General features: G+C 33.4%; 1 protein-coding gene across 1 annotated transcript; it reads left to right on the forward strand.

The window, feature by feature from the left end:
• The first annotated feature begins 35,273 nt into the window (after positions 1-35,273).
• On the forward strand, positions 35,274-121,330 carry LOC125068285 (metabotropic glutamate receptor 2-like). Its single transcript, XM_047677389.1, has 17 exons — positions 35,274-35,713; positions 36,197-36,339; positions 39,487-39,573; positions 42,108-42,191; positions 49,076-49,220; positions 61,451-61,702; positions 61,967-62,141; positions 95,682-95,788; positions 98,082-98,231; positions 99,956-100,089; positions 103,741-103,907; positions 105,592-105,750; positions 106,689-106,851; positions 115,194-115,407; positions 118,476-118,627; positions 119,936-120,059; positions 120,776-121,330. Exons 1-17 carry the CDS (start codon positions 35,404-35,406, stop codon positions 120,997-120,999), a joined length of 2,790 nt encoding a protein of 929 aa, XP_047533345.1. The 5' UTR covers positions 35,274-35,403; the 3' UTR covers positions 121,000-121,330.
• Positions 121,331-121,896: the final 566 nt, after the last annotated feature.

Below are 121,896 nucleotides of genomic sequence, written 5' to 3' on the forward strand. Positions count from 1 at the left end.
ATGCCCATACCAAGACAGTCGTTATCCAGATAGCTTCTTGGTTACCGGTGCCACTTTCAAACTTCCTCTTATGTACTCAATAAGGCTTATTATAATTATCTTTAAATAAACAATTGTGAAGATGATGAGAAAGCATGATTTTTAATATTGATTAATTTACCATGTAGTATAAATAATAATAGATTTATTAATAATATTGTATAACTATTTTGACCGTACACTGAACATCTCAGTCATCCATGAGGTAGGAATGATGATGATGATGATGAAGAATGATGGCGATCTAAGGAATAATATCTAAAGCAGCGCCAATGTCTTTTAAGGTCATGACTATGTACCATATGTGACCTTCGCCGGTGGTTTTTCAGGACCGATACGACTTGGGAACCTTCAAGAAAAGAGCGCACTCATTCCTTAAAGACCGGCAACGCACCCGCAAGCATGCGGTGGTAATCACTTTCCATCAAATGAGACTTCTACTCGCTTGCTACCTATAACATAAAAAAAACCTATTCGCCGGTTTGCCAATTACTTAAAAAAAACCGTATATGATAGACATATTTTTTATAAATTGTAACAAATTCTCCTTGTAATCATGTCCGTCAAAAATTCAGCAATCTTATATTACAACTTGTTGTAACGTAAATACTAATTTGAAAATGTAATATAGGAACGTTCGCCTTGCTAACATCACACGACATCAAAGAAACGCTTGATTGAAAAATAAATTAGTAGAAAAAATAATATTTTCTATAAACAAGCTTTTATACACAAGATTATGTGTTTATGATATTGATTCCTTCGCTCGAAGCCAATCTTTAGTCGTAAAATTTAGTCGTTGGATCGATCCTCATCGCTTGGGCTATTTTGATTCCCACTCCTAACACAAGTGATAAGCTCAAAAGGAGGGGTAAATAGGAATATTATTAATTCCTTAATTAATTTGGGGATTGATTGAAAAAAAAACTTGGTTGTAGAATAACGTTATATTTACCATAATAATCTTTCATTGTAATTGGAATGCAATTAATATCCAAAATTCCAACTCTGTTTGAAAAGAAGGAATGATTCTAATCCGTCTCTCAAAGCTTGTAATAAATAATTACCAACTCTTTGTTGAGTATTGGGAACACAATATTATTAGGACATAATGTCGATTTTAATTTCCAATAGCACAGATTCAGTAACTTATTTGTATACGAGTATAGCTGAGGTAAAAACATTAAAAACGCGATTAAATCTGGAGCGGTATGTTTTGGTTTTTGTAGCATCTAGCAACGTGTATGCAAAATTACATAACAATCGGTAGAGTTTAGATGCAAGCGTAACATATAAACTTACTTTCGCATTTTTAATATTTAAAATAGAAAAGCGTTAATAGTTACTTTTATTCATAGACAAAACTAAAAAAAAAATACTTACAATACAAAATGACTAAGGTCTTAATTCTTATGAAACTGTAGGATGTTTAAAGGCTTCAACTTTAGTTTATTATTTATGAATTATATCAGGCAGGATTGTAAAGGGCCGTTTGTCTGTAACTGTAAGCCTTTCACATCAAACATAAATTATATAAGAAACGCGTAATTTATGGCTTATTCCAGACTTGTTGCAAAGAAATACAAAATATTACATATTGTGTATTAAAAATACACTCTCATTCAGTCTTACTGACTAAGAGACATAACCCAGATGCTAGAATACGAGAATCTTAAAAGAAGATTACTGGTTCAAAGCACAATTGTATTTTCATGTGCTTAATTTGTATATGAGAGCATGGGTGGTTGATCTGAGTGTATGACCTTTAAACATTATTTGTTTTTTACATTTAACAGCCTGGAAATTTCCCACTGCTGGTCTAAGGCCTCCTCTCCCTTTGAGCAGAAGGTTTAGAGCATATTCCACCACGCTGCTCCAATGCGAGTTAGAAGAATACACTCGTGGCAGAATTTCGTTTAAATGAAACACATGCAGGTTTCCTCGCGATGTTTTACTTCACCGCCGAGCACGAGATGAATTATAAACACATATTAAGCACATGAAAATTCAGCGGTTCTTGCCTGGGCTTAAACCCGAAATCATCGGTTAAGAAGCACGCGTTCTAACCAATGGGCCATTTCGGCTTTCACTGGGCCATCTCACCTCTCTCAAATCAAATCAAAATCAAATCAATTTTATTCAAGTAAGCTTTACAATGAAGCGTTTTTGAACTCAGACATTATGTGTGGGCGAAATGTGGATACGTGTAAATAATAACAGTTTCGTAATCACACAAACGATTTACTTTTAAACACAATAATAACGACGAGACGTAAAACAGTATTTAGACGTGTTGCCTGTAACGCGTCTAGCACTGAAGTGTCGTGTCGCCGACTCGCACCTACCCATCTAGACTCCGTCGAAGCGTTATGCAATACTGACAACGCTTGCGGCTCGTCAAATCAACTCCCGTATTGTTGACATCTCCGAAATATATATATTAATTTATATTATATTTGGAAGGGAAGAAAGATAAAACAAGGAAACCATCATGTGTCAATATAAAATCTGCCGTAGCCTCGCAAAGCCTCAATCAAACATGGAGATTGTTAATGTCAAAAGGAAATAATACCTTTAACCCAACCGTACGACATTTACAGGCTGTCGGTCTTTATTTCCTAAGCAAATACACGAAAAGATACGAAAAGCTCGTCGTAAACGATGTTCGTATAAAATGTTCAATTCGTGTTTCAACATTATCAAAGACATTCATAACCTTTTTACGAATATTTCACTTGGAATCAGCTGATGATGTTTCGATGGGACCGCTTCGTTTGTTATCACTCTCGAAATTTTGTTCGGAACTTCAGTCAATGCTCTCAAAGAAATACCAAACCGTTTCAATCTTTGTTCTTGGGCCGATTAATTTTGACGTTTCCTTTTAGAGGAATCTCACATTCCGTTATGATTACAGACGTGGGTTTCGTATATCTGATGGAAAAACGGGATCGTTATAGTTTTGATTTCGTGCATGCCCGACAATCTGGCAAAGCCAAATTTCTACTTTTCGGTTTTATTAAAAACTTCTATCGAATTTAGGAAATAGTGAAATTAACGCATTATGATTTTGGATGTTGATTTTAAACCGACACTTATGTAAGAATGTAAGAATGTCAATTACACTTTTTCATTGAAGAAAAATCTCTTTCGATAAAATTTAATAAAGTAATTAAACTAAGCAGTGGAGATCTCGCAACTGTATTTTAAGGCAACAGGGTGAACTCAAATTTTACACACAATCGTCACTGTTGACAATATCATTTAGCACATGTAATAAATTAAAACTTGTTATAAAAACGTTTTTTATTTCGAGCGTTATATAATTATATTGTTTTTTTTTAACCGCCTTCAGTGAAATGAGATAATCATTTTTTCTGTTTTATGCCTTATGTCTTTGACACGACCTCCGTTTCACACCATTTCCATTTTTAAATGTGTTCATATGTGATATGAGAGGTTTAATTTTTCTTGGTTTTTGCAGGCATTCGATTATTTTTTTTAGGTTTTGATTTTCATTTTGGTCTTATGTAAATTTGAAAAAAACATTTGAACTCGGTATATATTTTTGTTAAGTTTAATACTGTAGTTCTTTACATTTTTCTATCCTGACATTACGGAACCCATTCCATACCAGTATAACTGGCACTTGACCAATTTTTCATCTATTATATGAATGAACTTGTTTATTTTTTGTTTGTTTCATGTTTTAACTATTTACTTTAACTACTCTTTTTTTGGGCAATGTATACGTTTTTACAACAGGATCCCAGAAAACGTTCAAAATTATTCAATTATAAAATTTAAGAGCGTTTGTGTGCTAAAGGATATTGCAACACTAATGACTTTTTAGTTGACTGCACACCTTGGGAATGAAATGATCACCTCCAGGCTGTTTCAAATAACTAAAATATAATTATCATTGTACATGGAAAATGGTTAAAAAATATATATATATATATCCCGCTGAATCAATAAGCAAGTGTAAACACTTCTATATTGAATAAAGATTTTTGACTTTGACTTTGACAACTAGATCAATCATCACGAAACTATGACTACATTCCCACACCCACGTTTTCAAGCTACCGGCGGAAACTAGTTTAATACAACAGGGCAGTTGGCAAAAGACCCGACAACCTATTTATGTACGTATTCGTATAACAACTTAGAATTTACGACCAGTTGCAATACACTTAACAGCGTGCGACCACTTTAAAAAAGTTAACTTGTGTAAAAGTGTGAAATAAAATAAAATACTGTGTACGACGTACGTACTTTTGGATAAATGTTTTTACTGTAATGGACGCGGTCGTTTATATGTATGTGTGTATGTACATAATCTTTAATTTGACGTTTTTTTATGAGTAGTTAGGCAGCAGGTACATGGGCCACTTTATGGTTACAACTGGTAGATATTGGCGCTGTAAGAAATGTTAACCATAGCCCATCATACATGGCCAATATGCTATTTTAGAAATTAGTTTTGTCACTGCACGTCATGGATGAAAAGGCTGCCACCGAAAACCAGTTTCTAGGTATTTCCTAGGTTAGCTGAGTGGCATACCTTTTTGGGACATAAGCAGTACTTTTTATTTTTGTTATTATTATTTTTTTTTTTAATTAAGTCTTTGGTTCTAAGTAAGATTTGCATTTTTTTCTTTTTTTATACTTTTGTTTTGTTTTAGTTTTTTTTTTTTTTATGTTATTTTTTTGTACCTACTTATATTATAGTTTTATTATATTTTGTTTCTTGTCTTCAATGTTTGTCAAATATTTATGTCCCAAATAAAGATTTACTTACTTACTTACTTACTTACTTACTTACTTACTTACTATTAACCCTTAGGAAAGATACTGTGTCTGTAATAACACTGGCTCACTGACTCTCCAAACCGGCACACAACATACTAAGTATTACTGTTTGGCGATAGTATATCTGGTAAAGATTTGCATAAAGTCCTACTAAGAAGGTAAAACGTAAAATTAACTTCTCAAACTCAAACGACAACAATATAATTGTAATATTTTATGATCGTGAAATAAAAGTACAATTGTATTAAAACTTCGACGACCTCCGTGGTCGAGTAGTGTGTACACCGGTTTTCATGGGTACGCCACTCCGAGGTCCCGGGCTCGATTCCCGGCCGAGTCGATGCAGAAAAAGTTCATTAGTTTTCTATATTGTCTTGGGTCTGGGTGTTTGTGGTACCGTCGTTAGGTACTTCTGATTTTCCATAGCACAAGTGCTTTAGCTACTTACATTGGAATCAGAGTAATGTATGTGATGTTGTTCAATATTTATTGTATGGGAGCCCCCTATAAATATATTAAATAAACACTTGAAAAATTACTTTTAAGAATGATCGATTTATTTTGTTTAAGAATTACAACATATCTAAATAGCTAAGTATTCATATATCGTGATCCTAATATATTGTACAGTATTAGGTTTATAAGGATTACACGTATGAAGCATGTAACCGTTATTACGATTTTCATCAAGACGGGTCTGTCATTCCGCAAGGCCTTTGATCGCAACTGCAAGAGTCTCTGTTCTAGGCTTTTAAACGTGGTCTAGAACGAGTTTTATGTCTATACGTTCATGTAATTCAACTCGTAAACTAATTTAGAATCATTTTTGTAATCACACATTTGATTTTATTTATGTTTTTTAATTATATTTATTTTAACTCAATATAAATATCTATACTAATATTATTAATTCGAAAGTAACTCTGTCTGTCTGTTGCGGTTTCGAGGCTAAAACATTAAATCGAATTTGATATCATTTGGTATGACGCAAGCTTGAACCTCAATGGAGGACATAGATTTTATTTTCTAATATCTAAAACCAAATTACACCCTGTTTCCACGATAACGCAGGCGATACCGCGGGTGAAAACTATTATTTTTAATATTGTCTTAATGTCGATTATTTCATAGTTTAAGTATGCAATTAATGTACATGTGTCGAATAAAATAAAATAAAATAAAATATATAACACACAAAACAACTATGTGTATGTAATTATATGCACGTCTAGGGGCAAGACCGGGTCGATGCCGTGACGGGAAATTGGATGACGCTCTCTTATGCCGTCTGAATAGAGGGGCAGAGAATGGACTTTCTGCCCTTCTATTTTCTTGTGTGTGCGTGTTGTGTATACAGTATACCACGTTTTTATTTTTGTGAGTGTAAAAAGTAAAAATACTTTTATATATTTTATTAACGACTTGTATACTCCGTTCTTTCTCCGTGTAATGTACGAATACTACTTAAATATATTTTAATAACTCTGTTTTTATTCATTTACTTACAAAAGTATATACCCACACTTGTCTTTCGTGATTGCAATTGAATGTTTCACCGGATACGTTTTCCTAACTCTTGCTTAGAATTGGCAATAAGCACTCGAATTACCAACAATTAATTTTACACTAATTTCCGTGATTGTTGTCAAAACATTTAACTTTCGAATTAAGTCTATTGTAAAATTTATTAACTAAATTTGCGACGCCTAAACGACACCGGAGGCCGGTTTGGATTCTTTGGACCCATTTATAATTAATCCGTTTAAATTTATTGTTATTTAATTTACTCTTGTTTAAGTTACATCTTGGGTACCAAGGTTGGCATTGACATTGGCTACACCCTTGCATAATGGTTCCAATATCTTACAGCGACGAAGTCTTTGGTTGATTGAGATCACTTACCAGGTGCCCCATTTGCCCGACGACGTATCTGTGCTATAAAAAAACCGATTTCGTATATTAATGTATTGTAAGGTTCAAAAAAACATTTAAAGATATTGAGTGCTAAAAGTTGTTCTAACATTAACGATTTCATAGACAGCACGCCTGACAATTTCAAAAATAAATAATTTACCATTGCAAACAGAAATGTCCGACAACAAAAAAGTCCAGCTGAGTACATTCTGCTGGCTTAGGTCTGAGGTGTTCTTTCCGAACTGATGGTAGAATTTTGACAATCAATAAGAAAATGTTATATTTATATATCGAATGAATTAATTTGAATAGATGTAATAATACACAAATAATGGATACTATTAAGACTCTTGACATACTTTTGTATACAATACAATTGTATTAAATAGTTTCAATATCAAAAGCTTTGTTTCACATACTCGTAGATACACATACGACGTTTTATTCAATATACGTGTATTGTATTGACTTGCAATTTAATTCTGGTAATGGAAGTCGAAAGACATTGTTTCACAAAATTACACAAAATTATTTGAAAAAAAAAACAAACTTAATAATAATTGAAATAAAACTAGTTTTTAACGGATTTAATCGCGTATATTAATTATTTTATTTTAACATCCCGACGTTTCGAGCACTTTGCAGTGTTCATGGTCACGGGCAGATATAATTAATATACGCGATTAAATCCGTTAAAAACTAGTTTTATTTCAATGTGTAATAATCGCGAAAATCTAAGACGACATTAACTTAATAATAAACTTATAAACCGTCTATAAATGGTTTGTTTGAAAAAAATCAATTTAGTCATCTAGTTTAATCGTTTGATTGGGCGTTAAAATGTGCTCGTTTTTCGAAACTACGTCATAAATCTATTACGTCATATACTATGTCCAATAGTAACTGATAAGAAGATTTTAACAGTTGGGTACGTGAAATAATAGTAATAGGCTAATTAAGGTGGCTAAAAATATAATTGATTCATTTAGATTTATCTACATTCATTTGAACGTCTAAGTCAATCATTAAGGTCACAAGAATACTAAATGTTTATGAAGGACCTCGTATAAACAAACATTAATACAACGTTTATTAATTTTTTTAGGTGTATGAACAAAATATAACGTTTCCAAGTTAAAAGTTTCTTCATTTCTGCCACGTGTAAAACTCTTTCACGTGACGCCTGTTAACGACAAGTTGAGAAACTATTTTATTTCATAGTATCACAGATATTCTACCGCTAAACAACAGTACTCAGTATTGTTGTGTTCCGATTTGAAGGGTGAATGAGCCAGTGTAACTTAAGGCACAAGGGACATAACGTCTTAGTTCTCAACTTACAGCTTCTTACAGCGCCATTGTCAATGGGCGGTGGTGACAAGGGAGTGGGACATTTACTATTTTACTTTACTTTTTTATTATTCAAAAAGTTTCTAATCGTTATTAAGGTTGCTTTGAAACTCAATATCATAAAACACATCGATGGCAAAGAATCTCAATCAATATTTAATAAGAGGCGAAGAAAATGGGACGATGAAATGGAATAGGATTCACGCCAAACAATAACCGTCGAATAGATCGCAGAGATAGAGGCCACATGGAGGCAGGAATATCGTATCTCGGCTTTTACGATCGGCAATCTGCAAGCGAAACTATTAGCAATGACGTAACTGATACGTGAACGTTTACGTCCTGTATTATAATGATAGTATTTAGAGAACCAATAGAAAATGCGCATTTTAAACAAAAGACGAATACATTTATAGCAGAATACACGCCTTAAAGGCGAATGGTTTCGTTCATTCAGTCGTTCGTTCAATTGACTGGTCCGTTCTGATTGTGATTGTTGATTATACATATCTCCTTTCAATTCTTCGCGTACATTTCTTTATTATATTAAGTAGCCAGTTAATGTCCTACTCCGGGATAAAGGCCACCTCATCTTAAGAGCTAACGACAATTAGGTAGGTTTCACCCGCCATTGCTTGAATACATAATCATAAGAAAGAAATACTTGCTTGTAAGAAATTGACCTTGATATATTTTGTAACTAAGGACCTACCTAGATCTTTCTTATCATATAAGTATGATAATTGTTACGTCAATGAAAGGCCGAGATCCAAAGCAGACTGTTTTATTCAAATAATATTCTAATCTACCTTACATTACACATATCGTACACAACACCTCCCTTCCTATTATTAACTATACTTATTAAGCTAATACACCAAGATGGTATTGTAATACAAATTATAAACGCAAATGACTCATTCAATACGACTACACTTATAAACAACGATATATAATAACAAAACAACTATATACTATTACTATACTATACTAAAGAAAATGGTATTCTTATATGATATTTAAATAATCCCAGATTATGCAGTATGTTTGTAATTGACAATAACAAAACTGATGACAACTGACACTATGCAGTTCAAATACTATACATTTGTGTTACATTAGGTACACACTAATTATGCTAATGATATAACTATTTAAAACTTCAGACATGATATAAGTTATACATAACATGTTATATTATTACTTAATTTGACAATAAATTGGTAAAGATGATACCTTTGTATGTGCATTATACAAAGTAGTTCGTGTATCATAATGAACTAGTTACTAAATACTACTATTTGCGGGGGCCGTCGGTCTTTTAAATATATTATTTCACACGTTTTTCCTAATTTTTTGCAAACATTGTACAGCGGCCTGCCGCCGGACATGACCTACCGGCGCAACCGGAGACGTTTCCGTAGATGAGCTCGGGCTCTTTTCTGGAGACGAGCGGTTGGTTTCCTTCCCCCTCGGCTCTCTAGCCTCACTACCATCTTCTGCTTCTACACTCAGTCTAGGCCTATCGCAGGCCTCAATTTTTGTGAGGGAGAAGCGTGATTTACGATTTTTATCGCACATTATCTGATCCACGTGTCGTTTGTGTATTTGACCGTCACTCGTTTTGACGGAGTACGACACCGGACTCGAACGATCTAGAACTACTCCTTCCGCCCACTTCCGATTGCGCTTAGAGTAGTCTCGAATCAACACTGAGTCTCCGGGAGCCACAACTCTCAACGGTGTGTCTCGACGCAGCTCGCTAGCTAGTTGCCGGTCGCGGACACGCTCATCAGTATCGGGCCGTAGCAGATCGAGGCGCCCTCGGAGCCGCCTGCCGAGCAACGCCACCGACGGTTCCCGCCCGGTCGTACTGTGTTCGGTGTTCCGGTACGAGAATAAAAATCTACTTAAAGCAGTATCCTCGTCCTCGTTTTCTAAAGAAGCCTTTTTTAAAGCCCTTTTTACCGAGCGCACTGCATTTTCAGCCGCTCCATTGCTAGCGGGATGGTACGGAGCCGTAAGCGTATGCCCTATTCCATTTCGTTGGAAATACGTTGCGACCTCCGCTGACGTGAAAGGCGGGCCGTTATCACTAATTATTCTTTTTGGTAATCCAAAACGGGCAAATATTTTCCTAAGAATAGAAATGAGGTTTGCCGCCGACGTGCTGCTGACCTTTTCAGCTTCGATCCATTTAGAGTGAGCATCAATAATAACAAGATAATATTTATTATTGAAGGGGCCCAAATAGTCGACATGAAGACGGGACCACGGCTCAACCGGCCACGGCCACGAATGGAGCGGAGCCGGTGGTGGTTCGGGCCGCACCGCGAGACACGCGCTGCAATCGCGCGCCGCTCGCTCGATATCCGCGTCTATAGTGGCCCACCAAACGTAGTTACGAGCTATTTGCTTCATTTTAACAATACCCGGATGTCCATCGTGAATCTCTTTTAGAATAGCGTTTTGCAACGTCCTTGGTATTATTATTTTGTAGCCCCACAATAGGCAGCCTTGATCGATACAGATATTTTCTTTACGTCTAAAGTACGCATTGTACTCCTTATCCACGGCTGGCGGCCAGCCGTGCAAGACGTAACCATACATTTTGCTTAAAATGGGATCTTTTGCCGTTTCAGTTTTGATATCTTTAAAACTGAGCGGGAAACTATCTTGCACAAAATTCAAGTAAGTCGCTGCCTCGCATTCCTTTGTGCCTTGTCCAACAGATGAGCGTGGCAATGGAAGTCTGGACAGTGCATCGGCCTGACAGTTCTCCGCGGACCTCACGAACTCGACCGTGAAGTCGTAAGCCGCCAATGTCATAGCGTAGCGCTGTAGTCTGCTCGCGGCTGTAGTGGGAATACCTTTATTTTTTTTTAAGATATAACTGAGAGGCTTATGATCGCTGCGCAGTATAAATCGTCGGCCATAAAGATACTGGTGATGCTTAGTTACACCGAAAACTATAGCCAAGGCCTCCTTGTCGAGCTGGGAGTAGTTGCATTCCGCGGCGTTGAGCGTGCGAGAAGCGCAGCTAACGGGACGCTCGCGACCATCCGCGCCGCGCTGCATCAGAACCGCACCCAGCCCGTAGGCGCTGCTGTCCACCGCCAGGATGAGTGGCAGCTCCGGGTCGTAGTGAGCGAGCACCGGAGCGCTACTCAATAACTCTTTTATTTTAATAAAAGCCTTATCGCACTTGTGTGTCCACACCCATTTGACATCTTTTTTCAATAAATCATATAAAGGTTTTAAAATTTCACTTATATTATATACGAACTTTGCATAGAAATTGACGAGACCTATAAAACTCCTCAACTGTGTTATATTAGTGGGCTGTGGTGCGTCGACAATTGCTTTTATTTTTTTGGTGTCAGTATGCAAACCGTTTTTGTTTATTTTATATCCTAAATATGTAACGCTATCCTTAAAAAATTGGCATTTATCAAAATTAATACGAAGACCGTTATCTTTTAGCCTCTGTAGAACAGCTCTTAAATTTTTAAGATGAGTAGCACTATCTTTACCCGTAATACAAATATCATCAGCAAATACGGCAGTAGACGGCAGCCCGTTAAGTGTCTCCTCCATAATTTTCTGGAAGTTTTCTGGTATACACTTGATACCGAACGGTACTCGACGGTATACAAATGTCCCCACATGCGTTGTTATGGCCGTCATCGCCCGAGACTCCTCATGAAGGAGACATTGCTGAAATGCGTTAGATAAGTCAAGTTTCGTATACTGCTCGCCCCCTGCTAAAATTGAAAATATTTCTTCTATTCGTGGCAACGGATAGTGAAAATCTTTAAGTATCGGATTAAGAGTGATTTTATAGTCACCACATATGCGAATATCCCCATTAGATTTAATGACGGGCACAATGGGAGTGCCGTAGTCCGAACGGTCCACCTTATAGATAACTCCCTCGCGCTGCAAGCGCTCGAGTTCAGTCGCAACGCGCTCGCGCAGCGCCAGCGGCAGAGGACGCGCCTTAACAAAAACCGGTTTCTTATCATTCAAATGTAAGCGAATGCATGATTTAAAAGTACCTAGTCCCTCCGCAAACACTTCTGGATATTCTCGTTTTAATTTACTAGCTATCGAATCACGTTCGGTTATCTTGTGACATTCTACAATTGTCAATTTTAATTCTTTGATCCACGTACGACCCATCAAAGGTGGGCCTCCGTTTTCAACAACATATAGTTTAAGTTTAGCCGAATTTTGACCAAAACGTACATCCACATCAATATACCCGAGAGTGTCGATAGTATCACCAGTATATGACTTTAATATCAAATTTTTATTATGCATTACAATATGGTTAAAGTATTTATCATAAAATGTTTTGGATATTGCGGATATTTTACTCCCCGTATCAATTTCGAATTTACATTTGACATAATTGACGAACAAAGTAGCGTAATAAGGTCTATCACCTTCGCCACCCGTAACTAAATTATAAAAATTACCATCGTCACCCTCGGAATCACTATGGTTATTTATAAAGTACTGACCTTTCGACTTTGCCTTTCCAATAGGCCCCACGTGATTACTTTTATTTAAACACATCACTTTTAAATGTCCTTTCATGCCGCACAAATCACATGTGAAATTTTTGTAACGACACTTACTCGGCGTGTGAGTAGCCCTACCGCATCGCGCACACGGCACGCGCGCATCCGCTGCCCGATCGCCGCCGCCGCCGCTGCTCGCCGCTGCACCGCCCGCGCCGCCACTCCGGCCGGCTCCGCTAGCGCGCGCTCGCGCCGCTGGCCCGTTGCCGCTTACCCGGTGCAGCGCATCCGCGCCAGCGCCTTCACCGCCGACCGGAGCGCCCGCCGTGCTCGCGTGCCGCTCCGCCGCCTCGAGAGCGCTAGCCAGCTCCACAGCCCTCTTGTAGTCGATATCCTTCTCGGCGAATATTCTCGACCGCATTTCTTCACTATATAATCCGGAGACAAATTGATCTCGTAGATTCTCCTCCAGTTTCGACCCAAAGTTGCAAGTCTTAGCCAAATGTTTTAATCCTTGTAGATATAAACGAATGCTTTCACCTTGTAACTGGGTTCTTTGTCTAAAAATGTGTCTCTCCGCTATCTCGGACTTTTCAGGTTCCAAATGATGTTTAAGCAATTCAACGAGCTCATCGAATTCTTTATCCTCCGGGTGATCGGGCGAACACAAATCACAAAGTAAATTGTAACACTCCCCACCGACTAATGTTAACAACGTGGCAACTTTAAGTCCGTCGTCGATACTATTTAAAGTTATAAACTGTTTTAGACGACGCACGTAACTGTCCCAGTTTTGTGATTCGACCGAAAAAGGTTCTATTTTACCGATGGGCATTTTAAGATTTATTAAAAACTTTTAAAATCCTATAACACTTTTAAAAGAAACCGACTGCGCCAATGTTACGTCAATGAAAGGCCGAGATCCAAAGCAGACTGTTTTATTCAAATAATATTCTAATCTACCTTACATTACACATATCGTACACAACAATAATATTTTTTGAAAAATGTACGACGTCATACTATACAACATCCTCAAGGAACTTTACATTCCCTGAGCGAACGTAACTGTAGGCGCAGCAACTATTCCTCGAACCAAGTGTTTCCAGAAACTAATCAAACTTGCGGAAAACTTCACACCCGTAGTACACTTAAATGACGACCTATGTGTGTTATATAATAAGGTTTATTTTTCGTTGCTTTCAATTTATCTCACACCTTATGTAATCGATAGAAAAAAATCATTTGCTATAAAGAGAAATATTTTTCTAAACAACTTGTAATTATTTCCGTGGAATTTATTTATCAAGTTATAAAAATTAGTAATCGAATCTTCTACATAATTTTTTATCAACTTACGGTCTTCTTTAATTACGATTAATGCTTATATATCTACATACATACTTGTGTCTGTGTGTATATGAAATACGTATATAAAATAATACTTATACATAAAATAAATAAATACATTGACATTCCTTTAGAAGCAACAAAGCACAAAACGAATACGAAGCATACAGTAAGAGAGCGTCACGCCGTTTGCCGTCACGGCATACGAGTCGGCTATGTCCCCAAAAACGCGCAAATATTTCACATAAATATTTAATACGTCATTATTTCAACTATACACAATAAAACACTACTTTCATAACACTTTCAACGTACACAGTATAAAACTCAGCTGTCAACAGTAAATCTTCAAATTATTAGCAGAAATTCCATATATATGTATCTGATATTGCAAAGGGGAAAGGTTATAATTTATTTAAAAGTTTTCGTATTATTTGAAGTACTGTGCAATCATAGAATCGGAACGGCTATTCACGACCACATCTATAACAACATAAATAATGTTTTGCTATCTGTAATTTCAGGAATCTGATTAGGAATACATTATCATTATACGTAATATTATACATTAATTGCTAATTGGTTCATAAAGTACTCAAATTTTTAACAAACAAGTACTTTTTGACACGATATTTTCGTAAACTCCTAATGCAAATTAACAATTATATAGAGTTATTCAGGAGTTTGACTCAATTTGAAATCTTTAATTAATATCCTTGTTCCACCGGGTCGTGTTAGCTTAACGTATGCATTGACTTTCGAAAGTTATAAATATTATAGTATGATACTCAGCGTGTACATTTGCATTATATACCTGCAGGAATTCGAGCCTAAGTATATCATGACTAGTGGTAATTATGGGGAAAATAGAACCTTAAGCGACAAAGGCGAGAATGGCGCAATTCCGTCAACAAGGCTTTGACAACGTCTGAGAAACGTCGAATAAACGACCTTGACGATAAACTACTCTATTTGATAAAAACACCCCAAAGCCTTCCTACTCTTAGAAACACTACTCTTTTAGAAGATTTTAGCATATGTACTGTAACAAATTTTAATGCTAAATCTGGATTTTATGGCCCCCTATTTTCTTCCCATTCTAAAAGATAGCAAGGGTCATAAGCACGATAAGGATGACATTAGAATCAACAGTTCCACTTTGAATAAGTCTAACTTAATAGAACGCATTAATAAGTCATCACAAACATCAGTAGTATAAACTATTTTATAAAAATTAATGATGCATTTCCTGACCAATTTCAGACACGGTTTCCATTCACAAAAGAGTCCAATAGGATATATTATAGGTATATAAGTGTGTGCGCAAAAACAAGGGCAAACTTTCGATCTCGGGGGACAACAAATCCAATACGACGTTAAAAAAAAATCAGGTCCTCGATCAACAATTTACGTACTTTGCGAAACTGAGCAAATCTCAGCAGACGGAAATACCCAACAAGTTCTGAATGGCCCGGAGTTTAAACCTGACCTTGATATCAACGGCTGTTTCGACTATACTTATGTGGTAAGCGTGAATTATTATTTTCTACTTACTTTTTTATGACTTGACCTTTAGTTATTCAAAGTATAATATTAATTAATAATATCATATTTAGTTCATTAGGCTCACTTAAACTAGATATTACGTAAAATGTAAAAATTCAACGGAAGAAATTAATCTTAAAATAATTTTTATTCAAGTAAACTTAACAATGAAGCGTTTTTGAATCGTCGGTAATTAAATACTAACACCATTTCGGAAAGCAACCTCCGACGAGAAGAAACGGCAAGAAACTCGCATAGTTGTCTTATACAATAATTACTGTTCTGTGATGGAACACGAGCCTAAATCCAGGCGTTTTTTTTCTAAAAAGTATTTCTTTTAATGAATAATATTTCTTAATTTAGTCTTAATAAACTTTTTAAATTTCTTTATTTTTTGCACCCCTTTGTAACTGTGATAATTAAAAGAATATGTTTCCTTGTTACGTGCTTGTAAAAATTATAACATACATTGTAGAGAATTAGATATATTTAACTCAACAATAAGTGAGTTTAAAATTAGTTTACGTAATATATTTAAAGTTTACCTTAACTGTCTTACTTGCGTTGTATACTTTCTACTTTTATTTTTATTTAAGTTGTCATTTCTTTGTATTTATTAATTTTAAGTAGAAAACTTAACTGATTTATGGTTTTCTTATAGTTGTTTTTTATTAAGAAGTGTTATTATAATAGTTTGTTTCCCAAAAAGAAAAAACGATCCAAATATTCGTGTCTTATATCAAATTAATTTTTATCCCATTTGCTGTTGTGAGACTTGGACCTTGGAGTAATAGTCCAAAAATCTTCATTAAAAGTATAGCACCTCGCCTTATTTGCCTTCACCACCAGGGTGGCTGATTCGTTTTTTGCCCGAGGATCGGAATTGCGATTCAACGGGGAAATGCTGCTAGCATTCTTGCCACCATTGCACGCGGTCCAAATCTATACAGTAACTATTTTTAAATCATATTTTTATATATTCAATGACTTAATGTTAATAATTGTTATGTAAATAAAACATTGAAAACAAAATAAATAAATTTACGTTACATATAATATTTTATTTTTTTTCTAATTACTAGCAAAATTAAAACGACGTTAATACAATCATTGTATTAAAAAGTAAACACATATTCTCAGCATAATTGGTTTCAGCCTGACACCTCTTTCTACTACTTTGCTCAGAAGTAGCTAATGCAGTTTCTGAAGTAACGTGGACCACTTACCGTTAAGCACTAACACAGTGTGATGTTTCGACTTAAGCTCCATTAGTCGGACGTTACTTATGTAGTCTACGTATAATCGAAGTAAATGTCCATTTCTGGTATAAAAATTATTTTTTATTGTTCGGGAGAACCGTGATGGCTCAGTGGATTAAACATACATATGAAATGTCTTTGGAATAATATGCATAGCATTATTGTTTCTATAAAATTGTATCTTTAAAATCTTAATAATTTATATTAAATTTCTTGTAGTTATAAGTAATTCATTCCATGTTCGACCAAAAGAAACAGCGAAAGGATTCGAACAAAACTGAACACAATATTGTGTTAATCTGTGGAAGGAGTTTTATTTTGTATTAAATAAATACTAAAGTATATATTACATCAAATAACGAATAAAAATAAATTAACAGCCTGTAAATTTGCCATTTCTGGGCTAAAGCCTTCTCTTCCTTTATATATAGGTATCTTATTTCACCACGCTTTTCCAATGCGGGTTGGAATTTCATTGAAATTAGAAACACGCAGGTTTTCTTACGTATCCTTCACAGCCGAGCACTACTACTAACTGTGATTACTTAAGCACATGATAATTCAGTAGAGCTTGCCTAGGAACCGCGATCATCGGTTAAGATTCACGCTTTCTAACCGCTGGGCCATCTCAGCTGTATACCAAATGTTTAAGATAACGCTGCGTAGTCAGGTTTCGTTTGTTTCGTAAATGGCTCGAAGAAATCCACAGTCGATATCTTTCTCCCATACATCACTGAAACTCCAACTGGATAACCAAATCAATACGTTCCAAGTCGATTTACGTTCGAAAAAAATATATTTACGCCCCGTCTGTCGGACCATTAATTTCGACTTATCGTGAAAGTCTATCTTTTTTTATACCTCTACTCTGAAACGTCTTTTGCTAATGTGTTTTAAAAATAGTAAGACTGTACAACAAATACAAAATATAATATAACATACATATATTTCGTAACGTTTTCCATGTAATTTAGGAAACCAATGGGCCATCTGATGGTAAATGATCTTTACTACCCATAGAGACTAGTACTGCAATATAAAAATAAAACCGGCCATATGCGAGTCGGACTCCCGCACGATAGGTTCCATACCATTGACTGGTAAACAACAGTAGGTGTAATGTTCACATGTAAAGTCGATTTACCAATAAAATAAAATAAAATAAATACATATTATATTTAAATATCAGCTCGCTGTGCACACACACCGTCTTCACCGCGCGCCCATTTTGTATATCCTCTTTTCCCGCGCTTTTGCGATGTGTGTCACTCGAGATGACAGATGCATAAATACACAGATAATATATATTTATATAAAATATAAATCTAATGCTAATGAATATATTATTATAGATCTCTGTACACTACAGTAGGTACAGACATTTATTGATATACAAGATAGATCAAAATAATGTATCACGGTATTGTACACCTTAAAAACGTTTGCAAAAAAGTCCACAAGTCTACATTTTACGAGAAATAATTACTTTTTTTTAAAGCAATTTTATTATTATTGTCTAATGACTGTGAACGTTGTAAGACATTCTGTAGTATATTTAGTATCAGCATTGTACCCTTGCGAAGCCGGTGCGGGTCGCTAGTAGACTTTATTAATAACAATAGATATAAATTATCATAATATAACACAACTACAAGCTATTTGTAGTGTAGTGTAGTTTCTCTCTATGTCAGTTTAAGCGCATAACTTGGCATATGAATTGGCATTATGCAAGCATTGTTGGTTAAATAGTTGTCCATAGAGAACATATTTGTGTATGTAATGAATAGTGTATATCGTTATAATCGATTTTTATAACGGCAGCCGCTTTCGTATTTATAAAAAATTTTTAGGAACCAGAAGTTATTTTTTTATAAAAAAAAATAATTAAATATCAGCTACGAATAATTTAATGGTAACTTAATAAGTTAAACAATCTATTTCTCGAAATAATCATTAGCAACTCATAAGTAAATTATTAAATGATAGAAAATAATGAATTATATTGACACAGTCGAGTCCGGTGAACCCTCCGACGACCGATGAGCAAATGCTCCCGACATTCGTTTTATAGGTACGTCACTGGTGTTGCTACTTGTCATTCCTATTTCCTAGCAATATTATTACGTAAAGTAAGTAAGTGTAAAGGTCACACGGCTGGGCTAAGGCCTCCTCTCCTCCCTTAAGGAGATGGTCTGGAGATTATTCCACACTGCTTTAATGCGGGTTGGTGGATACACATGTGGTAGCATTTTATTCAAATTAGACACATGTAGGTTTCCTCACGATGTTTTCCATCACCGCCGAGCACGAGATGAATTATAAACACAAATTAAGCACATGTAAATTCAGTGGTGCTTGCCTGAGTTTGAACCCGCGTTCTAACCACTGGGCATATAGGGCAATAGCAATCACTAGACACACTAACACCTGTGTCTATTACACGGACGATGGTAGCGACGCTATCGGCAGATTCATCGGCCGAGCGGCGGGTGTTTCAGAAAAGACCATCCTAGAGCACAGCCTTAAGACATCTATACATAAACGCGACATCAGAGTCGCCGAGGCTGTGCTGTCTCTGATCGAGCACGGAGCAGAGCCCGCTGGATTACAGTAATTCGGATAAAAAAAAAAAAACTCCTGTATACAGTATTTTTATATATTATATATTACCATATATTATTTATATATTATTTTAAACTGAAAAAAAAAAATGTCAGGGTGGGCCACGTCTTCCAAGAAGACGACAAGCTCTCGAAGTCCAGCGAAGATCTGCTGATGTTTAGTAAAAATATAAAATAACGCCACAATTTATAAAAATAAAATGTAAAAAAAGGCACGGGCAACTGTGAGCCCGTGGATGTTGTATATTAAAAAATAAAAAATAAATAAATAAAAAAATAAAATAACCACTGGGCCATCTTCGTTCATAATAACCTATAATATTAGTTAAGTTTAAAATTTCCTGATAATGATACTGATACAAAACTACTGTCAATACATGTGCAATAAATAACTTTTGGTATTGAAATCGTTTTTATTTGTATACACAATTTTCACTGTGGTCCAATTTTACTACAAGCGAACAAGATGAAATACCGGCCAATTTTACGTTTGAACAATTTATTGTTTTATTTATAAAACGAAACGCTCTAACAAAATTAGTTCCGATGTTTTATAATTCGTTGTACGAGGAATGGCTCAACTTTGTTTCGTTTTTAGGGCTTCAATGTGAGTACACGTGTTGATTCTCATCCAGAACGCGCAACTTTTCTCGCGCTACGAAATATATTTGAGTCGATGATCATGAACCAAAGATGTTAGAGTGTTTGTAAAAGCATACCCTCATTATACAAGTGGTATATGAACATAGAGGTCGGAGTGTTTCAGATTAATACTGCCCATTAATTTACTGTCATATACTTCATTAGACAAGATTTTGAATTGGGGGAGAAAAAATAAATTTATATGGAAACATTGATAATTGTAATCGATATTTTAGAAATTTAGTGACAAAAATTTTGATATTAAAAAAAAATCCAGCCATCGGTTAAATAGAATTAGAAAGACAGACACATACACAGGACGTAGTCCTTAATTTGAGGACATATCAGAATACAGAGAAGACAAGACTAAAAAAAAACAAAAGAAAATACAAAGAATAGAAAAGTTACTTTCGTATTAATATTAAGTATTTAGATTTATATATGTATATGGTGCTATAGATATGTACATAATATATCAACCACACGCTCTTAAATAATAAAACTATAGGTAGATTGAACGTGTAGAACAATATCGTGAAGCAACAAAACAAAAAGCGAATACAAATTCCGGGTAGTATAAAACGAAGCGTACTTTTTTTAATCCTTTTTTATGATATTTTGACGAGACTGATGGTAAATGGTCACCACCGCCAATAGATAATGGCCCTCTAAGAAACATTAACCATTCCTAACATCACCAATGCGCTACCAACCTTGGTAACTAAGATGTTACGTCCCTTGTGCTTGTTGTCACACTGGCTCACCCACCCTTCAAAACGGAATCCAACACTACTGAGTACTGCTGTTTGGCGGATACATCAATAATTAATAATTAGACTGAAATTACTTTTGACGTATCTACAAAAAAATCTGCCTTAAGTTTGATAATATGAACACGCTATACTAACATTCTTTTCTTGAAAACCGACACTAATAATACTTAACCTTTTTTAATCTTGGAGTTTAGACGGTAGTATCTTTAATCGGACGTTAGAATATATTGTAATACCTGCATATTTTAAATGCAAAAGTGCTTGAGAATAAAATATCGTTGATACAAAGGCAAGAATTTTAAACTACAATTCTCCATATGTATCAAAAGTTGAAACTTCTTTCGTTGTTATTGCGAAACTTATGTAAAAATATTGCCACAAAGGAATCGTAAGAATGAATATTTAAAATGTACATTTGGCACGTGCGCTTGTTACAAACTTATTCACTCAAGGAGACGAGGGGTCTACGTCAAATTAATTAATCCGTATTAATATTTTAAACGCGAAAGTAGATGTCTGTCTGTCAGTCTTTCTGTAATGCTTTAAAGGCCAAACCGCAGAGTGAAACCTTTTGCTGTCTTAACCTTTAGCTGTCTTACGCACACTAAGTTTAAGTTTAAGCTAACCCTTTGATATTAAGAGACAATGTACACGTATTACACATATAAATCATCTTTTATTACTCTGTGTATTGATAAAATCCGCATTTAAATGCGTTTCTTAGTTTCTAAGCCAACGGAAGGCAACGAACGACTTTATTTTATACCATTTGGAGATACTACCTTTACAAATTATGTATTGGATTTGTCTTTACTGTGAAATCAATATTTGCTATTGTAAAAATAAAAACAAATATAAATTATTCTCTATATATTGGCACTCGTTGTGCTCTACATTCAGTGGCTTTGTGAATTTTAAAAGCTCCACGTAAATCCGCGCTACCGAATGCATAAAGATTACGCGAACCGCAGTAACGTTATATAGCCACGTTAATATACGCTATGAAATATGAAGGCTAAATTGAATTTTAAAATACAATTTGTGTAATAATTTATTAAAAAAAATTAAACCTGTGGAGCTATTATTTAAAAGCGAACTCGACACTTACCGCAGAACACGGTATTGAAATGTCAGAAAGTGTTACATTAGCAGCCTGTAAATATCCCACTGCTGAGCTAAAGCTTCCTCTCCCTTTGAGGAGAAAGTTTAGAGCATATTCGTAAGATGCGGGTTGGTGGAATACACATGTGGCAGAATTTCGTTGAAATTAGACACATGTAGGTATCCTCACGATGTTTTCCTTCACCGCCGAGCACGAGATGAGTTATAAACACAAATTAAGCACATGAAAATTCAGTGGTGCCTGCCTGGATTTGAAACCGAAATCATCGGTTAAGATGCACGCGTTCTAACCACTGGGTCATCTCACATAACAAATGAGCTATAAACATAAAAACTGCAAATTTATATAAATAGAGAGTGTTAATTACTCTGTATTTCTGTAAGTGAGAGGAGCCAGGAGTCCCTTTTATCAGGAAAAGAATGTAATTTATCACGCCGGTATATGCTATTGACAGATACGTATGTGATTTCTTCCGAAAAGTTGCGTCACAATGTTTCCGATGTAGAAATTCTAATCAATAGGTTTGAGAGGTGAGTGATCCAGTGTAACTATAAGTAAGCACAAGAATAAGGGATAATATTTCAGTCCCCAAGGTCGTATAATATAATATAGTACAATTCCGTAGATATTTTTAATATTCCCAATTCATAAATTCGAATGTTTTTTTTTAAAAAATACATTAATTAAAAAAACTATTTATTCAATACGTGATGAAAAGCGTAGATCTAATACTTGTTGACTTTCAGGCAGGATATATTATAAACATATATAATTGTATTTGGTTAACATAACTTTGTATTTTAAATGTTGAAAAAGAGTTACTACATAGTCCTGGCAGTTCTTCTCGCTAGACTCTACATTCCCAACCGGTGGTAGCTTCATTTAATATAGTTTTTTAAAATGACGATTACAAGCACTTTTGGCTTATAAAAACCTATTCGAATAAAATAAAGTATCTGTTATATGAGGAATTATTAATAGAAGTTACAAATATGCGTAGTGTATTATGGATTACCACCAATTTCCAGGCTACCTATATTTTTTTATCATCCACCTCACTTCAATAAATAATATCGTTCAGTACCCAATATGATATATTTATTTATACTAGAACAACTATAGAGGGTCTAGGAAAACTTGTTTTAATCTCATATCAATATACTGATTTTATTTATATGAAGAATAAAGAGGAATTAAATTGACGTAATATTTTAATTTTAAAAATTTCTTGCCAGGTTCGACCCGGAGCTAGCTTTATGTTAATCTTGTAAAATTATTTAAAGTGCCAAATTGATTTGAGTATATTAAGATTTTAATCGAAATCATAATATTCCTTGAGCCTGTAATTACACTTACTAACCCTTCAAACCAACGCACAACAATACAGTGTTATTGTTGAGTGGTAGACTACATAATGAGAGCATAATACATAGTACATAATAGTCCCAGACGGTTAGCATAATGTGGTGCTACCCGGAAAATGAAATAGGAAATTGATTGAATTTGCTATTTTATTTTCCAACTAACCACTATTTTATTTTACCATGACTAACACATAACTTTGATCGGATATTAAGTTCGATCTTGTTATATTATGTGAGCCGTGATGGCCCAAAGGTTAGAACCCGTGAGTCTTAATCGGTTATTGTGAGTACAAATCCGGCAAACACTAATTTAATTTGCTTAATATGTGTTTATACATAAACTAATATAAAGATAAAAGGATACATAAAGTTTGAGGTCGATGCAATGTGGGTCACTCAACGAAATTCGTTTTTTAAATCTTCACTAATATTTGCGGTTTAAGACTAAGAAAACATTACATAGTATAAAACAAAGTCGCTTACCGCTGTCTGTCCCTATGTATGCTTAGGTCTCTAAAATTACACAACGGACTTTGAAGCGGTTTTTTTTAGATAGATTCATTCAAGAGTAAGGTTTATACATGCACAATATAGTAGAGAAACATTGATAATTTTGGAGGTTTACAATGTGATGTCGTAAATAAACACATTTTTTGCGCTTACATTGCAAGCGTTGAGTTCAGCCCTACAAAATAGAACAAAATAATGTACTACAGTATTGTACACCTTATAAAGGTCTTCAAAAAAGTCTGGAATGGTATATCTCTTTGAGATAACCCACTATAACCATTTTTTATCCTTTACGTTTTAAGAGAAATAATGGCATATTTTCGAAGCGATTTAAAGCAATACAGCATTAATCCTAATTCAATTAAGTACCTGAAATATATTGTGCATTTAATTTAGATCAATATGGCTCTTCACAGCATGTAATTTAAATGAATATTTTCGACGATATCACAGATTTAAAACGCAGGGACATAGCGGTTTGTATTGTCTAATGACTGAAAACCTTGAACGTTGTAAGACATTCTGTAGTATATGTAGTATCAGCATTGCACCCGTGCGAAGCCGGGGCGGGTCGCTAGTATTTAATAAATATAAAGTACACTATAACTTGACAACATCATACAATCTTTATACAATCTTCACTCGATGCTTCGTGCAAGGTAGGTTAATGCTTTGTATTGTTGTGTTCTGGTTTGATATAGCTTAACTACGGGCCAAGTAACATAACATCCTAGTTCCCAAGGTTAGTTGACCTATTAGCGATCATGTTCACTTACTATCAAGTGGTACACTTTCCCGTCCGCAAACTGCAAATATGGTATACCATAAAAAAAACCGTCTAACATCGACATGAGAAAAATCGCTCGAAACAGAAAATCTGGAAAACTGTATGAAATAAATATTTATGCGCGTATATCGTCTTAAACATTTCGAACTCGTACTGGTTTTAAATTACAACTAGGATTTCCTACTTAAAGCAAATATACACAAACAAAGCGTTACACAATGGATAATCAAAGAGATTTCAGCGGGATAATCGGATTCCTGCGTATTGTTACGCGGATTCTTCCTCAAGGTAATCGTGCACGTAGATAGGCGGCAAGACTGTTTTAGGACTAAAATTATATCAATATTAACTTTTTTTTTTATCTCATAAAAAGGCGGACTGACATTTTAACCACGTGGTGATATTATTAAGGAGTCACCACTGCCAATAGCCGTCATTATCATTACATACATTAGCAGCCTGTAAATTTCCCACTGCTAGGCTAAGGCTTGTTTTCCTTCACCGCCGAGCACGAGATGAATTATAAACACAATTTAAGCACATGAAAATTCAGTGGTGCTTGCCTGGGTTTGAACCCGCAATCATCGCTTAAGATGCACGCGTTCTAACCACTGGGCCATCTCGTCTCCCAATAGCCGTCGATACTGTAAAAATATTTATTATTCCTTATATGACCAATGCGTCAACAACAATGGGAACTAAGATGGCATGTCCTTTGTGCCTGTTACTGGCTCACTCACGCTATAAACCGGAAGACAATAATATAAATTATCACAGATACGACATAACCGCAACAAGATACACGAAGAGGAATAAAATCATACTGTAATACCGTTTCAAATACCTACATATATAAATTTGCCTTTCAAGTATGAGGATATTATGTTTGAAATGCCACATGAAAGTATTATGGGGGCTGCGGTAATAGAGATGAATTAGCACTGCGTGGGTAGAGTAGGCATTAGCGAATCAACCATCTCTGAACCCTCTCGGAGTCGTGCAAATACGACGTAGATAGCTCGCATCGTTAGCGAATGAAACATTAAGAATATCTGGTATACGTAGAAGGGAAAATGTTTTCGTGTGAATTTTTCGTCAAATATTTTGGAATACAACGTGTCTTCGTGAAGCAAAGGATTTGAGATGTTCAAAGGCATGAATTTGAATCATGCCTAAATTAAATCTAGTCGATGCGAGTACAATAGGCAGAAAGTTAATAAGAAAATTAATACAAAGGACATTTTTTCTTGTAATATTATTTAAATTAAATATCGTAATTTAAGCTTTATTCAGCGTCCAGAATATTTTCTATTATTGTGTCCAAAATTAAAGAGTTAGTTTTTTTTGTTTTGTAACAGAATTTGAGCCTTACGCACTTAATCTAACCAAAAGGACATACTTTTTTTTCATCGAAAAATATATATAAGAACATAATATGTATCATATAACTAAAATGTTAAGCCGGCTTTCGTTAGACATTGTTTGAACAGTGAATACTTAAATAATGCTGTATATTTCTTTCTGGCTACAGCGATTTCATATTTAAAAGAAAGAGACAGAGCATTATTCAACTAATCACCCAATAAACAACAGTTATTGGCAAAGCCGTGGGATTCTTCGCTTGCTGAAAACTTACTTATTGTGCTAAATCTTTAAACAAGATTAAATTCCTAAGTTCGGTAACTCCTAGCCTTTTTAATCAAAAATATTTTCAAATTCATCCCATGGCTTACGAAGAATACTTCGTATTTTTAGGATTCTGAGCCTTACTATTTTAATCCCTCGTGTATTTTTTTTTGCTTGTTGAACAAAAGTTAAAGGGTATGTATGTATATATCTGTGCACATTATATTTAATACATTTGTAACTGGTAACTGATAATTTTATCTACATCAGAAAAGCACAAAGGTCAGTCGTCTCTATTCCAAATACATAGGCACATGACGGTAAGTGGTCGCCACTCAAAAAATGCCAAAACTTGGGAACTTAGATGGTATATCCTTTGTGTCTGCAGTTACACTGGTTCACTCACCTTGTAAAATGAGAACAAATTCGGCCGTAATTGTTAAAAAAACCTAAGATACATTGATTCGAAATATAGGAAAAACGAGGCTCAGCTATACGATACCTTATCATTATTACACTAAAAAAAAACGAATTACACTTCATTTGTTTTTTCTAAATATAAATGTTTGATTATGTGTGTTGTACGCGACGCGACAGGACACGTATTGTCATTGGCCGTATGGACTTAAAATGTATAATTTTATTGTAAATGTATTATTTTATTTAATATAATTTATTTGTAACACGTTTTACGTACACATTTATTTTTCTCTCTTCTTTCTCTATATAAACTTTAACTATACTCTATATCTTGTATAAACTCTATTTTATAAATAGGTATTTATTTATACCCGCAACTTCACGCGCCCGATAAGGTCGTAGGTTCTAGGCGTAAAAAGGAATCTTGCTTGGGACACAAGCCTGCTTCGTACCAAATCTTATTAAATTCGGATCAGCGATTAAGCCGGTAAAGCATGTTTAAAATATTAGTGTAGATGAAAATCACATATCAATTTTTATTATATAAAAATTATGTTCGCTGACATTTATATCTGATAAATATAATAATAAATTAGAGTTTATGCCCTCAAATTATATGTAATTCGTTCTTACTTTTATTACAAATTATGATAATAATAATTAAGCGTGTTTCGCGTTTTATAATATGCAAAATACCGTTATCTTTATGAGGGAGGCTGTTACGCCAAACGTCCCTGTTAAGCGCTGCATAGCTATTCTATAAGAAGAAACTCGAAACTCACCACGAACATGAACGTGTAATATCAAAACATAACAAATATGTAACACTGACTACACTAATTATCAGAATTTTCATCAGACACGTTTCAAAATGGCGTATCACATTATTGTTTTATTATATTAAAATAAAAAGTCGGAATTTTTAGTCTGTATATCACGTGGATTACTTTGTCAGATATAGTAGAAAACCCTATTCGCTTGTCAACATTTCACGGGTGAGATACAAAGTGAATTCTTACAGAATTGCACTGCTAATTTTATAAGCGGAAGTAATATTTATATCAAACGTGACTCTCCTTATCGTTCTATTGTCGAAATACGTGATAAATAATTAAATAATTTTGTCTCAAAATGGGAAACAATATAAATAAACCAGATCAAGATCAAGAAACAAATACATTTTAGACCAATATATATGTAAAACGATAGAACTCTTCAATTTAATGAATTACAAATACCTTAAAAGTTAAACCATAAAATAGTATATTTGTGCGTGTGGAGCATTTGACATTTGACATGTCACCTACCATTTACCATTTCGAGGTAATTAATTCTTAACCGATAGCCGAAAGTAATTGATTGACGACCTCCGTGGTCGAGTAGTGTGTACACCGGTTTTCATGGGTACGCCACTCCGAGGTCTCGGGTTCGACTACCGGCGGAGTTGATTTAGAAAAAGTTCATTAGTTTTCTATGTTGTCTTGGGTCTGGGTGTATGTGGTACCGTCATTACTTCTGATTTTCCATAACACAAGTGCTTTAGCTACTTACATTGGGATCAGAGTAATGTATGTGATGTTGTTCAACAATACGAGCGTGTTCGTACAATGGACCAATGAAACCATAATAAATATCTATACCGATGAGTAAATACGACAATTTAATACCCAGAAGGTCTCGATTCAAAGGAAAATATAGAAGTTCTGTAAGCACATTAGATGCTGATGGCTGCGCCGGGTCGGGCGAATTCGAAAGTTAAACAAATGAAATCGTATTATGAGTTTCGCTTCGAGACGACATTTCCACGGACCTATTGCAGAATAGGTATGCATTATATCCTTCAAATCGTATTGAAATGTATCCTAAATTTGGAAACCTAGTGGCTGTTTTATTCATACCGAAATTACTCACTTGACTTGACTTAGTTCCTGGGTTTAGCTAACGTTAGTTTGGTGTTACCTGGCATCACATTAGATTTTTATAAATTGTTCTCGTTTCTTGTTTTTTTTTTTAGAATCTGACACCACAGACACTCTTCGAGCCGAGATGGCCCAGTGGTTACAACAGGTGCATCTTAACCTATGATTTCGGATTCAAACCCAAGCAGGCACCACAGAATTTTCATGTGCTTAATTTGTGTTTATAATTCATCTCATGTTCTTGGTGAAGGAAAACATCGTGAGGAAACCTGCATGACGTGTCTAATTTCAACGAAATTCTGCCACATATGTATTCCACCAACTCGCATTGGAGCAGCGTGGTTGAATATGCTCCAAACCTTTTCCTCAAAGGGAGAGGAGGCCTTAACCCAGCAGTGGGAAATTTACAGGCTGCTAATGTATGTATATGTGTACACACGTTAGGCTGTTATTCCTCAACTTGGTAATCTTTATATAAGCTTTATGTGACATTAGATAATAAAGGATAGGAATAGATAAAGAACCTTTGTATTTGTGTTATATATGTTGAGGGATTTCTTAGTCTTTCAGATGGACCGTCTTAGCAGACATCGAGATGATTATATTCGTGATGAATATAATATTTTTGTCTGGTTTCATTATTTGCACAAAGTCCCTCTGGGTGATCCGTTTGGGGCTATGTAATAGAATCAACTTCTTTTATAAAACGATTATTTCATTTTACGCTACGTATAACTCCATTCAAATTTCATTTTAATTAATATTTTTATTTTCTATATTTTTTATAAATTATTTATTCGTTATATTTAGATTTTTTTTTTTTTCCTCTTTTTTTTTTTAACTAGTATAACATAATTTAAGAACATAAATCATTTTTAGTCTATAAGTTTTTAGAATAAGCATGCAATGTTTATTTTTAATTAGTTGTACATTAGCGTTAGATATATTTAGTTCTATTTTATAGTAAAGTAAGATATTAATGTAACAACTGTTGATAAACTTAATAAATAAATAAATTAATTAAAAAAGAACTACAAATGCTTATCGGAATTCCTCTAAGACATTGTACAAAACTTATTTCGAATATTATTTTGTTATAAGAAATTCATTTAACCGTTAGAAAAGACGAGATTTATCCTAACACGTACAATGTATTCAATAATTTGATAATTTCACGCTAGAAGCACCCTCTTCGTACTTCAGGAGAAAGGTGGGTTGTAGGGTGCCGTTGTGTTTAGACAGGATAGGTCAATATAGAAAAAAAAGTTTAGGTGTAACTGCACGCATTGTGGTTAAACGATGGATTATATCGAAAAATATAAAGATACTCTCCCATCTGTTAAATACATATAACGTAATATATTACAATAAAGACCAAAATACTTTCTTTTTTAAGCATAGTAACAATCCACTAATTGAATTAAGGAATTACTAATATTCCTATTTATACCTCCATTTAAGCTTAAAGCTTGTATTAGGCGTGGGAACGACAGTAGTCCAAAGGGTCAGGACCGATCCTGTGACATTTTACATCGTATCGCTGCACGTAAACCATTGCGCTATTTACGCTTATTAAAAATGAAACTATATGGACATTAAAATTAAAAAAAAAAACACGTCATTCAAAAGATCATCCTGTGGCATTATCCCAAAGATGGCATTGTATTACCTATCTGAATTGCTAGACTCAGTCTTTGAACTACGTGAGCGCAAACTCTTCGGTCAAAAGAGTGGTGAAGTTTCGTTGAAATGACTTTTATTAGGTTCTTTAGTACGATACCAAAAAATTCATATTAATATACCTTTATGATATGGAAGGTCAAATGGATCACCTTCGAATAGAAATTGGCGTTGTAAGAAATTTTAACAATTCCTTACATCGCCAATGTGCCAGCAACCTTCCAAAGGTTGCCTAGGATGTTATAGTTCACTCACCCTTTAAACCGGAATAACAATAATATTAAGTATTGTTGTTTGACGGTAGAGTATATTTTATGTTTATTATTATATCCTTTATATACATATATTCTACTAATAGTATATTTATGCCCAACATAACTTCATATACAATAAAAACAACATATTTTTTTAAACAAACTTTGCAGGGCGAATTTAAAGATATCTTATATGCTTCCCGAGCTACAAACTATCTCCACACCAAATTTCATCAAAATTGGTTCAGCGGTCTAAACATGAAGAGGTAACAGACATAGTTAATTTCGCATTTATTATATTAGTATAGATTATATCTTGCTCTTATGTGCTTAATTTATGTTTATAAGCGACCCGTCCCGGCTTCGCGCGGGTACAATGTCACTAAATATACTACAGAATGCCTTATAACGTTCACAGTTTTTTAGTTAGATAATACAAACCGCTATGTCCCTGCGTTTTAAATCTCAAATATCGTTGAAAATATTCATTTAAATTACATGTTATGAAGGGCTATATTGGTTTATATTAAATGCACAATGTTTTTAAGGTACTTAATTGGATAAGTATTAATGTTGTATTGCTTAAAATCGCTTCAAAATAGACCATTATTTCTCGTAAAAAATAAAGGATAAAAAAGGTATTGTAGGTTATACCTAAGAGATAGATATACTATCGGGGACTTTTTTTGAAGATTTTTTTTTAAGGTGTACATTATTTTGATCTATCTCGTAGGGTTGAGCCAGCCTTTGCAATGTAAGCGCAAAAAATGTATTTAATTAAGTCATCACTTTGGAAACCTCTAAAAATATCAGTGTTTCTCTACGATTTTGTGCATGTATTATGTATATATTTATATGTATATAAACCTTCCTTCTTGAATCAATCTATCTACTAAAAAAACCGCATCAAAATCCGTTGTGTAATTTTAAAGATCTAAGCATACAGCATCGTGACAGACATCGTAGTATGTAATGATGATGATATTAAACTGAAAGGTGCAAAAAAACATCGTAAGGCAACCTACATACATCAAATAAATTTGCCACACGAGTATTCATCAATTTACATTGAAGCAGCGTGGTGACATAAGCTCTAAATGAGAGAACTTACCCTAACTTTGCTTTTTATCGTAGCTGTTCAATAATAGAGGTTATAAATTACATTATGCTAAGGCTTATGCCTTAGCATAATGTTTAACATTAGCTTAGCATTAAGCTTGTGATAAAAGTAGGGACGAAAATAGCCCAAGGGATCAGGATCTAATCTGGGACTTTTTACATCGCTAGGCAGCTCGTAAAGCATTGCGCTGTTGACACTATTTAAAATTGGTGAAGATGTTTGTTGATCATACCGTGGTTTCCACTTATCAATAAGTAGCCAATTTACTTTTCATCCTTGCTAAAACAATTAATTAACTACTAGTACCGAGTTTTACGAGTTCCACGTTATTTACAAATTAAAACTATCGCAATATTAAAATTTGTATGTTCTACAATACGACTTAACTTGCAAATTCGTCCGTTTAGAGAATTATTAGAAAATGGCACTCGAGCCGATTTAGTTTAAGGATTATCTAATGTAGATTAAATCTCTAATTGAGTTTGTTTATGTTTAACCGCTGCTAAGTATTATTTAACCCTTTGGGTATTCCATTGGGTAGTATACTTGTTGGTATAGTCGCCGATATAAGACCGTAGTTCCTAAGGGTTCAAACCCCAGGTCAGGCTGATAAAAAAATATTGGATTTACCCATCGAAAGATTCTCAATAATAGTCCAAAGTCTGTAAGTCTTAACTGTCGTGTCAGACTTGCCGTCTCATCATAGAATAGAAGAGAGTGTACGAATAGAGAGGACCTGTGTTTTTATACCATAATATGTCCTAAATATTAGAGGTCCTTGACTTAGACTGCCTGAAATCTATCAGAACAACATTATAAAGATTGCCGTTACGTTTGATTATATACAGGCCCAGTTCAAACTGAATGTCACCCTTTATAGTCAGTAAATATTTCGGAATCTTGGTCAAAGGTATAAACCCAATTTAAATGGAATATTTCTTCAATATAGAATAGACTTTGACATATGGTAGGAATGCTAATAAACGACATAGCTCTGGATGTTTTATATATTTATTTGTTTATTTGTTGGAAAATTTACACCATCAACTTATCACTAAGCACTTAAAATTAATATCTGACTTGGGTAACATACAAAGTGATACGTCTTTAAAGGTGTAAACAACATTATATCCATATGGTTTGGTTTTATATAGACTTATAGCCGAAAAACAAAATTATCTTCATTGTAATAGTGTCTTATGAGCACTGTTGAGTCATGTCAAAGGGTTGAATGTAAAACTATCATCGGGTCGTAATTTAGATTTTACTAAGAAGTACCGTCAAAAAACTCAATAGTCACTATATTTTCCAAATAAAATACATAAATAAATAACCTTTAAATGTCCCACAGCTGGACTAAGGGCTCCTGAAAGATTTTTTGTTTTCCTTCACTGTCGAGCATTAGATGAATTATAATACAAATTAAGCACACCTAATTTCAGTGGTACTTACCCGGGCTCAAACCCTCTATGGTCGGTTAAGATGCTCTATTAATCACTGGGTCATCTCAGCTCCAACGATAAAATGATTATTATTTATTAATTTATCAAAACTATACAAATATTGGTAGAGTACTTGGTTAAATACATATTATAAAATATCAACTTAGACGAACACCACGCTTTTTCATAGCGTATGTGTAACCAAAACTGTTATGTACTGCCTTACTTATCGTATTAATATTTATAAAGTTCATCACTGATTCTATCAAAATTATTTCTATTATCATGAATAGATATATAATTTATTATATATCCCCATTAAACATATGTACTGTCTATCCTCTACCGTCTTTTATAACACCGATCAACATAATACCATACACGACTGGTCAAGAGCGATATGTCAAATCTTTGGCACTCAATTCGAACCATAAAGTTATATGGGAGCCGAGGGACGGAGGCTGTTTTGCCAACAACGCTAACCAGTAAATTATTATTTTGAACGTGATAAAATACCAGTTCTCTCAAAATTTATCTAAGCTGTGCATCTGACTAATACTAATCGCTGTTAACTAAAACAATAATTCAAAACAATCTTAAGCTCTGAATTATTTCAAAATATTAGATATAAATCGTTACAAGAGAGTTATATTTAGCTTCGCTTAAATACGCCGTCTGACGTCTATATATATCACATCATCTTTAGTCAATTACTGGATTAGCCTTATAGTTTTCTCTGCGTAAAAAAATAGCTAGCTTATGAAGCCTTATATTTGATATCAAAATAAATATATATAAATACTTTGTGTTTTAAGAATATACGTTAAGTAAACACAGTACATAAGTTTTGTTTTGTAGGATGTAAAACATGAATTTTGAGCATTTTTCTGGAAAAATTACGTTTGCACTTCGTAATTTAAATTACAGATATTTAGAAGACGTTTTCGACTAACACTTGTACTAGTTTATCTGTTTATACTCTTTTATTACAAATTTATAAATAGACTTGCAAATAAGCCACCAAACGGTAACTGGTTACCAATAGCATTGGCACTGGAATTTACTATTTCATACCGTCAATGCGCCAGCATCCTTGGAAATTAAGATGCTTATCCCATGTGCCTCTAATTACACCGCCTCACTTACCCTTCAAGCAGGAATACAACAATACAAACTTTTGTCGTTAGGTGGTAGAACATATAATGTGTGATTGGTACTTACACTGATGAAAACTGAAGTCCTACTTCGAAGTTAAAACCATTGTCTAATTTAATAGTCAATATTTAAGACCTTAATATTTTCATAAGAAATCGGACGGGTAGCTGGTATTTTATTTAATATGTATTTTTATCCTAAAAATAAAAATATTCCCAAAAGATAATCATAAAACTGAATCTCCTCATCTCAAATTCACGGGAACGATTTCGCGGGCTCAGCTCCTGTATAATAAATATATAAAAATGTATAAGATTAGAGATCCTAATAACGCTTGGTGAACTGCAGATAATATAGTATTATAAATACATACGGTCGAATTTTCGTCTTTGTTTTAAAACTATTTATAACAAATTACACCTTTTATACAAAGTCATAGATGACAAAAATTTTGATGATCTTTCCAAAGTTCTGTGTCAATTTTAATGGTATTTTAGATTGTCGAATTTTTATTTATACGTCCATTTAGGCAAATATTTGAATAAAGATTATTTTTTAGAAAAAACAAGTTTTAGTTGATGGATTTTTAGTACCGAAACCAAAAACAAAAATAATGTTATGCAAGAAAGCTTACATTAATTATTAATGAAAGCGGCATCAGCCTTTTATAATGATATTCAAACCTTCAACGGCCTTTTGACAACGCTTGTAATATCAAATTAGACATAAGGACTTCTTAATTATTTCCTCTTCGCAATTGAACGAAAGCAAAAACATAATTATATATTTTTATTTGTTTCAGTTCAAAATGAAACCGATTAATATAATTTGGAAAAGATTTTTACGAACAATGGTATGAGACGGATGATACGAACATGCGTCCCAGCCAGACCTGGTTGGCGACCACGACGCTGCTCCTCATTCTACATCACTCAGAAATGAAGCACGGCACTCCATTATCCGATGACTTCCAGCTCAACCCAAGCAATAGACACCATCACAGACACAGACACAAGCAAACAGAAGCTCCCTACCTCGAACCTTTAGTGGATAGAAAATTCAAATATTCTTTCTATGATCCCCTAGTTAGTTTCAGAGAGAAGACTTATTTGGACAGGAGTCTGATAGGCTATGATCTGATCGTCGACGATAGGCAAAATGATTGGTTGAACATGTCAAAAGACCAAATAAGTGAACTGAAGGATAAGAAGCATCAGCATTGGCCTATTAAGAGAGAAGCGGTGATAGAGGGGGACTTGGTGCTCGGAGGTCTCATGATGGTGCATGAAAGATCAGACAACAGGACTTGTGGTCCAGTTATGCCGCAAGGAGGAGTCCAGGCATTAGAAACAATGATGTACACGCTTGATATTATTAATCATAAGTTGAAACTCATTCCGGGAGTGACGATTGGTGCCCACGTCCTCGACGATTGTGATAGAGATACGTATGGATTGGAAATGGCAGTGGATTTTATAAAAGGTAATTTTTTAATGTCTATTTTAGTTCTTAATCCCTTTTGATTTTATTGCAAAATATATATTCTGTAAAATATCGCTCACCAAAAGACATGCTATTTGTATGACTGACTTGTTATATCTATTATTAAAACCTTTAGGAATTTTTCACCTGCCTAGTATGAGCGTAAGATCCAAAGCTTAAAGTACCGTAAATATGCCACTGCTCAGCCCTGCCTTTAATGTCAAAGAGGCGGTTTTCGGTAGATTTTTATATAACGCGTAAAAATCTTGGAAGATATTTTCTTTTAAGGCGCGTACTCAATAAATTATAAATACAAATTACTCACCTTATAACTCAGCTATGAAAACTCGTTTTAGCACATCACATCATATCAGACATAATTTTTCAGGGTCAAGTACTATTTTAGCTATTAATTTAAATTTAGAATATAATTTTATGATCTATATTCAACTTTTAGTTGACTCTTGGTCTATGTCTTTCAAGGTTCGATCAGTAACATTGATGATGCTGAATATGCTTGCAACGCGACGGCTATGAGGAAGGTGATCTCCGGTGTTGTGGGCGCTGCCTCAAGCGTTACGTCTGTTCAAGTTGCAAATCTACTGCGCCTGTTTAAAATACCTCAGGTAAAAATCATTGATTTAAAACAAACTACTAATGAAATACGATGCCTAGTGAAAATACAATATGTTAGTCAAAGTCAAAGTCAAAAATCTTTATTCAATATAGAAGTGTTTGCACTTGCTTATTGATTGTCAAAAATCTACCACCGGTTCGGAATTTAGCACCTCGGACCTGAGAAGAACCGGCGAAAGAAACTCAGCGGGATATATTTTTTTTAACCATTTTCCATGTAGGTACAATGATAAGTATATTTTAGTTGTTTGAAACAGCCTGGAGGCGATCATTTTATTCCCAAGGTGTGCAGTCAACTAAAAAGTCATTAGTGTTGTAATATCCTTTAGCACACAAACGCTCTTTAACGACTCTTTTGAATTTTATAATTGAATAATTTTGAACGTTTTCTGGGATCCTGTTGTAAAAACGTATACATTGCCCCAAAAAAGAGTTACTAACCCTGTGTAATCGGGTACTTGGAGTAACAAGTTTATTCTTGTTCCTAGTGTTAATAGAATGTACGTCACAATTTCTGGGAAAATCATTTATGTTTTTGCGTACATACATAACATTATCAAAAACAAATTGAGAAGCGACAGTCATTATTTTAATTTCTTTAAATTTACCTCTTAACGAATCTTTTGGGACCAGGTTATAAATTGCACGAATTGCCCTCTTCTGCAGTACAAAAATAGTATTAATGTCAGCTGCATTACCCCAGAGTAGGATGCCATACGACATTATACTATGGAAATAACTGAAGTACACAAGGCGTGCCGTATCCATATCAGTCAAAAGTCTAATTTTTTTTTACCGCATAGGCTGCAGAGCTAAGTCTATTCGCCAATTTATTTATATGGGGGCCCCATTGGAGCTTAGAGTCTATTGTCATACCAAGGAACTCTGTTGATTCTAAAACATCTAATGCTTCCCCGTTTAAGCCTACACTCGTTTTGACACATCTTACATTGGGAGTAGTGAATTTAAAACATTTAGTCTTTTTACTATTTAACATTAAATTATTAACACTAAACCAATTTACTATTTCAGAGAGAGTATTGTTCACATCGTCATATATCGAAAGACGTCTTTTTATTTTAAAAATTAAAGAAGTATCATCAGCAAACAATACTATCTCGAGTTTATCACCTAGGAGATGTGGCAGGTCATTTATATAAACAAGGAAGAGAAATGGTCCAAGAATTGATCCTTGAGGGACCCCCACAGTAACTGGAGACCCGGGAGATCTCTTTCCATTTACATCAACCCTCTGAATGCGATTGCTCAGATACGAAATCAGAAGACTGAGTGCAGTGTCCCTAATTCCATAATGACGTAGCTTCCTGACCAAAGTTTCGTGTTGCACATAATCAATCAATGTTATAAGGAGAAGTTAAAATCAAAATGAAAACAAATCGATTAAAATAAAATCTCTTAAAATTTTGCTCACTCACTCACTGGACAATCTCTACTTCCACACATTTATTAGGAAACAATTTACCATACAATCGTTTTTATTATTGATATATTCTGCAAGTCAATCAAAATTTAAATGAAAAAGTTCTTCATTCAGATATACTTTATAAACAGTTTTAAATCGTTTGAAGGAACTTTATAGAGTTACCACCGGTTTTGAGTGCAGATTGTATCGAAAATAACCGGAAACTTGGTAGACACTCTTTTCCAACATTTGAGATACAATATCATGTCAGTTAAATGCAAAATTAATTTACGTAATGTATCCTGCCTGAAAGTCAACACGTATTAGCTCCACGTGTTGATATAAGTTTTATTTATAATAGCAGTTTTTTTTTCAATTAGCCATTTCAAAAAAATGTCTCGTCAAGAAGAAAACGAATACCTTATCAATACGTTTTCAGCCATCCAAAATGCCAATAAATTATGTCTAAAATAATTTATGTCAGTTAGTTTTATTTTCATAGAATTGTATACGTGGCATTACTAGTCTTTTAAATCGTGCTGACGTTTTGTACAAATGATTTACATATTAATATCGTATTAATGTCAATAAAACAAGTTATTCAAGAGCACGGAAGTTTAATTAATCTAGTGAGTAGTGTGATCAATACAATTGTGCAACGTTAACACATTACAAAATAATTTCAACAATGGCATATTTTTATCGTAAATTGTATGGACATAATTGAGCACTAATATCTTTCGTTGTTAAACAGCTTACAGTTTAAATAAACACTAACATATTAAATAATAATCTTCGATTTCAAAGTCAATAAAAAACAGAACGTCGCTTAACTTGTAACGAAAAGTCAATCACAATGTTTTTAAATAAAATAAAAACATTGTAACAAACGATCTGTTAATGTCCGTTTGTTTACTCATCACGGCTAAATTTCATTCACAAACAGAACAGAACGTAGCCATTAAGTGCTCAGATATCCCCTGAATAGGCCCGAAGGCTTTCAACAAAAGAAAAAAATACGGTTATTTTATCTAAATCGCGTTGAATAACGATTCATTCCATTTATCCCAACCCTTGGAGATATCAGACGATGATGAATGGGCTCATAGCTATACTTTCATTATTAAAAACGATTAAACAATGGTCTGTATTTTCTCATTTAGAAGCAAATTGAATTAAAGGAAACAGCAAAACCACGCGACGCCTCGGAAATTATACTCGAAGGCCCCTCGTGGTTTTGAGTATTTTTAATTAAAACTTTTGTTTTCTTTTATTTGGACGAATACCTTCATGACTTTTAAGAGTGATTTAATCTTGTTAAGAAAACATTCATTTGAAATTCAATTTGTGTATTTCGAATCGTGATCTGTTTAGCAATTGTTATAATAAATAAATTAAAATATCAGCCTGTTAAGGTTCCACTGTCTCACTAAGGGGAAAATCTTGTTACTAAAGAGAAGGTTTGGAGATTATTCCACCATGAACACGCAATTATTGGTGAAGTCTCACATCTTCTAGTTACTAAAAAGGAGAAATTCTATACAATTTTTCAACTCCAAGTCATCTTCTTCGGTGATGAATATCTAGAAATCAAGTCTTTACTTCCTTACCAATTTTCTTTTTTTTTTCTCAGCATTAGAAAGCAGCAGCAGCAACTAAAAAAAATAAAAATATTTGAGATATATTTTATATATTGGTACATTTTATTCAACAGGTCTCGTTCTTCTCGACATCCCCGGAACTATCGAACAAGGCTCGCTTCGAGTACTTCACGAGGACCATTCCATCCGACTTGCATCAGGTAATTTTAAAATGACTCGCTGTGATCATAATATGTTTAAGTATACAGACGGAAGATACGTATTCAAATGGGAGCTCCTTTTTAGCCGACTCAAAAAAAATAATGATTATTGATTAATTTGTATGGCTCGCTAAGCCGCCACATTAATGTCAAGTCAAGAAGTAGACAATTTAACAACTTATGGTATTACATTTATTTAATTAAATATTTAAATTGCAAATGCTTAAGTTAATACACTTAATATATTTTACTATTTTATTGTTATTAATTATTTGCATGCAATTAAAAACTATTTTTAATTGCGATGAAGTAGAACTTCTCACGCGCGTGTATTACATGCACCTTATTATAAATACCCAATGTGACCCAATTTCAATTTTTTTTTTGTTGTAGGTGATGCTATTATTTGGTTTGGGCACAAAATTTAAGTTGTAGATTTAAATACGTTAAATAAATATTCAATCTGATATAAAACTGGATACTGTTTTTTTTTTATTAATTGATAAGCATATTTTTTTTATTTGTATTATTTATATTAATGGCCGTGAATTCTACGCCAACGCTCGGTTCCTCTTTATTTAATTAGCTCCTCTCAAATTATGTTTTTGATCTTCGGGATAGTTTTGATAATATATTTCTATTACATTATATAGTGGGTAGTTTATTTGGCCGCAGATCTCCAAGGTCTAAATTCCGACATCGGTCGAAGAATTAATTTTAACATAAAGTCCGAAAGTGTACAATCACAACGTAAACTGCCTGAACTCTTTACAATTCGTATTTCCGACTCAATGGATTATTAAAAAAACAGAGTGTGCATATGCTCGCTTGTCCATTATAATATGATACCACAGCCTCGTTAGTCTAGATCGGGGGGGGGGAGTCGGGCCGATAAAAAGTTATTAAGTTTTTCTAAAAATTCTCAGTTACAGTTCTAAGTCTTACAGTTTGAAATGTAAACACTCCAGTGCCTCGGAAAGAACGTACAGCCATTGGTTCTGCGCCTGAACTCTTTCGGGTCGCGTCAGCGATCCCATTGGATTATGAGAGTGACGGAATAGGCAGTGTACCTGTGTTGGCGCACACACACAAAGTCCTGCGTTAGTTGGCTGGTCTCCCATGAGCTTTGGAGCCGTGACCGGAATAGACCGGTCGACATCATCATGGCACGTGCCTTTAGTCAGCAGGCCAGGCTCCCTTGAAAATGGCTGCTGTTCATATGTACCACATAATACACCCCCCTCCCTCTCTTTGATCCTAATTGGAAAATATTTCCTCGTCATGTTTCATCAAAACCATTTCAGGCGCATACGCGTGACGTATGTTCGTGCTGAATAAAATATTGTTTAAAAAACACGCAGCACTGAAAGTTAAATGTGATAGTAGCTGTCACAGTCTTAAAATTTAAAGCCCTAACTATATTACGAACGAAAAGTTATGGGAGTTGTACATAAAAAGTATACGTATACTTTATGTATACTTTAGATACGTAATCTAAAGGCTAGGTAAAGGTAAAGGTTATCTAATGATAGGTAAAGTTCTAATCTTACTTTACTATTTTATTTCTTTTTATACGATATATCTTTTTTTTGTTGAAATTATATATTATTAATATCATACTGTAATACTCGGAATCGGTCGTTTTAAAAAAAATACATGAAAATACGGAATTATGCATTCTTTTTTGTAATTGTGTTGCCTTTACATCTATCTTTAGTTAGCAAAAATACATTTACCTACATTTTCTTTATTAAATACTTTATTTCATTTCATTTTGTTTTTGTTTTTTTGATAACCTAACGACAAGTGAGCAACCTCACGTGATCGTAATCACGACTGCCCATTGTAATGAGCATCGTAAGAAGGTTCAATCTTGCGTCGCCAACCTTGCCTTTAGTTACACTAGCTCACTTACTCTTCAAACCTTTCGGTTTACAACGATACTAAGAATTGCTGCTCGGCGGTAGAATATCTGGTGAGTGGTTGCCTACCCAGACGAGCTTGCACGAAATATACCACCAAGTATATTCCACAAATATTTATGACAATGTTTTGTCGATTTATTAAAAACGAATATAAGATAAAATTCTATTGACAACTTGTGAGATACAATATTCCAAAAACCTTGGATTTCTTAAGCTTTTGAACCAATAAATTCAATAGAAGACATAGATAAGCTTAATTCTTTACACAAACTTCGAAAATCCTTATCATTTGTATAGAACAAAACTTAGCAAGATTAAGAAGCTTTCTCAAGATTTCTCAATGAAAACTTCTAAAGCTTAATCGCCCTTTTAGGGACTGAAAATGATAATAGAATACTTAGTCTAGATATTTTTTTTCGTTTGAAATTTTTGACTTTAAGATTTGAGCTATCGACAGTTTTAGAAAGCCGTAAGCTTAAAAAAGTTATTTATTTATCTTTTAACTGCCTTTGTAATCAATACTATCTGTACAATTATTTAAGTATTTATTTAAAAAAATATTTCTTAAAGCTATTGTTTAACGAAATTTGTTGATATAAAATCCTACAGGTGCGAGCAATGGTCGAGATTGTAAAGAAGCTGGGCTGGAGCTACGTGTCCATTATTTATGAAGAATCCAGCTATGGAATTAAGGTTAGTAAACCTCTTAATAATCTGAAACAGTTACAGGACGTTTAAGACCAAAATAAAATACTACAAATATAACAGGATACTATTTTTTACGCAATCGAACGCAACGATCAAGTCATTTCTAATATTATATCGAATTGAGATTAAAATTGATAGCCTGTAAAATCAAATCCGTTACTCATAGATCTTAAAATGATAGAGAGTGATATGCGACATTGACCCCAATAGTCATAAATTTTATAGAATACTCGAATCAAAATGCCGTATCACCGTAATCGGATGTCAATATGCCACGAGTGAAATACGAAATGAATTCTTACAGAATAGTACTGTTGTCATCAGAAGTTTCATAACGTATTTGATTTAACTTTTCACTTTAGACATATTAACTTTACAAACAGTACGTTCAAGGAAAATTTACTTTAAAAATGTCATATTTACAAAGAATAATCCAGCGGACTTACTATTTGCACAAATTGAACGTATTACTTACTAAAAGAACATCCAAGTTTTATTATAAAAATCACCACATTATATATAGCAAACACAATATAACCTAAAGCATTCAATTCGAACTTCAGAGATTTCTTTCGCCTTTCACGGGAAATCTTAAATACTTAACTAATTTATTTACATTTAATGTTTCATACAAACGATATCGTCAACATGTAATATATGTATGTAACATATTACATACATATATAATTGTATTTAACTAACATGACTGTATTTTTAGATGTTGAAAAAGAGTAACTACTGTGATTCTTGCCGGTTCTTTTCGGTAGAATCTACATTCCGAACTGGTGGTAGCTTCACTTAATATAGTTTGTTAAAGGACGATTCAAAAGTGCTTGTAAAAGCCTACTTGAATAAAGTATAATTTGATTTGGTTTGATTTGTAATTTATCAATGACCATTGTAAAATCGTTAACAAAAACAAAACAAAATTAATCTTTTAAAACATCACAAAATTGTCCATGTAAATGAAGCAACGTATAGAAAATCCAAATTCCATTAATCATTCTTCGAATAGCATTTGTAAGACACTCCTAATAATCATCTTATTCTTATTTAATCGCTATTCAGATATCATTAGTGAGATGTCACTAACAGCAAGGGGGTGACGAGAGGTCTAATTTATTTTTCGTCCAGAGAATCGGATCTGCGATTCAATGAGGAAGTGTTGCTTGCATCCTTGATAACATTCCACGCGGTTATGATTTCCACGGAACCCATTTTTAAATTTAATTTGTATATAATTTTTATATCACTAATTATACGTTACTAAATTAAAAAATCATTATACGCTGTAATTGAGTTGCATTATTATTGTATTTTAATTTTTACAGTATTATAACTGTGACGTTTATATCAAACATTTTGTCTTTACTTCGTTTCATGTTTATGTTAGTTTCAAATTTTAATATTTCATTTAAGCGTCATATCGTCCTCCTACCCTTATCCCAATTTTACTTGGGGTCGGCGCACCTTGTCTTCTACTTCCATACTTCTCTGTAGGACGTCATGTCACAAGTAACATTCTTTCTAACCATATCGTCTTTCACACAATCCACAAGCGTATTGTAAATACATATAGTGTATTAAACTGCAGCAGTCTTTTGATTACTTTGTTTTTGCGAATATGCCGATAGTGTATTAAATAAATAAATAAAACATCACCATAAAGACGTGATCGTTCAAGTGCCATAACTAAGACGTCGCAAGTAAAACATAATTAGTGAAACATCGACTCGAATATTATAATTGTAAAAGTGAATTCATTTGTCTCGTAAATCTTCAACTGATCAACATTATTTTTCATACTCGTTATCAAGGGTATAGATAAGTATAAATAGTACCAAGCAGCTACTAAAAACAAGTTATACAGTCCTCAAATAAGAGAAGTAAATAATTACATTTTACATTAGCAGCCCGTAAATGTCCCACTGCTGGGATAAAGCATTTTAAAATAAAGGAATAAAGGCTCTCCGTTTGAGGAGAAGGTTTGGAGCATATTCCACCACGCTGCTCCAATGCGGGTTGGCGGAATACACATGTGGCTGAATTTCGTTGAAATTAGACACATGCAGGTTTCCTCATGTTTTCCTTCACCGCCGAGCACGAGATGAATTATAAACACAAATTAAGCACATGAAACTTCAGTGGTGCCTGCCTGGGTTTGAACACGAAATCATCGGTTAAGATGCACGCGTTCTAACCAATGGGCCATCTCGGCTCATTATATCAGTAAATAATTATCAGTAAATAATTATATTATTAAATTTGTTATAATGATCAATGAACACTGCTAAATTATTAGAAACACTGAAATGTTGATCAAACAATTCGTTCCTTCAATAGTATTACAGAACATTAATTTAAAACGAGTACCTAAATATTAAACATACACCGAAATCAGTGCAACCAAATGTTTGCAAATCATTTTGAAGCCTCACGAATATTGTATTCGACTGACGTTAACCATCAACCAAATATGGTCTATTAATTTTCACGAATTACTTTAAACAAATTTCGCCTTTAAAACATATAATATACGTAACATATTACCATGCACAGTCCATTAAACAAAACAATCAGGTCATGGAAATACATGCCGTAACGTTAAAGATATAGGTGATGTTTTACCGTGTCGGTATTTCGTATGTCTGCATCAGCGATTAACATTCGAATTGAAATGTAAAGCGTTTAACATCGAAATCGGGATGGATGGTCGAAATAAGCTGGTTAATCTGACCAATGTATGGGAAACTTTGTTTGGGATATTACATTGATACGATTATTTTATGTTAAATAGCTACTACTACCGTTTACAATGTTGGAAAAAATGATTCAAATATTTATTTTAAATAATGAATGACATATTACAATTATTTGTAAAAAGTAAAAATGGTAATGTATATTGAATGCATGTGAAAAAATTACTCTGTAATACGATCGGGTATCGTCAAAGGTACTCGACCTGGAGGAAATATGGGAGATGTAGAGTGGGCAGATAAGCACGGGTCAAAGGGTCAATTATGTTTTAGACATTGCAAAACCACCTGCGTCCTATGCGGTCATCAGAATTCTCCACCAGTGCAACCTTACTTAGAAGAGATGCGACACTCAACTCCATCCTAGCCACTGCCAGGGCAATACAAAACTTTTCGCAGGGGCAGAGACAGAGAGTACACCCATTTTCATCTAAGCTATTTGAATAAACACTTATGTTCCCACGTCCTTCCATTTTCTGTCACACCAATAGAACAAGATTCAGTCAGACGTGCTATGTCACTTAGATAAGTACCAAGAGCAACATGTGCGTCATCTTTACTTCAACTATTCACCATAAACGAAACGCACTACCACAGTGCATCATAACGAGTTGAATGACCTGCAACATAGAAACAAGCCACCCTCTCAAACTGTGGCTGCCGTACAAGCTACTAAGAAAGTTTTAATCAACCCTCAGCTGAGTACATAAGCGTCGTAACCGCTTGGACTTTGGAAACCAATACACCAGCAAGCAATATTACAGTACTTGTTATGTATGTACTATAGTAAAAGTAAGTCGGCACTGCTCGCAGCTCCGTGATAATATTAACTCGAAGTTATTTTGTCGTATCTTAGATGTATCTGATTGAGGAACATTGAAATTGTTAGGAAATGTTACTATGGATAACTTAGCTATTATTCTCCTCACAACTAAATTTACACAACACAAACAACCAACGATAGATGCTAACTTTTATATCTATATGTATGTATATTATATCTTTTATATATCTCATCGTTTGTTCGGTATATAATCTTTGGAATCCAACTATACAAAAATATTTTAGATTTTTTTATATCTCTTTAAAAAGTGTCAAAGCTAAGAACGTGTTGAGAATAATAATGGCTAACTCTTAGCCGTGTACTCAACACGCACACTAATAGAATATAATGAAATTTCGCGAGTGACAAGCGTAGTTTTCGTTCTCTTTTGTTTTAATTGTTTTGTAGATCGTCACTCTAGAAAAATATATACATATAAAATGTTTTCTGTTACAAAACGCAACATCTGCCGGTCTTACCTTCTTGCATTATCGTCGCTAATATGAACACAATAAGAACTTGATTCGCATACACTATGTTACATAAAAATATGGAAATTTCATTAATTTTGTTATTATGAAAACATAACATTAATTATCCTTATTTAGTAGAGACGATAGAGAACTGCTGGAAGATGAAGTGACCCAATGACAGTGGTCACCACCATCCATAGACAATGGCGCTTAAGATATATTAACCATTCCTTACATCACCAATGCGCTACCAACATTGGGAACTAAGATGTTCCTTGTGCCTGTAGTTACACTGGCTCACACACGCTTCAAACCGGAACATAACATTTCTCAGTACTGTTGTTTGGCGGTAGAATATCTGTGGTACCTACCCAGAAGAGCTCGCACAAAGCCCTACCAAGTCAATCACAATAATTATAATCCAGAAGATATCATTGCTAGATACTTAAATAATTAATTAACTTTAATTGTATACAGCAATCAACCTTGCAGATTCTTCTTGGTAGAATCTAAATTAAGGAACTAAAAATTTAATATAAATACATATTTAAAAAATAGAAACTGGCTGTTTTTTTTTTTCATAAAATTGCAAATTATTAATAACGATTAAATATTAAATTCTTAAATAAAAATGCAATGAAACCTAGCAATACGCAAACAAGTATTTAAAACTGACGCAAATAGTACCGTTTTAGCCAAATTACACGCATTGGATCCGACTAATCCTTCAATTTCAACAGGATTAATAAAATTCAATAACATATTGATTAATACCAATACCAATAAAGGACCATAGAAGGAAATAACAGTTAACCTTTTTTTAAGCCGGTGCTAGTTGGTTGATCTGATGTAAACTTAGGTATTCAGTACCAAAACGATGACGAAACGATGTAGTATTGTTAACATTTACTTTACAACCAAAGCCGGAACATTTGTTGTGAGTATATAAACAATTCATGGACCTATAAATCCCAAAACATTACCCTGAATAGAATTCATAATGCGGGTAACTCAGTGATATAAATTCAAATCATTCAATTGTTTTGAATTACTCAAATATTTGGCATGAACTAAACCCGATAACCCGGTAAAATACATTATTTAAAAATAGATGTTGGTAAAATGTCATCGTCGTATATAAACAACTACCAGGGATTTTCATTAGATTCGTACCATCGACCTCCAAAAAAAAAATCGACATCGATTCCATTGCCAAGAACCTCAAAATACTCTATGCGGCCTTTTTAGAGAGCCAAACAGCACAACAATGCATTGATAGTGAAGATTAGTAAAGTCAATCAATTCAATCAGTGCTACGAACAGAAGTGCTCCCCAGCCCACAGACTACGTTCTTATCCGAGGTGCGATCTCATAGGAGACACCCTCGGAACGAATGTCACTCTCGAAAGGGCTCAAACTTAAAGGCTGAGTCTAGTACTCGCCCCAACGCCCGGTGACGCTATAAAGGCCAGTAGGGCCAACAGCAAAACAACACACAATCAGAAAATAAAAGTTAAGTGTGAGTGTTACATACGAAATTTTCAAATAAGGCACGGCGTAGGCGCCTCACCTGAACCACCCGCTGGGACTGGTCGCCTCGGAGTTCAGAGAAGAGCAGACGCAGCATGACTCGATTCGCTAGACACTTATCGCGCTACCGTGTTTATATCTCGCATCGACCAATTCTCATATATTTTTTTCGAATAAAATATTTTATTGTAATCTTTATTAATTAAAGCTTATTAAACATTTTGGTGTTTTTAAATCCTCGAGCCGTAGTCTTCATAATTTGCGTTGCTATCTAAGAAAAAATATGTGCAATAGACAGTTTTTAAATAAGAAAAACATGTCTCTGACAGAACATGAAATTCAAGCGAGAAGCTTAGTTTGATAATAGGTTTTCGCTACATTTTTCCATTTCAACTCGTCTACGAGTATTGCGCACAAAATATAGAAGCTACTCGTTAGACGTCGACTGAAAATGACCCCTTTGTGATGTCATGTTTCGACATCATCTCTTGAATTTTTTATTCAATTTCCCTGTGTTCCATTTTTAACATTTTTCATTAATACTAACAGCAAAAAGCACTGCGAAATATCTTGCTTTTTGCTTGTTATTTTTTGGGGTAAATAAGTATATGCCGTTCTTATTTTATTTGGAGTAACGAAATAAAATATCATAATTATATATAAGTAAATTAATAAGGTCAGTATGTTGTAGGTACTGATTGTAATAGCAAGCCTTATTTTGTTCCTAGTATTTACAATGTAGTCAAGTTTACGAAGAGGCAAATTGATTTTTTTTAAAAAAAATAAAAAAATAAATATATATTTAAAATAATTGAGGATTGAATTAAACACGTCTGAACAGATTTGGATGCTCAGTTTAATTAAATATTGAAATACATGTTTCCCACTGTCTTAACTAAAATCTTACATTCCAGGAATCCATTTACATTGTTATGTTTCCCAGTACAACGACCACCCAACGCTAGAATGCAACAATGCAATTTTTAGGTTTTTACTGTGAATATTCTTCGTGGTACTGGTTGCATAACTATATACACAATTGTTTTGTTTAGAATTTAAAGCCCGAATAAACAACTTATGAATAAAAACAAATTAACCTTATAATTTCTAATTGTCGCCAAAAAAAAAAAAATGCAATAAGTCATATCATGAAAAGAGCGAAAATGAGATAAAAAAATAAGCAATTTTTTGGAAATATCTTATTGAATAATCTTCTATTTTCAATGCAATCTGATCATAAAAAAAAATCATATAATATTTATTTCCTAATACGTTATTTATCCACAGGCATTTGAAGAGTTAGAAGCATTACTTGCGAGAAACGGCATCTGCATAGCTGTAAAGGAAAAACTCGTGAAAGATTCTGGTGTGGCAGACGAGAGGGCTTATGATGATATCGTGCAGAAGCTGCTAACGAAGCCACGAGCTCGAGGTGAGTGAAGCCTTCCAAAAAATTAGAAGACCTTCGTCTAGTAATGTAATTTAAGTAATATTTCTTTTATAATAGTTTACGTAAGTGGAGGTGCCTCAATGTGATATCTATACATCATCATCATCAGCCCATATTCGTCCACTGCTGGACATAGGCCTCTCCAAATGCACGCCAGTGTGATCTTCGGCAGCTCTCAATGGCGCTATAAAAAGCACATCGTTAATGCGCCTCTAACCATGGGAAATGAGATGTTATATCCTTAGTGCCTGTAGTTTCATTGGCTCAACCTTTATATCAGAGCACAAAAATACAAAGTATTACAGTTTGGTGGAATATGTGGTGATTGGGGGAATACTCCAAACAGGCTCGCACATGCCCTACCATCGAGAAAACATTAGAAAATAATTTTGCGAAATTAAATTTTTAAGAGCTCCATCCCTTCTATTAAGAACTTTATCTAATTAAATAAGAATCATTTTTACCTTCAGTACACAGAGACGAATATAATTGATGATATAATGTACATTATTGGTTTTAGTTAAACGTGTTTTAACTGTACTTATGCTATCTATTTCATTAAAGATTTCTAAACGCTGATTACTAACCATAAGACGTAATTAATAATTTAATACAGTGTAATATATCTTTGAACAACGAGATAAAAGCTAACTTATCTTTTAAAAAATTGTTTTCCAAGCCATTTGAAAAGACAAATGATGTGTCCTGGCTCTTCTCGCTCAGGGTCTATTTGCATGAAAAATATATTCTGTCATCTATCAAACAAGAATAAAAGTAAATAAGAAATTATATCAACTTAACTGACTTCAATTTATTTTACTTATTCGCGTGTTGTTCTAAATTTGAAATTTTTATATGGAAACATATAAAATTACTTATACTAATTATTACTTATATTAATAGAATAATATAAAATTGTCTTTAATATAATATGTAACAGTTTAATAGTTTTTTTTTTTTTATTATTATTAATCTAAAAAGGTTTACAGTGTTCACAAAACATTTGTGATAATATAATGTTTATAGAGAAGAATATACAAAAATATTCCATGAAATCTGATATATATATACTATTAATACAAGAAATAAGAATAAACTTGTAACCTCTACTTTCCGTTTGCATACGGTACAGAGAACGTTTTTGGGCAATGGTATAAGCATATATATCAAGATACTGGGAAATATAATCAATTTACCATTTACTAAATTTAAAAAGTTTATTAAGACTCTTATTATTCATTAAAATAATATTTTTTTAGAAAAAAACGCCTGGATTTAGGGACGGGTTCCATCATAGGACACTAATTATTTTAAAAAACAGCATTGTAAAACGGTTTACTTGAAAAGAGCAACTACGTGAGTTTCTTGCCGTTTCTGCTCGCTGGAGGCTGCTTTCCGAAACGGTGGTATTGCAATATCGGCGATTCAAAATCGCTTAATTGTGAAGTTTACTTGAATAAAATTGATTTGATTTGATATCCCTCGTGCCTAAAGTTACACTGGCAGGGTAATTGATTACTCTTCAAACTGGAACTCTGATTATTGTTGATGGTAGAATATGTGCTGAGTATCTACCCAGATGGGCTTGCACAAAGCATTACTAGCAAGTAAACGTTCAAGATCAGCAAAAAATCCCACTTATCACGTATCAAAGCCGTGAGTGGTTTTCGCCTATGATGGAAAAGTTAAATATATTTTAAGTATAATTTAGAACAGCTCATATACCATTTCCAAGAAACTTACTGCTCATAGTACCAAATTCATAACCGAAATGCAAGCTAAAAGCTTATCAGCTAGTAAAAGCTAGTAATATCAATCAGTTCAATATAGTTTGGATTGAAGATATCTTAGCAATTGGATCCGAACTGATGATCTATCGTACATAGAGTAAAGTCCGAGTTAAGCGTATATTTTATTGCAAATCGAAGCCATTAATAAAAGCCATAAAAAAATCCTTCAAAGATATTTATCAAAGTATTGAATAGATGGGGGATATGTAGCAGCTCAGCTGTTGATGATTACTGCCCATATTTATTTTTTACCTGAACAGATCTGATAGATAGCCACGACGGGAAACTACTTACTGATTTGTAAAATGGACCATTGTGATATAGAGTATATAGATAAACGCCAAACGATTTACAAACAAACGTACTAATTATTGCATACACACAGTACTAATTATTGCATGGTTAATGGTTCCATTCTTACAACCTCCATATCTTGAATACGAAGTCCTAATTTAAATTTCCGCGGAAACATTAAAATACGCAAAACGGATCTAAATGAAATTGGGCAGAGAAGTTGATTATAGTCTAGAAAAGCAGGGGTTACCTTTTATCCTGAAAAATGTAAGTAACATAACAACAAGTATGCAGGCTCCTACTAGTTTTACATAAATGCTGAAAACGAACTCGTCATAATAGCAAATACTAATATTTGTTGGTAATTTTTTTTTTTTTAAATTATTTTATCTAATAGTAAAATCAGTCAAAACTAAAAAGATATAATATTACATTTGGTAGAAACTTTAGACATACATATACAATTGATTCGATCCTATTTCCCTCCATAATCCTTACTATCAAAGATTACTTTTGTTTATAAATCGTGGTTATAACATTCTTTTGAAATATATCACCTAAGATATAGTAATATTAGAACTTTACTTTCTTAATAAGAATTATTCATTAGCCTATTTATTTTTCTATTACTTATAGTAAAGGGCTGTTTACATCTGGTTATTGTCTTATAATAGTAGAGAGACATAACTTTTATTATTACGTCAAAATAGCGCCTTATATTAATATTCCTTATAACGCTTTCCTCAAGAGATAATGAATATAATTTTAAGCACACATCGTAAATTAGATTAATAAATTTGATTGTTGTAACAAGTAATGCCGACGTAACGCACACAGAAAAATGTGTTGAATGTAAAATTTAAAAGGAATGACTACTTGTAGCTCAAAAGCGATTACTTATTGATATAATAAATAAATATATCTTTACATAGTATAAAGCAAAGTCGCTTTCTCTGTCCCTATGTCCCTTTGTATGCTTAAATCTTTAAAACTTCGCAACGGATTTTGATGCGGTTTTTTTTAATAGATAGAGTGATTCGATAGGAAGGTTTTGTATATAATACATAGACAATATAGTTAAGTAACATTGATAATTTTAAAAGTTTCTAATGTGATGTCGTAAATTTATACATTTTTTGCGCTTACATTGTAAACGCTGGCTGATCCCTACGAGATAGATCAAAATAATGTACTTCAGTATTACACCCTAAAACGGTCTTCAAAAAAGTCCGCGATGGTATATATCTATCTCTTAGGGATTACCCACATTGCACCCGTGCGAAGCCGGGGCGGGTCGCTAGTAAATAATAAATATAGTAGCCGGACATTGTTTAATTATAAAAAGTTGTATAATAAATGTAATGTATACATAAATAGTATGAAACTAAGTCGGTTTCTGTTTTGTATTTTCGCTAACCTACTAAATCACTCGACGGATTTCGATAATGTTTTAAGTAATAAAAAAGTTTTAAAGAAAAGAGCGATAAATGAAGAAGGTTTTATATATATATATCGAATAAACACTTAAAAGATATCACCGTTTTCAAATTACGTGCAACGAAATAAATCGCTTACTGTGAAGCGTTTTGTCAGATAACCTGTAATGCCTGTAAAATTTTAACCTCGACAATTTAAATTTATAATATCTAAATACGAATTTATGTGCCATGGACAGATTCTGGTTTACGTGTCAGAAATAAAATTATTATTATGACATACTAATAACCAAAGAAACGATCAAACAAATATACCTACTTCATATTTTCTTCCTAAGATTACTTCTCATTTTCTTTATTAATAAATTACCCTCGTGCAGAGTCGGGACCTGTCACTAGTAGGATATTTTTTTTTTCTCTTTTTATGGTATAGGTTGAGCATATGGGCCACCTGATGTTAAGTGGTCACCACCTTACATCGCCAATGAGCCACCAACCTTGGGAACTAAGATGTTATGTCCCTTGTGCCTGTAGTTACACTGGCCCACTCACAACAACACTAAAAACAGGATCACAACAATACTGAGTACTGCAGTTTGGCGGTAGAATATCTGATGAGTGGGTGGTACGTACCCAGACGGGCACAGAGCCCTACCACCAAGTGAAGTATATAATTCTCAAAATACATTAATATGAAAACTATTATCGAAAAGCACATCGATACAAAGCTTCTATACATTGAATACGGATAAATAACAGCGCATCGGTGCCCAGATGGTAGATGCGTGAGACAATTTTTCGCTAAAGTGGTTAAACAGATTGGATAGGCGCTCGTCAATAAACGATGATTGCCATTTAGCAACGAAGCGAGTGCGTTTTGTTCTTATCGCGTTGGCCCTTTCACTTTCCAGCGGTTCTTAGTAAATTAACTGTGATAGGTATAATAAATAACGTTATACTCGTGTCTTTGCGTTCTTAGGAAAATTGTATTAGCGCTGTTTTGTATTAAAAATAATGTACCCGTAACGTCCGTGTAGATGTTCCACTGCTGGGCTAAGGCCTCCTCTATGTTTTGATAAGAAGGTTTGGAGCTAATTCCACCTTGCTGCTCCAATGCTGGTTGGTGACAGAATTTTATTGAAAGTAGACACATGCAGGTTTCTTCACGGCGCTTTCCTTCACCCCCGAGCACAAATTAAGCACAAAAAAATTCAGAGGTGCTTAACTGGGCTTGAAACCCACAATCATCGATTATGACGCACGCGTCCTAAACAGTGGGTCATCTCGGCTCCTGTACTGTAACTTTACTATGAACACCAAAGTAAAATAAACATCCCTCGTTGAACAGAAGCTTAAATCCTCCTAGGATAATAGAATGAAACCATGACGGTGCTTCATAGCTTCCTGATAAAAATAGACATGATACTATTTTTTGTACACGTGCAAGTTATTTGATAATATATACACGTACTAAACATATCACAATTTTCCAAAATACCCTTAGAGGTTACCTTTATTTGTTTCCTTCCTTTTTCTTAACCCACAATTTTAAATAGGGATCCAGGATATTAAAATATGTTTAAATAATAATTGTTTGTATTCTTGTGCCCTGGTACGTTTCCAACAAAGTTAACATTTTCATGTAGACATATTATTATAGGTTGCTATTTGCCACGAACACGGAATAATATAAAAAACTTTTTTTAAATAGCAGATACAAATATTTTTGGATACCCTCAAAATATATGATAATATATACTTCTTGACTTCATTGACGTGAAATTTTTGTCCCCTTAACCCTATTACTAACCTAACTTACCATGACCGAATATACCTTACTTAGGGCTAAATCTTAATTAAAGGTTGGTTAAGCAATCAGTTTGGACCCGTATTTTGTGTGTGACCAGCAACTTTTCTCCTCTCTACCGGAAAGTATTTTGTAAAAACATCACAACTTTTAGATCCATTTCCTTATATATTTCGTTGATTACTTCTTTTAGTATTACTTATATGATATTTTAGGTTTCAATAATATACTTATATTTATCAAATATTAGAATTATTTCACAAGTACTTATAAATAAAAGAGCCGAGAGGGCCCAGTGGTTAGAACGCGGGCATCTTAGCCGATGATTTCGGGTTCAAGTCCTTCTCCAAAGGGAGAGGAGGCCTTAGCCCAGCCGTGGGAAGTTTACAGGCTGTTTATGTTATGTTACTTATAAAAAACCACCGACCACCATATTATCACCTTAAACTTCGTAGTGTACGTATTTCTGATTTGTTACATATTAAAGAAGTGCAACCCAAACGTCTGAACTAAAACAGTTAAAAGTGTTTTAACACAAACGTGTTTTTGTTTCACTGGATGACTTATAATACTGATAATTTTCTTTGACTCACGCTCGAAGCATCTTTATTCACAGCCCACTCTAAAATTAATTTAGAATATCTTATTATCTTATTATCTATCTTTATAGCTCCGAAAAGTGTTCCGGTACTATTCACATTCACATCGAATGCGATGACGCATAATCGACACTCATCATGCGTGCGTTTGCCAAGATTATCAGATCTCAAGTATTCTCAATATAATATCTGATACTACAATTAATGCATATAGTTTTGCTACTAAATCAAGGAAGCATCTTCCAATATTAACTTTTCGGCTTTCTCAGCGATATCTGACATGTGATGGGCTTAATACAGACCGTTTTGGTCAATTGCCAAAGCGAGGCTTGTATTTTATGGTTGTTGCAGAACAGTGCGTTCCGTACGATTCCTATCTTAGGATTTGAGCTTGCCTCATCAATATTTTTAATATCTCTATTGTTATCTTCCAGTTTGGTAAACGAACTTCATAGTATTTAAACTTGGTAGGGCTTTGTACAAGCCTGTTTGGGTAGGTTTTTTTTTTTTTTTAAAAAGTATGTTTTATTTAACAAGTTTGTACTTAAATATAAAGTTGTTGGAGTCTCCTTTTAAGCATATGAAAAGCCTGTGCCAGGAAACTCCGCTCTTCCATATCACGAATTAGGTACAAGTATACAAGATATTTAAAGTACAACAATAATAAAGAAACAATATAAAAAAGTAATAATAAGAGAAGTAATTACCAAAAAGGAAGCAAATGTGGGATTAAAATGTATGTGTATGCATGCGTGCGCGTGCGCATTTGTGTGTGTGTGTGTGTGTGTGTGTGTGTATTGTATGTGCATGTTGGTGTGAGTAGGATATGAATGCTAGTACCTATATTCTAAAAAAATTTCCGTTTCTTGAAAACTTAAACATTTTATCCATTTTATTATTTTAATTTTACACTCTTTACAAGTTTTTGAATATATATCAACGTATTTATTTATTGTATATGTACCACCCACTGTTTAAATATTTTACCATCAAACAGCAATACTAAATATTGTTGTGTTCTGGATTGAAGGGTGAGTAAACCAGTGCAACTACAGGCACATGGGGCTTAACATCTTAGTTCCCAAGGTTAGCGGTGCATTGGTGATACGAAATTGTTATAGTACCAATGTCTATGGGTGATAGTGACGCCCTCCCATCGCGTGACCAATTTGCCTGACAGCCTGACAAAATTATAGAAACTAAATGAATTAATATATTACTAATTACGATGTGTGCCCATTTATTACTCTCCATGTGTGGACTTTCAAGCCACCCCTTGTACATATATATGTTATGAGGGAAGTTAGTGTCTAGAGTACACTTTACTCATAACTTCTGAACTTCTTGTATGTCATGAAAAATTTTTATTGCGCAGGTACAATTGGAAAACTTTTGTGTTATATTTGATTTTTCTTTTATAATGAGATAAAACTTTTAAAACAACATAGGTATGATTTATTTCAGCTAGATTGTGATGCATGTACTAGTCACCTGAGCAATTCTTCTATGGTAGCCTGAAAGAGTACTTTTTTTTTACGATAAGGTAGCGTTTTGTAACAACTATTATTTGTAAATTGTTTTAATGGCATGCCATCATTTTTTTTATTTATATTATTATATTGAAAAACAATTAAGACAAAATTTAATTGTTTCCTAAGCAAGGTCCACTAAATTAATAACACATAGAAATTTTACACTAACAAAAATTTGAATTTGTTATAGGCATAGCGGTTTTCAATCAAAAGCTTTTTATCAGCGGGTTATTCAGCGCTATTCAGTATAGGTCGGCTATTCAATGGGGTGCTCCGAAGCGGTAATTGGATGTTGCTTCGAACCAAATATTCAATATCAGGGCAGTAAAATATGATAGTTTTAATCAGAGCTGCTTTAAAAAATATCTACATGTTCCAATAAATATTTTTTTGTCGTATTTTAGAACCGAATGGTATGATTCGATGAAATTTATATTTATTGAACATTTCTCCGAATTTCTGAAGTATACTCGTTTCATTTTCAGAAATACGATCAAGATCAGAAATATTAGACTCATTCAGATAAAGACATACCATACTAAATAATACTACATAAAGAGTTTAGTATAAAGGTACTTGAGCCTCAAAGCCTTCGCAGTACATATATTTAACGACGTGATGTATGTTCGTAAAAATGTGATAGATATTAAAAAATTTACAAAAGTCAGTTCCTACTTAATTTCATCCGACGTGATAGTTTTGTTTTTATGGTGTATGTTTGTTTGTCCAATAAAGCTTTCTTATTTGCTACTATTAAATTGACTTGCTTTGTGCAAGTTCGTCTGGGAAGATCACTTATTCTGCCTCTAATTATTAATATTCTTTTAATACTATAATATACATAGAAGGAACCACTTACACTTCTCATCGTGTCAGTCTGTTTTGCCAGTATAAAAAAAAAAAAAAAACAAAATAAACTAATTAACAACAAAGTACAGGTAACAAGGTAAGGTTGTAATAAAATTTAATATAGCATAAGTTTTAAACGAGAAATCAATAAAAATTCCACGTCAGACACTGGTTTACATTTCAGAAAGAACATAAAAAAGTTTGCAATGTGGTGGAATAAAATCTAAAAGCCTTCACTTCAAAGGGACATTTTACAAGAGTTATTAACTGAATTACATTCTAAAATTATAAGAGAATTTATCTTAAAGCACTTACATTTAAGCTATGGCGGGTTGGTAGTAAATAAAACAACCGCTGGTCCAAAAAATCCGCTCTTTGTATCTTATCTGCCGTTACATAAATTCACATAACCTTTTTGTCTCCAAGTTGATATTTATCAAGTTTATTTATTTATAAATGTTTTATTTCGCGTAAACGATGACACCAAAATTATGTCAATAATTTATAAGTTACAATAAATACATATATTGTTCTATAATCTTTATATATTTTACATTATTTAATATTTACAACTATTTACTTAGTTTTTAAAATTAATAAAAAGCAGGTACAATGTCACGATGTAAACAATGCTATCTCTGATGTAGTTCACTGGTTTAGCGTAAATAATTAGGCTGAATAATAAAAAAACAAAAATTTTAAACTTTAGTACACCAAAAGTGCAAAATTTAAAAGCTGGTGTACTTATCAATGGGGAATCGATGGATCCAGTTGAGTCAGCTGAATTTCTTGGCCTTACTGTTTATGCCAAGTTGCAATAAGTCCCCCATATTAACGGATTGGCGAGTAGACTGAGTTCTGCGGCATTTGCGATGAAAAATAATTAGATTATTTACCGATGTTGATACGGCTGGCTTAGTATATTTCAGTTACTCCCACAATATAATGTCTTCCGGTATTATGCTTTGGGGTAACGCAGCCGCTATCCATTCTCTATTTGTGCTACAGAAGAGGACTATTCGCGCAATCTTTAACGTAGCAGCTAAAGAATCATTAAGGTACAAATTTAAAGAAATCAATATATTAAGCAATAAGAAGCAACAGGCTTCTCATTGAAATAAAACTAGTTTTTAACGGATTTAATCGCGTATATTAATTATTTTAACATCCCGACGTTTCGAGCACTTTGCAGTGTTCGTGGTCACGGGCAGACGACGTTTCGAACACTGCAAAGTGCTCGAAACGTCGGGATGTTAAAATAATTAATATACGCGATTAAATCCGTTAAAAACTAGTTTTATTTCAATGTGTAATAATCGCGAAAATCTAAGACAACATTAACAGGCTTCTCAGTATATATTCTGTAATATTATGTGTATTTGGAAAAATATTAATGATTTTATGAGAAAATGTGATACTGATACTCATAGCATTGGTACAAGAAACAAACACAAACTTGTTACTCCTGTTACTAGACTGCATAGAGTCAATAACTCTTTTGTGGGGCAATGTACACCGTTCTAAAACAGGATCCCAGAAAGTGGATCCCAGTAAAAAGATGGGTACGGATGGCTTGTGTTCGAATATTCAATGTATGCATTTAATATAATTGAACTCTTTATGGATTTTTTATAGATAGAAATATGTCAATCTTCAAAAGACGGAAAAGTGTTAACCGACTTTCTGACTCAAAATTGTTTGGAATGTTAAAGGTCGTATTTGGTTGCGTTCGCAGACTAAGTACCAGCAAATTCTTTACCTAAGCTCATAATTATATTCGTTAAGTGCGTCTAAATATAGACTGCGTTAATTGTTAGATAATTTTTAATATCCGAGGCAAGAACAGCTCAGTCTACCACATTTTATCGGATTAAGTTATTTCTTCCAATAACGGAACGTCTAAGAAAACATTTAATAGTAATCTTTATACGATGCTTATACATATATAAATAAATAAATAATACATTTAACTCATGACTTGCATTTCCTACCCCTTTACTCTCATAAAACATCAGACTATCTCCCATCGTATCCAATTGCCATCCCAACGTATTATGAGTTTAGGCAGAGAAACCAGGGCTCAAGATACATCACAGTCACGCTGTTTTATTACTAAAAATACTCTTATTCTGTACTGCTATTAGTAATTTCTTGAGAAGACTTCTTTATTATTATATTTATGTCTCCATCGATATGTTTTTCGTGACATTGCTGTGTGCCAAAATCTTCCTTAAGACCAACAACGCAGTGAAGTAGATTGTTTTCAGGACAAATAAATCGATCAATTTTCGTTAATGAAAGACTTTCAAGCCGAAATTTAACTCCAAATTTTAACAAAAGTACAAGTACAGCAGTTTAAGTTGAATGAAAAATAATAAAACGAAAGTATTAATGTGGAGTGGCAAAATTTTCGCAACTTTACTGCGAACATAATGAAGTCTAAAGTCACTCAATCTTTAAAACTCTTTTACCGATTCAGCTTGTTATACAAGTTTCCTTATTATTTGTGCAGCGGAACTGTCTGTATTACTCACCGATTATTCTATCGTCAAATAGTAGCTCTTTGTATTTCTGTGTTCTGACTTCAAGAGTTAGTGATGAATTATTTAGTTAGGAAACACAAGTATCCTTATATATTTAGAAAAAAATGTTTCTAAATCTCTTAATGTAACAACTATGATCCAAAGGACTTTAAAATACTTCAAAGATATATTACTATGTAAAGAAATTAATTTAAACCATAAAATAATAAACTATTATTAGCAATAAAATAAAAATCGATAATGTTTTATAATTAATGACGTAAAATTGATATCCAAGCTACTATTTATTTATTTTATTTTATCTGGTTCTTCAACAATGTGTACACTGATTATAATAATATAATATAACAAAGTAAAATTATATTCTAAGCGTCACAATTACTTATAGAAGAACACAGCATCCACAAAAAGAAAACAATCAACATCTTAACCTAATTTGAAAACTATTTAAATAAATGATAATTAAAAAGAAACAAAAGTAAAAAAAAAAAAAACTATGTAATAAAAATATAAGGATAAACTAAGACATCATTTTTGCTGCCCAGTACAATCTTTTTCGTGGACGCAATGGACGTAACATTTAGATCGACACTGTTTTGATATTCATCATAAGCATTGTACATTTGTGAAAGTGTACACTGTAGTTTAAGATTTTTGTGATGCTTTGCTTTATTAAACAAGTGTAAAATATTTGACCTAGGTAATCTGGTAACATTAAAAGTAAGATTTTGTAATAGGTCAGGATTAATAATAGACCGAGTTACGATTCTACTTAGAAAACTATTCTTCTAGTAAATATAGGCATGTGACTTTGAAAAAAACTATGATGAAATTTGAAAATAAAATATTTCAAACGATCGATTTTTGCATTTTAATTGAAATAAATGTAATTATCTTCGCTCGGGTTGGTCAAATTTTAAACGAGAGTCACATACTTTAGGTAACCATAGAATACAAAGTAATAATATATTTAATTTGATTATTTTTAAGACAAGCTTAACAAGCACACGTGTAGCAGCATGGTGAATTAGGCTCCTTAAATATTTTTTAACAGGTACATCGGGCTAAATTTCTACCGCCAGTTTTTTTTTTTTTTTCAAGTCTAAAGCGTTTCTTTGCAAACTATTAATAGATTTAATCAATAAGCAATATGCTTCTAAGCTAAATAATATAAGTGACTACAATACTTATGAAATATACTAAATGTTGCTGTATTCTTAAAGAATTTAATATCAATGCAAGTTTTCCCATAATGTATCAATAAAATAAATACTAATCATTACGTGAAACTCAGTGCTGCTTATCCAGATTAGAACAGAATATTTGGAAGAGTTTTGGTCACAATTGATATTCTTGTTCCAGGAGCAATAATATTTGGTTCAGATCAAGAAGTGGCTGGTGTTATGCGAGCTGTCGAACGTGTGAACGCCACTGGAGCCTTCAGTTGGGTCGGCTCAGATGGATGGAGCGCAAGGGCTCTGGTTTCTGATGGTAACGAACGAGCTGTGGAAGGTACAATCAGTGTCCAACCTCAAGCCAATGACGTGAAGGGCTTTAAGGAATATTTTCTCGGACTTAATGTGAAGAATAACAAAAGAAATCCTTGGTTTGTTGGTAAGTAATCTTTAAATATTATTCTTGGTTATTAATTCAAAATCACACGTAGTGACATCATTTTTCTTTTCTTGAATAGCATATCGTTTTATATTTAGTTGTGACAGACATTTAAAGCTTATTCATCTCCAATATAAATGAACTCAAAAGACCATGTACTTATTTCTAAGAAAATTAACAGCATACAAAAGACAGCCACTTGTCAACTCAATGCAAACCTTACCTAATTAAAAACCCTCAACTAAACTTGAAACTTGTCATCAGAATTCTGGGAAGACCACTTCCAATGCCGCTATCCAGGCAGTCCTAAGACGCCATACAATGGTCAGTACGCCCGTTCCTGCTCTGGACTAGAACGTCTAACGGACAACAACACTGAATTTGAACGACAATTGCAGTTCGTGTCTGACGCTGTCATGGCCTTCGCCTATTCTATCAGGTAAGACATATATATTAAGACACATATAATTAATGGCAATCCATCATGATGATATTTTTATCTCTCAATGCGTCCTATTGAAACAAATATACCGCTGGGTCGCACAAATACATCACAGTCGATAAAATTTTCAAAAAAAAACCTCTTAATATACTGTTCATCAACACACGTATCTCTATCCTGACTGAATATTTTAATCCTGACCTGTCCTCTACTTGAAAGAGAATATTATAAGACGAAAATATTATTTGAAAAATCTGACATCATTAAAAGGTATTCAGCAAAATTTATGAACATTTATTTTCATTGAACCAACTGTACAAGATCATTAAAATGTACTGAGTACGACCACATTAATTATAAACAAATCTAACCCTTATTCTAAAAGGAATAGAAGCTATGAATAATGTAAATTATAAATCACAAAATCATAGTTAACCTAGCGTTACAATGAATATATCTCACAATCAATATAGACTTTTACAAGCCTTTGGTTGCCTGCTTTGAATAACAAAGTACGCCAATTTAGTACACAATAGCAAAGCTTTCGACCAATTATATAATTTAGTAAAACCACTTATATATCTATCTCATTCATTCATATTACACAACACATAAGTTAGAGGAGAAAGATCGATCGAAGTTTAAGAAAGTAGGCATACAGACTCGCACCCACATTAGGGAACGTGTAGGAAATTTATTAGTCTTGTTAAAATTACACGACGTGTATTTTCTTGTGGAAATATACCTCTAGTATTCGCTATACTATTGTTTTAGAGGGTGACGTTGGTTTATCGTATGTATTCATTATAATAAACCTATTTATATATGAGAGGGTTAACAAATGTGGGGCGGGTGTTTTAATTATAAGAGATTTATTGACGCCGCTGACGTGATTAATGTTACTCTAACTAATTTTGTTAATAATAGTTTGACTACGAGCCCAAATGATGTTGATATAACACGTGATTGTACTAAGGTTTTTTACCAATCAATTAAACATCTCATGTACGTCTTATATCGCCAATTTACCACAAACCCTTATGCTTATAGTTACACTGGATCACTTACCACTACCACTACCAGAACACAATAATACCAAATATTACTGTTTGGCAGTAGGATGTGTAATTGTACATAACATAAGACTGCCTCGTTGGTCTAGTTGCTAGATATCGGATTCTGATATCTGGGTTCAAACACCAAGTCGCACTCCCGTGCCTAGGAAAGCACATAAAGCCGTTGGTGCTGGACTGTTTACGGTCGTGTCAAATTTAGAGTGCACCTGTGTTTGTGCAAACACTCGTACCATAATATGTCTACCGTAATTGCCTGATCTTCCTTAAGATCGGTCACCATCATGTACATCAATATATATCTATTTTTTTACATTTTTATGGTGTTCAGTTCATATTCTTTTATCATTATTTTATTATTTATTAGTTTAATTTTCCAAAAGAACAAGTAATAGAAATCATTAAAATTACGATATTAAATTTTACTTGATTAAAGATAGTGTCGGGTTCAAATTCGGCTTTGCAACAATCGAGAGCATTTTCAAATTTCATTCGAATTTTCTCTACTAATAAAATTTTAAAAATCGAATAAATTAAAAAGTATTACTTCATAGAGTAGCTTCACGTCGACATCAGCGACACGGAAATCATTTACTGCAAAATTATCACTAATTGCGAGTTTTATCGTTTCAAACGCTTTTTAATTTCGGTCTAGATCTCTTTAATGCGAATACGACGTTATAAATTAAAAAAGAAAAGAAATACGGACTGTACTTCTCTTTGCATTAACGGGAATGAAATGTATGATATATGAGAAGAAATATAAACTTAATTTAACAAAATGTGACAGGTGCAGGCATTAGAACAGAGGGGAACGTCACATATACCATTTTGTACTGTTAGCGGAAAAAGGTTATTTGATGTAAATAACAGAAGAATTATTTTAACTGTTGATATTAAATAAATGGATGTACAAATTGGGGTTGGGTTATAATTGGTTAATACATGCGACGTTTACGTCTGGATGAGAAATTAAAGCTACAGGTTTTCTTTTTTTGTTTCTTTTTTGTTTGAGTACTTGGTTTTGGGGTATATTGTTGTTTTATTGTAAGTTAGTGGAAACATGTGTCAAAAAATTTATCCGACATATGCAATTTTGCTCTCTGATTAAATAAAAGCTATTTTTGTAATTCACATATGAAATTAGAAACATTGGTGATCATCGTGAAATTCATAAACACAAATTAAGCACACAAAAATTCAGTAGAGCTGGCCTGGATTTGAATCCTCTGTTATGTATGTATGAAGTTTGTTCCTTTTATATAACTGACGTACTATCTGGGTGGAGCATTAAGCCACTATAGTCATACGCAAATAATCCAATGCGTCTTATATGCCTTGGCTTAATGGCGTAAGAAATGGTTTATATTTCCAGGAGTTTAAATGTATTTATACTATATGTGACTAACTATCTGTTGAAGGACTTATGTGCCAACCTATAAATACATTAAGCGCGAGTAGAACTCACGTACTAAGGGTTCCGTACTATTATTTATAAAAAATCATGTCTGTTGTATGGAAGACCCCTTAAATATGTATTTTATTCTGTTTCTTAGTATTTTTTGCTATATCGGCAACAGAAATACATCATCTGTTAAAATTTCAAGTGTCTACCTATCACGGTTCATGAGATACAGCCTGATGACAGACGGACAGATGGACGGAAAACGGAGTCTTGGTAATAAGGTCCGTTTTACCCTTTGGGTACGGAACCCTAAAGTCATAATAAAAATCAGATACAAAATTGTATTAATACTTGTTAAATTCAACCAAATTACAGATATTGTTTATCTAAATTAGTTAAAAAATTAACGGCTGAATTACTTCCTTGCTATCGTTCACGAAATCAAAAGATTTAATTTCCAGCTACAAAAAGATATTTCAAAAATGTTGTTAGTCAAATTTTATTTTTCACTAAAATAAGCTTCGAAATACCCTCGGGCATTTTTCGATATTCCTTGCTGATTTCAGATTTGACCTTATGCCTACTTCTACCTTGTTCTTATACATTTCCCGCGACTTTAACTGCGTGGGCAGAAACTATTTCTTTAAATACCCTGACAGTGAATACATTACATTAGCAGCCTGTAAATTTCCCACTGCTGGGCTAAGGCCTCCTCTCCCTTTGAGTAGAAGGTTTGGAGCATATTCCACGACGCTGCCCTAATGTGGATTGGTGGAATACTCATGTGGCAGAATTTCGTTGAAATTAGACACATGCAGGTTTCCTCACTATATTTTCCTTCACCGCCGAGCACGAGATGAATTATAAACACAAATTAAGCACATGAAAATTCAGAGGTGCCTGCCTGGGTTTGAGCCCGAAATCATCGGTTAAGATGCATTCTAACTATTGGGCCATCTCGGCTCTCACAGTGAATATCGAATATTTATGAGTATCGGTCGTCCTCATTTATCGTCACTAACAGGAAGACTCAGCTCCACAGCATACACGGTTTTATAGACAGACAAATAACTGATATTGATACCGCTCTTTTTTATTATTATATGTATATACTTATTTTGGTTATTATATCATAAGGGATATTTCTTTGGGGTAACGCATCAGATATTGAATCTATTTTTTATTTTACTAAAGAGAACCTAGCCATCTATTTATAATCTTGGAACTAAAGGCTCACTTTGGCATATTTTTAACAAAGTAGGAATACTCACTATTGCCTCACAATATATTTACAACAATGTTATGTATATTTACAGCACGTTAATGACTTTGAAAGAATCAGTGATAATCACAGTACACGAGACGTAAGCTTATGACGCCAAGTTTCCGTCTCTTCAAAGTCAATAAATCCAGGATTTAAGGTATTTTTTCTAGAATAAAATTCCGCAGATATTGGCTCTGCCGATTCAAAAATTCAAATCATTTTTTAAAGAGAAGCAATAATTGTAAAAGCCTACTCGAATAATTTGTATTTTGAGTTTATATAGGTTAGTCGTAAGAGCGTTATAGACTAATAAACAACTTACACATTTATTATATTCAATCAAGAGCTGAACTATAATATGAAATTACATTATCGTTTAAGGTTAACAATAGAAAGCACACGACATTATCTCTCGTCGCCCACTGTGTTTGTGACTGTCAAACTGAAGCGTTAGCTGACGAGATAATATATGATTCATGTTGATAAATGTATCTGTTGGCGTAAAATTGCTCACTTCTCTAATTAAAGCTTTACTGTTAAAGCGAGAAATTTGAATTTGTCCCTCCTTCAGATTTCTCCTAACATGTTCTAGTGACAAGAATATAACGAATGTAAATAATTTGTTTTAAAAGTTTGGTATGACAAAATCTGAATCGCACTAACGTTTGGTTTTCAAAAATTTATATAAGATCATTTCCATTTATAGGTTGCCTTGTTCTATTAACAAATAGATGGTTTAATTAATAGAATAAATTAATTAATGTTAGTCAAAATGATTATGTGATCACATCTGAATTTTAACCGATGATTGAGGACTGCTAAATTTTTATATACCTAATTTGTATAATTAATTTAGCAATTGGCGGTGACGTAAAATATCGTGAGGAAACTTATACGTAGTGGATGAATACCACGCGCAAATACCGACCCGCATTGGAACTGTGTGGTGGAATAAACTACAAACCCTTGCTTCAAAATTAGATGAGATCGTAGCCGAGCTATGAGATGTTGACTTTTCCACTTTAGATGAATGAATGAAATAAAACCTATTGGCAAAAAATATAAATCAATATTAAAACAATGATGGTGACGCTTCACAATTCAGGAGTACTTGAATAAAATATTTTGATTGATTTAACAGCACGACGAACACAGACAATAACTGCACCCGACGTCAACATGTGAATTCTGTTAACATTTTCACTTGCGGCAAGAGTGTCACTGATAAAATATTTTATTTTCACAAATAATTCACTCAACGTCGATGTCACGCTGGCGCTGAATGTACTGGACTTTTGTCACGCTGGCGTTGACTTGTCACGCTCATATATTCAGAACAATATGTGCTACTTGCACTAAAAAATACTATCTACGGAGCGGGATCTGTATCCGTCGAATTTGCTTAAATTTGTTTGATTGAGATAAATTATGTAAGGTCGGTTGTTATAAGTGGTTTAAAGGCTTTCTATCCAAAATCGAATCCCACCTGGGCACAGATATTTTATTCATAATAATTTTAGACAGACTCAACAATAATATAAAAAAAACAAAAAGAACACCACCAGCCATAGGCAATGTTCGAAATATTAACCATCCCTTTAATGGAAATGGTCCACCAACCTTTAAAAAAAAATCAAAGTAAACTTTATTAAAACGTCATTTTACAAAACTATATTAAGTGAAGCTACCAAAGTCAAAGTCAAAGTCAAAAATCTTTATTCAATATAGAAGTGTTTACACTTGCTTATTGATTGTCAAAAATCTACCACCGGTTCGGAATTTAACACCTCGGACCTGAGAAGAACCGGCGAAAGAAACTCAGCGGGATATTTTTTTTTTGTTTTTTTTTTCCATTTTACATAAACAATAATAATTATATTTTAGTTATTTGAAACAGCCTGGAGGCGATCATTTCATTCGTTAATACGTTACCGTTTCGGAATATAGATTGTACCGAGAAGAACCGCCAAGACAGGCAGTAGTTACTCTTTTCTAAGATTTAAAATACAAAGTCATGTTAAATACAATTATATATGTATGTAATATATGCTGCCTGGAAGTCAACAAATATTAGCTTCACGCTTTTTTATCATCTATATGATATTGTATTGAATAATATGTTTTTATTTAATAATGTATTATTTAAAAATTATTTGAATTTATGAATCGGCAAAGTTAAAAATATTTGCGGAATTTTATTATAGAAAAGGATATCTTGCTCCAAGAGCTTGGTAACTAAGATGCTTGTCTCTTATGCGTAAAGTTTCCACCACTCACCGTTCAAAATAGAACATAACACAAAAAATATTTGTTTTTGTTTATCTATCTTTTATATCGCGTAATAGCAGGTCTCTGTATTTCATCCAGTGTTTCATCATATTTCAAATTAGACCAATACTTCAAGTATTACGGTCAAATTTGAAGTACCATTAAACCCAGAAAGGATCACTCAGCAGTGAGTCGGAGTAATTACATTAAGAGATAACAGAATCGAATATTATAAAGTTTCAAACTTTATTAAGTACAATACGCCAAAAAAAGAAAAAACTTTTCCATTTTAAACTAAACGACACTTCATCATAATATTTAAAAGATCAAAACTTACGTCTTCTGTTTCGCATATTTCTGTATTTTCACAAACGTATAGAACTGGCTTTACGGGAAATAACTGTTACCTTTTGAAGTTGAAAGTATACGGAATATCCGACCAAAGGCGTAGATAGTCTCAAAGGTCGATTTTCTGCTTGGCATGTTATATTTTCGCTAAATAAACCTTCACCTTATGTCAACTCCGATGCACGCTCATATTTATTCTGATACAACGCAAGCTACTTTTATTTTTACAACATACATATACAGACATCTAACAGAAGAGCTGATATTATTTATGTATTGTAATGACTTGCTTACGTGAGTAAATATACTGCAACCGGCTGTTTTGATAGGAGAAGTGAAGAAAAGTAAAGGAAATATAATAAAATCCAGTTACTATAAAAAAAATCCACAAATTGAACATAAAATACTTTTTAAATTGGAGCTCATTTTTTAATTGTGGTAACATTTATATTAGAAGGACTCGGACCTCCATAACAAAACGAAAATATAGTAATAAGTTATGAAATATTATATACAAGTAACTAAAGTATAATTATATGTGTTAGAAGAGTGAAATAAGTTTTGTTTGTGTGAGTGTAAGAGATAGTGATAGTGTTAGAACGCGTGCATCGTAACCGTTGATTTCGGATTCAAACCCAGGCAGGCACCACTGAATTTTCATGTGCTTAATTTGTATTTATAATTCATCAAGTGCTCGACGGTGAAGGAAAATATCGTGAGTAAACCTGCATGTCTCTAATTTCAACGAAATTCTGCCACATGTGTATCCAATCCGTGCACCAATCCGGTTTGAAGCAGCGTGGTGAAATATGCTCCATACCTTCTCCTCAATTGGAGAGGAGGCCGTAGCCCAGCAATTGGAAATTTAGAGACTGTTAATGTCATGCGTGAGTTATACACACATGTATGGACTTGTGCTTACAAGTACGCATTAACTAAAACCTAAACATTAAACTACTAATATTTTACAATCGTTGATTCATTAAATAAAGTACATTTGTTTTGTACATTTATATAAGTTAATAGTTCACTTTTTAACTAGACGCCTAGCCAAAGCAGTGTTTTACTTTATCTGAGGAAGTCGCGAAGCTTTTCTTCCTTTGCCTTTCACATTTAGTATCACATGGTAAATGAAATCTCAAGTTAGTATTGATCCGAATTTTCTTACGGAAAAGTACACTTATTGAATATAAGTTCATTTGAATATCTATATGGTTTTATAAATATTACTTTTAACAAAAGTCGCTAAATTCTTTCGATCTCTTTAAAACTCTTTAAAGCACATTTACTTCTAAAACTATCAATATAAACCAAAGGTATAATATTCTGTAAACGAGATGTAAATATCATTTGTTTTTTATTGTTTTTTTTTTTTGGGACTTTTTAGCGACAAAGTTAAATATTAGTCCCATCCCTAGTAAAAAAAGTAGTTCCCTTAGTAACATTTACACCACCAGCAACACTAATAATAATCTTATAATGACAACTTATATTAACTTAAACTGGTAAATCATTTTTGCCACATCTGAGTTGCGTGTAGACAGTACGTTTTGAAAAACGCCGACATTCTTTAAATTTAGATCGAAACGTCGCGTCAACTCCTGTCATGTAAATATGATTGACAAAAGAATTTCTTTATAATTACATCTATCATTTTTACTCAGAAAATCTTTACTCGAATATTCAGAAATACTTATAAGGGCCTGCTTGAATGTACGTCACATTCATGGATTTATTATTATTATGAAACTAAAGGAGTCCTCACCGCCTAGCCAACATACCTTCCAACAGTAAAAACTATCGTTTAATTGATATTAATAGCAAAATTAATCACCTACGGTCTCTCACAAATACTTACTAATGGAATTGTGCAGCTTTGAAATAATGTGTGTACAATATTTGCAATTTATCTCGTGCTCTGATAGAAAACATTGTGAATAAACTTGCATGTGTCGGAATAATAGATACGTATTTCCACCAAACCGCACCGAGGCAACGTGATGGATTAAGTTGATTCTTCCATTAGAAAAAGAGGGCACCCTTAGGACTTTTACTTATTTATATCTTGAAGCATTTGTGTGGATATTACTTTTACGTGGTGGCACAGATGTGGTCTATTCGTAAATGATTAGGTTGGTTTTGATATTAAAAAAGGGACAATCCCAATTCGCTGTAAGCCAAGATTTATAATTCATCTTATAATCAAACTGGAGAATATAACATGGATAATTGTTTTTTTATATTATTGACAAATGAGCCACCTGGTGACCAATCTTCACCAACGCCCACATTGGCACTGTAAGGAATATTAGCCATTTCTTACATAGCCAATGCGCCACCAACCTTGTGAACTAAGATGTTATGTGCCTTGTGCCTGTAACACAACAATACTTAGTATCGCTGTTTAGCGATTGATTGTGACAGGATTGCACAAAGCCACACCACCAAGTAGTATTTACTCTATCATAAAAATAGAACATTTTAACATCTTGTAAAGAAACAAAAGGAAATATAAAATGAATTGAAACAAGCTTGGAACAGATGAGATCAGAAGGGACAACCTTGATCCCAAGAGGTAACGTCAAATGTTACGATAAACGTCCAAATTTTCTCATGAAAAGGCTTAGTAAGCTGTTTTTTCATCTAATCTTAAAATTTTGTGCGATCATGCAAACAGTTTATACATTTCTATTTATGGGAACGAACAATACATAATAAATATCATGAATAACAAATATTAACAAATCATTATCAACAAACGTTGCCAATGATTCTTTAATACATATATTAACAGAAACGATGTCGATGCAGTGAATAAAAACATCAATTAATTAGAAAATATATTTTTAAATAGAGAGAGATTAGAGATTTATAATTGAATGAAAGTCTATTACTTTCAATTAAAATATTTTTATACATGTTTGTAAATTATAAAAAAAAATATAACAAATATTACATGTATTGATGTTTCTGTGGTAAAGGTGTGTTTTATTATTGTATAATAAAGACTCTAATGGGTTTTTCAAAAACAAACCTTTTGATACTAGCCAGTCTTTTTAGGCGTTGTTTAAATCCTGTTACAATGGTTATAATGATTTTAAAATATATTAACAAACATTATAAAAATTTTAAATTAAAAAAAAAAAATCTACATAGTGTTCTTATAAATATCAATAAGCTAAGATCTGGCTTAGTCATTGTTGTAAATTTTACATTATAAAAAATAAAAAGGTATTCTAAGATTCAAATAAAACTACGACTTATATTATAATATATAAACTATATAATAACTATAAACTACGACATTATATTAAAAACTGAAAACATAGTATTTTCTTATTCATTCTATTTAATGGTTGTGATACTTTTAAAATTGTAAAATATACAAATACATTAATACATATTTACCTAACGAAAGCATAAATGTGGCTGAATATTTGAAAACGTTTTAAAAATCTGAAGGGTGAAATTAACCTGGAATGTAATTTACTTGTTGTTAGGGCATTTTCCATCCATCCATCCATCCGTCTAAGTAGATCCTCATATATCCTACAGTCAAGCAGTAATATTTAGTATATTATTCTACAGACACAAGGGTCATATTATCTAGATCCCAAAGTATTACCGATGTAATTATTGAATTATATTTCTTACCAATGTCAAAAATGGTGATCACTTGTACAGGTTATATGCCAGTCAAACAAAAAATAAAATGTTTATCTAGATTATAATTTGAGGAAACTGTCAAATTTGATGTTACTAACATTTTATGAAAACATAACCTCGTAAATATACTTACGGGAATAATATCACCAGAAATCCAACAGAGGTCGAAATAAGCACGTTTTCCAGCAATTACATAAGGAACGTCCTATTTATATTCTAAAGCAATCCGAGAATCAAATGGAATGTCTGATGAGTTTACGTCATGGGAAACTTACATCGCGTCTATTTACTTATATAAGACAAGAGCATCTGTCGGAATATATTGAACGAGCTGATTGTGATAGAAATGCCCTTTTAATGTCGCACATTGATTAGACAATTTATGTAGCTTCCAATATATATTTGAGTTTCTTATACGTTCTTGTCTTCGGTTTATCACTGCATGTATGAGCCTCCACCTGTCCTATTTTTTTCATACGCAATGGTAGATAAACTAAAAGAAGTCTTCTTACAAATTTATATGTAATACGTGAGTATTTTGTCCAAATATGATAAAAAGTAAATTAAAATGTGGGATTCCCATTCTACTGATAACAATACTGGATTGTATATATATCGGTAAATGGACGAAATAAAAGCTTATATAATATTGTATTTCCACAGAGTTAGTTAAATTTTTGGACCTAAAGAAAGTGAAACTACAGGACAAACTAGTCTACAATATATGAAGTAATCCCTACGAGGGTAAAAAATAACGTGTAATTTTATTCCGTAAAACATCCTTTATTTTTCTTTTTGGAAGTACTCCCAAATGGGAAACTTACTGAAGTTCATTAAGTAGTATTTTCGGGTTCCTCGTTTTCCGAAACTACTTACAAAAGTAATGAAATTGGGCCTAAAGTCTTTATCAAACAACAACTAATTACTTAGACAATGTTGCTAAATGTTTTTAAATGATTAGGACGACAAAGATCTATTTGTTTCTCGAATTATCTATTCGATTCTTCTCTATTAGTTTACATGTATAAATATTTGAAAATACTGACGCATTTATCTAAGCTAGGGTAATTTCAGTAGTTCGGAATGGCAAAATTATATTGTACAATGATGTTTCAATCTCTCTCTATATTTTTACAATAATCACAATCATCCAATTGTTTTCCTTATGACAGCTCAATCACTTTTAAAATAAGAAATAGTGTTACATGCCAGTATTAAATGTTATTCCATATAAAATAATATTAATTAAAGTTTTACAAATTATTGATCAATTAATTACAATAATAATTGTATATATTTATAATATGTAATAATAATAATAATGTGATATTATTAATGATATAATTAATTATGATATCCTATGACGTAGCACCGTATTGGAGGCTAGGGCTAGTCTCTAACACTAGCTTATAAGGCTGCAATGCCCGAGGTCATGGAATAGGCCAGATAAAAGTTAATCTGTTATATAGATTCTTGAGTCAAGAAATTCTCAAGCTAACTGCTTAGAAATTAGCATTGTTCACAAACATATGACAAGGCTTATATAGAGATTTATAATTCATCTCGTACTCGTATGAAGGAAAATATCGTAAGGAAACCTGCATGTGGCGGATAAGTCTTACGTATATCAACCAACATGCATTGGAGCTCACTCTCAGCCCAGCCAGCGACATTTCCAGACTATTCCTTTACTTTACGTTTCCCCTTGCCCCGTAAATCCTTTCGTATTGCACTTGGTGGTAGGGCTTTGTGCAAGCCCGTCTGGGTGGGTACCACCCACTCATCAGATATTCTACCGCCAAATAGCAGCACTCAATATTGTTGTGTTTCGGTTTGAAGAGTGAGTGAGCCAGTGTAACTACAGGCACAAGGAACGTAACATCTTAGTTCCCAAGGTTGGTGATGTAAGAAATATTTCTTACAACGCCACTGTCTAAGGGCGGTGGTGACCACTTACCATCAGGTGGCCCATTTGCTCGTCCATAAAAAAAAACCTAAACTATATCCGTAATGTTGGCATTTTTAGTCTCATCCAAAATAATAGTCTAATAAACTAATCAATGCATATTATTTGGAGAAAATTCTTTTTAAATGGATTTAATTAAATTTATTATATCAATTAAACCTTCTAAAACTTTAGGTTTTTTTTATTAGAAATTAATTGCAACAAGTCACGACGAACTTTAAACAGAATTAATTAAACACGCTACCCGCTTCTGGATTCTTGAATTTTCAGAGGTGAGGAAGTTGTTAAATACTGATTTATTATATCATGCATATTCACATAAACAAAATATTTTGTTAATTCAATGAAGGAACAATCTAGATTACAAGTGAATGAAGTTGTAGATACTAAGTAAGTTTGTTTATTTGTGATACTAAATATACTAGAGAATGTCTTACAACGTTCACAATTTTTCAGTCATTAAACAATACACACCGTTATGTCCCTACACTTTAAATCTGTAATATCTTCGAAAATATTCGTTTAAATTACATGCTGTAAAGGGCTATATTGATCTATATTTGGTGCACAATGTATGTATATAGTACTTAATTGGACAAGAATTAATGCTGTTTTGCTTAAAATCTCTTCATAAATAAGGCATTATTTTTCTTATATAACTTGACTCCGGCCTATTGCGGGCGAAATCAAATTATCGACTACCCAATACTAGCAGACGATAGACCATTCGAGCCTCTGGATAGACGTTGGCTCTCTGTGTGTGTTCTAACTTGACTGTTTGACTTGGTACCACCGTCACACTTCCGCCATCGCACCCTCCGCCGCTGAAGTGAATTTCATCCACACTACGTTGGTGCTTGGCATCCTGCCATGTGCATGCGTCTAATTTATTCTTTCCACAAACTTGCAAGATCTTAAATGGAGGTTTTTCCGTTGCGCTATAATATTATGACGAGTTTTCAAAAGTCGGATATACATGAAAACGTATCAGCGTCTCCCTTAAGTTTTAGTTTTCGTGAGCGATGGTGACCGTAATGTGGATCTTCTGCTTTTTTTTTATTTGGTTGTTTTTGATTTATTTTATTTATATAGGTAGATGGCCGAGCAAATGGGCCACCTGATTGTAAGTGGTAACCAACGCCCATAAACAATGTCACTGTAAGAAATATTGACCATTCGTTACATCGCCAATGTCCAACCAACCTTGGGAACTAAGATGTTATGTCGCTTGTGCCTGTAGTTACAGCTTACTCAACCTTTAAACCAGAACACAACACTGAGTACTGAGTACTGCTGTTTGGCTGTAGAATATATGAGTAGTGGGTGATACACCAAGTAAATTTATGATTGTCGTTTGCCATCTATAATAATAAAAATAAAAATATAATAATATCATAAAATAGCTGCGTTTCTCAGTTTCACTCGCTTTAAATTAAGATTATTGTCGTAACAAGTTCGAGTTCCTTATAAAATATAAATAATCAACATTAAATACATCGTGTGTATAATTCTAATGATGACCGCTATCAGGGAAGTTACATTAGGGAATTCCCGTACATTCCCGTCCCGTATTTGCGGGGATAATTCTATAACGTATTTGTTCCATCTTATGGAGTGTACACTGTTGAAATTGACTAGATTAACTGAAGTCTTTGACCATTACGATATTTGAACTCGCACTAACAGGCAATTACATGACTGTGTAAATTTTGTTAAACGTTGTAACGTGGTCATGTATTTAGTGCCTAACAACAGCTCGAAATTTACGTTAATGTGATTATTTTGGCACTAGCTAAAGCTAACGGCTGTACACTTGCTTTATAAAATGTATCACATCCTATTGCTATTATAAACGCGAAAGTTTGTAAGGATTAACAGTTGGATTTTTGTAAGTCTCTAAAAACTACTAAATGTGTTTTAATAAAATTTGAAATACAAATCAAATCAAACCAAGTTTATTAAAGTAAACTTCACAACGAAGCGTTTTTAAATCGTCAATATTAAAATACTACCACCGTTTCGGAAAGCAGCTATCAGCGAGAAGAAACGGCAAGAAACTCGCATAGTTGCTCTTCTTAAATAAACAGATTTACAATGCTGTTTTTTTACAATAATTAGTGTCTTGTGATGGAAACCGAGCCTAAATCCAGGCGTTTTTTTTTAAAAAAATACTCTTTTATTGAATAATAAGACTTATTTATTAATTTATTCTTAATAAACTTTTTAAATTTCGTAAATGGTAAATTGGTTACATTTCCCGGTATCTTTTTATATATGCGTATACCATTGCCCAAAAGCGTTCTCTGTACCGTATGCAAACGGAAAGTAGGGGTTACGAGTTTATTCTTATTTCTTGTATTAATAGTATGTATATGAGTTTTTATGGAATACCTTTGTATATTCTTCTGTATAAACATTATATTATGACAAATATATTGTGAAGCAGCCGTTAATACACCTATTTCTTTAAATTTTTCGCGTAACGATCTCCTAGAGCTAATACTGTAAATAGTTCGGATAGCTCTTTTCTGCAGAATAAATACTCTTTCAATATCTGCTGCATTACCCCATAACAACATTCCATATGACATAAGACTGTGAAAATTACTAAAATAAACTAGTCTAGCAGTACTTATGTCCGTGAGTTTTCTTATTGTTTTTATTGCATAAATGGCACTACTTAGTTACCCTGCTAGGGCATACAAATGGGTGCCCCACTGAAGTTTGGAGCCAAGGGTTATCCCTAGAAACAACAACAACAAACTCAAGCCTTTCGTTATTCAAAATGACGGCAGAAGAATTTGATTTGACATTTGGCAGAGAAAACAAAATACATTTAGTCTTTTTGGCATTAAGTACCAAATTTTTTATGTCAAACCAACAAAAATAGTTCATACCTTAACATAATAACTAGGCTATCTAGTAACTTCCTTTAGACGTCGCCAAGCAACGATCGGAAGCTACGCAACTCCTAATTTTATCGTTATAAGCATTATATTTTACCGATCGATAGCGTTTTGTTATTGAACGTATTTGAGTGAAATTTAAAATTAATTAACACAAATTGTATAAAAATTTTCGACCGAGACAACTCTGTGTATAAATCGACGTTTAATTTAAACGAATATCATGGATTCAGATACGGGATGGTACCCAAATACATTAAGCTTTTACTATTTAAAAATAAGAGAGAAGTAAATTGCCTTATTAGTAAAGTAATTATGTACGTAAATAAAATAAGTTTTATGGTAATACCAGACAGTCTGAATAAAAAAGACAAAGCATTTTGAATCTTATGTCTTCTACTTAAGGTTCTTAATAAAGACAGTCTCGAACATAAAACAAGTAAAACGAAAAATATTATTTGAATATTTGCTCTGAAAATATTTAATTTCGTACATTCTTGAGTACTAGACAGGGCTTTGACACTGACAACTTTAACAAGAAACAAATATGATTAGATATAAAATAGGGTAATTCTTAGATAATTGCTCGTATTTTATTCTAGAATCTCGACACCGGATTGTTTTAGCGGTCTAATTGAAATTCACGCCAACGATTTATTTTTGGTAAGCCTCTTTTCGAAAGCCCGTCTGAGTTCCACCCATATTGTAAATCTAACGCTAAATAATAGTGCTGAGTTCCGCATTGAAGGGTGACTGAGCCAGTGTAACAACACAAGGTAAAAAAAAGAAACACAATGTACATAACATCCTAGCACCCAAAGCTGGTGGAGTATTGGTGATATGAGTAATGATTAATATTTCTTAAACTAATATCTATGAGCCCATTTGCCAGTCTGTCGTCCTATGTGACATAAACAATTTTTTTTATTAATTTTTGGATTCTTTTTCTTAGACGTCTAAGACAGACTCAGAGATTTTGTAATCACGAGCGATAATAATTTAAGTGGCCTTCGAGAGTGAATAGATCAATAGTCTATTCCAACAACGAGAGGACAATAGCAAAAAAACAACATTTAACATCGAATTGCTATGATATCATTTGTCGAAAACTTGAATAATCTATGAAATCCATTATGGGTTCGCGAAAAACGCCATTTTTCGCGAACGAAACGCATCGCTTGTTGACGACAAGCGATGCGTTTCATATCAGAACAGCTTAAGCGCCAAAGGAACCATAATACCAATTTAATAATAATGAAATTTTAAAAGGGTTGTTTTATTTTTAAAGTAGTCAACATCAAGTGTGAGATGAATACAATTGCGATCGCGACCAAGTTCGACAATTAGCCAGTTCTTTTGAAAAGCAATTTAATTCAAACGTACAATGAATCCCGTAAATAGCATATTCAAATTCTTTGAACTCAAACGGATCCGTATTGCTAATTTTGTATTCCCATTACAACTTTGGAATTTACAATGCGTACAGGCATGGAAATTTTATGCAAGAAAGAATTCCATGAATATTAATTTGATTGGGTCACGGGAAATATGTAATATGCTTTGGGGGGGTAGAATTAATTAAAATACATTGTAATTATTTAATTTTGTGACTTTTCCGAAAAGTTGATGGTTTTTGTTAACACCTACTAGACTACATGATAAAGATCCCTTTGATAATTTATATTTTCGATTGTAAAGGTTGTATTTAGTTTTCACAATATATATTTGTAAAAAATAATTGCGAGATTTTTTCAGAAAAAGTCCCTAAACCACAGAATTGTCATTTCTTTTAATTATTGTTAGAGGATTTTTGCCTAGAGATGTTATGTTCTTTTTAAACAATGACACTAAATACGTAAAGTATAAACTTCTTATCAATTGCGCAAATGACGAATTAAGAATTGGTTGGTACAATGTACTCGGATGTTATGTCCCATGTGCCTGTAATCACACTGACTAAATCATTCTTCTAACTGACCTTTAGGGGTGATTAGTAAGTCACAGTAGCACGCGTAAGTGATCCCGAAATGTCCCCCAAAATGACGGTGTAGGTACCACTGTGTTTTTAGTAGATATTCCGATGTGTTGAAGCGCATTACGCGTTTTAGACACCAGGGAATCCCACATAACTCCCACTTCATATAGAGGAAAAACGTAAGAGTAAACGTAAAAAAATATCCAAAGTCTTTACCTTTCGAATGCAAAGTCAATGATGACAGAAATACTTCGACTGGGAATCATCGCTAAAAAATTCATGTGCTCCGCTGAGGCATCTTAGCCCTTACAAAGTTTGCCATTATACGGTTTCGCGTACATTTTTTGTTTGCTTACTTTGCGCGATAGCTTCTCGAGGCGATGCGTCGCTAGATTACGAAGTATTTCAAAGACACATGCCGAGCAGACGCCGATTAGAGGCATCAAAGTTATGATGTAACTTCAGTAATTAAAGTATTTTAATTTGTGCCGATCAAACTCTTATAACAACAATATTTTACTGTTCAAACTTGGACGTTACAAATTATAAAATATAATTTAGGCGATATTTTACTATTTAGCACTTAACAATTCAAATAAATTTTAATATGTTTGTTTGGTATTTTAAGCCGCCAAAATTGTAATTTACATTTTCAGTTTAATCGTGAAAGCTATTACTCAAATATATTTGAGTAATGTTTCGTGGAACAAAACCAAACTATCGTGTGGCGGAAATAATTTATTTATGACTTTTTGGAATTGATTCATTTTATTTTATAATCTAGCACTTTTGGTTAAGCGGCTGGCTTATAGGGTTCAATATTTTTTGTTTTTTCTTTCATGACACTAGTACCTCTTGCGGTCTCGTTTCAGTGACTGTGATATTATAAATGTAATGTAAGCGTGCCACTGCTGGACTTCAGGATCTTCCACTCCCTATGAGGAGTAGATTTGGAGCTAAATCCACCAAGCTACTCTAATGCGGTGATTGAATTGATCTTTTTTACAATCAATTAATATGGTTCCTTCACAGTTCTGATAAACTACACCAGTCATTAGGCATATTTATGGCATATTTTGACGTATACGTCAGAATCTAAAATCGTTTTTCTATTAATATTTCATAATTATCTGTTACGTGTAACTCTTAAGGTCTTATTTTAGTCAAAAATTAAAATTACCAGAAATATTGTTCTCAAATTCGATCTTGAAATTTTATACTCAGCAAGCACCACGTAGCTTTGTTTTAAAAAAATCAGTAATTCATTTAGGCTGTAAAATTATTCAACGTAACGAAACGTAGCAGTTTTTACTACAAAAAATGCTCCCCCAAAGCGCTCAAGTGCTGTAAAACGCTTAGAGGCGCAATTAGGGCTCACACATATTCACTGCGAGTAATTTTTTCCTTTGTAAAAAATTGAGCCTTTTCCAACTACAGAAAGATGGAAAACCTTGCGCACAATATATGAAGTAATTTTTTCCCTGAAAGCGAACAAAACTCTCATTAAAATACAATACGTCCAATGTACTCTTAAATGATCTTCTTTATAGTATTAGCGTTTGACAAATAAGCCCCCTAATGATTAGTGGTTTCCAGTGTCCATAGTGAAGTAAGCACTCGTAATTTTTTTAGCGATTCCTTACAAGGTTGGGAAAACTCACTCTTTAAGCTGGGACTTTCTTTTTCGGCCTGATCTAGGTGAGACTGGAACCCAGGACCTCATGATCTGCCTTAAAGGCAATAAATGCCAATATATGCCATTAGAATTTGCATGCGTTGAATGAAATTCCGCAACATATGTAACCACCAACCTTTTGATTTTTTTATCTATTATAGTTATATACTTAACTGTACCCGCGACTACGTGCTTATTTGAATTTAACAAAAAAGTTATTATTGTAGCCTGTAGGTCCAGCCGTTCCAGAGATTAGCCGCAATAAACAGACAGATCTACAAACAGACAGAAAAAATTGGAAAAAGATGTTATTTTGGAATATGTACCGTGAATACGAACATATGCATTTAGTAAAAAGCGGTTATTTTAATATTACAAACAGACACTCCAATTTTATTATATGTATATGTTACCGGAAATCTATGAAATCTAGGAATTGTATACAAATCCTAGAAAATTTATACAATTCTGAAGCTATTTAGGAAATGTATGAAGTATTGTTTCAAATCTATTTAATACATAAATGTCCTAGGAAATGTGTACAATTCCAATATCGTATTAGGAAATGATTAAAAATAATGCTTTCTGCAATAAAACACGTCGTATAATGAATATAATTATTTTTATTAAAGCACTCGTTGAGACAACAACGTTCAAGTAACAATCATATCGTAAAATATAGAAATCTTCATATTATCTTTCTAATTAAAGCTTCGATAATCAACAATCTAGTGACGTGATCTAAAATGTATTTATCATAAAATCGACTTATATTATTATTGTAAATTATTATAAAGTCAAACTTTCGTTTGGTAAGTAATCAGTCTGTTATTTAAGTAATTATAAATGTCACAATATTAAAGTAAGTTTTTAATTTATTTTTGCAGGGTAAGCTGGAATGGCACTTGGAAGTACACAATGATTTTTATTTATAGCATAGACATCTTGTAGTACAGTTTCTCTTGCAAAGGCACTTTTTAAATCCCTGGCCATTTCCAATAGATTGTAGGTTAGCAACTGTGTGTAGTACCATCTCCGTACTCGGTACATCTGCATCAAAAATAACTCTTGGATACACGTTAATCTGAGATCGAGAATATAATTGTTTTAAGATTCCATTCTTGGTAATAAAGTGATAAAGTTCGGTTTTAGCCAAAACTACACCTATAATATTTCGGGCATCACCACCTCCTCTGTAAACCTCTGGAACTGCTGCTTCGTACAGAAGTGCAATAGGTACAGGGGCAAACTTCTTTTCGCTCGATTTCAGAATATATATTTTTTTGAAAATAATTGACACATTTGACACAAAACTTTAGATCCAAATCCTTTATCGGGTGATTCTTCAGTAACAGCGCAAAGAGCGTGGATTGCAAATCCTCATTCTCAACATGTATGCCCTTGAGTTTCTTGTGAACAGACGCTGCATTGGAAGGTGCAAGCTTGAGGTTGACTTGCCTCCGCGTTCACCTTTGAGAGTTTACATGCAGTGACTTCGGGATCTTCTTCCTATTTGGTAAAGTCCTATATAATTTTCTCCAAATCTTCTTTAGTTTCAACATTTTGCGTGAAATCATTGGGTAACTGTAAACCAACTTTTACTTTTACACCCAAAAAGTGCCTCATAAGGAGATTGCTTAATACCAGCGTGAAAAGCTCTTTTTTTCATGAGTTGCACAAATCTCAAACTAGAGTTTAACTCTGACGAAATAATAGGCTTTACAACAATGCCTTTTTTGATGTTTTTTTTGCTTTTGTTGACATAATTCAAAGTTCAAGATAAGTTTCTATGTCCTTCCGTGTTATGTTTTTGTAGTGAGTCCATACTTGTTTCATCATAGGACCTCTTCCGCCGTGACCAATTCGAATACCTCGTGTAATACGTCAAATAACTTGCTATCACAAGCTTAGTAAATAATAGTGCTTGTATTTTCTTTAACAGGAAAAATAAGCTTACTTTTCCGATCAACGGTAAGCACATCTTAACGCCGCAATAACCAATAATCATGAGAAGTCTTTCTAGCTGTTGTTTTTGCAATGGAAACTTGTTCAATTAACTCTTTATAACGTTCGTCTTCAATATAAGCAGTGTTATTAGCGTTTGTTAACGTTCTTAATGACGATAAAATCGCTCTTTCATAAGCGCGATGCGTGATTCGGCAGCCATTTTAGACAATAGCGATGTGCGTACGCACTGACAGTTCGCGGTCTTCGTGTCAGTGTCGCGTTTCGCGGCACAAGCGAGATCGCCTGGTCAGACGAAACAATACCCTCCCCTCGCCCCGCTATCCCCGCGTACCCAATATATCTCAAATGTTTTACAATTCCGATTGCTATTTAAGAAATGTGTCTAATATAATTTATTGTACACATTTCCGTGAGATTTTAGGAATAACATACATTTTCTAGATTTCAAACATTTCCGGTAACATATAGATATAATTGAAAGGAAAAACATTAAGAAAATTAAATTTAAATAAACTGTCACTGAAACAAACAAAATAAGGAAATGTAGAAGTGAAGGCTTAAAAAGATTATGTAACGCGCGCGGTATAATGCATTATACATAGCGACGTCGTACTCAGCTTACGTCTTCACTCCCCCAGGGAGCCCCGAGCTCGGTATTCTTTTAAAAAATTACCAATAATAATCTAACACTATAAAATTTGTTAGATTTCGTGCGATTCGTTAGATATTTCCAATGCTTCCAAGCTGATGAATATGTAACATCAGAGTATAAAGGTACAGTAAGGTAGGTACAGCTGCAGGGTTTGGTGGGTACCAACAACTTATCACATAATACACTGCCAAACATCAATACTTAATATTTTTGTCTTTGGTTTTAATGGGTGCCGGCTTAAAGGGTAATTCCTAGGGTCTGTGACGAATTTGCGATGGTGATCGCTTAGGGTGGCCCATACGCCGCCTAATTTAAACACATTTATGTTCCATTAGACCTCGAAGAGTCTTGAAGTCAGGATGTTTCAACAAAGATGGAAAACTTAGTGAGTTCACTATATACTGTTAAAAGTACGCTTATGAATAGTAAAATTAATTATTTTAAACAGATTAGAACTGATACAAATATTACTTACACATATGCACATAAATAAAGAAAAACTTAAACACCAAGTTTTTGTTCCCATTTTCTCTTCTTAGGTAAGGTTCTTCTTCTTCTTTTATAACAAAATCTATATCGCCTGTTTATAAAATGTTATTTTCAATATTTTATAAATATTTTTCCGTAGCACTTATATTTTTGTAGCTATTTGCAATGACGTATTAATCTATCTATCTCAAAGATATCTTCGTTTAAAATATATATCAACAAGTAAGGTTAAAATTAAAGCATATGTATTATTTATCGGTTTAATTCATTTACGCGCATCGCCACACTCTCGTACACAATATTATTGTCACGAGCCCGCAATACTCCTCACTTTCATATTCGAAAATATTTGCTATTGCCACAGTTTAACTGGAATTTAAATGTTACGAGGGAAATATTGTTGAAAATATTTCATTCGCATTTGCGGAAAACTAAAAATCGTATAACGTTTTCAAATTGATTTTCCTAAACTTTATTGAAATGGATATTTTTCCAATATGTTTTTATATCCGGAAACAAATAAAAAAATATCGTTTAATCGATTTAAAGTGTCGACACGTGATAAGCTTTATAAAGTAACAATACATTTAATTTTGTGTTTTAAGTAAAAAAATATTACGCAGTTAAAGTAACGTTACGTTAGTTAGTTATTGACTCTTATATTATGATATATCAATATTTACTTAATACAGCAGTTTAAGTATAGTTTTTCTTTTGTTACTCGTGAGCCCAGAGGTTAAAGCACGTGAATCTTAACCGATGATTGCGGGTTCGAAATTGGGCAAGCACCGCTGTATTTTCATTTTTTTTTTTGATGGTAAAGATCGTTGGAAAGCCTGCTTGTGACGGATATAAATCTTCCACTTGTTTATCCAACAACCCTAATTGAAGCAGTGTTGTGTGAATTCCAAACCTCGTGCACAAAAAAGAAAGTATATAAGCTTACATACTGAAAAGAGTCCAAATAATTTAGCCCAAGTAAATACAACATCATCACACTCCTGCCCTTAAAATTTAAGAATGGTACATTATAAAAACCGTATTAGTGTGATTGAATGCCCCGTGCCATAAACCAAATTAATAACACAAACCACCATCATAAAACCATCCTCGGGTTTCCCCCAAGGGAAAGTGGCGAGGCAACGGGATCGCCATTGGCACGGCCCAACCAGCGGCTGAAAACATGGAACGCGCAATTAGTGCGCGCATTCCGTCTTCCTCCATGTCGGAATGTGACGATCTCCCCTCGAGTCCGCCACTGGAAGCTGGGCGTCAACGAAGCTGACGCCCTGCGGCGGATAAGATGAATGGCTTCGCCGCTGACCGCTGGTGTGAAACACCTGGGAGGCTCGAGTAGCGAGCCCTCCCACTCCCTCCTAGCCAACGAGGCCACTCACAGGTTCCGCTACCAGAGACGTACCAGAAACGGCCCCGCAGCATACCTCCTCGCCAGTCTCAGTCGTGGCCGATGAGCAAGCTCAAGCCGGCCCCGTTTCCCAGGGTACACCACGAGGAGGTGACTGACATGTACCCCGAGACCTATTTTCCTAGATCAACCATGTAATTGTTCATAAACATGTTTATAATTATGTTTAATTATATTATATTATAAATTATGATTCGTCCAAACTTTAATATAATGTGTTTATATATGCAGGCCGTCAACGGATATTGTCTAATACTAGTATAAACTAATAACAATAGGAAATAACTCAACATTCCCAAGGAATGAAATTACCAGTAGTTTGAATAAGCATAACTCGTATAAGTGGCTACTTCACGTCGGTTCCAATCTCACCCTTGTCGTATTTTATTAACGTTTCCCAAACAATGGGGAATTTACGAAATAATGTATTTCCTATAGTTACGAAATGTTCGGATGAATTCGTGAGATATTTTGATATGGATAGACATAAAGAGAAATGTTAATGTTACTGCATGTAAATGTCCCTCGGCTATACAAAAGCCTCTGTCCCTCTTAAAGTTTGGAGCATTTTTTATGTAAAATTGGTGAACCATCACCAAAATTTGGTGAGATCACTGTCTATAAACATTAGTACCAAACCTGGGATTCTACTAAATGTGGAAGATCGGACAACTCCTTCCACATTTTTTTTTTAAATATAGGTAGGCGGACGAGCCAAAGGGACACCCGATATTTACCATCAGATAGCCACAACTGACAGACAGATATTGACACTGTATTAAACTTTAACCACCTATTAGATGACCAATAATCCACCAAACTTAGGATTTAAGGTGTTAGGTCTCCTGTGACTGTAGTTACACTGCTTGACAGTAGATTAAATGATGGACGTTACTTACCATACGGATTGATATCCATACTTTTCCACCAGGCTGCTCAAGAGTGAAATGGCAGAAAATGAATACTCATGTCGCAGACAGAATACAGTTCTCATCACGATGTTTTCTTTAACCAATGAGTATGAAATGAATTATTAAATACTTACATTAAAATTCAGTGGTATTTGTCCCGGTTTAATACGCCTCACTAATTCACGTTTTTGAATATAATTTTGTGTTTTATTGTTAAATTAGTAAACCCTATGAACAAAGCTGAATAATTCATTCAATAACTATTGGTCCGACATCGGAGCCAACATTGGAAACGTCAATTCGTGACAGTTTGAGGGATTCATTACATTTCGCCGGATTAAAACTGATAAACAGCCAAAAGTCCAATTATTTAATTTATAGGGTATATATTTCACGTGATTGGATTGGAATTTTCCTTCCATTGCTAATTAGATCTCATTTATATGTTACTAGCAAAATGCAGCAGACGCTATCCTGCCTTTGTTGAAATACAAATTGTTATGGTAAACGTCTAAGCACAAATTGGATATTATAAAAACCGCCTCAAGCAAGTAAGCCTGGTGGTTCCTAGTCACCTCTGAGTATAGGAGTTATTGTCGACTAGCAGAACATAATATAGAACACAAGTATATATGTAAACAAAGTAGTCTATCTCTCTCTCCTGAATTGTTGTTTAACTTATTCGACACTACCGGAAAAAGTTCCAGTACTTCTGGCAAATTGCTAATTTTTCGACGGAAAAACTCAACATTTTTTTATTTTCCCGTCCTCGTCTTAAGCCAATGAAATCGAGGCATCGTTTACAATCTAGCTCTAAGACTTAGACAATATCGTATTCTTTTAGAAAATATTATATTGATTATCAATGCATAAATTAGGTACTAAAGATTTTTTTGGTAGATTTGACTACAGTTAGGAAAGTTTGGTAGTTTTGTTAGTTTATATAACGATATGGAGAATACATTTCGAATTATTACATTACTGCTGTACCAACAATAAGTTTTGAAGAGGACCAAAGTCTTCCATGCCGCCGAATATGATCCAAAACTCAAAGTTTTCAAAACGACTTCAATTTTTCAAGCGTCCTTCAAACAAAATAAAAATACCCAATTGAGTCTTAACTCGATACTTTTATAATTCCTTCACATCAAGTATAGAAGTATAAGGTATATTGAAATAAATACGACAGTCTAGATGGCACCAAACTTGGATCATAAGCTGTATCTAATTAACCGATAATTGCGGGTTCACACCTGAGACACAGCTAAGTTCGGTGACGAATGGAAACATCTTTATGTATATATGTAATAAGAAATTCAGTTACACGTGTATCTTTGGTAAGTAGCTCCCGCAATGGAGCAGCGTGACGGAGTAGAACTCTCTCAAAACAAGACTAACCCGTAGCTTAGCGGTGGATGGGATTTTACTTTACTTGACATGTATGTAAATTCGTAACAAAACTTTTAAATACGATGTGTTAGCTAGCTTTGAAACGAGAGGACGTTTAACAAACGCCCAGCGAACCTTTTACTGGCGAGAGCGAAAATAATATAAAATGGTATTAACCGTTCCGTATGTTATATAACGCCTACTACGAAAATATAAATGGACAAAACTACAAAAAAAATCTTCTTATATTACTAGAGGATATTTATATGTGGCGTAATAAAATACTTATGTTACGTAAAAAGTACTATGCTACCTTATTTTAGTATAGTATATTTCTGCCCGTGGTTCGTCCGTGCGTGGTAGATAGGTTAGGTTAGGTTACATTATATTTTGTAAGTTTTTTTGTGTTATTAATTTGTTTTAAATTGATTTACTTTGTAATGGGTTTTAGTTATTGCATTATAATAACAATGATTAGTCGCTTACTTCTAGCAAATTAAAAGCGTTCATATGTCATTCTCTAAATCGAGTCGATCTTTTTTTAGTATCTGTATTTATTTCGTTACTAGTTATTCTTATAATAAGTATCTAAAGTCAGTCAAAACTGGAATCAGGTAAAATTCGGAATGATAATTTGACCAAAAGGAACGCATTTTAAACTCAGCAATTAATCTATCTGCTTCATTATCGTTACATTATCTTCATAACGAAATGAACGAATGAATGAATGAATGAATAACAAATAAATTTACTATGAATTCCCTGCATATAATTTATGTTTAGCTATATATATATCACGCCTATCATAAAATATTACTACATATTATAGAATAATGCCGACCCCCACCCTTTCTATTCTGATTGCTTATCTGTACGCACAAACTCAAAGACTACCAAGCAGATTTTCAAACGGTTTTCACTAAAGGAACGAAGTGATTCATGAGGAAGGTTAATATATGTGAATTGGCTGAAATATGATAATGATTGTTAAAGATGTACATTCAGACCAACAAATGTATGTTTAAGACGGATACATTCAGACCAACCATAAGAGCTATATGTATTATTTATTCAGAACGTGCTATGCCGGATAAATAATCTTGGAAATTTAAAAAGCACCGAATACATCACGGCTCGAAAAGAGTTATGTGTGTGATTAAGTTAAGCTTCAAGTCAATTCCCAAGTGTTACCATTTCGTTTAGTCATGAAAGATAATGTAACCACATTAATATTTCAAAAACGGGCCTCCGCCTTTGAGGATTTAAATGACGACGCTTCTTCATTGTTCAGGGCTCGCTGGAAATGTTCCGGAATACCTTATTTATTTTGATATTCATTCCCTCGAAGCTTGTAATAAATTACATGCTTATTACTGTGGGGCTGAATGATCATTTTTTCAGAGTTTTTCTGGTATCGTTCGTTATTTATTTTAAACCAGAACACTCATGCCTACTTAACAATACAACAAAGATACTCTCGTTTCTTGTATTTACTTTTGGTTAATTTGATAAAAAAAAACAAATTACAAATTTCCTTTCCTTTTAGGAGAAGGTTTGGAGCTTATTCCAATCCGCTGCTCCAATGCGGGTTGATGGATACACACGTGGGGGAATTTCATTGAAATTATACTCATGCGGGTTTCCTCACGATTTTTCCTTCACCTCCAGAATTATAAGCAGAAATTAAGCACATGAAAATTCAGTGGTGCATGCCTGGGATTGATCCCGCAATCGAGAGATGGTATGAATCAGATGCAAGCGCTCTAACCACTGGGCTGACTAAGTCATATTTTACAGTGATTTTGTAAAGTGATAATTTGTTAAATATCAAAGAATACTATTGCAAAATTATATGAGAGCAAAAAATACAGACATGGTTATAAATATACATATATATGTGTTTAAAAAAATATTTGAAAACTTTGTCTTCACATTATTCGGCAAGCCTATTTCGTTGTCATAAACACCACCACGTTCTACATACGTTACCTCAATGCAAATAAAAGCAAGTACAAATGCTACTCCTGAGAATAAACTCCGATTTACCGTGAAAATAGCTCGGTATTCCGAGCTGAATGCATCGAGGTCACGCAAGAGACGCGCATTATACCCTGATTCACGAGGAGACGGCTGAAAAGAAACAAATTGAAAATGAACTAAACACTGAATGTTAAACCGTGGAAGGCTGCAAGGAAAAATCACTCTTAACATAAATTCACTGAGGCATAAAATTCCCCGGTAATAACGTTTTCTGAGATCGTGCACACCGATTGAAGTTACGTAGTAAGCGTTTCATAATTTAAAATTACAGTGATTCAACTGTAACAGAGAACCTCATCTCGAAGTAACGATAAGAATCTGTAACGTGCTTTCGTAAATACGTATCGCTGAGTTAAGAAAAACTCGTTAAATAATTATTAGAGTCTAAAATTATTGATAATGTAATTCTAATTAGGATGCTCGCAAAATTTATATCTATTTTGGATGGTTCTATGAGAAAAGTATGTAAAGTATTCTAATATAATAGCTTCAATACTATGGTTAACATCATATCAGCACTACAAATTAGTCTTGGTACAACACACAACTAATTTACTTACCAACTTCCGATTTGATTGTTTCCTTGTAATAAAATAGCTTTAAAATAAATCAGGTGCTCTAAGCAATTACGCGTCGTTATTATAAGGTTTGAGTCGATATTATAATTTGTTTACTAATTTACAAGATCAAAGAAATTTTGCCGATAATAATTTAAAATACATGCATCCTAACATTATGTTTTTAGTAGTACAGAGTGTGAGCTCCATAAAAAGCCGATTCCACAGACAGATTATCGACGATATTTGAGTATTATTTTGTTGGTTTACTTGTAACCATATGATTTGTTGAAGTACTAACGTGATTCTTTGTAAAATCCACTCAACCGAAAAAGTCATAGTGAACCCTCTCAAGTTACTATTGCATGATATCCGGGTAACCTTACTCAACACACCCTTTTAAAAGCACAATTGTGAATTCAAAGAATCCTGTCAATGTCCAAGTACGTATTCCTAAAAATAATATTTAAATGATACAAATATCATCAGTCAAAAGTGAAACCTAAATATTTAAACAAAATACTAAAAAAATCATGCTCTGGCCTCCTATAATTGAAGGTGCACAATTGTAAATCTAATATTGTTTAATCTTAAGAATATGTATCTTTTGTTGGATAATCATTAATTAAATAAATAAAATGACCATTTGATATTACACATATCGAGTAACTACTGAATTTCTTGGCGGTTCTTCTCGGTATATCTACATTCCGAATATTTTGATTTTGATTTGTCTCACACACATAAAGTCACAATATTTCATCGTCTTTAAATCATGTAGAACGGATTGTAAACAATTTAATATAATTACAACGATATTGATTAAGTAATTTTGAGAATATGAAATAAGGAAGCAATTAAATGCTATAAACTGTTCCAAAAATAAACCAAAAAATGTTCAATTTCACAGGGGTGTTGTAAATTACTTTTATCTTAAAAATGAAAGGTATTTAGTCAGAAGGTAACCCTTTTTCTACGTAATTCGACCTCTTCTTACTTTCTGAGATGAGAGATCCCTTAACCCATTTCAAGATTTAAAGTAACCTTTTTGTAGCAGTTTTTACCGAGCGAATACTTCTGTCTTACACGTTTTGGTGCTAAATGTTGATTAATGATCCCAATATTTTTTTTGTAAAATATTTAACGAGGGAATGCTGTTAGTATTATTATAATATTTATACCGGACTATGATTATTAAATTATTTTAGCCCTTTTGAATTTAGAATTATTTTCTTACGAAATAAAAAACAATCGAACCGGACCTTTTTTGTTCCTTATTTGAAAACCAGTAATAAAAATACAATCTTTACTAAAAATTAAGAAACATTTTATTTGTAGTGCCTTACTACTAAACCAGTATAAGTAAAACTTAAACCACAACATACAGTACGTTTTATTCTTCTATTAATCTGCGCTTTGCAGTCTCATCACACAATGAATCAGATTGCGCACACACTTGCGGTTTCATTCTTACTAGGTTTCAATATACGACCCATTACTAATTAATATTTAACACTTTTAAAATTAATAATATTAAACTACTTAACCTTATCCACGAGAACAACATACAATCGGATAATATAATGCAACTGTTCGGTTAAGTTAGTTATGCGATTTGTCAGTAGATGGCGTTAACCAAAAGAGTCTCAATTCTGAATCGCGCTGGCCAGAACCCAAGATAAAAACATAAAGTGTTTAAAAATTTTATGTTATTTTGTCTCTCAATACAGTTATCTATTTCAAGGATCGTTTTAATTTATCGTGTTAAGTAGTAAATTATATTTCAATTGTGTTAGTGAACAGCAACTAAACAAAAATTACAAAGCATACAACAATGTACCAAATCTATTCAAGTCCAGACTAAAATGCGATCAAATTTAATATATTCGAGCCTCAGAATTACAATCACTAAATTCACCGCAAGGCATTTAACATGACTACTTTGCCTGATGTGAAATTCACACGTTAATTACGGTCGAAACTATTTCGGGTAGAACAAACAGTTGTTCATGCCACTGTGTTATCACTGCGTGCGTGAAAGGGTGAGGATTTTGAAGGCTTAAACTAACACGTCTTTTGTCGTTAATGTTTTATAAGGAAAATTATTTTAAGTAGCACAGCGACCAATTCAACGAAACATTAAGTCTTTATCGTTTTAATTATTTTGTTACAGATTATAATAAAATTTATTTATTTATTGAAATAATCCAAATTCGTGTAAAGCGTATTCCAATCGAAGCAAGTGTAACCATAGATTTATGTATTGCCTGCATTTTACTATTAACTCAGCTATATTTGATTTTGATATTTATAGTCAAAATCAAAATATTATTTATTCAAATAGGCTCATAAAAGCCAAAAGTGCTTTCTCATCTCATTCGTCATGTTGCACTGTGAATTAAATGTAAAGCTAACACCGTGTTACAATACTCTTCCACTTAACTTCTAACATCCACTTTAATATTTCATCAAAAGTGGCAATTTTTTTTGTGATGGTAAGTGGTCACCACCGCCCATAGACAATGGCGTTGTAAGAAATATTAACCATTCCTTACATCACCAATGCGCCACCAACCTTGGGAACTAAGATGATACGTCCCTTGTGTCTGCAGCTACACTGGCTCACTCACCCTTCAAATCGGAACACTACAATACTGAGTACTGCTCTTTGGCGGTAGAATATCTGATGAGTGGTCTGATGGTGGTGGTGGAGTGATCCTACCCAGACGGGCTTGCACAAAGCCACAGTGACATTTTTTTTTTCAATTTTAACCACTCCTTACAACCAACCTTGGGTGCAAAGATGCTATGTTCTGTTATCTTCAAACCGCAACACAATAATGCTAAGTATTGCTGCTTGGCAGTAGAATGTATGACCTACTCAGATGAACTTGCACAAAGCTCTACTTCCATATATATATATATATTGATAGTTTGTTGTGATTGTAAGTTATATCCAGGATATGATACTAATCGAGAATCGATATCCTTCTTAAGCTCAGAGTCGTGTTTCTCACGCGACGTTAATCACGAACATTAAAGAGGTATTAAATTGACATGACGATTGTACAAGCGACCCGTCGCCGATAATCCATCGATGACAACGTCTTTGCGAACACAAATATAATAGGACACGCGATTAAAACATTAAACATGATGAAAATTATACCTATAATTGACATGCATTTCTATGTGAAATCTTTTAGGTGTATCCAGTTGATTTGTTATATTTGTAATTCGTCTATATTCTTTATTTTATATCTTTTATTAAAACTTTGAGCCTTGAAATAAAACTAGTTTTTTAACGGATTTAATCGCGTATATTAATTATTTTATTTTAACATCCCGACGTTTCGAGCACTTTGCAGTGTTCGTGGTCACGGGCAGACTGTCTGCCCGTATATAATATACGCGATTAAATCCGTTAAAAAACTAGTTTTATTTCAATGTGTAATAATCGCGAAAATCTAAGACAACGAAACTTTGAGCCTTTATTTATAGATAAACAATGTAAATACCGAGATAACCCAGCGGTAGAACGCGTGAATCTGTTTGTTGCGGGTTAAACAGCTACTGCTGTTGGAAGTGGACGTGTTGTGTATCCGTCAGTTCCCATTGGAGTAGATTGTTGGAAGTTCCAAAACTTTCACCTCAAAATATTGACGACTCCTTACCTAGCGGTGGGACATGTATAGGCTAACATTAAGACTAAAATTTTAAAACTAAAAACTGCCAACGGTTCGGAAAATAAAATAACCAGACTTGAGAAGTACCGGAAGAGGAAACTAAGTAGGTTATCGGTTAGCTTTCCTATATAAAGTTACTAAGTGTATAAACATCGTTCACACACAATTTTACACGTATTTTGAAGATTTAGCCAATATTTAGAACAGCAATATTCGCTAACAACAAAAACCAGCTCAAGATCTGCATAGACTATTTCATTTTTTTGCTCAATAGAAGGCTCAGAACATCTTGATATTCTATGAATTTTAAAATTATTGGAACGAAGTTCTTTTACGCAACTTATAGTATGAACTGGCAGGAGTTGTCACGTAAGGAAAATGCGTTAAAGCTTTATTACCCCCTTCAGACCACCTTTCTCTCACTCTCTTGTATAAAATTATTTAAACTTTTTTTTGTTATTGTTTTAATACACGGGATTTTAAATAAGAACTTTATCGTAGTAATTTTTTTTTCGTACGTTGTTAATTTATTTCCTTGTATCTGTTATTTTATATATAACAAAAGCAACCTTCTATCCACGTGTTCCAAGGCACTTCTCGTATTATTTTTTTTTATTTAATTAGTATAAATACTTATATGATGTCGTAAGTGGTAAAAAGATGTGAATCTTAACCGATGATTTCGAACTACACTACTGAATTTTCATCTTTATTCGTGCTAATGAACGTCGGCAACTACAAATATTACTCAGTAATATCGACATCCGGACACTTGCTCACCTCACTTTGTATACATTTTGTAACATCTGTGATTCGAACTTAATTTGATAAACTTAAATTGATTTTAAAATTTATGAAAAAAGGTCCTGTTATGCTATGTACAGAACGAGAAAGGCCGGAAGGGCCACTTGAAATTTTCCTCACGCCGTTGCCGCCGTCGAGGAATATTCATCAAAAGATAAATTTAGAATTTTTTCTATAGAATCTTTTAGACTGTAATCGATTTTACTGGTAATATTAGGATATTTCCAAATTCGCGCGTCGAATATTTAGTAATTTATTAAGCATTATTTTTAAAAGTGAAACACTAAATATATTATCGAAATATGCTGATCAAATGACCAAAGATTGAAGATATAAATAGTTATAATTGCGATCTATTCCTAAAGGGTATTGTGTGAGGTCTATACTAATTGACTAATTTGCCTTTTGAGACTTCGCAGCCAGACATCACGATTGATGACTCTCTCTTGGATACCGTGTACTTATTTTAATTACACAACTAACTCCCCGTGAATATCACACAGCTATTCGTAGACCTTCTCTCTATTCATGAAAACAATTAAATAAACATCAAAATTAAAATTATTATTTGAAAGCATAATAAAACAATGTATTAAGTCATTGTTTTTAATTCGCTCAAATTAACTGCCAGAAACTATTGCTTTATGTTATAAAGTAAAACAAGAATAGTAATGAATATTACCAACATTGACGATAATTTGGAAGCTTTACATCCGACACGTGTAGGTTTCCTCACGATGTTATTAACGTTGAGTACGAGATGCATTATAAACAAGATGAATTATAAACACTAATTAAGCACATGAAAATTCAGAGGTACTGAATGGCCTGGCCTGGGTTTTAACCTTTCGGTAAGGACTTGATCTAAACACTCCAGGTCGTATTATCGAAATCTCTTCTTATACCTAATTTTAGTGAACGAATTCCTGAAAGAATACTGCGATATTTCCGATCTACGAAAGTCCCTAAAATAATCGACAAAAATAAGACTACTTACTATTTACATTGTCAATACTAAAGTGTGTCTGCATACATACATAGAGTTTAATCGGTTTCTTATTTGTTGCAGGGATATGCATGTCGAAGTATGCGGTGGAAGGCATGGTCTCTGCGACGCCATGCGACCTGCAAGCGGCTCTGACCTCCTGCGGTATTTGAGAAAAGTAAATTTCACTGGTACGTCCTAATTATATATAGATCCTAGTGATAGAACAACATGTAGCCTAGTGATTAGAACATGGAAATCTTAACTGGTGTCTGCACGTTCAAATCCAAGAAAGTATGACAGAATTTTCATGTTTTTATTTAGGGTTTTTTTAATTCGACCCCTGCTCAGTTGTGACAGAAATCTTGAGGAAACCTGCTCATGTCTAATTTCACTGAAATCTGTCACATGTGTATCTCCCATTGGAGTATCGTGGTAGAATAAGTTCCAAAACATTAAGCTTAAAAGGGAGACGACTACTTAATCCAGCAGTGGAACATTTGCATTTGTTACCTTTGTTACCAAATCAAAATCAAAGTACATATTTACTTATGGACAATATTAAACAAGGTTTTCATTTCGATTACATCTCAAAAAGTAACAAAACAAAAACTATTATTATTATTGTCGACGACGTTTTAATGGTAAGAATGGTTAGAAATAATTTAAAATCGTTCGTCGGTCCATCTAATAATTCTGTAGATGCCGAGTTCTATCATTGGCTGGCCAGCCTTTAAAAATATATTGGATTGCTCTGCCAAGAATTCCTCAATACTAGCCCAGTGTTTGAAAGTTTACACTCCCGTGACTTTAAAGTTCTTCAATTCTGCATTCTTTGTTTGTAGCTATCCTTCGCTTGATTTTCTTGGTTTTTCCGACTCTTTTATAATCAAACTGCAATTTTCTATCAATATTAGTAAGAAGAGATTTTAAGTAGTCGATTTTTATAAAAGAAATTTTTATATACTAGTCGCCCGCCGATGAAAAAAAGAAATCTATTTATTTTATGGGTCAACCCTAATTCACCCAAGGATAAACACAACGAAAAAAAATTAAAATCAGTCCAGCCGTTTAAGAGGATTTCAGTGACAGACTCAAGTACAGAAGAATTTTTTATAAGGTTATCTTAACGCAGGGCTACGCACTAAACAAATATCTTCGGTCTTTATCCATGAGTGACTGATTATTTAGCGGTTTGTTGAATTCTGGTTTAAAGGATTAGCGAGATATAATTGGAAGCACAGGGGACGTACCGTCTTGGTTTATGTATTTAGCAATGCATTGACCGTGTAAGAAATAGCTATTGTGTATTGCCCATGTGCAAATATTTTGGTAAAATATATCGCATTAAAAATAAGTTTTTCTTACTTAATCTATTTAATTACAACACGCGTTAATTTCACTACTTCAGGTAGTTACGGGATGGTAACAACACTTGTTAACTTTTACAACCTATAAAATCAGTCCTACTCAGAAGCGGCTAGAGTTATAGGCAATGAAGTCAGGAGATTTATGGTCTTCCTTGATTGAGCTCATATAAAAATACTAGGTCATAAAATGACCACAAAGTTCTTCGTACTTATCAAATACCGTGCCTTAGTATTTACGTTAACACATTGCTCTGCATTCTTGGAGTAAGATACTCAATTCAAATTACTTTTTAATTTAAAACAAAAATAACAATCTTCAGACTTAAATTGTGATATTGTCTGGTAAAAATATGCAAGTCGATATAATTAAAAAATAAATTCAAATTAAATATAGATACACAAAGGCACGGAAAGATTTGGAAAAACATCCACAACCCGCAAACGTCAGTCTCGTGAACAAGACATTCGTACATAATGTCGAAATATCGAGCTCCACCAAATAAATAAAAAACATAGTAAATATCCCGTTTTAAATACTGTTAGTATTAAAAATAACCATGTTAATTTAAAAAAAAAATAATCTTGTAATGTTTAGGAAAGTTCCAAGAACGACATTTTAAGTCGGGACTGGCATATTTATAAGCTGATACTTTTTATAAGCTTTTAAATAACTTGCAATTTTTGGTGATGAGATTGTGTTTATTTAAATCTTGTAAACTAAATTAGAACCACAGTTGGTTCAGTTCCGATGACAATGCATTTTAAGACGATCATGACTTGCTTAGTGTTGCGGAGTTCCTCCAGGAATACGCCTCAATAATAAACAGCAACTACTGAGTTTCTTGTCTATTCTTCTCGGTAGAATCTACATTCCGAACCGGTGCTAGCTTTAAGTTAAATAAAACGTGCTTGTAAAAGTTTACCACAATAAAATATATTTTGAATTTGATTGATTTTCAGCTTACACGCGATATTTTGTATTCTATAAAAACTAGTTTTTTTTTTTTATGGGGTTTAACTATAAAACTATTACTTTTACAACTAAGGTATATATTATCACCGATAAGTCTACAAGAATAGAATGAATTTTAAATTATAATTGTATATTTTCTAGGTCTTAGCGGAGACGAGTTCCATTTTGACGTGAACGGAGATGGTCCAGCAAGATATAATATATTGCACTTCAAGCAAGTGTCGAGAGGAGTGTATCATTGGGTTAAGGTTGGACAATACCTGGATGGAGAATTGCAGCTGCATGTGAATGGTAAGGATTCTCCTTCCTTATATAACAAGTTGCCCTTTTTTGGTTTATACTGGTGAAATAAGTTTTTAAGCTCCAATTTAAATACACACAAATAAATCATCAAAATCGGTGCAGCCGCTTAAGAGGAGTCACATACTCGTACACACATACAGAGAATTCATATATAAAAAGATATTTTTTTGACATTCTTATCACTCTCATCATTGACTCAATGACGAGGGTTTGTATCTTCTCTTGTCTTGACTTGTCTCAATTATTGTCTCGATTAATTACCATCACAAATTCTACAAAACAGCAATACTGAGTATTGTTTTTGTTCCAGCGTTTGAATTTGAGTGAGACAATGTAACAAGCAAAAGAGACTTACCATTTTAAATCCTAAGGTTAATGGCCTTTTCGTCACTTAGGAATCTTGTACGAGCATCATAAATTAAAAGGTTCTTATAGTGTCGTAAACGTGCAGAAATATCACCACTCTCATGTTCAGAATTAAAATGAACAATGATTTTTCAACAAATTTCTCGAAAAATTTATTTCTGATTAACGTTTATAGAGTTATAAGGTATAACATTTTACAAATTGAAGATTTCAGACATTTCGTTCTAACTGAACAATTCCCTACGATATTTCATAGTTCAATCACCCAAAGCAACTTAGAAATGTTGTCGAGCGAACAGGTATTGGACAAGATTTGATTATGATTTATGAACTCGCTGTAATTCATCCCCCAAAATTGTGACTGAGTCCATTTCTTAACCTAATTTCGAATGGAATGGAATACAAAATACTGAAAATAATATCCAACTATTTACAACCTACAATAATAATATAATATTTTAAATTTCACCAAATAAAAAAAATTACGATGACAAAGGCCGTCTAATTGCTAAAACGCAGTACCAGGAAACTTATTAGAGAAAAAATAATGCTATAATAGACAAATAAAGAGACAGAACTGTCTATAATAAAACACACACACACACAACCTATAACATTATATAATATAGTAGTGTGTGAAATAAAAAGGAAGATAAATAAATTGACCACCTCATAGGTATTATTGGTACTGGAAGAATAAAAACAACTTGTTAAACTGAAAATTTGTAGGATATAATTGTTGTATGAATGATACCAACCCAGTCAATGCCCATCACTAATCCTGACCATGATTATAGCTAGTATTCATGGTATATTATATAGATTTTATTGTAATGGTAAGGTATACTTAACATGCTGTATATTTTGAAGTGAATACAATTTTTAGTCCAACACTTCAATTAAATATTTTCATTTGCATAGAAACTCATCTTTGACGACCTCCGTGGTCAAGTAGTATGTACACCGGGTTTCATGGGTACGCTACTCTGAGGTCCCGGGTTCGATTCCCGGCCGAGTCGATGTAGAAAAATTTCATTAATTTTCTATGTTGTCTTGGGTCTGGGTATTTGTGGTACCGTTGTCGTTACTTCTGATTTTCCATAACACAAGTGCTTTAGCTACTTACATTGGGATCAGAGTAATGTACGTGATGTTGTCAAAATATTTATATTTATTTATCTTTGTAATTCTAATTTTCATACGTATTTGCTCGTACATTTTGGCTCGATATTTTCACAAAAGTATATTAAGAGAGAGACGAGATGCATTGGTTCAATTTTTTTGAAACGTCGTACTGCGTATCATTTTTGGATTATTTTTTAACATTTGTTTTTTTCGTTACCTAGAAATTCAATTCAAATGGGGAGAACGTAGACCGCCTGAATCGGTCTGCAGTGCGGAATGCGAGCTTGGTCAAGCCAAGCAGTACGTAGAGGGCGAAAGCTGCTGCTGGCATTGCTTCAACTGCACCCAATATGAGGTAATCAATTTTATTAAGTTGAATTATTTTTACCTATGATACAATGAAAGGATTTATAGTGCCCTGAATTAGATACTGTGAAATCTAATATCAGTTTATAATTAACGCCGGACGAACCCGTAGTCGAGTTTCGACCATTACAGAAACTTTGTGGAAAATATATTTGTATTTATTTCGAACATATTTTTTTTTACTTTTTTCATTAATAAAACCCTTCAATAGCTATAAATCAAAAAACAACAGAATATCTTTTGATAAATTGAGGAGGAAAATGTACTGAACTGTACTTTGATCATTCTTGTAAACGGGCAAAGTATTTATAAATAGATTAGCCCATTCCAAATTGACATGTATTAAGTCACACAGAAACTCAAATACACACAAAAAATCATAGAAATCGATCGAACTGTTTAGGACCAGTTCAGTTACATACAGAATATTTATATACAAATATTATAAAGTAGGACGAAAACTCATAGGAGAATCTCATTATTATACTAAAGCAAGTAATGAGACGGGCCATGTAAGTATAAGACATGAATTGGTAAATAATTCGGTGGTAGGGATCTATGCAAGCTCGTCTGGATAAGTACCAGCCATTCGTCAGACATTTTACCGTTAACTGCTAAACAGCAGTACGCAGTATCATTGTGTCCCGGTTTGAAGGGTGAGTGAGCCAGTGGTACTACAGACACAAGGGAAATAACATCTTAGTTCCCTAGTTTGGTGACGCATTGGCGATGTAGGAAATTGTTAATATTTCTTACAGCACCAGTCTATAGGAGGTGATGACTACTAGGTCACCTATTGGCTCGCCTACATGACAAAAAAAAACTGTCCATTATTTTGTTCCTTATTCCTGTAATGATGTTACACTTGCAATATTCAAAATTGGTTTAAGCACTGATTGCCACGCAGAGGAGCTTGCATTGTACCCTTCCATTGAAACTTTCTGCAAGAGCTGTATGAATTACTGAATCCTAAAAATCTGTCAATCTGCACGAATAACAATATCCTCTATACGTCAGTCGATCTATTTATCTTCATAGTCGTGAGATATTTACGATCCAGTTACTTATATTATTAATCATTGAGTTTAGCTATTAATCGTTATAATTATTTTTATTTCTGGCTATAAAAAGTTTTTATAGATTTTAACCGATATTGTAAAAACTTTGATTAATAAACACCGTTTTCAACTTTCTGAGAAGTTCAATTACTTACGATAATTATTCAATTTCTTGGATTTCTTCTTTTGCTATTTTCTAGTAGTATTTTAAACCAAGATTAATAAAATAAATTTAATATTGTATAAACTCTGAACTATAAATAGATTCAAATAAACAAACAAATAAACGTATACAGATAATTTTATGATAACCATACTGTTATCTTGCTATTAAATTCAATAAAATACACTCTAGATCGAAAACTACTAGACCAACTACAGACCTATTCAAAATCAATACATACATTGCTTGACAGACTGATATACAGATAAACAATGACGTAGACAAAGCCATTTTTTATTCGTCAATAATTGAACACGTATCACAATGAATTACTTTACTCTATAGAAGCGTTACTTATAGTAGAAAAGAGATTTGTCGTGTGACAAGCGGTTAGATCGAAGTTTCTTTCATTGTATATTATGTTTTGAATAACAGACATATTGGAATAAACTCACAACGCTTGACAATTAATAAATGATAAAGAATAAAATTGTGATTAAAAGCAAAAAAGAAAAACAGAGTAGATGGTTCCTTGGAACGATTTTTTCTTCCGCGACGATGTCTCTGGTTACCTATTATTTAAGCCGCATAAAAGAACTTCGTCCCAAAAAAAATCAATCAGTTCCCACGGAACCAGGGATGATATTTCACTTGAACTTGTTAACTGCCTGGAGGCATCGTTTCACTGCGAAGATGTTGCTCAAATGTAACATAAAAGTATTTAACGATTAACTTGCTTATATAAGATAAATTATTTTAACAACTACTTTTAACCTTAAAGTTTAGTGAATGAATAAGGGGTAAAAACGAACAAAGCCCGAGTGTGTTTAAGGGATTGAGATAAATCGACCCTGAACTTCCCTTAATTATGGTTGACTTGGGTTAATTTAATTTTAGAGGATTAGTTTACGTATTATTATGTAATGAACGATGCAGATTAAACTGATTAAATAACCCAACAACGGTTTAACTTCTTATCTAAGATTAATTGAATTTTATGATTCGAATTGGAATAATCTTTATTCGCCTGCTTTTAATCCTATTTGGTTGGTATAGGCTGCATAAAAGTTTGCATTTTGCAAACATGAATCCTCAATCCTCTTTAGGACAAAGATCCCGATTCTCTTCCAGGACAAATGTATCTTTAAAGTACTTATCTGTGAAGGTACGTAATCGCAACGTATCTGCTTCGTATGGAAGTTGTAATATTCAGACATGCAATGTTTGCGTTAGCGTGAACTCAATTCATTTGAACACATACAAACGTTCTATTGAAGAACCAAACTTACTTTGTTTGTAAAGAATAAGCATTAGGCCTTTTGTATTATAAATATACATATACATATTAACTAGAGTAATGATTTTATATTTCTCTTTCAACTACAATTAAATAATTATGACGATATCGTTGTGACTGATTTAAACCACGACAGACAATCTCAAGAAAATTTTAAATTAACATGGTTATTTTTATTATTAACAGTATTTAAAACGGGATATTTACCATTTTTTAATTTTTATTTGGTGGAGCTCCATATTTCGACATTATCTACGAATGTCTTGTTCACGAGACTGACGTTTGTGGGTAGATGTTGACGGCATTAGAAGTGTCCATATCGGACTACCGCCTTTCTCGTATGTTTGCTGCGTAAGCACTGGTTACTACTACCACGTATAGTAGTAGTGGTAACCAGTGGTAGTATACCCGCAAACGTCAGTCTCGTGAACAAGACATTCGTAGATAATGTCGAAAAATCGAGCTCGACCAAATAAAAATAAAAAAACCTGGTAAATATCCCGTTTTAAATACTGTTAGTAATCTCAAGAAAGACTGGTGAACTACGCACGACATATTATAGCTCACAAGGGTGTGCGCCAACACAGGTGCACTCTCTTTAACCTCATTCTCATAACCAGATGAGACAGCAAATCCGATACACTGGAAAGAGTTCAAGCGCAAGATCAACGGCTTTACATGCCTTCCACAGTACGGGAATGTACCCAATTCCAGCTGTTACGGAAAAAAAATTGATAGGAAATATCTTTTAATCGGTCCGACCTGAGGTTGACGAGCTCTGCGTCCTACTAGATCAATCAACCGTTCCCATAGTAGGAGCATAACTACATTAAAGTCTTAATGCCTCTACCGGTAGCAGAATGCAGAGTGCAGCACGTGATAAAAATAATATAAGACATTAAAATTTAATTTTGATAGAAAAAGCGTCTATACTGTTTTACCATAATTCTTTCCGTTTCCGCTAAGAACTTAAAATCTGACACACAGTAGTTTACAAATATATGAATTCCATTGTTATAATGTAATAATTATATACACAGAAACTTCAGCAGCGTGATTTACTAGAGTGGAATAAACCTTTATTAAAATTGTGTCTATTAATATGTTGTAATTTTTACACAGATCCGCTCTCCATACGTGGAGACAGCTTGCATGGTGTGCCCCAGAGGCACGCTGCCGGACCCCACCAGAACGGAATGCCAGCCGATTCCAGAGGCATACCTGAGACCTGATTCGGCGTGGGCGATTGGTGCTATGTCATTTTCGTCAGTTGGAATATTGTTGACTGCGTAAGTTTGATGAACTTTACTAAAAATGTTATACTTTTGGGTGCAGTGCTTTTTGCGAGCTTGACCTACACCTACACATCAGACATTCTATCGCCAAATAGCAATACTTAGTATCGCTGTGTTCCGGTTTGAAGTATGAGTGAGTAAGTGACGTAAGAACTTAGTTCCCAAGGTTGGTAGCGCATTTGTGAAGTAAGAGATGGTTTATATTCCTTCAGTGTCAATGTCTATGCTTGGTAATACGTACTTGGTAAAAAATATATATTTTCTTTATAAACAATTGCGTTTTAATAGGTGAGCTTAAGCTCGGGTTAATCAATAAAAACAACTTTTAAATTTATCAATACATCCTCGGGCAAGGTATCAGATTCTGTAATAAAACGCGGCAGATACTGTTACCTTTGCCAATTAATAAATTTAAAGCTAATGTTTAATATAAAGCATTTTTATCATCAATAGAATCTTAATAATAAATAATAAATATTGGACAACATCACTTACTTACATTAATTACTCTGATCCTAATGTAAGTAGTTAAAGCAGTGTTATGGAAAATCAGAAGTAACGACGATACCACATACACCCAGACTCAAGACAACATCGAAAACTAATTATCTTTTTCTACATCGACTCCGCCGGGAATTGAACCCGGGACCTCGGAGTGGCGTACCCATGAAAACCGGTGTGCACACTACTCAACCACTACTACACACAGTTCCCTATTAATACTTGGGACAATTCTATTGCGTTTACTGTCTCAAAAAGCATTGCTTACCATTTACGAATTCACAATATTCAATATTTTTACTGTGTTAAAACATAACTTACGTGCACAACGCTGAATCTATTAATTTTAAAATGTTAACAACAAAATTACATGTTCGGTTCGAAATTATATCCAACAAGTAAAGGTTTATTCGTAAGAGATTATTTAACGTGATAAAGTAGCCTTTGTAATTTATAATTTGCTTTTGTAAATTTCGTATGCATATTAAACAAAAAGGTTGCGTACATTATAATGTTCATTTCATATAACACGCAAGAATATGTTGTTAAAACTCTTACAGTATGCGACGTATGATAAATTATTTATATCCATCGGAGCACTTCGTTAACTTCACTATGTTAAACCTTTATGATATTATTTTTAGCGGCTACAGTTTATTAACTGGTGCACGGCAGACGTGATTAATTTTATAAAAGTGAATTACTCGGGAGTCACGATCAACTTACCGATACCGCACTATTAAAAATATTGTTAAAAGAATGATGATTAATGATCGGTAAACGTTAAATTATTTCGGAAGTTTAATTATGATATTGGTTAATTATAAAATGGATACGGAAATCTTCACCGATTGTGCGTTCAAACTTAATTGAATACCACTCAATTTTCATGCGCTTAATAAGTATGAATTATTTTGTGCTCAGTGATAAAGGATAACATCGTGAGGATACCTGCATATAAATCGGATGAATATCCCACATGTGTGGCTATTACGGCTTTAATGCGATCAGCTTAGTGGTGAAGTTCAGAACCTTCTTCTCAAAAAAAGAGGAGGACTTAGCCCAGTTTTAGGACGTTTACTGTCTGTTACTTATCACTAATATTATTATTGAAACTTACTATATTTGATTTTGAGGCCAAACGCTTGAAGTAACTTCCTATTAATATTTGTTTTAGATTTGTGTGTGGAGTTTGGGTCCGGCACAGCTCGACGCCTGTGGTGCGTGCGAGTGGAAGAGAGCTATCTTACGTCCTCCTTGCTGGTATCCTGATGTGCTACCTTGTCACCTTCGCTCTGGTGTTTCGACCCACGGATATATTGTGTTCAATACAAAGGTTTGCAATTTAAAACTATCTTTTATAATAGCCCAAAATCGAAAGGCATGACAGACAGGGTTTCATCATTATTACCTCCAAACATATATACATATACTCTTCGTACAGGACAAAGTATTGACTGGGCTATGCTTCGGCTTGAAGAGTGAGTTAAACAGTGTCATTACATGTCCACAATGAACATAACAACTTCAAATCAAATGCTTTGAATGAACTGATGAAATGATTTTTTTTTTCGCTGTCAGCGTCTATGACATATGACATATGGAGGATCACGTGCCATCAAATGGGCCATAAGCCCATCCGGCATTCTGTAATAAATAAAATATTATCTAATGAAATTTGAAATATCAATTCAATCACAAAATCGTAACTGAATTCAATCATCAATTCCATTTAACCTTTTCTGTCCTAGCACTTTGTGATTTCCAAACAGGAAATTCTCTTTATTATTTACCATCAATAAATAATTTCAATAGACACGAACAAAAGAGATATCATTCATATTACTGTGATACACAATTAGATTCGTCGTTTGTTTTGGTGCCCATATACTGCAGATTCCTATTTCGTATAGTCGACAGCATTTATACATTTGTTTTGTTAATACGTTCCCATTAGCAGAGCAGATTAATAATGTACAATGTTTCGAAAAGATTTTGTCTACGCTTATGTGGATTAATTCTCCCTCAGGCTATGATAATTGGTTTGTCTTTGGAATTGGATGTCGTGACTAAAATTCGTTAGGACAACTGATGTGTTCTTGGTTTGTGCGGATGTGTATTATAATAGAAGCGTTGATCAATACTGAAACCATTAGAAGAATGCTTTATTGAACAGCAGCAATTCGTGACTGTTCAGAATTAACCTTAAAACACTTGAAATAAATATCATTATTAAATGCTATTTATCAGTTTTTCTTTTTACTTTTGTTGTAGATTTGGTACCGGTTTCTGCTTCACGGTGGTTTACGCGGCTCTTCTTACAAAGACAAACAGGATATCCCGTATCTTCAATGCCAGCAAGCACTCCGCGAAGCGACCGATCCTCATATCTCCCAGCTCACAGCTAGCGATATGTACTGCGCTCGTATCAATACAGGTCAGAATATTATTTAAGCTGTTTTAATATAAATATAACAGTAAATAATTTACTAATGATTTCAGAAACTTTAAATATAAATAAATTCTAAATATAAAATTTACCATAAAATATTTCATTTTATCATGCATGATATAAATATAATTTACAGCATATTAGTACTCAGGAATAACGTCGCTTTTTCTGAGTGATTTTTTTTAGAATTGGTTCTTTATGATATAGGTATTTCTAATCTTCTATAGAATAAATAGTAAGTTTAACTTGTCTGATAATGAATTTTAATTATAAGTCGTGGAACTTTTAAATTCTCAACATTCTAAAAAGTAAAACTCGAGCGATTAAATTTTAATTTCCGCAACCCTTTATGGTTGAACAGTACCGCACATACAAGTCTCAAAGGGCGGAAATCGAACTTGACTAGTAACATTGTAATCAACTTCACAACAAGGGAATAAATTATCTTGTTAAAATTGATGCAGGATAAAGGGTGAAATAAATTGAGCTGGTGTAAAATAATATTGACACATAAGGCACATCATACTCAAGTCTCAAGTCTTTTTACTGGGTAGGATTACTCAACAGATTTTGTACAGCAAACTGGAATACTTAGTATAGTCGTGCTCCGGTTTGGAGGCTGAGTAATCCAGTGTAACTACAGGTATAAGGTTCTTTACATCTTAGCTTCCAAGTTTGTTGAAGAATTGGTGATGTAAGAAATGTTTAATGTTTCTCACTTAGCTATTATCTATGGACGGCGGTGACCACATTCAATCAAGCAGCCCATTTATCCGTCCTAGCATAAGTAGGTTAGATAAATGTGCTAAAATAAAAAATAAAATATTATAGATTTATATATGCAAATCTTTGGAGAGGCCATTGCCTCTGCCTCTGCCTATGGCACAAAAGAACTCCATACATCAAGTACTCCAGCCCTATATGGGCCAGTAAACCAATGAGGCATTACAGAATAACAAACAATCCTTTAACAAACTTATACATATGTTGATACATACATTTCTGACAGCTCCTCGAAAGCGCGTTCTGCTTTCTCGAAAAGTTTTCTTAGTTATGAAGTTGTGGAACTCTGATTTTATAAATTCGAAACTTAAATGGAGATTCGTCTAAGTTTTTGGTAACATAACATCACCACAATAAACAGGTTTCTTGACGCTCAGCTTTGAATAAATATGCCCTCGTGATCCTAAGTACCTAACTTAGTTGCTTACGACACAACTTCCTTAGTTTTGAAATATAGTAGTGCTATATTTTGCTAGATACACTTGCATATATGAATAAACATTTTGGAATAGTTTTTACTTATGTATACATAGCAAGTGCGTCGGTACTACCCACTTATTAAAATAGTCTATTAAATTTAACGCCAACATTTAAACTAGCCGAGATGGTAAAGTGGTTAGGATATGTGAATCTCAATTGAAGATCTCTGGTTTAGATCTTAAATCCGGGTAAATTTCAACTTCAATGGGGAGATAGGAAGATATATTCATATGAACTTTAGCCATACGAAGTCGAGACGAGCAGCTAGTTTCATATAATTGTTTCGCATCTAAATCGTCATCGTTCCACAAGGATCAAATTTGGGTCCCTTTCTATTTCTAGTATATAAAAATGATCTTCCTCTCTATTTTAAAGGTATTTGTGATATAGTATTGTTTGCTGACGATACTTCATTGAATTTTAAGGTCGAAATGTAAAGGAAAAACTGACTATGACGATGTGAACAGTGCGCGATTGGTTCACCGTAAATAATTTAGTTTTGAATGTTACAACAACAAAATCCGTGTGTAAGAAACCTTACCAAATATTAGAAAGAAAAAATCTTGATGTAGCTGTTACAAAACAGTTAAATTATTTATTATTGATAGATATATACATCGATATGCACTGTAAGTAATATTAATCATTCATAGTCGCCAACCTTGGTAACTAAAATGTTATGTCCCATCTGCCACACCCTTCAACCTTCAATCTAGTATTGCTGTTTGGTGATAGAATATATGGTGAGCAATTGGTACATATCAAGGCTTGAGCCCAAAAACTCCAATCACCAACTAAGCTATAACTATATTTAAAAATAGGAATTCCGAAACACTCTTTTGATTACACCTACGTTGCACTATCTCGTATCTTTCTTGATAATCTTATTTTAAGCCAGTTCAGACACGTACTAGTTCGCTATCCATTGGTTTCTCAGATTTAGGAGAATGTCTAAAGTAAATACGATGTGTTAAGTTCACATCTTCCAAGAAACTTAGTTCTCGCAGTTTTAAAGCGAATCGATAATTACGTTTTATTAGATTAATACTATGTACTAGTAATATAATATAGGTAATATTCCAGAGCAGATATAATATATTATAGCTATGCTTTATTTAGGGCGTTTCTTATTCAAGTCGATGCTTTACTTAGTGCTAACATGACTAAATTCCTGGTTCACCCTTTTCCCATTAGACAACCAAACCTTCTGCTTCCTCTTTACTTATAGACACAGCAAAAATGAGGAATGTTCTTCCGACGTCTCTTCAAGGCAAGGGTGAATAGGCATCTTCCAGGAAAGTGTGTTCCATCTTAGACTATATCGGTACTTATGCGTGAACCTATAATTACACTGGCTTACTGTTTATATATAACGGAATATGACAGTACTAAGTAATAAAATTAATGAAAGAGATTGAGAAGGTCCTCCACAAAGACATACCAAGTAATTTGATATTATTACATTATATACTTGTGACTTCTTTGAGTTTACAAGATCGAGAACTCTTTTAAAAATATTCTCAGTAATATATAAAAAGTAATTTATTAAGCAAATCAAAGGACATAAAAAGATCCTCGTTTTACAAATGATTTAGCGTTTAAGTTTGGCGTTAATATCAGCATTTTATCGAAAAAAATAATGTCCTATGAGAGCAATAAATTTGAAAACTAGTGACCCAAGCAGTTTTATTTTTTTCCAACAGACAAGATTTGCAATTCAAGCGTGTGCCATAAATTCTTTGTGTTTTAGTTCCAACTTTTTTTTTCTATTTAACAATATATTATATTTATGCGTATGAGCCGATATGGCCCAGTGGTTAGAACGCGTGCATCTTAACCGATGATTTCGGGTTCAAACCCAGACAGGCACCACTGAATTTTCATGTGCTTAATTTGTGTTTATAATTCATCTCGTGCTGGGCTGTGAAGGAAAACATCGTGAGGAAACCTGCATGTGTCTAATTTCAACGAAATTCTGCCACATGTGTATTCCGCCAACCCGCATTGGAGCAGCGTGGTGGAATATGCTCCAAACCTTCTCCTCAAAGGGAGAGGAGGCCTTTAGCCCAGCAGTGAGAAAATTTACAGGCTACTAATGCTAAAAAAAAATACGTAAAATGTCGCTTCTAGTATCATGAACTGTTTTTTAGTAAGTTAAATGAGTAATGCTTTCTAGTAATGTTAAATGACTCAATTTCATTACCAATATATAAAAGTAACAGCCCGTTATCGTCCCACTGCTGGGCAAATGCCACCTCTGCCTCCTTTTGAAGAGTTTGGAGCTTACTCCACCACGCTACTATAATGCAGGTCAGTGGATACACGTGGCAAATTCTTATCCACCTCGTGCAGGTACCTCCCGATGTTCCCGGCCACCCCGAGCGTTGAAGAATTTACGAGATGAATTATAAAAACAAATTAAGCACACGAATTCAGTGGTGTTTGCCCATACACCCAGTTTGGTTTGAACTCAGAATCATCGGTCAAGGTTCACGTCTGGTGATGCCAGCCATGATGACCCTTTGGATGGATGGTATTTCAATATATTTTTTCCTAGTTTTGCCGTTGTTTTATAAGGTATACCAGTAAATAAACTATTATAATAATAATTAAATGTAACATTTCTTTCAAATAAACTTAACTCTTTTGTAACTATGCAATAAAGATGCCAAATAGTCATCCAATCAGATAGAACGAGATTTTTCGCCATTAATAAATTTATTCCTTATTGGCATGGGTTATGGAAAATTTTAATGCAAATAAATAACAAAAAAAAATTAATAAAGTCCCATTTAAACAAAAAACTATAGCCGTTTTATTTTCAAACAAGAATGAATTTTCGTAGATCCATAATTGCCATCTGATCCCTGTTACCTGATGAAAGATAGTTATTAAAACGAAAGCGGTCGTACTTTGTGTTACCAGATCAGTATAACCATTAGACCCTATTAGTCAGGATTTCAGGATGCTAAATATTACTCGCTGTTTTAGCTATTGTTGACATATCTATAAATATACATTTTCACAACAACCTTTGTGCTGATAACCTGAACAACGTTGGTGATGAAAACCAAAGTTGTGTAATTATTGGTGACTATTGGAAGATGCAGAAACTAACCAACCAATTTTTTGACCAACTTTTTTGGGTTTATTTTAACTGTGTCATAGCTATTGTTAAACTTTTATCCAACATTTTGTCACATATAGCATATTAATGTAAATGAGATCGCCTTTTTAAAGGTTTATCATACACTATAATTCTACGATGTTTTGTAAATCTTTGTGCAGTTTGCAAACAAACAAACATGATTATACAGTAAATGAATTTACAGACATGCGGCGCAAATAGACTTTAAAGCCTCCCAAGCGTGCTCGGCTCCCGTGTACACACACCCAAGTTGCGATTCACAGAAATAGCTCTAAGCTCGTTCTCGCGAACTTTTAAAGCAGGTTTTAATGCACATTTATTTACTACTGGCCACTCTAAATTTGTAATGAAAAATAAATATTAGAGTAATACGCAAATATCTTCAGAGTCTGTCCACTCATGTTAACTACACATAAAATTATACTTATGTCCGTTGACACGAGTATAATATTATGCTGCTATACTTTAATACTCTCTGTATTAAAGAATATATTTACGTTTTTTTTTATACCTATGTTAGGGAGAGAAATTTTGCCGCGAAAATCCCAATGACAAACGAGTTGAGAATGAGTTTTCATGGTAGGGATTACTAGGAGCTATTATTTAACCATCCATCTTCAGTTAAGATCTACAAGCTTTTTTCCACAAGGCCTTCTCGGTTCCTAATAGCAATGAAAAGAGGAAAACTTAACCAAAAATTGCGGGTTTTAACCTGGCGAAGAACTTGAATGATGAAATTCTGCCACATACTAACGAGCAGCTTGGCAGTATAAGTAGCAAATATTTTCCACAAGAGACATTTAAAACTACAATTAAACATAAAACTAGAAATACCGTATTCTCCTTACCTTAAAACAATATTGGTATATATCGTATCGTTCTTAATAATCTTCTATTAAAGTTATTTGTTTGATATGGGACCTAAAGATTGTAACTCTATTATACGTGTTTAATTGTAATATATTTTATGATTCCAAAAATATGCATATTAATCTATCTATAACATATTTAATGAAAAAAAAATATTTCGTGATACTGATTAAGGTATGACATCAAATGTTGGATTGGCCAATTTGTGAGGTGCTCGTAAACTCGGCGTTATATGACTGGTCGTTATATTTTCAGATTAAATTACTCGGCTAGAGCAATTTGCGACCTTAGAACAGTGAACTGAGTAAAAAATGACATCAAATTAAGCATAAGAGAGCTGAAGGAAATAGGTAATTGGAATTCGTATTCACTGATTTCCATATTCCTATCCGTATACGTATAACTCTGTATAAATCTAATTTAATATCAAATGTATTGCTGGTTTTTCTCAGTAGAATCTGCAATCCGAATTGATTTTGGCTTTAAATTCAATTTAATCCTGTAACGTGATGATTTTAAATTAGTTATAAGAGCTTACTTGAATATTTTGATTTTGAATTAAGTATGTCATAACACTTTTCACAGAATTGAGGCAAAATATTTAGGCCAAAAATATAATCTGTACAAGTCCCACTGTTCGTCAAAAAGCTCTACTTGTATTTGGTACGTCACGAAGCTCTTCCTGAGGAGTAGTGGATATATTCACCTGGCAGAATTTTATGCAATACATGCAGGTTTTTTTACACTAAGCATAATATGAACTATTAGCATTAAATAGAGATTTAATCGAGCTTTATTTTAGTTGAGGTCAACGTGTGCTACTTCCAGAACATATCAGCTCTTCAAGCTCATTCAAGTGCTTCATACTCGACACATTTTTGACTAAATCATCTATATATACAAATCGTTAATGAAAATTTGTTCGGTTATGAAACACTTTAGTAACAAAAATATAAAAAAACTCTTTTCCTTATACATAAAAATTACTAATAAATATTTTTTTGGACATTGTCCTATTCTCAATTTTATCTCAACACAGGACGCATTTCTTCCTTGGTGGTGAAATCATAATTAAAGAATCCTATGCTAGATAAAAATCACTCACATGGCTATCCATCAACCCATATTAGAGCAGTTTTGTGGAATAATTTCCACCCCTACTTCTCAAAAGCAGAGAAAATCGTAGCCCAAAAGTAGGACATTTACAGCTGTTACTTTATTCTTTTACTTACATAAAAATGTTAAATAGTCAACAATTTTGTACCTACGTACATACATTTTGATTGTCTCCGTGATTAAAGTCTGTAATTAAAAAACCTAAGGGCTTAACAAACAATGTTCTTGAAATAATTGAACATCGGCTTAGTTGAAATGGTGGCAACATTATATGGTCTGATAATTATATACCTACAATGATTAAAGACAGCCAATAATAAAAATTAGGTTATGAAAAATACTTAATTTAACGTGAAGTGGTGCGCATTCATGAGTAAATAGGTTATCGACTATACATTATCGAGGCTCCGAATCGTACATTCCAATCCCTATTGTCTAGTCCAATGAAACGTCAACCCGACGTGAACGGATTGTGATCAAAATCAACGGCATTACGTGCTATGCCTCTAGACAAACCCAATAAACTTTGCTGCCCAAAAATGTATTTATTACAACTACAAGATATTTCACACTGAATACGAAGTAGCAATTTGTATGTATCAAAGAAATGTAGGTACTATTCAGTAGTCTATTCGAACAAAATTTTAGAAAATTCTAAATTCAGGCCTATATCTTTAACTTTCCAGACTAAATAAATCTGTAGACGTATTCGCTTTCCGAATAATCAAAACTGTCTGGCCGTGTGTTCCAGATCCTCGATATTCGTTGTCATTTAGTCGCAAATTCTAGTATCCTTTGATGCCAACCCTACACGAGGGTCACGTCGCAAAGGCTACTAGGAGCACGGAATGCATAAAACATTTGAAATCTGTCCCATATAAGTAGCGTGGTCAGAAGACCCTTATAAAATAAAATAAAAGCCTCTTTCGTTTTTTTAAAGAAAAGGTAGAAGAGATCTAGTATTAGTAGTCGTAAATTCAACAAACTGTCTTACTAAGAAAAGAATGTTTAGATTATCTGAAACAATATTTATGGAAATTGTATTCTGTTAGATGAAATCTTCTAATATTATTAAGCAGTAAATGTTTTAAATTGAAAGCTATATTAGATTTAAATTAAAATAATCATTTTTAAATCCAACTCGTTTTGTTGTACTCGAGACAAAAGTTCTTAGAAAAGTCTAAGAACGAATAATATTAGCCTATGGAAGAAATTGTTAAAACTGCTTCTGTGTGTGTTTCTGACAAGTCAAAACCTTTATAATTTTCCCTGTTGTTGCATAGTTCATGCATTTATCTCGTTATTCTTCTTAAAAAGGACAAAATTTACCTGTAATTTACTAATATAAGAGTATTAACGGCTGATTCACAATATATTTATGATAATATAATGTTTATACGGAAGAATACACAAAAATATTCCATAAAAGCTTAATACAAGAAATAAAAATTAACTTGTACCTCCTACTTTAGTTTTGCATATTGGCAGTTTTGTATTGAAACAAACCGTAAAGTTTTCTAAAATATCAATTTATGCGGTCATTAAAGGAGATTTTCCCATCAGAATATTTGATAAAAGAAGGACTTCAAAAAGTATCTTCGTCAGCATCGTTCACTGGACACTGACTTGCCAGACATCGATTAACCACGACCCAACCCTTATCAATTGCACCTATCAATCTTTTTAAATTGCTGTGTCGGATGTTAGCGGGATACGGGATCATTCATAATATTATATCCTTTCTTTTAAAATTATATGGATTATTTTTTATAAAAAGAAAGATTTTGCTTCTTTTTCATTTTTAATTTCAGGAACTTAAATTTTTTCGGAATCACTTTAAAATAATATACAGGAACGATATATATATTGTTAAGGATGTTCTTTTGGTGAGTTGGCTTTAAAAATTTTGTCTATTTTTTTATATCCACAGGTGCTCATTGTGGTGGTGTGGATGATAGTAGCCCCAGCGCGCGCCATGTTTCACTATCCCACCAGAGAAGACAATATGCTTGTCTGCGATTCGTACGTGGACGCGTCCTACATGATCGCCTTCTTCTACCCCATCGTTCTCATCGTGGTCTGCACGGTTTACGCAGTCCTTACAAGAAAGATACCCGAGGCGTTTAATGAAAGCAAACATATTGGTAAGTACTAACAATCTTCTAACATCTAAGATATTCAACATTGATGCACCTAATCTTAGTTTTATAGATCTGATCAAAATAAAAAAATGCAATGGAAAGTATGTCCAATGTCAGAAGAATAAATTCGCGCACAATGAAGTTCCACAACGGAAAACATTTTGTCCACAAATAATTACCAATTGGTTTTTATTCACAACTCCTCAACTTCAGCTATTACAAGAGAATATAGGAGAAAAAGGCTAAACTATATCGTCTTTATCTCTTTGTAGATAAATACGGGCTTAAAAACAAAAATATTTGCATAAACCATTCAAAATATAGAAAGTTTAATTAAGTCCAAAGTTGCCACGATCATTATAGTTGATCAGAACTCTACAATAGATTCACTTCAGAGTGATCTAGAACCATTACTTGTAAACCGACATCGCTTTTGTTGTGGTCCATTGTAACTATACAATAGCTTCCGAGCTATCAGCTCTAGTATAATGCATCGATATTTATTAAGTCCGTTAGCATACAGTTTATTTCCTTGGAAAATTTCTCATTATCAAAGACATCAATAATTTGCATTCAATCTGAATTCATCAAAATAAGTTTGTTTCGCAGTACGTACTAAAAACATATTCATTCATCTGAAGTTGCCGCCTTATGTAAGCTGCATGAAAATAATATAGCAAGCTTTTAAGCAGCCGCCTATAATATGATGCCAACCCTCTTTGGTATTTTGCTAGTTGGTTAGTTCCCTATAAAGTTTTGGTCTTCCCTAATCAACTCTTATTGTTCTGTTTAACAATAAAATCTATTCTTATAAAGAGGAACGTTTTTCTGAAAAAACTACATGTAATTTATACGAGAACATATTTCAGCGTATAATATGAGTAGCACTTCGTAGTTTCAACGGTTTTGAATTTAGACTAATAACGTGACATGCGTTAATTCTATTCTTCTTGTATTGTCATTACTACAGTTTACACGTGTATTAATATAACTTGTATATTCATCTAACAAATTGAGTAGAAAAAAACTCCATTATCAAAAACATAATGAACTTGTAGTTACAAATGAAAGTCTTCATAATGGAAAGGTTAATTGAGTTATACTTTTAAGTGAATTTAAAAGCTTGGAAAATATAACGACTACCTCATTTCTTACCCTTCGTCTTTTGGCTTTTTTTCTACAGTTATAAGTTTCGCTCTCGCTTCTCTTAGTTAAAACGTTTTTCTCATTTGTTGTTTTATGTCTTCCATTTTACGTAAGACCTCGACCTGACAAGAGAACACTTAACATTTTAAGTATTTTTATGAAAAAAAAAATATATTTTTGTCTATGCCATGTTCATCGAAAACTGTACCTATGCTTTAAGTTTTGAACTAATAATATTCATACAGCTAACACGAGTTTGGGATTTAGGGCTAGTATGAAAATTGTAAGTAGGGGTTGTTTTTTTTTATTTACTTTTATATCATAAGCCCTTACGAAAACGATTTTAGACCTTATCCTTCTCTTAAAACTATTTTCATAGATTGTATGCGATTTCTAAATGTTGTATCTTAATTTTAATAATGAAGAAAGAATATCTAAGGACTTGAATACAATACATATCGAAATCAATGTATATTAAATTTGAGTAATTATTATTTTGTCAAATCAGTAATTTTAGTATACTTTTATTTGATAAAGGATTTTATTCAATGCGAGAAAAAAACAATAATTTGTTGATTTTCAGGCAGGATTTATAAATTTAATAATATTTATTAACATACCTTTTTTTATAGTATTGGTTGGCGGACGAACATATGGGCCACCTGATGGTAAGTGATCACCACTGCCCATAGACAATGGCGCTGTAAGAAATATTAACTATTCGCCAATGCGCCACCAACCTTAGGAACTAAGATGTTATGTCCCTTGTGCCTGTAGTTACACTGGCTCACTTACCCTTTAAACCGGAACACAACAATACTGAGTACTGTTGTTTGGCGGTAGAATATGTGATGAATGGGTACCTACCTGAACCAACTTACTGGTGGTAGGGCTTTGTGCAAGCCCTACCACCAGTAAGTTGGTACAGACGGGCTTAAACATGTTATATATTAAATACCTATGTTATTTGTTACTAAAATGAGTACCGATTGGTTTTATCCGGCTTATCAGCACAATTTAAATTTCGAACTGGTCGACGTATTTCAAAACCAAGGGGATCGCAAATGATATACTTTATGAAGTTTGACAAGGCTCTATTATCTCGTCTAAAAACAAAGATCGTTTATAATGTTGGGTATAAAAAAAATTCACAAACAAGTTTACCAACTACATAATTGAATCAAACAAATCATTTTAAATTAGTAATTAAATAAAATCAGAGTGACAAATAATTGGGTGAACCAACATTTCGAACAATATATCATAAACAAACCGCCGAAAATTGGTGCCAGGGGACTCATTACTTTTAATAGACAGTCCTGGAGCGAAATTCGCCGAACTTTCCTTTTAGGATCTTTGCGAAATTACTAATCAACTTTTTCATTTATATTACTTTCAAACATTTATTTTTCATAAATACAGATTAGTTATTGTTAAACTTAGTTCTTAAAAGAAGAGAAAATATTTAACCAAATATTGGAGACGACATAATGAGATATTAAAAGAGGGTATTAAAGCCGAATGCCTAATTTATATTTTTCACAAAAAATACTTTTTATTTACTTGCAAGGCTTAGAAAAAATACCATTATTCTAAGTAATATTAGCATCTGCATTATGATATACCGATATGATATATGATATACAATAAGCATGAGGTCCAAAAAGTATCTGGTTCCTGTGGAATCGAATCGAAAAATAGTAAGCATTGCTGTTTGGCGGTAGAATATTTGATGACATAATTGTACTTACCCAGAGGGGCTTCCACAATGTCCTAAAATCAAGAAGTCCAGCACATTCAAATTTCTTCAAATGTATTTCTTCAGCGCACAGCAAAAGAAGACTAATAAGAATAAATTTGGTTGTATAGTTGGTTGCCTTAGATGGATGGTGATGTGGTTATTAATAAGCCTTATTTATCTACAGGTTTCACGATGTACACAACCTGCGTGATATGGCTGGCCTTCGTTCCACTATATTTCGGGACAGCCAGCCATGTACCGCTGAGGATCACCAGCATGGCTGTCACAATATCACTCAGCGCAAGCGTGACTCTCGTATGCTTATTCTCTCCGAAGGTACCTTTGCCATTATTGTATTCCAAACAAATATATGAACAAAATGTAATTGTAATTTTATTTAAGAAAGATAATTTATACCCATAAATTATGCCATATACTTTAAGATAACACTTACAGATATATACCATTCGTTAGGTTAGGTTATTTCCTATATAGGAAACTGGACAATCGTGACGTCATTTGCAGCTGTTATTACACAGACTTACTCACATTCCAAACGAAAGATTAGTTTTAAAGACGGAATAATAAGTTTCAACGCCTTAATATCAGAACTTGACAAAAAAATCTCAATCAGTCCCTTTAGCTCTTACAAAAAAAATGAAAATTTGGTGTTTTACCAAACTAAAATATTTTCCGGTAAAAAGAAACATCATAAGAAAAGTTCAGAGAAATATGCGAGTACTGGCCTTCAGTGTCGAGTCGTTGGGTCGAAATTATACGATTATAAATTTTTCTATTACGGTCGCGGTCTTTTGTGTCACCTTCGCCCAAAGTATATCAAAATATAGCCATAATTATAATCTTAGAACTACCCGTGTTTAGAGGCTGTGCTTGACTGTATTTGTATGAGAATATAGAATCACCGTACTAGAGTTATAGATATATTATTTTATATACTTGAATAGAACAAAAATAAAGTAAATAAGTAAGTTAAAAGAAGGCTTAGATATTGAAACTAGTTTTTTCAGGCAAAATTTGTATTTCCATAAAGAGCGCCAACTACAGTACAACTATTTGTTATATAACAAACAAGTATTAATCTCGGCTTTACGCTCGTGCAATATGGCTAGTGACTAATATTCTTGTTAAATTTTAAAAATATTACATATTATTAAATTACCTTTACACATTCACAACGTCAAATTGAAAAACTAGCAAATAAACCCAATCTTAGCCCTGTGGCTTAGCTAGTTGGGCAAGATCCCAGGTGCATAGGAAAAGAATCGACCCCTTACCAGAGGGGGTAAAGCTTATATTACCCTTCAAAATTAAAGATAGAAAAAAAAATCTTTTGAGCAGGTTCGACATTTTCTAGCTCCAGGAGCTGGCGAGTTGGCCGCTCGCTCGCTCGTTCTTTTCAAAGCTTAGGTTAGAGGGCCCCCTGAGTTCCGGTGACCTGGTACACTGCACCTGGCTCTACGATAGCTAAACCATTGTCTTAGCCCCTCGAGGAGTGAATTAAAAAAAAATAGCCTATATTCGTCCTTGGGGTTCTATAATTCGCGCACGTATAAAGCGTACCGGACAGACAGGCAGAGTTACTTTCTCCTTTATAATATTAGTATAGATTTTCTTTACTTACAGCTGTATATTATCCTGATCCGGCCTGAGCGTAACGTGAGACAGAGTATCATGCCGGTGCGGTACAGCCGCAAGCCGCCCACGCTGAACATACCACATCCACAGAGTAAAAGTGAGTATTTACAGTATAACTAATAAATTTCGTAAATAAACTTGCAATCTACATCCTTTGCAATGGAGAAATCTCGAATTATGCATTTTGATAGTTATGTAATCTTCTTTGTTTATCTAGTGGCTTAATAACGTGCAGATTTTGGGTTCTTAGCTATAAGTCCTGGTTAGATTCAATTAAATTATTATGCCCATTCGGTGACTCTGTTACGAATAGCTGCCATTGTCTAAGCTGGTCTGGAGGATATCATGTAATCAATCAAATATTTAAAAAAAAGTCTTTAATGCAAAACCAGACGGTTGGTCTTCTTTTCTGCGTTTTATTTATTTGTCATTTAAGCCATAATAATATTTTATTGATTTAAATCTTAAGCAATCGATATTTTGTAAATTGTATGTATTACAATGATTGAGTAACATAAAAGCGAGAAAAGGATTACTTGTTTTTTTTTCTTAATTAGCTAAAATAAAAAACGTGTTCTTGTTCTTAACTGATAGGATTTCATTCAACATAATATTTCCTTCACCACCGAGCAAGGGATGAATTGTAAAAACAAATCTTTTAATCGATATCAATCGGTATTCGATCCCACGGTGTTTGATTAAATTCAACGAATTCTAGTGATGTCATCTGAGCTCGGAGAGAAGTTTATAAATTTTATAAATTTGAACTACACTTATTTGTTTCTGATGCTTACGATTGTATGTTAAATGTAATTAATCTTCCAGAACCACCGTGTGCTGATAAAGAAACACAAACCGATCCAGCTGATTTCAATAAACTAACAAATGGACAAACAGTACAATCGAAAGATGACAAACAGATCGAGAAGATTGATAAAAACATTAAAGATACAAAAAGCGATAAACTAAAAGACGATCTCAAATGCAACAACGTGAAACCGAATCACGACGATAAGTCGATAACGATGAACGATAAAGCCGAGTCCTTATAGCAACGAGAATCATCTAAATCTTTGAACGACGTCGTCGTTAAAACAAATAATTGCTTTAAAAAGAAATGCTGTTCCTGCAAACTCAGGGAACGTAAACCGATTGTGGTCTAAAGTCTAGAGTCTAGAAATTTCTATAAAATCTGTACATATTTTATCCCGTTATATTTAATATGTAAATAGATAAGGTGAACATGTATATATAAAGCAAAAGACGCATAGTGATATTGTATATAGTGGTAAATATCGTTTGTATCGAAGTGTATAGGTCTATGATATTGATATACAGGGTGTTGCACTGAGCCAGGACGAGATGAAGACTATTGCGGCTATATTTAACTTATTTACAGCCTTTATACTATAAGACGTATCACATGTATATAATTAACATATCAATATTAATTAATGAAGTAATATTGAATCATATCTCTAAAAAAAGTAATCTATTATAATGAAATATATGTAAGTCTTTATATTTAAATAAAATATTCGAATATATCACTATAAATTTTAAAAATTGTTATTACATATCTTTAAATAAGTATATATATGATGTAATGTGACTAATAATTATATTATGATAGCGCCCTTATTGTAAAATATTTTTAAAAGTTTTCAAGAATCATTATAATCGGATGAATGATCTAGGAACGCATTCGAATCATACAAACATAATTATATGTATATATAATAGTTCATAATTGTATAAAATCTTGTACTTTTAATCTTTGACAGGCTTATTATTGAATGCAATCGGCAATTATTATCACGTAAACGCTTCTAGTTGCGAAATAAATACGACTGTCAATGTTACAAGACAGTTATCTACATTTCCAAACTTATAGTTAAATCTATCAATGCACTTATTCTTAACATAAGTCTCTCTATACTTAACTTTTA

Source organism: Vanessa atalanta, chromosome 13, assembly GCF_905147765.1.
Source record: "Vanessa atalanta chromosome 13, ilVanAtal1.2, whole genome shotgun sequence".
Taxonomy (NCBI): Eukaryota; Metazoa; Arthropoda; class Insecta; order Lepidoptera; family Nymphalidae; genus Vanessa; species Vanessa atalanta.

Bases quoted from the DNA above. Each gene is read 5' to 3' on its own strand.
- LOC125068285 (XM_047677389.1), top strand. From the start codon at position 35,404: ATGTCAAAAGACCAAATAAGTGAACTGAAGGATAAGAAGCATCAGCAT. The intron at 39,574-42,107 runs GTAATTTTAAAA...AAAATCCTACAG, and splicing joins TTCCATCCGACTTGCATCAG to GTGCGAGCAATGGTCGAGAT. The intron at 98,232-99,955 runs GTAAGGATTCTC...TTCGTTACCTAG, and splicing joins ATTGCAGCTGCATGTGAATG to AAATTCAATTCAAATGGGGA.